The following is a 136,268-nucleotide window of genomic DNA, read 5'->3' on the forward strand; positions in this document are numbered from 1 at the left end:
ATAACTAAATTTGAAAATAGAAAAACATTTCAATTAACCGAATTTTAGTTGGGTGCTTGCTATATACATTTAGACTTGAAGAGTATTAAATATTTTGATATTAAAGAATATTTAAGTATTTTTTAAATAAATTATTAACTCTATTATTAAAAATAAAGATATAATTGTTTCACATATAAAATATTTTTTTTTTTTTAAACACTGTAGAACTTACCTTTTAGTTTTACTGATACAGTATTTTATTAAAGAAATTTGAAAAAAAAAAAAAGGAAAGAAATAATCTCTAAAAAAGTTCCTTTCTACTTAATTTAATTTGGGAAGATAAAAGCTTTAATAAGGAAAAATTTGTAAAAAAAAATATTAAAGTTTTTTAAATTGGTTAACTTAAAGCATGTTTGATTACTATTTAAAAAAAAATTGTTTTTAAAAATAAATTTTAGTATAAATTTGTATTAAAATTTATTTTTAAAAAAATTGTTTTCAAAATAATAATCAAATATACCCTTAATTTTTTTTTCCGAATGTTTGATTTAAATGATTTTATTATTTTTTAAGGGTATATTGAAATTTTAATTTATTTCTTCTTTTACTATCTTATAATTTTAAATAATGAATTTTTTTTATCCTTTATCATACACTATAATTTTATATTACTTGAACAGAATTAACTCTAATGAAAATAATTTGTTATTTAGACCAAAAAAAAATATTAAAAAGAGTATAAATATTTTTTAAATAGTTTAAATTTTCAATAATTTTAAAAATAACTAGAAAAGTCTCTACCACTGTTATTTTGTAGTATCATGACATACATTTAATTATATCACAAAAATTATTATTATAAAATAATAAATGTACCACATAATTAAATACATGTCATGTTAATATTTTGTGATAAGAAATTTTTTTAAAAAAATTATGAGAATTAAAAATAATAATTTTTTCTTAAGGATTAAAACTAAATTTAATACAAAGTCAAGATCAAATAAATGATAACCTTGTAATTATATAAAATTTTACACATGCGTGAAAATATTACAAAATTTAATAGTTACAATTTATAAAAAAATTATAAATTTTTTTTAGTAGTATCATTTTATACATGATGTTATGAGACTTTTGATACATTTATAAAATTAAAATGAATAGTATATTATTTTAATTTTCAATAATTTAAGCATCCATTAAATTAGTTTTTTAAGTTATAAAAAATAAATAATTCACGAAACTTATGTATATTATTCAGTACCTAAAATTATAGATATTATTCAATAATTTAATCGTTGAAAATATAGGTACTATTTAATTTTAAAAATATCTATTAACATATTTTAAATTATTATTTTTTAAATTATCTAACTATACAAACAAAGCGAATTACTCGTTTAGAGTGGTTTTTGTGAGTATAGAACATTAATGAGTGATACTACTAAATAAATAAATATATATATATATATATATATATATATAAAGTAGATTTAAAAAAAAAGGCTGCATGCTATGCATCATAAGATAAAAATAAGTAACATTATTGATCCTTTATTTTTTAATTTTTTTTTAGTCTCTTGTTTTTAATTTTATCTTTTCATCTTTTTTATTTAATTCATTGTCATATTTTTTTACTGATAAAAAATTAAATTTAAAATAAAAACATTAAATTGAAGACAAATATAAATAAATTGATTTTTAAAAACATATATAATTACATGAGAAGAAAATTAAGAATTAAGATTGTAATTGTAAAACTTATATATATAAACACATACCTCAATATAAAGTATTAGACTATTTAATAGTAGTATCACAACTCATAAATCCTAGAACATAAAAGTTAACATAGGGGGTGTTGGGGGATTAAGGTTCAAGAATCCTTCATTCTCTGCATTCGTATAAAAAATAAAATAACAATATAATACACAACTTTACATAATTTAATAGTATACTTTTATTTTAATTAGAGAAACTTACATATTTATATATTTTTAATAAATAAAAGTATATTTTTTTCATAATTTTCATGTAGACATTATAACAGCATATTACTTTTTTTCCCTACTATTTAAACAACTTTTATACCCAATTTTGCAACAATTAAAAATTGACTAAATAAATCTCATAAGTTATCTCACATTTTATATGTCATGAATATTTATTTATATTTTAAAAATGATATTAAGAGTCTCATATGACAACTTATATTTCTTTAATGATAAAAAAAAAAAACTTAAATCTTTAAAAAATAAAATTGAACAAAAACATAAAATTAAGAAGTTACAATAATTTTATCATTGACATATGCAAAATCATATAAGAAGAAAATTAAGAATGAAAAATTCAGTTTATCATATCAAAGTAAAAGATTTAAATTCTATTTAGTAATTAGACGTCCTGTCACGTTAATTTTATATTTTTGTTTAAGTTAAAAAAATTTACTTAAATAAAAATATAAAATTTTATTTACCTAGACTATTCAGTTCACTCTAAAATGAGAGAGAATCTTAGTCTCAAAGTAAATAAGAGAAGAACAAGATAATTCATCTTATGAAAGTAAATAAGAAAAAAAAAAGGATTTATCTTTACTATTCTAACGTATTAGTTGTCGTGACCTAGCAAAAAGCTAAAGTTTCTTTTAAAGGGCAGACTGAGAAGATGATTGATATCGTGATGATCTCAATCTCTGTAAATAAATAGCCATTGAATGCATAATGCACTGCTCTCCGTTAACCCATGTGACCCATCTTCATTATCATCAACAATTTGAGACCTTTCCTGAATTTGTGGAATGCTCATCTCTCAAGAGTGAAAGTTGTCAGATACCAACCATTTACTGATTTTTTCACTTATTCAACTGTGTAACGTTTTTTAGAGTTTAATTTTAAGTGTATTATTAGTATAAATTATTTTATATTCTTAGTTAATTAAAATACATTGTTAATGTGATTTTTATATTAATTATTATAAAAATAAAAGGTTTTTTTAATATGCTAATCTTTAAGTAATTTTTTTTAAATTAAATTTTATTTTTAAGATGCTTTTCAGTTTTTATTTAATATTCTTTATCAAATGTAAAGTAATTGTATAGAAAATTAGTGAACGTTAATTTAAATAATATAAACTTAATTTTCTTAATAAGATTTTAAATTTAAATCTTATGCATAAAAAATTTATCATCAGAAGAACTATTTCTATCATAATATAATAAATGTCTGATTTGAATTACTAGAGTAAATGAATAAAAAAAAACATTATAAAAGGTTATAACATTTTTCGATAATAAAGTTACGAACCTGCCTATATTTATTTTTATTTTTATTTTACTATATTTTATATAGTTAATTATAAATTTCATTATCAATTTAAAGACCTTAATTAGTAGGAGTGTTTAGTTCACATTAGAAAATGAAAACTATATACCATTATAGCGAAAAATAGAAAGAATAAAAAAATCGCTCTTTAAGTTATTATTTAAATTAAAAATGAACGTAAGTATAACACATAATCTCTTAACAAAGATAGTAAACATTGTTATAATAAAAATATTATAATCCAACATCACATATAATAAGAAAATAAATTGATCTTTATTTATATTTGGTCTAAATTATAATTTTTTCATGATATTCATTAGTATCATATTACTCGTTATCATTATCATCGATGTTAATTTAATATTAATTTTTTATATATAAATATCATTAGCAGTTGATAATTTGTTAACAATTACAATAAATTACTATTTGTCACATTATAAATCCAAGTCATCCTTTCTTAAGCACAGAAGTATTTCATAGTCTACTCTATTTTTTAACACGTGTCTTCGTCGTTATATAAGATTTATTTTTTATTATTTTAAAAATTATCAAATTATTATAATTTTTTTTATATCTGATTTTTTTCCTTCAAATATCAGATATAGTATATTTAAATTTTTTATTTTTACATCATTTCTTTATCTCAGACCTCAATTTCTTATAGTTATTTTTTTTTTTACTTTTAATTTGTTTTTTCTTTTCAAAAGTTAAGTTAACTACTGTTTGTTTTGTTATTTAAATTAATCATGCATATCTTTTATACAATTTAAATATTTTCTTTTACTTTATATTTTTATTTTATTTAAGTTAAAAAAATATGTATTTCACGAAACGAAGTACATACTAATATATAGTACAGCAATAGCTTGTAGTACGTGACACAGCAATTATATATTCATAAGAGGAAAAAAAAAATATAGTTGCAGTGTCTGTGTTACGTAAAGTTCATAGATCGGAAGAACAAATAATGAACTAATTAAGAAAATGATATCAAGAGGAACCCAAAGAAAATTAATATTTATTAACAATTTATTTTTATTGAAGTATCCTTCATTAATATTTTTTAAAAACTTATTATTTTTTTATTTTCATTAATAATGTAATATATTATACTAATAAATAATTTTATTTGTACATGATATTAATATATATTATTAATACATAAACATTAGTATGTTACATTAGTTATTAATAAAGACTATGCAAGTTTTTATTAATTTTTGTTAAATAACAATTATATTAACAAAAATCATCTCAACATTTACTTACACTAACAAAGATTATCTCAATATACTCGATAAATTTTTGTATGTTAACAAATGGGGAAAAAAATTAGCGCGTTATCTGCATCGATTCTTTCCCTTCGACTCCACTTTTAACAAAAGTGAAGATTATATAGTTTAATTGTACATAACAAAATAAATCTTTGGCTGTAAAATTGATTGAAATTTCTCAAATCGGTGTTTTTTTACTTAACGGGTGCCACTTTGAACAAAGAGAAAGTTCGAGTGCCCACTCGTCACTTGGACATGAACCTTTAACCACGTGTTATGTAGCCATTTTTTCTTGGTTTGGAAATACCAGCTCATCAATCCTAGTCTTGTTCGTGAAGTTGTAGATACAAAGATTTTATTAAAAAAAATATTTATAATAAAATAAGATAATTAATATAGTAAAAATATCATGTAATTTTTATTGCATGAATAAGTGATATCGATTTGCTCCAGCATGGACCACATTACAACTGATGGACAACCCATTCATATGCTTATGTTCCTCTTAATTAATCTAATCTTTGTTATGTTCTTCGCTTCAATGATATTATTTGTTTATACACCTTTCTCTCATTCTTTTTAAATAAAAGGGACTTTAAAAAAATATATATTAAGAAAACGACGTGAAAATTATTGAGTACCGTTGAATTATTAATTAAAAACAAAAACATGAACAAGATGTATAATGTGATTATTGTTTTGACTTTTCTTAGTTCTATTTATCCTTTTACATGATATAGCAGGTAAAAAAACTTGCTTTGTACTTGGAATAGGTTCAAGGGCCTCTCTTATCAATCCAACCATTTCATCATCTTTCTTGGTATGGTTTTTGCTTTCTATGTTTCTTTCTCTCTCTCTCTCTTACTCGATCGTCATCATCGATCTTGCCAGCTCAATTTAACTTCTCTCTTTTTCTTCTTCTTGTTCTTCCAATTGGTTCAAGTATATCTAGCTTCGCTTCTCAATTGACTATGTGAGCTATATATAGTTTATACTAGAAAACTCATCATATCACACAGAAGGAGAGTTTGGACTCCAAAAAAAAAAAAAAAAAAAAAGGAAAGCAACTTCATCTTCTTAATTTTGTCTCACCCAATAGAATATTCAAGGTCATGGACGATTCCTCCTCCTCAGCTGCTTATATCCATATGGTGTGTTTTTTATTTGCTTGATTTTTCCTCTATCTCGTTTGTGTCCAAGTATATAGTTTTTGACAAAAATATGTCTTGTACTTTAATTGATCGACTATATTAAGCCTGTGTTTGAAAAATATAAAAAAGATTATAACATTAAATTCAATGTAAAAGTTATAATTAACAACTTTAAAATATTATAAAATTGTAACAACTTAAACATGAATCTAAATAGATATACTGATTCTTTATTCTGTTTCCTTAACTGATATAATTAAAATGATAATGATTTAAATTTCATTTTATGAAGTCATAATATGTATATATATAAATGCTCAGGTGCATCATTTGATAGAGGAGTGTATCCTATTCAACATGAGTAAAGAGGAAAGCATGGAAGCTCTTTCCAAACATGCAAATATCAAACCGATTATTACCGCCACTGGTCAGTCGTCTACTCTGTAATCCCTCTCGTTATTTTTTGCATGAAAATTGATTAAAAACTCTCTATTTTATTCTATTCATGTATTATTATACATTCTGTTGAGATGTCTTATATCAACTAGAAATATAAGCAAAATACTGAGTAAATAATTTTTTTAACTAACCTTTAAAAGTGATTTTAGATTAATTTTTGAATATGATATTTCAATATACTTAGTTTGAATCTTAAACACCCGCATGTAAATTTTAAACACTAAATATTCTTTCTTAAGTGAAGGGGTATGTTAAGATGCTATATATCAAATTCTTAAAATACTTGAATTTTTTTAGTACCCCTATTATTCACTACAATCATTTTTATTTAAAATTATGAAAATCACAACTACATCCTTCCGGGTGTTGGTTATAATGAAATAAACTTAAAACATTTTAATAAAAGACACAACAATAATTAGCATTATCAACATTTTTTACTGTATTTTTTATTTATCAATTCTTTAATTAGTTAATTTCACATGCACTTGGTATATTAGGCTAAATTATATGTGTTCACGCTCAGTTTTTCTTGAAATCAAAGGGCTTACTTAATTGTTTATATGGAAATACCACGTGTGCATGCATGGGATGTGGACTGTGAGCAGTGTGGAAGGAGTTAGAGAAGGAAAACAAGGAGTTCTTTGAGGTCTACTCGAGAAGCATAGCAGAAAGCTCTTCAAAGACAGAAACAGCGGAAAAGATAAACAAGAATACTTCAGAATCAGATTCTTCCAACGAGCGAGTTTAGGTTGCAGACGCAAAAAAAAAAAACGTTAATTGTTGTTAAATAAAATGAAGTTGAAACACTCACGGGGTTGTTTCCGTGATAATAACATCCATAATCCAAAGGTCAAATAAGTCAACAGTTGAGCAAAAATCTTTGGAGGAAGAAACAAAACGACATCGGGCGAAGAGGATGGATGCCAATGTGTTCGTATTTCTAAAAAGAAATTTGTGCTTTTTGTTTTTAAAAGACGCCTTTGTGTTTGTGTTCTATTTATTGTTTTCAACCATTTACGTGTAAAAATGCCTTTGTTTTTATAAAGGAAATTTGTTGGTTTTTATATATTCATTATTTTCAAAATTAAGATAAAATTAATTATTTTTTATTCATTGTACTTTTAATTTCATATTTATCAAGAAAGATAAAGAAATAATAATGCAGAAAACGTGCTGGAGTAATAAATAAGAAATATAAAAAGACACCAAGGAAATATATTGATGAATGTTATTTAACTAATGAATTAATAGTTGGTTAAATAAAATAGTATTATAAAAATAACGTGTAATAAGTATTTTTGAAATTTTTTAAACATTATTATAATAAATTAATTTACGCTTTAGTATGACTTTTAAAATAAAAATATTAAAATGTACTAAAAACATAAAAAATTACTCTATCGTCTAATTAATGATTGTCGCATTATTAAGAATTGTTAAATTTTATACTAATTACTTTAATAATTATATATATATATATATATATATATATAATTTTAATAATATAAAAAATCATATTTTATCATTATATTTTAATTAAATTCTTTTATTTTCCTGTTTAAGTAAAACATAACTTTCGATAAAAGGGTTTAAAATTTAACAATACAACCATAATAAACTTTGAATATGTTACGGTAGCATTCAACTATTCTTTGTGTGAAGTTACCACTTATATGTATAGATATTAATTCGGGTTTTCTGATTCAAGTCAATCTGAGGCAGGTAACGAGTTTATATTTGTCATATTCAAAGAAATTGGAATTATTTATGTTTTTAAAACGATATTCTAAACTCACTTCTACGTAATAAAAGTACACTTTAATTTTTCTAATATTTTAATTTTAAAAAATCAACATATTTAACACGACACATTTAAAATAATTCAAATATATTCAAACTTAAAATATCATCGGTCTAGTTAATAAATTTGAAATAAATACTTTAAAATGTATATTATACAAGTCTGGGTGGTTTACCATAGCTACAACTTACTTGTGATATACTAATAGAGGTTTGTCATAGTCATAAATAGCTTAGTATTACTTAAGCAAAGTATTGGGTTTGAATACACAATGATAAATAGCTTAGTATCGCTTAAGCAAGATATTAATTTGAATCCTTGTGTATGTAAAAAAATTTCAATAATAGACTCGCTCACTACAACTAAATGTGCAATTTTGGTTAGATTCAAATTAAACTGAATGAGAAACAAAACAAAAAAATCCTACTTTTGATACATATAAAAATGGATTAAAAATAAAATTTATTTAAAACTTAAATTTAATGGCATATGCTTCAAAATTAATATCCTTAATTAATTATTGTCAGTTTACTGTGCAATATAAATTATATTAAACATTTATTTTTAAAATTAATAAATAAATTAGAAAAGTATATTATGATATGAATCAATAATTAATTTGATAATGTAACAAAATTTAAATTTATGAATTTCAAACCTGTAGATATGAAAAGTTTTTTTTATTAGTAATTGGATATTTTACGATCCATTAAACAGTCAAACTTAATTTTATATATATATAAAATGCATATTATCTGAGTTATGTATGTGACTTTTATTTTTTAGTAAGATAAAGTTTTAAAAGAAGAAAATTATATCTCATTTTAAGATAAGAAAAATAGAATATTCAAACAGTATTAATAAAAATTTTATATTTATCTCACTTTAAAAAAATTTATAAAAGACTCAAACATGCGAGATTATCTTTTATTTCAATGATCAGATTGTTTAAAGTAGTGTGGAATTGTTATTTTAAATAAAGTTTATCTATACAATACAGGTGATTATTTAGATAATAAATATTTTAATATATTTTAAAATTATAATATGGCATTAGATATACCATAAATTTGATTTTTAAAATTTTTCAGAGTAAAAAGTCGACATTAAATGAATTAAATAAACTTTGTATATTAAACATGTATAAAAAATAATGGTTAATATTTATTATTTATCCTTTAAAATAAAAAATAGTTATCTTGTTTAATGCATCTCATATGCACACGTGTGTGCATATTATTTATTTTACTAAAAGTTTAATTGTTTTATTTATTAAAATAGTTCAATCATTATTGTAAAAATTAAATAATAATATAAATAAATTTAAATATATTGTGAATAAAATATATAAAATTAAATTAAATAAACATTACTAAGATTAAACCGAGTGAAATATATTAATTGCAAAGTTTATATTAAAATGTGTAAAAAGTATGAACAATTAAATTTTTACATTTAACTGCAATTGAAGTGAAATAAACACTCATTTTATTCTTTAAGATAGTTAGTATTGCGAATAAAAAAAAAAGTTAGTATTAACAACTTAAATTCTTAATTTTACATAAATTGTTTTTAATATTTTATTTTATTGTTGTTTTCAAAAAAGAATTAAAATAAATTTTATTTTATTAAATTACAAATAATTTTATTTTTATAAAATTACGCATAGTAACAACTGAATTGGAATTTCTTTATAGGAAATAATGCACTAAGTGATCTGGTCTAGTACATTGGTCACTTCTTAGGGATAACTGATTAGTTTAAGTTAAGTAGAATGTTGATAAAATTAATTTAAAATTATTAAATATAATTAATCTAAACTGTATATTTTTTAGTTTAATTTTAAAAGTTAAATTTAAACGTACAAAAAGATTATTATAAAAAGATATTTATAAAAAATCTTAAAGTATAATAAATTCTTTTAAATAAAAGACATTATTATCAACAATTTAAAATGGAAAATAGCATATATTATTAAAATATAATTTTGCATATAAATTATGGGAATTAAAATTTTACTTATTAAATAAATAGTTAATTCAAGAGCTTTGTACATGTAACAAAGATTTGTAGTTTTACATTACTTGGGCATTCCGTTAGTGATACGTCAGTCAATAATTAGGGTTGTGGATGGACCATTTGTTTATATGATTCTGACAGTATGCTCACAGCGTAATACCAGTCTTCGTCCCATTAGTAGGTGCAGTTGTTGTCGTTGTCCTTTATGGAAAAAATGTGCATACATTTTCTTTTTAGTTTGATTGCAAAAGACCAAGAAAAATGTTATTTCTTCAATAAAAAATTTCTATTTTTCATAAATCAGAACGAGAAAAAAACAAATAATTAGATGAGTAATGTTCTTAAATTTTAAGAGAAAAATCATTTTAAAGGTGGATTTATTTTTTATTTGTATAAATTTTAAAAGTAATTTTCTTAAATAATTATTTTGATGATCTAACTTCAAACGTCAATTAAATACATTAGGAGTTGTGGACCCTCACTTCACTGCCAATTTTTGTTGAACCACTGGGAGTACCTCTCAGACGCTGAATCGTCACTAAATTCTAGAGTCCCTCCATGCTACAGTGAACTCCATCATGAGCCACCAAGTTGAATCATTATCCACAACCATAAGTCCTTGCAAGAACCATTGCAACTCGTATTTGTTTCACTACAATGGTCACATCCGTCGTCAAACTAGTACCATCATCCCTTAAAAGGACAAGAAAGAGGAAAAGATAATTTTTTTGCTAAAACTTAAAATGAATTAATATACACGCAGCTCTTCTTTCTGTCACACTCAATTTGTATAGTATTTGAATTAGGTTTATTGTTAGGTTGCACTCCCAACTATATGTCAAAAAAGTCTAAATTTTTAAGCTCATTTTCTATACTTAATTGAGGGGAGTGAGAAGTCAGTGGAGTGGGTGAGGGAAGTCCATTTTTTTCGCAGCCTAGTGTAAGTATTTTCGGATAGAGGCATCAAAAGAGAGAAGGGAAGTGAGGGAAGAAAACAAGCTTCAGACCAGTTACTCCATTTCTTTGATATCCGATTCGTTTACCGTTGGATCGGGCTGAAAATTTTACAGCAGGTTTATAACACGGTGCTCTTCGTTCTAACCGTTCGGATGGTCGATTGGAGGTCTGAAGTTGGAGATATTGTCTTCGCACAGAAGCCCTGTTTTTGGTAACTCTGCACAGACTAGCTGCTGAGAAATCGTTATTTCTCCTTAGTTAACCGTTGGATTGAGCTGAAACTTTTACAGTAATTCCCAGACGTATATTTCTTCATTCTGACCGGTGAGATCGTCGATTGGAAGTTTTAGCTGAGAGAAATTGTATCTGAACAGTAGTCCTATTTTGTGAGATATTCTCTCTTTGATCCTTCATTGTAGGCTTTATTGCTCTTTTGATTTTGGCTGGCTGTTTGCACGAATTTGTGCACTTGATTGAACACTCTTGTACTCATCATTTGATTATAGTGGAGCTTGATTAACTGGCTTGAGCCCGTGGGTTTTTACTTCTCACATTGAGAGGGTTTTCCCACGTAAATAATTTTCTGTGTCCTTGTGTTTGTTGCTGTCATTTGTTATTGTTGTTGCTCCTCACAGGTTCTTGCAAGTTTGGGAAATTGTTTCCGCTGCTTACTTTAGATAATTGTGTTCTTGTGTTTGGTTTTCCCCAACAGAGTGGTATCAGAGCTCTTTGGGCTCTGGTTTTAGGATTATTTGACTTGCTTGAATGATAGAGGCAAATACAAAAATGGTAGCTTTGAATGGTACTAATTATCATTTGTGGAAGGGCAAGATGAAAGACTTGTTGTTTGTGAAGAAATTGCATCTTCCAGTCTTTACTACTCAGAGGCCGGAAAATATGTCTGATGAAGAATGGACTTTTGAGCATTAGCAGGTATGTAGTTTTATTAGGCAATTTGTAGAAGACAATGTATATAATCACATTGCTAATGAGACACATGCTAGAACTTTGTGGGAGAAGATTGAGTCCTTGTATGCTTCTAAGTCAGGGAACAATAAATTGTATTTGTTGAATTGTCTGATGAATTTGAGGTACAGGGAGAGTTCTTCTATTTCAGATCACTTGAATGAATTTCAAGGGCTCCTAGATCAACTGTCTGGAATGGGTATCAACTTTGATGATGAGGTTTTGGGACTATGGCTATTGAATACTCTACCTGAGTCTTGGGAGACATTTCGGGTTTCAATTACAAACTCAGCTCCTAATGGTGTTGTTTCTTTGCAAATGGCAAATAGTGGTGCTCTTAATGAAGAGATGAGAAGGAAGGCACATGGTTTTTCATCTCAGTCTAAGGTATTTTTCACAGAAAATAAGGGGAGAAGTAAAAAAAAGGAACCGAATGGTGGTAGAGAAAAGAGCAGGAGTAAGTCCAAGTCAAGATACAAGAATGTGGAGTGCTATTACTGTCACAAAACAGGGCACATCCAAAAGAACTGTTTTCTTTGGAAAAAGGAGAACAAAGGCAAGAAGGGCAAGCAGAAAGAGAAGGATCATGATGATGATGATCGTGTCACTACTACTAGAGGTAATGATCTTGTTCTTCTTCGTGACTATGAGTCTGTTAATCTTGTATCTGATGAGAGCATGTGGATAGTTGATAGTGGTGCTACACTGCATGTTACACCTAGGAAGGAGTTCTTCACATCTTACACTTCTGGTGATTTTGGAGTGTTAAAGATGGGTAATGATGGTGTGTCTAAGGTGATTGGTGTTGGTGATGTTTGCTTGCAAACCAACATGGGAGTGCAGTTATTACTTAGAGGAGTCAAACATGCTCCTGATGTTCGCTTTAATCTGATATCTGTGCCTTTGCTTGATGATTGTGGTTATGACAGTCACTTTGGTTCTGGAAAGTGGAAACTCACCAAAGGTAATTTGATTGTGGCCAGAGGGGAGAAACATTCTAAACTGTATTGGACTAAAGCTTTGCTTGCTAAAGAGAGTGTGAATGCTATGTACATGGAGTCATCTTTGTGGCACCGAAGGCTTAGTCATATCAGTGAAAAGGGGCTTAATTGCTTAGCTAAAAGGGATGCTCTTTCGGGATTAAAGAATGCAGAGTTGGAGAAATGTTCTCATTGCATGGCTGGTAAACAAACCAGAGTATCCTTCAAGAAGCATCCTCCCTCCAGGAAGTCAGAGTTACTTGAATTGGTACATTCTGATGTTTGTGGCCCATTAAAGGTAAAGTCATTTAGTGGTGCACTTTACTTTGTTACTTTTATTGATGATTGTTCCAGGAAGCTATGGGTCTATGTATTGCAGAGAAAAGACCAAGTGCTTGAAAAATTCAAAGAATTTCATGCTTTGGTTGAGAGGCAGTCAGGCAAGAAGCTGAAATGCATTCGTACTGACAATGGTGGTGAGTACTGTGGACCCTTTGATGTTTATTGTAGGCAGCAGGGTATTAGACATGAAAAGACTCCTCCTAAAACTCCTCAGCTGAATGGTTTAGCTGAAAGGATGAACAGGACCTTGGTTGAAAGAGTTAGGTGTATGCTTTCTGAAGCAAAGTTGCCTAATCATTTCTGGGGTGAGGCTTTGCTTACGGCAGTGCATGTTATTAATCTTAGTCCTGCAGTTGCCTTGAAGACTGAGGTGCCAGACAAAATTTGGTTTGGCAAGAATGTGAGCTATGATCATTTGCGTGTCTTCGGTTGCAAGGCCTATGTTCATGTTCCAAAGGATGAAAGATCCAAGTTGGATGCGAAGACAAGGCAATGTATCTTCATTGGTTATGGTCAGTATGAATTTGGCTACAAGTTATATGATCCTATTGAAAAGAAGATTGTTAGAAGCCGTGATGTGCAGTTCATGGAAGATCAAACCATTGAAGATATTGATAAAGTGGAAAAGACTACACCTAAGAAAGATAGTAATCTGACTGATGGTAATCCAATATGGTTGCCTGTTCACAATCTGGATCATGCTGAGACTAATTCTCAGAATGAAGAGCAACATGGTGATGTTGATGACCAGCAGGTTGGAGATGGATTAGAGGTTCCGATTGATGGTGATCAAGGGGAACATGATGATGATCTTGATGATGCACCAGAACAACCACTAGTTCCACCCAGAAGGTCTAACAGGCCGAAACAACCATCTAAAAGGTATGATCTTAAAGATTATGTGTTGTTGACTGATGATGGAGAACCTGAGTGTTTTGAAGAGGCTATTGAGAGTGAAGAAAAGAAAAAGTGGCTGGATGCAATGCAGGATGAGATGAAATCCTTGCATGATAATCACACTTATGACTTGGTGAAGTTTCCTAAGGGCAAGAGGGCCTTAGAGAACAAGTGGATTTTCAAGGTGAAACAAGATAGTAATTCTACATCTCCAAGGTACAAAGCCAGATTAATAGTGAAAGGTTTCAGACAGAGAAAATGTGTTGATTTTAATGAGATTTTCTCACCTGTGGTGAAGATGTCATCCATCAGAACAGTGTTAAGTTTAACTGCTACTTTTGATTTGGAGGTTGAACAAATGGATATGAAGACAACTTTCCTTCATGGTAATTTGGAGGAAGAGATCTATATGAAGCAACCTGATGGTTTTCTTGTTAAAGGCAAGGAAGACTATGTGTGCAGGTTGAGAAAGAGTTTATATGGTTTAAAGCAGGCTTCAAGACAATGGTATAAGAAGTTTGAGTCCTTTATGCTTGATCAAGGCTACAAGAAGACTACTTCTGACCATTGTGTCTTTGTTATGAAGTTTCCTGATGATGACTTCATTATCCTGTTATTGTATGTTGATGACATGCTTATTATTGGAAAAAATATTTCCAGGATTGACAGGTTAAAGAAGTAACTAGGCGAGTCATTTGCCATGAAAGACATAGGAGCTGCTAAAAAGATTCTTGGTATAAGAATCACTCGTGATAGGAAAGAGAAGAAACTTTGGCTATCATAGGAGCACTACATTGAGAATGTGTTACAAAGATTCCAAATGAAAAATGCTAAAGCTGTGAGCACTCCTCTTGCGACTCATTTTAAGCTGAGTGTTAAACAGAATCCTTCAAATGAAGCTGAGAAGATAGACATGAGCAGAGTTCCTTATGCATCTGCAGTGGGTAGTTTGATGTATGCAATGGTATGTACAAGACCAGATATTGCACATGCTGTTAGTACAGTCAGTAGATTTCTGTCAAATCCAGGTAGAGAGCATTGGAATGCTGTGAAATGGATTTTGAGGTATCTTCGTGGTACTATTAATTTGAGGCTTTGTTTTGGAGGTGATAAACCTACTTTGGTAGGTTACTCAGACTCAGATATGGCTGGAGACATTGATTCCAGGAGGTCTACTTCAGGCTATATGATTAAATTTGCAGGGGGAGCTATAGCTTGGCAGTCAAGACTGCAAAAGTGTGTAGCATTGTCTACCACAGAGGCAGAGTTCATTGCACTTACTGAAGCGTGCAAGGAGTTGCTATGGGCGAAGAAATTCTTGCAAGAGCTTGGTTTTGTGCAGGACAAATACTTGTTGCTCTGTGACAATCAAAGTGCTATCCATCTTGGTAAGAATCCAACTTTCCATTCTAGATCCAAACATATTGATGTAAGGTATCATTGGATACGTGATGTTTTGGATGCTAAGCTGTTGGAGTTGGCTAAAGTTCATACTGATGATAATGGTGCTGATATGATGACTAAGGCACTACCAAGAGGGAAGTTTGAGTACTGTTGTGAGATCGCCGGATTGACGGTCACCTCCACATAGTTGTGAGGGGGGAGAATTGTTGGGTTGGACTCCCAACTATGTGTCAAAAAAGTCCAAATTTTCAAGCTCATTTTCTACACTTAATTGAGGGGAGTGAGAAGTCAGTGGAGTGGGTGAGGGAAGTCCATTTTTTCCGCAGCCTAGTGTAAGTATTTTCGGAGAGAGGCATCAAAAGAGAGAAGGGAAGTGAGGGAAGAAAAGAAGCTCCAGACCAGTTACTCCATTTCTTTGATATCTGATTCGTTCACCGTTAGATCGGGTTGAAAATTTTACAACAGGTTTATAACACGGTGATCTTCGTTCTAACCGTTCAGATGGTCGATTGGAGGTCTGAAGTTGGAGATATTGTCTTCGCACAGAAGCCCTGTTTTTGGTAACTCCGCACAGAAGCCCTGTTTTTGGTAACTCTGCACAGACTAGCTGCTGAGAAATCGTTATTTCTCCTTAGTTAACCGTTGGATTGAGCTGAAACTTTGACAGTAGTTCCCAGACGTATATTTCTTCATTCTGACCGCTGGGATCGTCGATTGAAAGTTTTGGCTGAGAGAAATTATATCTGAACAGTAGTCCTATTTTGTGAGATATTCTCTCTTTGATCCTTCATTGTAGGCTTTATTGCTTTGTTGATTTTGGCTAGCTGTTTGCACGAATTTGTGCACTTGATTGAACACTCTTGTACTCCTCATTTGATTATAGTAGAGCTTGATTAACTGGCTTGAGCCCGTGGGGTTTTTACTTCTCACATTGAGAGGGTTTTCCCACGTAAATAATTCTCTGTGTCCTTGTGTTTGTTGCTGTCATTTGTTATTGTTGTTGCTCCTCACAAGTTCTTGCAAGTTTGGGAAATTGTTTCCGCTGCTTACTTTAGATAATTGTGTTCTTGTGTTTGGTTTTCCCCAACATTTCTTTCTAACATGCACTCTGCTTATTAGAGTGCATGGATGCTCTGGTCAATTTTGATAGTAGATTTGAGAAATAAAATAACGAACGGCTAGAATTAATGGGTGGAATTTACTGAAATGGTAAAGATATATGGAATTTTTTACCTCTAATTGAAGATTAAAGATATGTATTACAGCAACATTGGTGATTTAATTTTTTAAATAATCCAATGTATCAGTTAAATGGTGATTAAGAATGAAAGCTTCAAACTAATGATAAAAATCAAATTTTAATAACTATAAATAATAGCCAAATTTCTGACCCTGTTGAGGGTGATTATTTCCATTGTTCTTTGGACGCTCTAACAGCACTTTGGTTTTGTTGGTTGATTAAGATTCTTAATCCATCGGAATGGAGAGTCGATGATGGGACTCCCTCTGTGTCTGGTTCAAACCAAAGCATACCACACTCCAAAAGATGAAGTTGTAGAGAGAGAAAGGGAAAGTAAGCTAGGAGTGAGAAAAAAAAATATCTTTTCATTTATGGATTAATTTAGTGTTGATAAAATATTTCTTTTGGTAAGTGTAACGATACAAATCAAAATTAGAAATTATCAATGAGGAGAGTGAATAGGAAAAAAAAAAAAACAACTAATAGCTCAACCTCTTTTACACTCCAAAACTTAACCGTCGTTTAAATAAATAAAAATAAATAAATTTGTTATATCTGTTATTTTGTTATTTTTGTAGAAAAAAAATTCAAATCCATAAGTGTTAACCATTTTTTAAACATTTTAATACCATTTCAACGGAGTGAGGATTTACTTCATTCAAGAGTAAGTGTTTTAACATTTTGCTAAATAAGTTAATGTGGAATAGTTTAGCAAATAAACCGTTTAATTATAGGAATGGTTATGCGCGTACTTTTTTGTTTATAATTTTAATATCAATATATATGTTATTTTACAGTTAAATTTTGCTTGTAGTTTAAATAATATAATATCTATTAAAAATAAAATTGATTGATTAAATATTAATTTTTTTAAAATTTTATAATTTTTCAAAAATTCATTAATGTATTCAATAATAAAATTTAATATTTTAAAATATACTAAATAAATTTAATTTATCAGCAAGTTATTAAATCATTGAATAATTATGCATTTAAAAATAAATTTTATCTATGCACTTAAAGAATATTTTTTTACTTAAATTACTTCACTTGAAATTTATTTTTAATCTATAAATATCCTACAACCAGAAGGTAATTTAAAATTTAGTTCGCGACTGCTTATAACAAATATATAAAAATTTAATCATTTAACATTAAAATAAAGGTATATATAGAAAAGCGAAAAGCGATACCAAACGACATCGTTGCATGCAAGACTATTTCCAGAATCCCAGGGTTTTTGTTAGAAACCCTTGCTTCTGCGTGAGCTCGTCTTCTTCCACCTTAGCCATGGAGTCGCTCTCTAAAATGCACCATTCTCACCTCTCACTCGCTCACCACAATTCTTCATTTCCAACAGTATTTTCTCCTCGCTTCTTCCGCTCTCTACCGCTACCTCCATTCTCTCCTCCATCATTCAAATCATTTTCTATCAGAGCCTCATCAACACCGTTACCAAAAGCCCACCTCCGACAAACCCTAAATCCTCATTTCTCACCTCTAGTCAAATCCACTTGCATCGCCATCGCCGCAACCGCATTCTTCTTCACCCGCCTACAGCTCAACACCGCCACGGCGGCGCCGGTTCTTCCTCCTTCGGATTCCTCCGTGTCGGAAACTCTCCCGAGCGCCGTCGAAGAGCAGCAACCGAGCAACAACCTCGACGAAGCCGACGCGCTTCGTTCCCTGACGGAGGAAAAGATCAGAGCTGGCGAAATCGACGAAGCGATTCGCGTTCTGGAGCGTTTGATCTCGCTGGAACCGGAGGAGTTGGAATGGCTACTGCTGAAGGCGCACTTGTACATCCACAACGGCGAACACAAACTTGCCTTGAACGTGTTCGAAAGTGTGCTTAAGAAGGAACCGTTTAACGTTGAAGCTTATCGTGGCTTTCTAATGGCTAATTCGGAATTGAACGAGCCAAGTGAGGAATTGTTGAAGAGGATCGAAGAAGCGGTTAGGGTTTGCGAGGAGGAAGAGATGGATTCAGAGGTTAGGGACTTTAAGCTTTTGATTGCGCAGATAAAGGTTATTGATGGGGAATTATCTGATGCGCTGAAGGTGTATGAAGAGCTTGTGAAGGAAGAACCCAAGGATTTTAGACCTTACTTGTGTCAGGGTATTGTTTATACTATGCTGAGGAAGCAAGATGAAGCTGAGAAACAGTTTGAGAAGTACCGAACACTTGTTCCTCAAGATCATCCTTATAAAGAGTATTTTGAGGATAATACTAAGATTTTCTCGCAGAGCCTAGAGAGTGGAGGAATAGGTGCAAAGAGCTGAGAATTATGATTTGTGAAATGTTTTTATGAGCAAGAATGTAGATTTTCTAAAATGATTTTTCCATCGAAAGTTTACATTCATTATTCATTGTACAATGTAAATTGTCGGTAGTCTTGTTGGAGAATGACATACAAGGAACATAAACCCCATGGAAATTGGTAAGTGACCAGGATTTAAGATGAAAATTAAATTCATTATTCAAGGACATAGCTAGCGAGTTTAGATTTGAATTTAAATACTTATGGGTTCCTGTTTATTTCAATGTTCTTAATTGTAGCTTTTGTATTAGATTTACATTTAAAGATTTTCTGAAGTGTTTCTAAACATACATGACATATGTCGTGCTGTTGGAGAAATTTTGTTATGGTTGTTTCCAATTATGCTTATTCAGGTTTAGTACTCTTAACAAAATAACGATGGCTTATCTGTCACAACTTCGAATGGACATGACCCTATCTATCTTGTGATTGTTACATATACCTCAATTGCCTGGGTAGCATATATGGAGTGTCCTATTTGGTCATGTCATATAAACATACACTCAGACTCGTTTTGATTTTTCTCTGTTGGAATGCATCCCCTGTTTCAGGGCTGTATGTTTTCTGTATATTTAGCATTTGATTTGTCTTGTTTCTTATTTTCCTAGTTTCTTAATATTAGATGTAAACCATCTACATATAACCAGTCATGCTGAGGAAGTATAATATATACGAAGTATTTAAGTTAACTCGAGCCTTTGGTCTGAAAGGGGGACTGAACATGTGCATCAACTGATACGAGCATCACTTTAAGTGCACCTATCTACTGTTTTGGTTTATCTTCTTCTATGTAAACTCCACAGAGTATAGTCTTAGGTAGAGGTCAATTAAAGTATGGACTAGGGTGGCAAGCAAGCAGGTAACATCATATTGATGATATCGATAGCATATATTGTCTCCAGTGTTATTGAATTTGGTTAAGTATTGAACTATGCTAAGCTTGTCTTTTAAAAGTGTGCTTTGAAAACACATTAAGAAACTTGTAAACGTGAATCCAGTCAACTAATAACACTGAAGGAAATGTGAAAGCATGAGCACTAAAATGTGACTCGAAACATGCCCTAAATCACAAGAGGCTGTGGCTGTCGCGACTAAGTTAATGAGCAATTCTAGAAGGTCATGAGCTGTTATGTATCTGTTTTCAAGCATTTACTTTTCTTTTCGTTTAGGTTTTGTAGCTTATTTAGTGTGTATTTATGCTGTTACTTGGAGTATTATTATTTCCAATTTTCTTCAGAATCACTTCTGATTTATAGTGAGTCCATTGTTGAGGAAAAAATTGACTGTAGCATGCCAATTTAAACAGGCAACAAGTAATTGCTGCATTCTCTGATTAATGGTCTTGTGTTTAGTCTCTTTAAATCAACAATCTGACGCTAAAACTGCAGCTAGATCAGTAATAACGTATTTAAGGTTATCCTTACCAATAATTGATTATAGGGTTTATCCTGCCGCCGAAAGCAAAATAAAAAAATGGAAATAATCGAATTGCATAATTATGCAGTCAGGGTTGTATTCAATTTATGTTAACTGGGGGTAACCATTTAGTTCTCAAATATCTTCTAAATCTACCAGGCAACAAAATAATGGCATTTAAAAAAAATATTTGTACAATCGATGTCCTCACCTACTAGCCTTTTACTTTTTCTTCTCTCCATCTAGTGGCATCCAGATTTTCTATTAGTATAGATCTACGGTACTGTATACAATTACTGTTTGGTTTGTATTAGAATAGCGTTTAATAAACATTTAGGTTAATGTAAAAATTTAATTTTCACTCACTTTTTCGTAACGGGTGAGATAAATTTTAAGCGGGGGATTAAACAACCATAAATCCTGTGGCCCTACAACTCCAATAGTCACATCTAAGTTTTGCTCTGAATTTACGAGCCATTAGATCACAATTGAATGTGCTTGCAATTGATTTCTAACCACAGAGGATTGTATCCCCATTGGGAAGTGAGAGCGAGCATTTTCATATATAAAAAAATGAGTAATTTTATTTTTATATTGATAATTTTTTTACAAGATATTTTTTTTATCTGGCTTCTTTACCTCGTTTTATTTTCTATTTTTCTCACTAAAAAAATTGTGTCCAGTAGTTACGTACTTCTTTGAAGCTTTCCCTCAAGTTTTTTGTATCTCTGATTTTGAATGACATCACTTTCTTTTTCCTTTATTTAAATTTTCATGACAGAAAAAAAAAAACACACATTGGGATTTTCGTCCTTTTGTTTCTTGGGGACTATCTTCCATGCTCTGATAGTTTGGTCGATTATTTCAATTTGTTTTTCTTTTTTAGGTGCGTAGTGGATAATTCCGACTTGTGTTGTGTTTATGGATTCATACCCTTTTTATTTTGTTGTTTTGATCCATTGGATTGTTGTTTAGACGTGCATATTCATCCCTAAGTCCGAGAGGCCCACTATATTATTTATTTCTCGGGTAATTAAATCATTCTTTATTTTGAGTTTTTTTTTTTAAATAATAAGTAAGTTCTTACCATTGTCTCCATAATTTAATATATGTCAAATAATGATTTTAAGGGCTTTAAGAATATTCGTTAAGAAAATAAATAATATTTAATGAAAGTAAGTTGATTTGTAATTGGAAAATTTTTAAATAAAGTTTGTATATAAATTTTATTTAAAGTAATATTATATTTATCATTAGAATTACACCTTTAGCATATGCTTTTCATAAGGTCAACTTTGTGGTGGCTGGCTATATTCGCAGCAAATCGATTTTAAGGTATACCATTCATTCCCTTGGGATTGGAACAAGGCTTATTGAGGTATATATCCTCACTTGTAATAGGTTTAAGTTAAAGTAGACTTGTTTATTAAATAAAATAAGTTTTTTTTTTTTAAGGAAACGTATTTAATTAAAAGTTTATGGTTTATACTATTTGAAAAGATTTTTAAACTTAACAACTTGGTTTTATTTAAATAAACAAAACACATAGGCTTATTATTATTATATAGTTTATATTATAATATTTTAAACTGTATTTTTGTTGCTCTATTTAAATGTTTAAACTGATTAATATAATTTATATTTTAATTGATTAATATTGTAAAGATCTTTACGTTGACAATGTACAAAATTAAAATTTTGTATTCTATATTCTTTTATATATGTTAAAAAATATTAACTATATCATAATTAATGCTAATAACAATAGTGTTAACAAGCATAACAAATTTTTTAAACTCAAACCTAAATTGTTGTGTATTTTCTTTAAAACATTCAAAAAGTAAAGACAGAGAAGTTATGATAAGAGATAAGATATGTGAATACGAAGGTAATAATATCAATACACACACATATTATATATATATATATATATATATATATATATATATATATATATATTCTTAATTTGTAAAAGCCTTCGAACCAAATTCCACGCATTACAGTAATTAAAGTTATGAATTTGAAAAAAAAAATATAAAAGTAATGCAATGTAATAGAAACATGCTTTACATTTAGCAAGAAATTTGTATTTTTTAGGCGATATTAAATTTAGAAAAAGTGAGAAATAATTATCAAGCTGTCCAACTTAAGGTACAAAGTATCAACATCATCTAATTTTAAGAGATATTAAAAAACATGTTTAATATTACAAATACTACTAAAATAAAAAATTATTAAAATAGTATTTTATTTCACTTCATTTCATCTTTTATTCAGTTCAAATATGACTTTAACTCTCTGTCTGACAAACTAATAATTCTTCTAAGGTGTTAATGTGCATTTACTTAATCTTTACATTTAAGATTTAAGTAGATGCAATCATTTAATAATAAAATTCCTTCCCCCTAAACTCCATTTGAAATCAATAAAAACTTTTAAACAAACGCATTCTATAGATTTTCAGTATCCCGTTGATTTGATGTAGATGGGGAAGAACCTTTCAACAGCCATTTCAATCTGTTTAGGAGCCAATATCAATAATTTTTATTTGTATTTTGTAATCACATTTAAACGCGCCCGTCTTGATGTCTGTTACCTTTGTTCTTAATCTATCTATCCATCCATCCAATGTCGAATCAAACACATTGATTTTCACCCAATGGAAAAAGGGACTGGAAAAGCTTTTAGAAAATCAATTTTGCCCCTTTGAGCCATCAAATAGTGCTTTTGTCCCCTCCGAAGATAGCACAACACAAGGTGTTAATGTGTTGATAAGTTAAAATTTTTTTCCCCATATTTGATTATTTAAAAAAGAATTAGTATAACAATTAAATAATATTTTATAATAAAAAACAATTTGACTGGATAAGTTTTCTTTCCCTCATATTTTGAAAACTCATTAATTACCTCTTGAATCAATTGAAGCACATAACCCCTTGATTCTTATATAAGAAGCACTAGCCAGAGTTATGGCCCATAGTTATGCTTAATCATATAGGTAAAGTTGTGAATGAAATCAACAAGCACTCAAACCCAACACACTACCCATAGAAGGAAAAATAAGGAAGTGAAGCTTATTGGAAGATCTTTCTAATTATTGAGTCGCAATTAAATTAATTGCATAGGTTGACTTAATTGTGTGTAGCATATAACATGATTTCTATGTGTTTTAGGCAACCCTATACTTATAGGCTGCTTGCGTAACGTGTTTTCTGGAAGTGATTAAGATGGTTCACTGAATCTTTCATGATTTTCTTCTTAATCCGGCCAATTCAAATATTCAATATGTCACATACATTCAGGTTACTCAAATTTTTAACTTTTGGGATTTTCTTATTTTTTTAGCATGGGATTAACTCCGTTCAAAGTTAAAATTAAGAATTTTAAAAAATTATAATAATTAATTTAAATTTTATTGTTATGACGTATTTTAAAATATTGATGATATAAATTTTTAAAGTTTTAACAGTATAATAAAATTAATCTCTAAAACTAATCACAAGTGTTAAAATATCTAATATAGGTGACATGGTGTCGTCAGGGGCAATAGCCAAGTGTAATTACCTTTCTTTCCGAATTAAGATTGATTAATACTCGTCAAAAGCTTATTACACCATTCAAAAGTCATAATTGTTTGGGCCTACATCACATCAATTAGGCAAATCGCTTTTCACTTTTAATTGCTTATTTTCTTTTCAACTTTTTAAACCATTTCTATGGAAAAAACATTCCACATGTCATGCATTTTAACCCCTTCGATCTAGTAGTCAATCACGCTGTAATTTTCTCTATTCTTTATCCCTGTCTCAATTTGCTTGTTGAACAATACAGTGTTGGTTGTATCCACAGTTTTGATTTGAGCCAACAGTTGATTGGGTTACTTATTCCAAAACGTGTCATGCAGACAAAAAAGCTGTGTCATATGGATAATATAAGTGATGATCTTATGGTTGGTGGGGGCACCAAGGCCTCGTTGCTTTCACACGCTTCTATAAGAAGAGCCATTTGATTAAAGAAGAGGAACACACAGAAGGTCAAGAATAATTGTGATGCCACAGAGTGCTTTTGGGCAACTTTAGTCTCAAGGTGTTGGCGACAAAATAATCTTTATTGTTATGGTGTCTTTTCCTTTGGATCCATCGAGAGACACTGAAACCAAAGATACCCCTACCATAAAAAAGGAAGCACAGCAGAGTTATCAAACATTACACATGCACAAATGATGTCTCACAAGTCAATCGCAAAACCCAAGTTTGGTCCCATAATTTGTTAACCACCACGTTTACCTTGTCCGTGCAATATTTGCATGATAAAAGTAAAATATAATTTTCATTCTTAATTAATTATAATCATTTTAGTTAGTCAAAAACTTGCATTAATTGGTGAAAAGATTGATACATATTTGATCTGGATTATGAAACTCAAATGAGAGAAATCAAATGAAGATAAAAGTAAAAGAAAGAAAAAAGTCTAAAGGCCTGCACCCGCTGCCGAACTCTTTCTTTACCTCTTTTTTGACTTTGATGTGTTCAATTTAAATCATCATCACTGTGTGGATGCTCCCTATATCTTATATAGCTTCTTGCTATATATATATATATAGGAGCCCTTAACATTATGATTTGAAAATTTTTGTTTGTGGCCCTACTACAATTACTTCGATTTGTCTCGATCTGAGCTTAATTATCATGAATAACTTCTTTTGCATGGAAGATCATACCATTGTGGCATTTCGCAATCCAACCTTTGATTAACCTTGCCCACAAATTTTACATATGGGAAGGAGCTAACGTGAAGAAAGGTTTTTTTGAATATTGCATTCAATTATATGGTTTGGCTTAGTGTCAATATTGCCGTGGGTGTTCTTTTGATCAAGAAAATAGTGTGCGCAATAATTTATCCTATCATGCTTTGCTTTGTATTGACGCCACCCTAAGGTATTAGAGTGGATTATTTGATTCAGGCTCTAATTTGCCCTATCATGGTGAATTTTTTACATAGCACTAAAATTGCTTTTAGAAAAAAAAAAACGATGTTCAATAACTTTGAAGCAAAACATGCTATCCGTTTTTCTATTTTTAGTGTTATATTAACTTCTCTTACTTTGTATAGTAATATAAAAAATTAGGTCAGAGTTGTGTAATGAATAGGAAGGAAACGTAGAGTTATGTTATCTAATCAATCTAATGTATAATAAAATTATCCAAAAGTTAGACAAGTGTCAAAGTTTCCCGGAAATTTCTTCTCCCTTTAGTCAGATTATATTTTATTATTACTTGCTAACAATATACAATTGAACTGTTTCCGATGTTGATCTCTGTGCAAAAACATGGGTTCTGTATTCTAGTTACATAAATTGAGAAAAAATAGTCTAAGATAATAAATTTAAAAAAATCATGAGCAATTAAATTAAACCTTTAAGATATATTAAAGTAATTTGTCCAATCTTCTGTCAGACTCCAACATAAAAAATAAAAAAAAAAATCCAATCGTGACAAATAGTACTCACATAGCTACAAATCAATACATTATCCATCCATATCACATGCACGTGTTTTCACTTTCAGGTCAAGCACGTAAGTAAAGTAAGTGTTTGTGAATATATTGTTGGGGTAGGGGAGTTTTTAGGCAGGGAAAAACTCCAATCCTACTTTAAAACTTTAAGGAAATATATATATATATATAAATTTTTTTAACTTGATTATATCTTATTTTACAAAAAATTAATTCACACTTATTTTAATATTTTTTTTTGTTTTCTTTTTCTAACTTGTTCATGTCTTCTTTTATGTGAAACTTAATTCACATTTGATTCTAATACTTCTTCTCTTAACTCTTAACTCTTGTCTATTTTATTTTACGAGAGACTCAATTTATACTTATTTTAATACTTTTTTTATTGGCTTTCTTTCTCTAATTTGTCCATATCCTATTCTATATAAGACTTAATTCACATTTGATTCTAATATTTTATCTTTCAGTTTTATCTGTCACAGTTTATCTACTCGTTTGAGCTAGTCACTTATATTGACCTATCATACCTTTCACACATGAATGTTACTAGTGTCACTGTTGACTTCTTTTATTGTAGTTTATCTACTCGTCTTATATGAATTGAGTTGATCACCTAAATTAACTTAGCTCTGATACTACTATTAAGGTTAAGAGAGTTTTTAAATAAAGAGTCTCACAACAAGTAAAACACTATAATACAATCTAAAATCTTGAGGTAGTAGATACATGAATTCATCTCCTTATAAACTTTTAACTTGCTTATATTTCATTTAATGTGAGACTCAATTCATTTTTTTCTCAAAATGTAAATCATGAATGAAAATTTCTTTGGTAACTCCTGAAATAAACATTGTTTAATGTTTTAAGAAAAATGTATACAGAGTTAAAAAATAAAAATAAAAATTAGTATACACAGCACAAATCCCTGTGACGAACAAACGAATCAGAGTGCCTCCGGAAAACAAAACAAAACAAATGAGGCCGTCAACTCACAAATCACAGCACAAGAAAACAAAGCATAAGATTTTGGCCCCTTATGGCTATGATTTGTTTAAGAAGCTAAGTTCCTTTCATAATTAAAAGATTCTTTTGGCTTCATGTGTCTTGTATTCTAGTCACCTTCCATATCTCGTTTATTTATTTATTAATAAAAAAGGGGGAGCATGCTGCATGCTTATAAACAATAGATTAATTCCTATTCTTCAACATTATAAAAATGCATTCTCTTTGTTCAGTAGATGTAACAATAATGGAAACACATTAAAAGGATCTTATTGCAATTTGAATTAGAACTAGAGAATGCCTTGTGATTCTTATAGTGATATTATATTGAATTAGTTAACAAGCTTATAGTATTAGTCAAAATTGATTCCTAGTCAAAATTAGAATGTTATGCACAAAAGATTCCCAATTAGCTTGTATCCTGTAATTTATCCTAAATTGATTAAAGATTAGTAATGTCTGTTTGATATTATTATAGCGATATAAAAAATCATATACTGCTAGTGATATAACTTTTATTTAATGAAACTTAATTTTCTTAGCATAAATATTACACGTTTAATCCACAGTATTTCTACAAAAAAGTTAGTTTTTAAGAGATAAATCTATACCAACGAAGTTACGCTTAACTCTTAACTGGTGTGTTTGTATATGATTTATTTTCTCTTTTAAACGCACTTGAAATCAATTAGGGCATGGCATATATGATCGGGAAATTCAGATAATTAATTTTTTGGCTCAAAGTTTTTTTTTTTTAAATTTTCATCATGTTTTGATAAATTAGAAAGATAAAAATCAATTCCTGTTTGTATTCTGTCTAGTGATATATTTTTTTTAAAAAATGTAAAAAATAAGGATAAATAAGAATTTAATCATAAAGCAACTAAGTATATTAATTAACATATTATAAAATAATACATTTTTAAACAAAAAAACTACATATACAATTTTTTTAAAAATTAAGAAAGACGTGGGCCCATCAGTTATATTTTATAAGTATGTGTACTATTTGTTGCATTACATAAAGAGGGCGAATTTTGTGTTTTGATAGAAAATTTCATGACAAATGTTAATAAGTGCCATCATTAAAAAAAAATAAAATAATAATATATTTATTTATTTATTTCTTTAATATATCTCAACATACTTTTTTTTAATTATTATTCTGATACTTTATAAAGTAAGCATTAAATAAAAATATACATATATTTATTATATTCAAAATATAAGATGCATTTAATAGTTTATTTATTTATTATTTAAATTTTTTTATTTAAAAGGTGGATCACTTAGAATTATTCAATTTTATTTTTTTATATATATTTTTAACATATATTTAAGGATACATATTATTATTATTATTATTATAGAATGTGACATAATATAATGTATTAATGAAATTAAATATTATAATATACTTTTAAAATAATAAACACACATATTTTTATTTCATTAAATTATCTTTATATCTCATCTTAAATTCTAACAAATAAATTATTATATATATATATATATATATATAATTTTTACTTCATTAAATAAGAAATATTATCAAAGAGATTCATAAGAAAAAAATCTTTTTGATATACCAAGAGAGTCTTAAATCAAAGATGAATCCATATAATAAATTTTTAACTAAAGGTTATGAAATTTGAAAATCATGTCAAGTACTAATTGCCGGCCACAGGCAGAATTTATTAACAAAATAATTTAAGGATATACGTGTTTTTCTGACCAATATTCTTAGAGTTCTAGATAAAAAAGAATTTTAAGAAAATGTTAATAACATATTAAACTTTATGATAAATATATTGATATTTTTAATGTGTGTTACATCACATATTAAATTAAATATACTAAATTACTATAAAAATATGAATTAATTTCTTTTATATTTTGAAATAATAAACATTTTCATTTTTAATATGATTTTTTTAATTTTTTTCACATGAGATTTTAGAAGAAAATAAAAATATATTAATAGAACATTGGTTAACATTTTTTAAAAAATACATACAAACACAAGATTTTACATCATGAAGAATAATAATTTTTACTACAGTAATTTAAAAAAGTATACATTAATAATATAGAAATGTTATTTTTAATATTTGAAATTAAAGATAAACAAATAAAATGATCAAATTTATTGAGAAAATTAATATTTATCACTTTGGGAATACAAATGTATAATAAACGTTATATTTGAAAAAAAACTTAAACACAGTCATAAAAATTAAATATAAACAAATTGTAATAATATATCATACAATTAAAATACTTAAATATATAATAGAATTATAACTTCTTTTGATACGAAGTATCCTACGTGGATATTGGTGAATTATTCGATTTTAACTTAGTAAATATTTAGTTAAATTTTTTTATTAAATTAAATAAATAAATTTAAGCTTAAAGTTTGACTTTGATTATTTAAATAAGTTAAGCTTAAATTTTATAAATTTGAGCATTAATAACTAATGAATAGTTAACGTGTATATATATATATATATATATATATAATAAATAATGATAATTTTATTTATTATATTTACTTTTAATCTATATTATTATTATTTGATATTATTTATTTAATTTTAATTTTAAAGATTATATTTTAATAAGTGGCCATAATTTTTTTAAAGAAATATGTTATTTTTATAAATTTTTTTTACGTTAAGTCATCTTCTAAATGAATTTATATTTTATTTTTATTTATTTAGTTTTTTAGTGTAAAAATATTCATTAAATACTTAATTAATAAAAAAGTATTTAAAATTTAGTTATAAATAATTTAATTTGTACAATATTAGATAAAAAATTTATATATAATAAATTTATATTGAAAATTATAAATTTAATGTAATTTCATACATTAACAGTATTAAATGTTACCATTTTTTATTAAAATTTATAATATAAAATTTATCATTCTTAGTAATATTGCACATGTTAAAAAAATTGAATTTTCAATAAGTTAACAAGTCAAATTCAAACATTTTAAGTTTTTAAATTTATCTTGTTTAAATAAATAAGTCAAATTTAAACATTTATTTCATAACTCAAGATATTAATAATTTAAATTCAAATTTTAAATTTATTTTGTTTAAATAAACGAGTTAACTTCAAACATTTATTTCAAAAGTCAAATTTAAAATGTAAATTCTCAATTTTGACTGGGCTCATTTATGCTCCTGAGCTCAACACAGGTTGCATTTACAGCTTTAAATTAATTTCATTTGCATTGAAGAGTCCTTTGCCAAAAAATAAATTAATGTCAATTTGGTCAAATCTTTAAATTAATTCTTCTTATTTTAACGCATGTTTTAAAATATGAATTTAAAATTAATTTACGCGTGTATTTTAAATATGTTGTAGGCTTTGGAGCAACTGCCCCCAAAATATTATTTTTTAATATTATTCATAAGCATCTTATAGAGAGGTATGAAATGGTGAGGAAGGAGAGAATCTAGAACTTTTAGACCAATGAGGAGTGGCATTTGAATCATAAGCGACACATAATACACTGAAAGGGGCAAAAAGTTGCAGTAGCAGTGGCAGCTCTTGTTATTTTCTACAAGTCATTTTCTAAGAATTTTGAAATTATAAGCATTTAGCTTTTATTATTTTAATTTCTTATTACATTATGCGTATTGGATGAATATGGAGCCCGGAAATTAAGCAGGAAGAGGAGTATGGAGAGGAACGTGGTATCCAATGAAGGTGACACGTGTGAGGAAGGTGGAGGCAATCCTCACACGCACGACGCCACCCCACTTGGCCGCGAAGAGAGTGAGTATTGGGTGTCAGCATTTTGGTATTTGAAAGTTCAAATAGAAACCCCACTCCCACTCTTCAAAACTCTGTCTCTCTCTCTCTAAACCCACTTCCCTCCCTCATCGCCAACAACGGGTCTCCATTAATGCTTTCTCTCTCTTTCTTTAATTTCCCCAAAACCATGAAACACACTTTCTATTCAATCTCTACATTAATCAGCCTTCCCTTCGTCCACTTCAGGATCTGCATTTTCTTTTCACTGTTCCAGTGAGCGCTTGTCACGCTCCTTTTTCTCCTTTTTTTTTTTAAAAAAAAAAATTTTGAATTAATAGTTGAGAATCCTAGGGTTTTGTCTCCTCGCTGTTTTCGTTCAGCCTTTGCGATATTCTCGATCTGCATTCCTTCCTCTTTCATGAATCGTTATGGAGAAATCTCGCAACACCAACTTCAATGTCGCCGCCTCCAACCAATCTCAACCACCTCTTCCTCAAGGTCTCTCTCTCTCGCTCTTTCCTTTTTTGTTGCCTCTCTCTAACTGAGTTTGATTAATCTGGTTTCTTCGCCTCGAGAATTTCCGATTCTCTAGTGGTCGTGGTACTTACACCGATTAGAAACCTGAACTTTCACTTCATTTCTTAGTTCTTACTTTAGTTCTCCTGGCATGGTACTTGGTATTTTTGGCCCCAAAAATAGTAGTTGTGTTTTTATTTATTTAGTTGACGATAAATTTCTACCTGCTTTTATTAATTTGAGTTTTAGTTTTTATAATATTTAATGTCTTTTTTTGGTGAGTTAATATATATTTTTTGGAGAGTATATTTAATGCATTTTATTCTTAAAATATTTATGCATTTAATTTTTAGCCTTTTCTAATAAATACTATAATTTTTTTAATACTATTTTATTAAATATTTAATTTAATTGTCTGAATTAAATGACCTTTATTTATTTTTCATTAAGGATCAGTCTTCTAGTACCTTAGTTGAACTTGTTAGTCCACTAGTGATAAATCTTTAACACTATGGAAGTAGAAGAACCTGTGCCGAAACAACAAAATGAATATAAGGACCAAAATTAATATTGTTTTCTTATTCAAAATTATTTTAGCTGCCTTGTAACTTCTCCTGCGGTGCTGTCGGTATGATTTCGTTCGGTTCCATGATTATTTTCTTCGATTATGATGTCTTGTGATTGCACATTACAGTGCGAAACCATCGATTGTTTCCGAAACGGTTTTTTTTTTGGTTACTTACAACATGGGTCATGGTTCGCCCGGAGCATGATGCAGTTCATGTTCCTATAACGATTTCCTGATTGCTTCCTTGCCTTGATTCTAGTAATTCTAAACATAATTTCGTAGCACTATTTAGTTATTTTTTCCTCGTATCGATTCGTGCTAATATTTGTCGTACGATTCATGTGCAGGGAACAAGCAGGTTCATAGACAGCGACAACATCCGAATCTGTCTCCTGGTTCTGGTTCTGGTTCATGCGGTGGTGGGGTTGCTGACAAAGATTCGGTAATTTGGTTTTTCCTTTTCCAAATGTTTTTTTTTCTACTATTGGTCATGATCTATATTGCAGCATTTAGAAATATGAACGTAACTTTCTTAATTCATTCTGGGGGTGGGGTTACATTTTATTCTCTTTCTGCCCGTGGTTATTTGTAGAAAAGGAAAAGAAATATTAATAATTATTAGCAAATGCGCTGACTTTTGCAGTTTTCATTCAAATTCGGGTGGAGATCTTCGAAACCGTTGTGTGGGACTCCAATTAAGAAGTTATTAGCTGACGAGATGTCACCAAAAACTGAATCCAAAAGAAGATCCCCTGGGGTTATTGCTAGATTGATGGGTCTTGATGGGCTGCCATTCCAGCAGCCTACTAATAAGCAGCAGAAGGGTTTCTCAGAAAACCATCTACAGAAGACAACACAATTAGACAAAACACTCAGCAGAGGAGCGCCATATGATGGCCGATCGTCTAGGAGAAGCCCCAAAGATCAGCAAGAATTTAAGGATGTATTTGAGGTGTCGGAGATTTCAAAGGTGGAGAGCAGTAGGTATGCATCACAGGCATGCGCCGACTTGAAGACCACTGAGGCAGAAATGTCATTCATTGAACAGAAGTTCATGGATGCGAAACGCCTTGCGACTTATCAGGATTTACAGTCTTCAAAGGATTTCCGTGACACACTTGAGGTTTTGGACTCTAACAAGGATCTTCTGCTAAAATACTTCAAGCGGCCAGATTCTTTGTTTAAAAAGCATCTAAATGATCTGCAAGCTTCTCCTCTCCAATCACATATTAGTCATGTAGAAGCTATGAATATTGAGAAGTGTGAACATGACTTCAATCAGAGGTCAGATAGGGAGAAAACCCAGATGAACTACAATAGATCTCACCATAGGCATCACAATGGTTATCCTTGTCGTTTTGAAAAAAGACATGTGATGCATAGTTTACCAAAATCGTCAAAGCTTCAGTTGAAGGGTAGATATGAACAAGATGCAGTCCCCACAAAGATCGTTGTACTAAAACCTAATCTTGGAAAAGTGCAGAATGGTACCAGTATCGTATCATCTCCTTGTTCTTCACATAATTTTTTGTCAGGGCATGTAAATGACCCTGAATTTTCAGATGTTAGATTTAGAGACACTGAACTGTATAAAGCAACAAATTTGCCTGAAAGTGCCAGGTGTTTGAGGCTGGATTCTTTTGAATCTAGAGAAATTGCTAAGGAAATCACTAGGCAAATGCGAAATAGTCTGAACAATGGTTGTGTGATGTTTTCCTCCTCTAGATTTAGAGGATATACTGGGTATGACAGTTCATGTACTGTTTCTGGGGATGAATCTCCTGAGGAATCAGAGAAAACAACTGCAACTTTGGGAAATTCGTTTGACTTAAATAACCAAGGCAGGCGACCATCCCATTCCAGTGAATCTTCTGTCAGTAAAGAGGCAAAGAAGAGATTATCAGAGAGGTGGAAAATGACGCACAAGTCTCAAGAGGTTGAAGGCATCAGTAGGAGCAACACACTGGCTGAAATGCTTGCCATCCCTGATAAGGAAATGAAGACTGAAAATATTGACAGTATGGCCAGTGGGCATGGGTTCCATGATAAATTTTCACCCAATGGGGAACCCGCTGGATTTGTTGAACCATTGGGTATCAGCAGCAGGGATGGTTGGAAGGACGGATGCATTGGAAGTTTGTCAAGGTCAAAGTCTCTTCCTACTTCATCTACTGCCTTTGGAAGTCCTCAAACATACTCGCACACTGAAGCACTTTCTGATTATCGATTTATGGTGCCTAAGGAAGCCCATAAACGTGAGAGGAAAAGAGCAACAAAGAATTTTGATCATAGGCATAGTGTGAATACTAGAAGTACAAGATCTTGTCACAAGAAGTCTAGGTCTTTGCATTCATCAAAGCTAGAAGATAATGAGTTCTCTTCGGGCTTGAATACAATTCAGAATAAAGTGAAGATCACTCTTGAAGATTCACCCAAGCTAGAGGATCTGGCTGGTGAACCTCATGCTGAGACCCTAAGAGATGCAAGTTCCGTTATTGATGACGTTGTAGATGGGGCACATGAAAATTTAGTTGGATCTTCTGAACCTTCTCATAAGGTGCTTTCTGACAATTTGATGCAGCAGGTTAAGTTTCTAACATTTTCATTTGGTATGCTGATAAGTTTATTCAAATCTCACAAATGCTGTGATCATCTTCATTATATTAAACAATCAACTTGCAGGTACATTAGACCAATGATTTGGCTCATAATGTTTATCTTATATCACGTTAGCCAATTAATTCACTTGTTATAAAGATTGTTGAATTGGACAAGTCTAAATTTACTGATTGTTTCTTGCATTTACTGACACATGAAATTTCCGGATTGAGTTTCTCTGTTGCCCAAAAACATGATGGGATCGCATGAAATGTCTATGATTTGGTGTGGAAGTCAGTATTTGATCGCATGAAATGTCTATGAAATTTCCTGACTGAGTTTCTCTGTTGCCCAGTAATTACTGAATTTCTGTTTCATTATGTTTTTCCTTACTTGATATGTTGTAACATTTCAGGACATAGCAGCAGTGTCTTCTGGTGGAGGTTCTGTCCTCTATGAACCTCCTGTACCTGGACATGAATCTTCGTGTAGTAAAGATGCTGATCAACCCAGTCCTGTCTCAGTCCTAGAACCTTCTTTTACAGATGATCTGTCGTCTTGTTCTGAATGTTTTGAAAGTCTCAGTGCTGATCTACAAGGTATCTGCACAAGGCATCTATTTTGATTATTCTGCAATGTCAATGTTGTGTTTAATGCACATCCAATGTCTGCAACCATATTTATTTCCTTTCTAGTTTGCTCTTATACTTCGACAATAACATCTTTTCATCCATTTGGAGATACACAATGTTGAAAGTGGAGACCAGTTGACATCTTCCATAGACATGGTGAATCACCAACACAAATGAATTTGGTGCTAATCCTTTAAACCATTTTTTTTTTTGTTCTAAAGCTTACACAAATTAACTTATTGAGCTTAACTGATTTTTTAAGGATTTATCAACTTTCACCTGAGCTAAGTTGTCTTCGAGGCTTGTGCCTTTAACCGGTTCCTTGTTTTAATGAACCTTTTTGTTGTTGATAGGGCTGCGAATGCAACTCCAATTGCTGAAGTTGGAATCTGAAGAATGTATAGATAGACCCGTGTTAATATCTTGTGACGAAGATGGTGGGGAAGCATCTGCTGGAATGCTAGAAGACGATCGATTGCTTAAAACTGAAGATAGCTGGGAGTCTTCATACATTATTGATGTCTTGTCTGAATCTGGCATTGATGGAGCTCAGCCGGATTCAAGTTGGCATTCTCTAGAATGCCCTGTGAGTCTTTCGGTGTTTCATGAACTTGAGAAGAGGTACTGTGATTGGACTATTTGTTCAAGGTCTGAAAGGAGATTGCTTTTTGATCGAATAAATTCAGGAATTGTCGAGATCCATGAGCAATCGACCTGTGCACAACCATGGGTGGGTCCAACAACCATAAACATTACTGGATTTAAATTGATTAAAAATGGGCTCCGAGATTGTCTTTACAGGATGCTAGGGAGCCAATGTAAAGTAAAGGATGACGCTTTGGGGAAGCTGCTGGTTATGGGACCTCAGTGGTTGGACTTGAAAGATGACATCGATGTAATTGGCAGTGAAGTTGAGAGATTGATATTAGATGATTTAGTGGCAGTGATAGTCGGTACCGAGAAATTTTGTACCCTAGAGCGTATGTGTTCTTTAATGTAAATCCAGTAGGATAATGATAATTTCATCGCAAGATGAATAAAGGGATCATAATCTTTTTCTCAAAGAAGCGTGACTATATTATGATGACGTTAATAAGCTGACGAGAATGGAATAAAGCTGCCTATGGTGGATTTGAATTTCGTTTTAATGCAGGTAGTATTTCAACCAAGTGATCATTAATATCATAAAAATAGGATTTTATGCGGTATACGCAGAGCATTAGAATCTAGTTGGGCCTTTAATATAGCTCATAACTAGGGAATGACGTGCCTTGCATATAGATTATAGTTTTATTGATCGATTTTTGTTGATCATATTGAAGAAATTTAGTTGTCGAAACTTTTATTTTTCAATCGACGTAATAATAATTGTTCAATTAATGATTATTTAGTTGTAATTTTATAATTTATTTAAACCTTAACTGGTTAGTTTACTTTACACAGACACGCATATATATATTAGGTTTTAGATTAGATAGAGACCAAGAATGCAGGCCAAATTTTGCCGATGGTAGGTTCGAGGAGTGGACAATTGACCCAGCAGAAGACATGTCCTGATACATTTTCTTAAAAGGAAAAGAATTCTCACTGTCATAACAATTTTTAAAAAATATTTATTAAAGAGTTATTAACATGTTTTTTTAGGATCATAACATGAACAAAGAAAAACTGACTGCGAGCCTTTCAGAGGGAATGAAACTCGTTCCTATGGTAACAAATTGACGTTGAGGCTTAAGGGGTGTATATGACTCATGTTACTTGAAATCCATTTTTGTCTTATAGAATATAAAGTTTATTTAAATTGGATTTATTAATTTAAATGACTAAATTTAAAGCTTCACTTAATTTTTTAATTAATATGAAATTTAAACTGGATTTTTTTGAGTTGTTTAATTATTTTTATGGAATGTATTTTTTAATAAGCCTTTGTTTACTTTTATGTTAAAAGGTGAAATACAATAATAATAATAATAATAATAATAATAATAATATATTTTGTTATTAAATTGACTTCAAACTGGAATAAAATCTTTAATACTAAATTATGATAACTCATTGAAATATGGCTCTTAAAAATTTAAATCAGGTAAATGGTAAATATTATATAACAATAAACAAATTATAATTTTTTTTTATGAAAACATACTAAATAACATTACGACCATACAGGTAATGCATATATACATGATATGAACTAGGCATTAGTATTGAATTTTGTAAATAATATAGATTGAGTAAGATTGTTGTTGTCCTAAGTATTGTGTTCAGTATTAATACCATAAATTTATTGCTGTTTGAACATAACATTGAAAGGAGAAACTTGACTGTAATTGTGTAAACTAAACCAAGTCAAAACCAAAATTCACTAGTAGATTCTAAATATAAGCAAGGCTAAAATATGTGACGTTTCACCATGCAAAAGTGAGGTGATATGATTCATCGGGACCTTCACCTTAAACAATCCAAGTTTCATTCGAATTCAAGTTCTCAAGGAATATTGAAGATTTAAATCATAATAATAGTTGTGATTCAATTTCTTGACACAAACTAACTCCTCCTAATTTGATAGAAATATATTTAATTAGAACAAGCACTAAGATTAGGAATCCATAAGTTATCATTATTAATTTCTGTTTTCCGAGCATCATCAACTATGTTGCCTAAACCTGATGTCAATTCTAAATTATTCTTTTTAAATGCAAGAAAGTGATCTAATATTATAAATAACTAATTCACGGAAACATTAAGTTTAGAGACAAACATCTAACAGAAAGACGAGATACAATAAAATTACACTTTACGTACGATTTACGTTGGGATTCTCATTCTCCCAATAACAAAAATTCAACACCTCATACTATAGGGGAAAAAAAGAGAACACATTGTTTTTATAGTGAGAATCTTGATGCTCCTAACTTTCAAGATGATAAACATGTCTAACTTTTCATGATATTTTCCACCAAAAAGGTTAGTTAAATAAATTAGAAATGCATATTAATAGATGACAACAGATTTTAAACATTATTACATTGAGTTTTGAGGTGACAGTGTAGGCTTTTTTCACATAATTAGAGTATTCTTTTATTTAGTATCATCTAACTAGTGTAGCTTTTAAAAAATTATGAAACTAGTATAAATCGTATTTCATGAGTATGATTTATCTCTCTCTCTCTCTCTCTCTCTTTTTATGCGTACATAAGTTTGTAGCAGTTTAAAAAATAATTACCATTATTCTTATTTTTTTATTTATAAACTTTTAGTATCATTTGTTCCCTTACTTCCGTTCTCGTTATCTCCTCCTTCCTTTTTACAACATCTTTAAATAGCCATAAAAATAAGTTGAAATGCACAACTTACTCAAGATCCACACAATCATGGACGGAGTAGGAATATAAGGACAAAATTAATGAAGATTTATCTAAACATATCAATATAAAATTTGTAAATCTTGAATTTAATTTATTTAAACAACTAAATTTAACTTTAAACTTTAATAATATACTTGAAGTATTCAATGAATTGAATTTAAAGAATTTTCGAACAGGTAAGTTTACTCCATGCCAAAGTGTTGAAAAAAGCTTTGGACAAACTTCAAAACTATAGAGAAAAAAACATAATAAAAAGTTTGAAAGTGAGAGTTGGATATTGCCTTGTATAGCACCTTTAGACTAGGGTTTAGCAATGCTGATGCTGAGTACGATTTGTTTCTGTTTTTCACAGATAAATATAACTATATGCTTATTCAATGAAAGAAACCGATTGCGACTCAACACAGGCACATAGGTTGTGGACAAAAGCTATGAACTTTGTTACCGTTAAGCCTCAGAGTGTAACCCTGCAACTGGTGGTCCAAACTCGTCAACCTCCACTCGTGAAGACGGCTAATCAACTTTTTACTTTTATTATTATCATATGATAGTGTATTTTTTTTTTAATATCAATATGACATCAAATTAAGCTCAAATATTGAAACAATTACTTTATACGAATTATAACAATGTAAAACTTATATGAAAAAGAAAGTGTGAAATCCTATACAACAGTTTTATTTATATGACCCATGATTCTATGATTGAAGAGTTGTTATGAACCTTGTCTTCTAACGAGAAGAACAACGTTATTCATTCACGAAACTTGATCCCATGTGCAACCTCTTCGTAAGTCACGATCGAGCAACTCTTACTACTACATTCTCAAGGCTTCACTTGTCACGACTCACGTGTCGCCATTTCATTCCATTGGATTTCAGAAATCACAGCCTCAGCACCGCTCCTTTTCGGTCCTTAATTTTGAGAACATTAAAAGAAATTTATTTTAATAAAATCAACTGAAACCTTGTTAAAATAAAGTTACTATAACTTGTATAAATCATGATGACCTATTTTTATAGGTTCAAATGAAAGCTTTTCTTAACACCCTTTAACTAAGAAGTTGTTATTAGATGAAGTGCATATGGTTCAGTTGTTTAAAGCTCCAGCAGATATATGCATGGTATTAATGTCCTGATTTCTATCAGCAATGTTACAAAATAAAAATTGTAAAGATGAAAGTGCTAAAGTTAATCATGGCACCAATGCCACTTTATGAATTGAAAATGACAATATTTGGCTCAGCGAACTACCTGAATAGATGTCAGCAAGATCAAAGATGGGCTATGTTTGACCAGTAAGCAGGATCATTACCTCGAGAAGAGAAAATAAAAAAGAGAAACACAGGCATGGCAGTGTATCTGCACCAAAACCTTGGGGAAATGCATATAAATGGAAAAAAAATTACGAAAATCGTCGTTATAGAAAATAATTAATTATATGAAATTTAAAAATTGCTGATGGCATTTTTTTAAAATTAACTAGTTTTATGTATGGCGATTTTTGAGTTTTTATTTTTTTATAATTCTTTTCAAAATGTTATATTTTAATAAATAATATTTTCAAATTATGCATATATATATATATATATATATATAGATACATATATATATATATATATATATATATATATAGATACATATATATATGGTATTATGTATAATTATTTATTATTTTTATACATACTATATTATAAATAATGAAACAGTTAAAATATTACTTACAGGTTATGCAAAAATCGTGTCACTTCTCCTTGAGGTTAAAACATAAAAAGAGAACATATCTGCAGGGCACGAGAATGGTTGAAAAGAAGTACTAAATAATTGACTATTGCTACAGTCACAATTATATTCATAAATAAACAGCATTATCGTGCTATTTTGTCATAGGTGACATTAGCGTCAAATACTGTCGCCATGAAAAACAAAAACTCTATTCACCATAATCCATAGCTTTGATATAATTTGTATAAATGGATTTTTCGTAATATTTTCAAACATAAAATGGCACCATATTAGTGGATGATGAAAATAAATAATTACTTTTAAATGGAAAATATATGCATTTCTTCTTTTAAAGATAATGCGTTTGTAGATTTCCTGTTCTTTATACGTAACTTCATTTAAACACTAAGAAGATGAGAGAAAAAACAAATACGTAGAAAATAAGGAAAATATTTTTTTTTTATTTTCATGAAAATAAAAACTTATATATATATATATATATATATATATATATATATATATTTTTTTTTTTTGTTTTATTTGGTTAAAAAAAGTTCACTGTATCAAATGATTTTTATATTCTTCTAATGTCATAGTGAGTATGGGAGTAAATGAGTAATATTTTTTCCTTTCTCGTTTCCTCTTCACTTAAGAGAGATTGTTTTTTTTTATGAACTGCGCATTTTTCTCCCAACCAAACGGTGAAAAATGTAAATATTCTCCGGTTCATTTTCTTTCATTTAGTTTTCACTATTAAAAAATTACACTAAAACTAGATTCTTTGAAGGATTTACAAAATTAAACATGAATTAAAGCAATTCCCAGCACAATTTATGAAGTGTTAAGTTTACACCTTAAAAAAATATGCAAATTTCGTGAAAATTTCTCTAAAACACTACCATCTTTGTACTGCTTTTGAAGGAACAGCTACTCTTGCCAACATTTACATTTACAATAATCAAATTACCATCCAATTCACACTCAAGCGTACATCAACACCAACATTCTACTTTCATCTTAATCAGATAAACTTTTTTTCTTTGTTTCAACTATACCAGATCCAACTGCTGAGGCAGATGCTGGCCATAATTGTGCATTTTTCACCTTTGATATGCTTGCCAAGACACTCAATGGAGTCACATCCCCAATTACTGTCACCTTCTTTGCCGCAAAATCTATGTTGAATGAACTAACTCCTGCCCACACAATCAATTTAAAGATTCCTTATTAAGGAAATGACTTTGAAAATTATATGTAAAAAGGTTTTGCTTTTTATATACACACTCATATATATATATATATGTATATATGAGAATTGGTTAGTTACCTTGCATTCTGGAGAGGTGTTTCCTCACCTTCCCTTCGCATCCTTTGCAATGCAAAGAAACCCTCAGTACTACAACCTGATAGAAAAAATTAACTGAAATCAATTATTGAAATATTGAAGTTAATAATTTACTGCATAGACTTGTCTTAGTTATTCCACAAACATCACCTTCCAAATTTGCTTATTACTATTCATCAGCCATACATAAATTAAAAGACTTGCTAACAGGAAACAAACGCAAATGATTCAGATTGGAAAAATCCTAAACAAGTGCCATGGATGTGCACCAGGTGAGACATGAGATAGAAAGTGAAAACTAACCTGGTCTGGGGAACCGGATTTTGGATTGGAAGAGCTACTAGAGTTTTTAGGAGCAGGGTTGGTTTCATCTCGATGAAAAACTTGAGAAGTTTTGTTATTAACTGTTGTGAGTGCCAAAACTGGATCATAATCTGATGAACCATCCAATAAGGCCTTGTCACTGAGCAAAGATCTAGTTGAACCAGAAGGAGTGATTGAATCAGTGGGTGGTTTGTGCCAACTCCTCCTCAAAGTGATATCAATTGGCTTAGAAGAGTAAGTGTTGGTGACATGTTCAGTGACTTTTTCTGCTGTACTTTTCTTCTTTTGATCATGGCCCTTTATTGCACTTTTCTTGTCCTGGTCATTTGGCTTCAAAGAAGAGTTTTTTTTTGCCTTATGGAGGTCATGATAAGGCTTGGGATTGATGGGTGGTTGAGAAGAAGAACATGGGGCAGTGAGAGACTTGGAAGTGCTTCTTCTTGAATCATTGATGATGGGGTTGTGGCGGTCAATGGTTCGGCCTCCAAGTTGAATGGTATTGGAAGAGGAGCAAGATGCTTGATCCATGCTAAGACATATAGCTGTTGAAGCTTGGGAAGCACAGAAGATATCAATGCGTTTCATCTTTTTTGATAATGGTAAACAGAGAATTAGTGGTTTAGAGAATCTGCAGCAAATAGGGAGCGAGAGATAAAGAGAGAATTGATACAAACAAAAAAGGTTGGCACTTCACGCTGATAGCTTTTAAGTTTTACAAAGTGGTGAGAATTGATATGGAGGGATTCAAACCTTATGTGTGATTTATCTCACTTCAATAAAATATTGATAACTATGAAAAAAAAATATTATGCATCTCTTGTGTTAGAAGTCTCCTTTAAAAACAAACAAAAGAAACCTTAAATTGGCTGTTTTTTAGATGACATTAGATTAAAATTGGAGAAACTATTTGAGTGGGAGATGGGATCCAGAAGGATAAAGGGTTAGCAATAAATTGGAAACTTGCATTAGTTTCTTTGTTTCAATATTGAAGTAGATATAAAGGTTTAAATTTTCTCAACGCTCTATCAGTTTGGGGAAATTTAAATGTAACACGAAAAAGTTATATCATTTTGATTCAATGCTCTAATATTCTAACACATAGGTGATGACACACTTGGTTTCCCGTGGGGACCTCAACCATAAAGAACATACCCAAATAAGATCTACATATTAAGGGGGTAATATAATTGTCAATGGTTTTAGCATGGCAATAGGAATGCTGCACGTGCATTAGAATCAAAAGCCATAAAAAAAAATAATCAATGCAAATTTTGACAAGTTTGTATGGAAATGAAGAATGTCTTCAATGGCTATATCCTTATTGATGTTTTGGAATTCTACAAAGAGGGTGGAGATGCAGAGTGGAGGAACTACTGTTTTTGTGTTAAGACACAACAAAACAGGGTGATCTTTATGAGATGCAACCAACATTTCTATTGCTTTAAAGAATGAAAATGATGTATTCTTAGTACACTGAATTAAACTGTCACACTCGCCCCAAAGCCTTTTAGGTGAATAATGAACCTTTTTTTTTCCAGCTAGAAGGGTGGTGGTTGTTATAAGGTGGAATTTAATTTCTTTAAAGTGAAAAAAAGACACTTTAGATAATAAAGCATAATCCTAATTGTTTATTAAAATATTAACAATTAAAATTTTAATAATTCCATAATTTATTAACCATCGACATGTATTTTATCATAGATCTTAACCATTAATTTTTTTTTTTATCAACAATTGCTATTACAGTTTATCCTATAAAATTTTATCCACAATTTTACTGGAGTTCAAATCGAATTTGATACTCCTCATCGTTTTTATAAGAATGTGGACACGTGATTGATAAATATTCAGAGAAATATAGCTGTTAACTTTGGAGTTTGGATTCCAATTTTCCTCTATTTTTATGAGTAAGATGATATTATCAATTGATTACATTGTCGAATACATGTACTAATGTCTTTCTTTGTAATATTTTTATTGTTTTTATGAGTGCCTAAATTGTAGTGATTTTACCCTCACATAACATATAGTAATTTCTTAATGTAAATCATTTTGTGCCCTGTGCCACGCATATGCATCTGGGTACAGAACCGTTTTGGATTGACGTGAAGTTTCAGCGATAATAATCTCCATGTAGAGAGAAAAATAAATTAAATTGTTGGCACGAATAACCATAGCACTGTGAATTGAGCAATGCTCAGTTGGGCATGGCCTACGAGTTTAAATACTTACCAAGCTACACTAGACAGCACCTTTCTATAACATAGTAAATTTGGTCAGATGAAAACAGAGCAACGGCTAGAAATTTTCAGCACTTTCATGTGCTAACTTCACAGAATTGACAATTTATAGTTTAAGAGGAAATTATTGACAAAAACAAGTGGAGTATATCTGTTGGAGTCATAGTACGAGGGCCCATAATGTACCATATCAAATAATTTTTAGTACAGTCCAAAATTAATTGATTCTTGTGAACAACTATATCAGAAAATATCATTAAGGAAAGTTGGTAAATTTTGCAATTCTGTCCAAATACGGTTTATGATTAACATCAAAACTCGCAATGGGGCTTTCTTCAAAATCAAAATGAAAATGTGTGGTTCTGATTTAAATATACGATATATTTCTTTCAAAAACTGTTTTAGAGAAACTTTGATTTTGTGGGGAGAACTAGAAAAGCATCAAATTTGGAGAACGGTGGTATATATCTTTTAGCAAAAACTAAAAGCATTGATAGAAATATATCGTATTCTTCATAAATTCATAGAATCATATGCTTCCATGGCTTTCTTCATCCTAACTTTCATTATCGCCTAACCCATCTTCCAATTAAAAGTCTCATTTTGAACGATTCATTGATTAATTACACCATTTATTACACCACTGATAACTCTTTTTCTCTCCCCTTTCTCCTTCTTTTTTTTACCAGTTTCTCTTCAGTTTCAGTCCCATAAGCTTTTAATCAAGCAACAGAGGCAGAGGGGTCCCCCTCTCTACTATGCTGAAGCCAGCTGTTCAATGTTCATTTCTCTTATCCTTCTTATGCATGTTGAAGAACATCATCAAGCACCAAACACTCCCAAAAGGCAAACCCTCTATTTTAGTAGGTAAATAATGAGTCTGAAACCTAGCATTCCTGTTGAGAGATTTCAGATCTGTCATCTTTTGCCCAAAAAATTATCTTGGGTAGAAAAATAGCATTTATAATCTCACTCCACCAATGTAGAAATTTGTTAGGCCCTGTAATTGCTACTAAGTTCCAGCTCGATATTAGCTTTACATTGAATTACGTAACAATAACATTATGGCTTTGATGACACACAAATAATCAGACAGATAATTGGCATAGCCACAATAGTAGTAGTGGTATATATCTTGTAGCAAAAACTAAAAGCATTGATAGAGCGATGTGGAGGATGTTCCTCAAGACCGATGGGATTGGTCTTCCTTTTTAAATATGGTCCCAGAGAACTGAAGTGCCCAAGCCTAAGGTCAGATCCCAATTAGCAATTAGTACGGAATGTGGAAAGCACCACATTTCTTTCCTCTTTTCAAATTGTATTAGCGTGGATAGCAGAGTGTTATGTAACCATTTCCTATTCCTTGAAATCCTGCCGTCTTACTTCTAGCTTCTTGCAACTAGTTAAGCAATCGTATAGTAAGGTCCATTTCTTTTAATAGAAGGAACTCAGATTTATAGTTTGAAGTATAGAGTAAAATTTGAAAGAGTAGTGACTTTTACCAGCTAAAGTGATTCCTATAACTATTTAATGACTTATTAAAAGAGATCTAAAATCCAGAAAAGGTGTGATTATAAACGCATTTAAATATTGGGTCGATGAAATAAAGCCATCATATTCATTTCTAATCTATCCAGTACGACCGGTGTACTAAAGAACTAACAATTAATGTACAGAATATTATATTATTGATTTTCCTACCGAATTCCAATTCTTTATTCAGTTTTTTTTAATATTATTTTGCTATTACAGTGAATTTTTGTAGCACATGTTCTGCAATTATTTATCACGACTGACAAAAAATAATAGGAAGTTCACACGGGCAATTGGGTAGAGATAAAGTAACCAAATGTGGACTGGAAATGATGCACTCACCAAATAAGTTCAGACCCAACCCATTTGATGGGAATAATGGGTTGCTAAACTGGTCAGCCAGTCATTGACAAAAAGAAATAGGTAGGTAGCAAGTGTCACCTTCCAAGTTCCCTTCCCCTAAAAGCAAAGCAGTTTTAATCGCATAAATATTTAGGAAATTTTTTTTTTTTTACATTTAAAGTGGGGACATCTTTTGGTATCTTTGGTTTTGTATTATATTTTTGAGAAGCATGTATACAAAAAAAAAAAAGATAAAAATAATTATATATAATGTCAATTTTTAAATATTGAAATAAAAAACTAAAATATTTAAGATTCACGACTTTCTACAGAAAGAAAAATTCCATTCTCATTATACCAGAATCCAAATATCAAATACTACCACTTTTATCAATACAATAGAAAAGAAAACTGCTGGAAAGATTTCTTTTTCAAAATTTAACAAATACATCAATTGTGTGCTAAAAGCAAGCATAAATGACTAAATGTAGAAGGCCAGCAGACACCTTACAAAAGTGACATATTATCAGAATTTTCTGAGGATGTTAACCGTAGATGAGGAAAAAATGAAGGGGAGATGCACTCATCTCCACATACGTACAGGGTTTGCTACTAAGCTTATTTCATCCCTTTTCCTTCATCTTCATTCAAAATCCGATTCCGGAAGTCACTAACCATAAGAGGCAATCCTTCTCTCAGTGAAACTTTTGGCTCCCAGTTCAGTAGTTCCTTTGCTTTGCTAATATCTGGCTTCCTCATATGTGGATCATCAGCAGTATTTGGTCTGTATTCTATTGTAGCACTTGAATCAATTGTTTCTTTGACAACCTGTGTGTTTAAGAAAAGATGACAGTGACAAGATGTCCATAAAACAGAAACTTTGAAATCAGTTGACTCACTAAAAGTGTGCCCTAACTGTAGAAGGCACAACTTTTATGCTACTACGTTAGGCTACTGTTTAAGGAATGAATAAATTATTATGCCACAGCATAATCTGACAGGAACCTTATGGGAAACGGCATTACTGTAAACCAAAACATGGAAGAAATGAAAGTAAGACTAGTAAAGATGACAAGATACCTGGGCAAGCTCTAACATGGTAAACTCCCCTGGGTTACCCAGATTGAAAGGTCCCACATGCTCACCCTCCATCAAAGCCACTAGCCCGTTAACCTATGCATTGAAAATGAGATTTAGTTCACCATTGCATTATTACAATGCTGACAGGTTCTTATCAAAATGTAGAGATAACAAATCAATCATTCTATATTTGATCTTATCCAAAAAAATTTTTTTCATCCCAAGTCCATAAAAGAAAACTACTTTCATACAATAGGTTAGTTGAATTCCAAATAATGATCAAGTATTTCATTCAACTTCCAAAGCAACTGTTTCTCGTTGCTTTATGTATTCCCTCAGTTACCGTCTTAAAGCCCATTTTCATTTGAATGTTATTAAGATTTCACTTGAAAAAAATTCTTATATGAATATCTAGTTGCACAAGCTGGTTGAGTGTTTAAGAAAACAATGGAGCTATTTTTTTTAAGCTACAGTTTTCAATTAGAAATTGGTTAGTATAAGAGAAAGGATTCAGTGAGATTTTTAGTTTCAAAATATCTATATTTATCTATCTATCTATGCTACATACCAAATCAGAGACATATTGGAAACTTCTAGTTTGCTTCCCATCGCCATATACAGTCAATGGCTGTTTACGGATAGCCTGCAAACATGGGGAAAAAGTGTAAGAATTCAAAAACCTCTCCCACAATAATTAAAAAAGAAACAAGGAAAAGGAGTCAAACCTGTGCAACAAAATTGCTGACAACACGCCCATCATCTAAACACATGCGGGGTCCATATGTGTTGAAAATTCGTGCAATACGAACCTATAAATCATCAGACCAGATCAGTCTCAAAAACATGTAATTTGCACAATTTACCGTAAGTAGTGTAACCCCATCTTTCATAACAGCTATTTTTGGGAAATAATCATATTGTTGTATTATAAAGCTAGAAAAAAAGTTATCATTTCCTCAAAATATGTTGAACCAAACGCACCTTATGTCGGACTATATTGACTTTTTTCCTGCATAATGCAGTTGTCATGCATTTAACCACGTATTGAACTTAAAATCCTTTCAAATCCAACAAGTACAATATCTTAAACCAATAGACTAAAAAAGAAAAGGATTTTTATGATACACACAACATGAGAAATAAGAAGGAATTTATCTGAGTCTACTGCTTAACCTTCACTTGTTAATATATCTATGCCTGGAAAGATATCTATAAAATTAAAAATGTCACATGCTTCAATGAAAGTTTGGATCAACTTATTTTAAAAAAATAATTTTTTTTCCTGCCAGGTTCCAAAAGAGGTTTTCAAAAAGAAAAGTAAATTTTCCCCAAAATTAATATATTCCAAAGCATGCTATAACAATAAATTCATATGTATGATGTTTTTATTATAAAACATAAAAAATGAAAGGTTGGCTAAATGCTAGTGATTTATGGTCTGAAATTTAAAATTCCAACTCTAGTTTAAAGGAATCTTTAGGATCCACCACTGCAACCTCAAAATAAATTGCACTTTTCAATAAGTTTAAAAATGAATAGGGAGGGGGAACAACAACAAATTAAAACCAAGAACTAATTTCACTCTCGACTCAGAACAAAAAGGTTTTTCTGTTGAATAATGGAGTAGTAAAAACCAAACTCTCATTTTCACTTAATTAGAAACTAAGATCAGCAAAGTGAATTATAAATAACCAACTCATTTCCCATAGGAAAAACTTATTTTCCTCTTTCATGGCTCAATTTTAGAAACCAAACCAGTATTTAAATGTCTGATCTTCCCAATTAAGTAGTCAAACAAAAACAATCAATTTACACATTTATTATAGGAAGGTTAATTAATTATTTATCAAAACAATTTGGTTGACTGTCCACAATCTTTTATTTTTCTTAATAGTTATCCACAAATTAGGTTAAGGATATGTTAGAGAAAAATAACTGAAAAGTTAATAGCAAGTTGAAAAGCGAATTATAGCTAAGAATTATTAGTTTATCAAAGGAGAAGTGTTTGAAAAATTAACTATTAAACTAGTTGACAAATGTAAAATAACATAAAAGGACATGCTTATATGGCTTTTTGTATAAAATTTGATTTTACTTTATAGGGAAAAAAATACTTTTTATCATTTATGCAAGTAGATTTAAGTTTTATATTTAAATTTGAACTCTAATTTTTTTTATTACAGATCAAATATGTTATTAAACATAAAATAAAATGTGTAATATTAAAGGAAAATTGAGGATTTTGTTAAAATATTGTGGATAAAAAATAAAAAGAAAATAATAAGTTATAAAATCAAACACTGCATTCAAGTAACATTTAAAAAATGCTATAAGCTAATGAAATGAGCTCATTTATCAAATAATTCCATTTGGTCAAACAAGCTTATTGGCTAGCCAATTAAGTTATAACTTGACTTAAAAGACTAGCCAAACACACTAAAAGACATCATAATGAATGAGTTTGGAAGAGGATTTTTTTGCATACAATCTCATAGTCCAATCTCCCCCATGCAATCTTCAGTACTCAGCCACTTACACATGTGCACATGATACACACTCGCTGACTACAATAAATACTTCAGAGTAAGCTTAAAATGCATAGTTAATCACAAGGGAAGTGTTGTGTACCTAAATGCTAAACTGGGACAATTAGTTATAACAGAAAGGTTTGTGGCACGATGGCTGAATAAGCATCAAATGAAGCAATCAAATAAGGAAAAAAGGCAAAAAATGTGCCGAGAGAAAGGTGTGAAGAATTATGTAGAAATCTATACCTCTAGCTCTGTCTCTCACTCTCTTTCCCTCTGAATTGTATCCCTTTTTCTGAAACTCTCCGCTGTTCACTGTTAATCTCGTTTATACTGATTTAACCTCTTATGATTGACTACTACGAGCATCATTTGCATTTTAGATCATTTGAACTGTTAAGTAGTTTATCAGCTGCCATTACAGGCAGACCAAGTTGGCAAGCTCAAAAACTAAATGCTTTAATGTCCTGGGAGAATGAATAGCACGAAAATGATAATGCTTCACAATAATGCATGTTGTCAAATTAAAACAACAGATACGACACAGAGCATGACACGCAACCATCCAAGTATCAAAACGGTACAGGGTAACATTACACTAACTTCTTCATCATACAACATAGAAGACATCAAAGCAAATAACCTAAACCAACTCTGATCAACTGAAAAAAATATGCAATCTAACGTACCTCAACGCCTGCACCTCGATGATAATCCATGGTGAGGGTTTCTGCAGTCCGCTTCCCTTCATCATAACAGCTCCTCTCACCTAAAATTCACAACCAGAATTTCAGTTCAACCAACCGAACAACAAAATGAAACAACTAGGGGTAACAAATTGGTTTATTCGCTCACCAATTGGATTAACATTCCCCCAGTAGGTCTCTTTCTGGGGATGCTCCAGCGGATCACCATAAACCTCACTAGTACTAGTAAGCAGAAACCTAGCCCCAATTCGCTTTGCAAGTCCCAACATATTAAGAGTACCCATCACATTCGTCTTGTAAATCAATCACCCACACAGTTAAGGATCCAAAAAAACAAAACGAAAAAATAAACAAATGAAATTGAAAACAACACTGTTAACGCGAATCAAGCATTGGAAACATAAAAAGGATATGATAGTCTTGACAGGGTTGTACTTGTAGTGCACCGGCGATGCAGGACAAGCAAGGTGATAGATCTGATCCACCTCCAACAGAATCGGCTCCACCACATCGTGGCGAATAAGCTCGAACCTAGGGTTCCCAAACAGGTGCACCAGGTTGTCCTTTCTCCCAGTGAAGAAATTATCGATCACGATAACATCGTTCCCTCGCGCGATCAACTTGTCGACCAGGTGGCTCCCTACGAACCCTGCCCCACCGGTGACGACGATCCTCAACCGCCTGCTCGCGATGCCGACGGGGACGCGGCCTACTCGGGCCGGGCCAGACCCAGCCTCGAAGCGGGTGAGCCCAGTGGATCTGGGGACGAAGGAATGGGCCTCGGGTGGGCCTATGCGGGAGAGAGTGGGCTGAATTATAAAGAAGGTAGAGCCGATGAGAATTCCGACGAGAATGAATAGAAGACGCTGCTCTCGCAAGAGGTAGCTGATGGATCTGGGGAGGGATCTGGTGTGCTTTATGGATTTGGGGGAATACGGTGGGGTCTCGCTACTCCCCATCTCTTCCTCCCTTCTGTGGTTCAGACTCGTTTGCTTGTGTAGCTGTTTCATCCTCTTGTTAAATTCAAACCCCCCAAACAAAACCGCGTTTTCACTCCCAAATCGCCTTTTTTAATCCTTTTCTGACGAATCCAATTGCCAATGCAGTGGTGATTTTCTTTTTTATTTTATTGCAAAAACACTCAACAGAAAACGTGAAATTGAAGGCCTTCCGTCCCCGCCATGGATGCAACTTTTTCGATTGGTTCCTCACGTGAATCAGCCTGTGATTCTAATTTCTTCTTACATACTTAAATATGCTAATCCTGTTTATTATTGTTTATAGTTCGTTAGGTTGGTCAGTTATTATCAAGTGTTTAAAATTTTATCAAAATAGTCATCACTTCAAAAATGTCTTCTACATGGTCCCCTCACATGTTTGATTAAGATTAGTAATTATATATTTTTAAATTATTATAACTCTACATATTTTAAATTCTTATTCCTTTATAAATATTTTTATAAAAAATAATCAATAAAGAACTAAAAAAGTGCAGAAAACACTTTGATTCTTAAAAAAAATTATTTATTTAATCCCTCAATATTATAAATTTGGGATGTTCTATTTAGTTTTTCATTAGTTCTTTCAAGATATAAAACAATTTGGTCAAATCACTATTTTTTTGGGTCAAAATCACTATCTAGTTATTAATTGGGTCAGTAATCGGCCTATAAACAAAACCCAATAATCCTCTCTTTGAGCCCATAAACCAAATAAGACAAACACTTCTGGCCCAACGGTGGCCCAATATGAAAAACAAAAATAAACCCAATTCACATATATAAGGGATCGTCGTTAACCTCGAGCTTCTGATTTTAGGGTTTAGGGAGTTGTTGCAGAGCTGCGCGTCGATCCAGAGAATGGGTAAGACAAAGACATTAATTGTATTAACGAGTAAAAAATGGATCCATTTTTTACGTATGATCTGAATTGAAATTTTAATGTCATTGAAGCGAGGATAAAGGTGCACGAGTTGAGGAACAGAACCAAGGCAGAGTTGCTGAACCAGCTTAAGGACCTGAAGGCGGAGCTCGCTCTGCTCCGAGTGGCCAAGGTCACCGGCGGTGCCCCCAACAAGCTCTCAAAAATGTGCTTGATCACTTCCACCTTGTTCCGAGCTTCCGTTTCTGTTTACAGTGGTTATCATGCAGTAATCTCATTTTGTGAACGGTGTTTTTCTTTTTTTACAGCAAGGTGGTGAGGCTTTCGATTGCGCAAGTGTTGACGGTGATTTCCCAGAAGCAAAAAGCGGCGCTTAGAGAGGCTTACAAGAATAAGAAGTATTTGCCCCTTGACCTTCGTCCCAAGAAGACCCGCGCCATTCGCAGACGCCTAACCAAACACCAGGTTTTCCTTTTTACTTGATTCTTTTGTTTGGTTTTGTTTGCCATTGTTTAGTGTTTGTTTGATAGTGAGCTTTGAGCAACAAAAAGTTATTAGTGTTGTTAAAACGTCCAATTCTAGTTCGTAATAGAATCAGCATGCTGCTTGTAAGACTTGTACAATCTTCATAAAATGAGCTAATTTTTCAGAATAAGTTATGCTTAGTTTTCTATTATGATCTCAGAGCCTATTTCATCCATAGATGTTCAATCCAATCAACTCTCTTTTAAGATTTGAATAATCCTCATCCTATGAATTAATTCTTGGGAGTGAGTTAGGCCGTAATTTTCTATTATGGTATAAGAGTCTATTCAGTTTGAATGTTAGACTAGTTACAAATAGCTAATGCTGTAAACTTCATGTCAATGAAGAGGGTGTGTGAGAAGATGTTTCACATTAATCATGAATATAGGCAAAATACTCCTTATAAGACTTAGACAATTCTTATTTTATAAGCTAGCTTTTTGAGAGAGTTAGACTTAATTTTTTAGTAAGTTTTCTTTATTAATCCTAATCAAACATGCGCTTAACGTTACTAATGTATTAACAATGTAATTTTCAATAAAAAAAATTATTTATTAATTTGTCGCTGGATTTGCTAGATCTCAGACTCTGGTTTGGTGTTTTCCTTTTGTTGTGTTGTGCATAGTCTTATCGTCCTCTTGGTTGGTACAGGCATCATTGAAGACAGAACGGGAAAAGAAGAAGGAGTTGTACTTCCCGCTGAGAAAGTATGCAATTAAAGTTTAGGCTAGAATTGGTTTTTTAAGTTTCATTTGTAGACCAGCAGCTTGTATTGAAATTTTAAGGTTTCGATGCATGTCAATGTGGCAGCATTCCAATTTTCGGTACCAGTTAATTTCCAGTTTGTATCATTGTTGTCTCTGTATACAGCTAGTCTGGATCCAGAGATTCCAAGTTTTATGTTAAAAGCAGAATTGTTTTGAGAATTTATGGTTTTCAATTGCATTTTTCTAGGAAAAATGGTAGCCTTATCGCAGAAATCCTGAATTCCTGATTGGTGGGGTGGGGGGATATGATATGATATATTGTTTTATCAAAAGTCATCCTCAACTCATGTCACTGCCATCCTTAACCTGTTTCTAATAACACCATTTGATGTCTCTAGATTTCCTGAGTTTCAACGTTGTGAATACTCAGTTTTAAATAATAAATAATAAAAATAAAATTAGATAAAATTTTAAATTTTAGATCTATAAGAGGTTAAGATTTTAAATTTTAAATATGTAGATATTTAGGTTAGTAAAGAAAAATAATTAGTGTATAGATTTTAAGGGAGGAGGATGAAATGTTCAAAGAAAGTGGGACAGGTGGCTATCGAACAAATAAGAAGGTGGAGTTTTTTTAAAATAAATAATAAATAGGACCTAAGTTAGGAGGTTAGACTATAAATACGAAGTTTAAGTCTTTAGATGACTCATTTTACACCTTTTTATTTTTTATGGGCATAGGGAGAAAATGAGAGAAAATTCAAAAGAGCTTGATAAATGAAGAGAAAGAGGAGAGAGTTAAAAAGAAATCAACTAAGAGCAAATTAAAATATGTACAAAGTAAATTAAAGAAAATAAACTAAAAGAGTTGAAAGATAAAGCTAACAAAAACTCTTATTTGCTAGATTAAGTAAGATTCCTTCTTCTACTATATTTTTTTTGTTTTGTTCTTCATCTATTATGTGTATTTTGCACTCGTTTCTTCTTATTCATTTTTTGTTCATATTAAAAGTCTCAATTTTTGTTTCTAAACAAACTATCTCTTTTTTCTATTATGTGCATTTTGCTCTTGTTTTTTCTTTTTTCTTATTTGTTCATATTAAATGTTTCAACTTTTTTTCTTTAAACAAAAATTATATCTTTTTACAAACCTAATTTTTTCTGACCTTAAAACTATACTTTTGTAAGTACAAATATTTTCACCTCAAAAAACCTTTCCTCTTTGCAAACTCGGGTTATAAAAAAAAAAGGATAATTAGAGTTTGTAAATAGAGAAGGATTTTTGAGGTGAAAATATTTGTACTTACAAAAACATAGTTTTAGAGTTAAGAAAAATAAATTTGTAAAAAGAGAGAATTTTTGTTTTGAGAAAAAAAATTGAGACATTTTATATGAATAAACAAAGAAAAAGAAAAAAAAGAATAACATACATATAATAGAAAAAAGAGATATTTTGTTTAGAAACAAAAGTTGAGGCTTTTAATATGAGCAAAAAATAAATAAGAAGAAACGAGAGTAAAACATACATAATAGATGAAGAACAAAACAATAAAAAATAGTAGAATAAGAAATCTTACTTAATTTGGCAAATAAGAGTTTTCGTCAATTTTTATCCTTTAACTTTTTTGGTTTGTTCTTTTTGATTAACCTTATATATGTTTTGATTTGCTCTTAGTTGATTTTTTTTAACTCTCTCCTCTTTCTCTTCATTTCTCGAGTTCTCTCTTAGATTCTCTCACTTTTTCTTTCTATACTCTCAAGGTGTTCTCGTAAAAAATAAAAGTGTAAAGTGAGTCCTCTAAAAACCTAAGATTTTTATTTATAGCCTAACTTCCTAACTTTATGTCCTAGTTAATATTTATTTTTTATTTTTTAAAAAAGAGTTCAACCTTCTTATTTTTTTATGGCCACCTCTCACACTTTCTTTAAACATCTTATCCCCTTTCCTTAAAATCTATTTACTAATTATTATTTTTCTTATTAACTTAAATATCTACATATTTAAAATTTAAAATCCTAACCTTTTATATATCTAAAATTAAAATTTTATGTAATTTTATTTTTATTATTTATGTATTTAGATATAACCGAATAAAATTAAATATTCACACACATCTTTATTTCGTCAAATTTGCGTGAATATAAGTAATACTCGATGTTGGAGCTAAACATCTCTTGGTTCATTTTACTATTTTATCATATTAAACTCGATTAGTTTGTATTTAAATGAAATTAATTTTAATATAATTGATTTTAAATTATTAAATGAAGTTAAAATGTGTATATTATTTACCACAGTTTAACTATCCCCAGTAGTCATTATTTCTCTAGAAGAATATTTGTAGTATAACTTAAAAAAATTAAAACGGTGTGTTTCTGTTAAAAAGGTATCAGAATTATTTTACAAGACGATGAGAACTACTTAGCCGAAAATAGTGTGATTGAGTTTATTTACTTCATGAAATTTTGATCTCGTGCAAGGTTTGAGAAAACAGGAAAGCTTAAATAAGCTTTTGATTTTAATAATATCATTTATTTGGCTTCTGGTCTTTATAATTTTTTATTTATTTATGTATCAATTTTATTTATTTAAGTTTTAGTTTCTTAAGAATGAATAACTTAATAAGCCTCTCACTAAAAAAAAAGAAAAACCTTAATAAGCCAACATTAACACCAACATTAACATTATAGCGACTAATCACTTATGGAAAACAAAATGTTAAGGTTTAATAACAGAATACTGTGAGGAATAAAGTACAAATGAACACACGTTTCCCCGAAGATAGAAACTAAAACTTAAATGAATAAAAATTATAAAAACCAAATTCCTATTTAAACTAATAAAAGAATATAAGAACTTTTGCTCAAATTTGTGGACATTAAAGATTCAAGCAGAAGAAAATCGTCGGCTGTTACTATCCACCAAAAGTTGAGGGCTCAATTTTTTCATAAGGCTAATAGGATGTTTGGATTATAGTTAGCAAACTATGACTTGATTTAATAGAAAATTAACATTTTTGAAAATGATTAGCAAGCACAACTTGAAAATGATTTTGCTAAACATATTATATAACTGAACTCTAAGCCAAAATTTAAAGTGCGTAAATTATAATTCAGAAGTGCTGTAAGTATGTGCATGTTTGATTTAGGAGACGTTTAGAAAAGTTTATCAAAAATTTATTTGACTTTACAAAAATAATTTATGATTCATATAATTTTATAAAGTTTATTTTAATAAAATTTGTAACGTAATTTATAAAAATAAACTTTTAACCTAATATATTTTATGATTTAAATATGAAAAAAAAATAATTTCAATAATTGTCCAAACACACTCAGAGAAGAGTAAGGGGCGTGATTCAAATACTACATTTGATAAAATATTGACAATACTAATAGATTATATAGTTTGTAAACGATTTTGAAAAATATTATAAGTGTTGTTAAAACTAATTTATGTTATAACATTCTCGATATAATATTTTCTTTATAATTTGATTACTGAATATTTAATATAAATGCTCTTTTCAATTCCAAAACTTTGGGTAAGTTCAAATTGTGTTTACCAAATTCCGGGTCACTGCCAAAGCATCGACTTTTCCAAGTTGAGACAGTAAATAGATCATTAGACAATTTAAGTTATCATTTATTCTTATTAAATTAAAATAAAATTTTAAAAAATATTTTATTATATTAACAAAGATTAAATTTAAGAAATATGATTTTTAAAATTAAAAATTAAAACTCTCTTATTGAAGATAGTTCTTATCTAATTTTCTTATTTAAAAATTAGAACTTACAAATTATATATAAAAGTAAATTATTTGATGTGAATATTGTATTGTAAAAACTAAAATAAAAAACATTTATTATATTAAAACTATAAAAATATCACATTTATTTTTCAAATAATAATAAAAACAAATAGTATATTGCATATTTCTTACCTATTACTATTTTAACAAAACCATAGTCAAACAAGTAGTACGAAGTTGGTCTCGGGTTATTATCCACCCGTACTTTTAGTGGTATGAATTTCTCTCCAACACCTTGGAATAAAAATATATATAAATTTAGAAAATTCAAATTCAATAAAAAAAAAAAACCATATATGGAATAAAAAAGACATATTGATTAGGATATATCCTTCATTGCAATATATATATTATTAACAAACAGAAAATTATTAAGTATTTATAAAATTTGAAAATATCGTTTTTGAATAACAAAAAATAAATTATAGATAGAAAATTTGAAGACATTTACTAAAAAATAATGTATTATACTAATATTTGTGTATTAATTATATATATATATATATATATATATATATATTGTGGATAAAATTTATACTAATAGAAACTAATTTAATATTAACATAATAACATAAATTACTGATGATCGATGACTTCATGCTTCTCTTTTCCAGATTAAGGTTTTCTTTTTCAATCGAAGCTTTTACTTTATTTTAACAATAATATGTTTCCCATCAATGATCAAGTTATTATCAGTTTCAAATAGTTATATTACATGAAAGGAAATCCAGTTTTGGGGCAAAGGGGGTTTGAAAATATGGAAATTGTGTCGGAGAAACAAATAAATTCGACACATTTGCAATTTAAAAATGAAAAATTGCAATACATTATTCAACAAGGTTGGCTCAACAAAAGATGCATGAACCCGAAGTACCTTGTTGATTTTATTAGTACTGCAAAGAACATACCTTTCGATCTTTTACTACTTTCATTGACAAGTTTTCATGTTCCTCAAGAGAACTCACGAAGTAGGAAAAACACCTATAAAATGATCGAGAAGAATTTCAAAACAGAACGTTTCACGTTTCAAGAGTTGGGCTACGATGATTGATCATCAAAGTCTACGTTATTAAGTGCATGCATGGACGGTGAAAGTCCCTATCATCATCATTGATAATACAAAGAGCGTAATACCTCCGTTGCTGACCTTCACTCCTATTGCTTTTGAAATTTGCAAAAACTATTGATCTCTATTAAACTAATCTCCTGGATCTTTTTCTGTTCTCTTCAAAACATACGTGTTTCCTAGCTTTTGATTCAAAACTTGAGATGAAGCGAAATTAAAACAAACGTTAATTACTTGATTGATAGATATTTTGAAGTTGTGATAGATACTTTTTCCTATATGGTTAATCATATTATATTTTCTACTTTTCCCTGAATTATATATCACCAAAACTAAAATCCTTCCGCATTGCAAGAACACCTCGTTGATAAAAATGGATTAAGGTTTCGTGCCAATACCTACCTCATTTATTAGTGCTGACATTACTGTATATATAATTGAGATGGTGATGAGCGATATTCAATATATGTATAGCTATGGTTACATGAATTCGATATCATTCATCACTTGACACTTGACACTTTGATTCTTCACGGACGATGTTAGAGCCTTAGAGGTCTCCAAAAGGACGACTCTTTTTTCTATTTTTTATGGATGACGATTTTCATAACTAAATAAGTTGTAACTATTAGAAATTTAATCAACATATGATGATAAATTTAAAATTGTGGTTTTCTAGCAAAGCCATGAAGATAAAAAAAATAACTAGCTGAAGATTAAAACCCTTGTCTTTTCATTTACTAAGAACAATTCTTTCAACATATTCGCTATTTTAATAGCTAGAATATATACGATTTTAAAAGAAACTATAAAACATATATGCAAACCGCATTGTTCAGTTGTCATTATTCAAACTAATCCAAGTGCCATTTCGTTTTCAATTGTTAACAGTTGTTTATGCTTTTATTTCCATTTATATCGCTTTATCTTGTTTATTTCATTTTCTAAAATTTATCATCACAAACTCAGAATTTCAACGAAGATAATTTTTCTTCCTACATTACTTTCTGAAAAATTATTTACAATGTTTTTATCACGCAAACTATTGCTTAATTATTATAAATTTAATTATTCACGTATAATTTTTAATTTTTTAAATCAATGTGTGTGTGAGAGAGATGTAAGATATCATTAATTAGCTAGTATAAATCAACAAAAATATACATATATGTATATAAGATAATTAAATAATAAATTTTTATTATATTTTATACATATTTTTATTGTTTTTATTTAAATATTTATAATTTTCTTTTTATATTAATATACACCTTTTTATTTTTTATTAATTACTAGACAATATTTTTTTTTACTTACATAGATGATATTTAATATAATATACTTGATTTAAAAAATTAAATAATTAAACATAAATAAATAAAATGAAGAATACTAAAATTATAAATAACTTAAAATATGGAGTACAAAAAATATAATTAAATAAAAAAACATAATCTCCTTTAAAAAATAAAAAAGAAATAATTTATTAAAGATAAACTAAACTTTACTGACACTAATTTTGACTTTCAGTTATATGTATATTATAAATTTATGCTTAGATAAGTGCTGATCTATATACAAATTCAACGGTCGCACCATAAAAAATGCGACTGAATAAATTATAAGCAAATTTCCTTTTCACCGTTTTGAAAATGCACCATCAAACAGCTTATTGACGTCATTTCATTTTCACATTATAATAAATCATCGGCTAAGCAATGACCAAATGAAGTAAAGAATAAACACAAGTAAATATCAATGATGAAAAAAACCTCTATCCCGCTAGATAATCAATAAATTAATTAAGTATTCGGTTCATTAATTCAATGTTAATTAAAAACTAAATCATTTATATTTGGTGCATGACAAGTTTAATCTGTCTAAAATTAGTATTATACCTTTCTATTAGTTATCTTATTTATTATGTAAAACTAAATATTTAATATTTTTAAGATATTAAATATATTTATTTTTTAAACCTTTAAATAAATAGTTTTATTATATAAAAGAAAGTTCATTATATCCATATAAAGTAATTTAACACATATTTTTAAGTAACTAGAAATATTTAATATTTTTTAATTAATGTCTCTAAGATAATGATTGGTAAAATATTTTTTTTTTATAAAATATTTGGAAGATTACTTAAAGGATGATGTTAGAGGGTATACTATTATTCAAGAAATAGTATCTATTGTATTGCAACGTATTTATATAAAAGTCAATTAAAAATCTCATATTATATATGTGTGTGTATATATATATATAAGTTTTCAAAAAGGGTCATCTATTTTGTGTTGAACACAAATATATAAAACATAAAATATAGAAAGAAATTATTTTGAAAAAAGTTATTAAAAATACGATCCATTGAATGTTAATTTTTTTAAAGTTATTTACAATATTTAATATTTTTATACCATGCATGTCTATAGATATATAATAGAAAACATCTCTACAAAAAAAATTAATATTTATTTCTTCCATTTGATATTATCTTTTTTAGTTTTTACATAAATATATTTTAGTCTTTAAAAGATTTTTTTATAAATTAATCCCCTATTGCAAGGTTTTTTGTGGCTCCATATAATAAAAGTTTTATTTCGCACATGATCTTTTTATTTCGTTTATTCCATTTCATTTCATCCATGACCTTGGTCAATCGTGTCGTCGTGATTGTGTTATTCAATTTGTCTGCAATATCCTTTTGTAATTTAAAAAAAAGAAAATTCTTTCCCAAAATTTAAGGTCAGAGAACCTCATCAGTTATTCAACACGTGTGTAAACTTCGCATCCACACACACAAGCGAGTTCACAAAGAGAGCTCACGGCACCCTCTTGTGAAACCTATGAGTCTTAAAAGTCAAGTCCTCACATTTCAAATTTCTCAAATCGAATAAGCAACCGCGTCTTTTACCGCACGCAACTGCACCTATATATAACCCTTCAGGTGCACTCGCAAGCGTCACCTTGAAAAACATTTTTCATTTTTGTCTTCCCCAACAAGAAACAAACAGCTAGACGCTGAAATGAGAATCTTTCGCTTCGAGCCGAAAACGCCGTCGTTTTCCTTTTCCCCCCACACTTCGTCACCCTCCGTTTCAAGTTCAACCGCAACACCTTCCACCAGCACGGACGAGAGCATCGACGCAGCGGAAGCGCTTATTCTAAAATGGAACCCCGAAACCTCCGCGTACGCCAGAGTCACCTCTCTCTTCTACTACGATAAAACAGAGGCCATGCACTACATCCACTGCGTTAACCACCTCCATAAAACCATGCACTCTTTGCTCGAACAAAACCCGTCCTCAAGAAAACTCATCCACGCACAAAACCTTATGCAAATGGCAATGAAGAGGCTTCAGAAAGAGTTCTACCAGATTTTATCCACTAACCGGGCCCACCTCGACCCCGAATCTATCTCCACCAGATCTTCTCGCACTTCTTTCTGTTCAAACAGTTACGATGACGCCACCCCGGAAGAAGATGTTCACGAAGCAGGGGATTCCCTCTCCGAAGTCGAACGCGTTTCTTCCGAGGCCATGGCGGATCTAAAATCCATCGCTGACTGCATGGTTGCCAACGGTTACGCCAAAGAATGCGTGCTCGTTTACACCACCATGAGAAAATCGATCATCGACGAAGGCATTTATCGTCTCAACGTGGAGGAGTTGAGCTCCTCCAAGGTGAACAAAATGGACTGGGAAGTTCTTGAGCTGAAAATCAAGAGTTGGTTAGAGGCGGTTAAGATTTCTGTTAGGACGCTCTTCGCTGGAGAGAGGATCCTCTGCGATCACGTCTTCGGTGCTTCACATTCCATCAGAGAAGCTTGCTTCTCCGAGATTTCCAGAAACGGAGCTACTATCCTTTTCGGATTCCCCGAACTCGTCGACAAAACGAAGAAATCACCGCCGGAGAAGATCTTCCGCTTGATTGATATGTACGCAGCAATCGCCGCGTTATGGCCGGAGATTGAATCAATCTTCTCGTTCGACTCAACCGCCGCTATGAAATCTCAAGCCTCCGCGTTGCTTCTCCGACTCGCTGAGTCTGTACGAACGATTATCTCGGAATTCGAGACTGTGATTCAGAAAGACTCTTCCAAATCGCCTGCGAGTTTCGGCGGTGTCCATTCTCTTACGACGCAAGTGATGAATCACCTATCGATTCTCGCGGATTACAGCAACGTGCTCTCTGAGATTTTCTTGGACGTGCCTCCGCCGCCGAACACGCCGCTGCCGGAACCTTACTTGTACAGTCCAGAATCCAACGACCCGACGGCGACGGCGTTCTCGGTGCGGATGGAGTGGCTGATTCTGGTCCTCCTTTGCAAGATTGATAGTAAATCGAGGCATTGCAGGGACGTATCGTTTTCTTATCTGTTTCTCGCAAACAATCTCCGGCACGTGGTGGCCAAGGTACGCAGGTCGAACTTGCATTACGTACTCGGCGACGATTGGGTGTTGAAGCACGAAGCTAAGGTGAAGCGGTTAATAGCGAACTACAAGAGAGTAGCGTGGGACAATGTTCTTTCGACCTTGCCGGAGAATCCAGCGGCGGTTACGTCGCCGGCGGAAGCGAGAGTGGTGTTCGGGAACTTCAGTTTTGAATTTGAAAGTGCTTATCGGAAACAAAACACATGCATCGTGCCGGAAGATGAGTTTCGAGAAGAAATAAAGGCGTCTATCGCGAGAAAAATAACCCCGATTTATCGCGAGGTGTATGAAACGCACCGCATTGTAGTGGGATCGGTGAGGGAAATGAGAGAATATGTCACATTTACCCCCAAAGATGTTGAGAATTACCTGTTAAATCTCTTTTTGGAAAGAGCAAACTCTGGTACTGGAGGAAACAATTCTTTTTTTGTAAGGAAAAAATAGGATAATAATGCTAAAGTAAAGATAATTCATAACAAGGATCCAAGAATTAGATTTTGATGCTCTTATCTTATATTTTTTACATAATATTATTACGTTTACATATGATACATATTGTGTGATTCTTTCCTGAAAAATAAAAACACAGACGAAAAGATTGTTTAACGAAACTAAGAAATAAATTAGGTAAAAGATGATACATTAACTTAAAATTTAAGGATGGAAACTATTAATCGATAACCTATAGCTAAAACTTGTTAAAATAACTAATAAATGTATTAAATGATGAATAATATATATATATATATATATATATTTTTTATTTTTTTTTTCTAATTCGATTTAATCCAAGATGTCTCTGACTGAAGCAGTGCCCTCGCGGCACTGTTATCACCCCCAAAATGAACCATTGCCTGAAGCTTTACAATTTATTGCTACTCTATGCATTGTCCTTTAGGTAACTGTCTCAATTATTTGTAATTTATCAGTTTCATCCTTTATTTGCTGCATGATACAAAAGAAAAGAAAAACAAACAGTCCCTCTTTTTTCTTTTATTAATAAGTACAACTTGAGAGAAAGATTGATCATATGGTTTAGTATAAACTATAAAGGAAATCTAAACTTTTACCTTAGAGTCACTTTGCAGGGGAAAAGCCATTTAAGTTGCATGCCAAAATGTTTATGCATCCAATGAGTATAGTAGTTAACAAATAAGCATGCAAGTGATATCAAGCATAAACAAGAAACTTAACAAATAGTGAGACTTGAAAACTATTTAAACATGTCTTCTAACAAAGATTTCAATAATCTCTCCTTTTAATTGTAAATATAATAATGTTACTTTTAGAGAAAAAGAAAATAAACATATAACTTTTATACTCAAATGAATCTTTATACAAAAATTAAATATAATAATGTTCCTTTCTTCTTTGGTTTGGATCCAAATTGATTCAACTTGTATTTAATCTCCCTGGCGTGTACCACAGGCGCTGGACCACGCTATATTCTCAGCACTTCACACTAGAAACTGTTGAGAGATTCCACTGCTGCCTCAGTAAGCAAGCCCCAAAGCCTGCAATACATAATTCATATTTGGTCATGCCCGCTCAGTTTTGAACCAAATTTGGTAGGCCTATTAAAAAAAAGTAGCTCATGCATGCATGATTAAGCTAAGCTTAAAAATTAAGTTTATAACTTAAAGTTTTTTACGTACACAATTACTCAAAATTAAAGTTTTATTTAAGTAATATTGAGTTACTTGTCACTCAAATCAATTTCTTTTACTTAACACATATATTTTACTATTAGATAAATGTTTTAAATTTATTAACTATATATTTTAAATAATTTTATTTTTTATATAACATTTTAAATCATTATATAGAATAACAAATTTTAAAAATTTTTCTCATTTATAAATATTTTTACTAAATTAAATAAGATAATATAAATAAATTTATGTTACTGTTTTAATGATTATAAAAATAAATGGATAAGCAAGAGATAATGAAAAAAAAGAAGAATTAAACTAATGCTTTCAAATCGGTAATAAAAAATGCTAATTAAAATAGTGTTTTGAAAAAGGTTATAAACTATTAAAAAGGGCTATTTTATCAAGCTGAATTATTTTACTTAAGTAAACATTCTGACTAATAAAATAATTTTTTAACTAATTAAAAAAGTTACTAAACACACTTTTAAAAACTGTACGGACAAAAAGTGTGTCTACCTCGTAATCATTCATGCTCCATGGTGAAAGATATAATAGTCCTTGCGTATTTTATCATATGAAGATAAAAAGGATCAAAATAACGCAATCAGATACTCTCTTTTCCTTGTTAGAATTGACAGTGTTTTAGAAAAAGACTTTTGAAAGCTCAGTAAAAATATCGTAAATTATTATTATGGTTGCCATTCTTCTATAAATTAAGGGAGAAATGTCCAGTTCGAAGGGGAGATCTGGAAGCAATGAGCAGTGGGAAAAGGAATGCTGTAAATTTCAAAGTTGAGAATTCCAATTTTGGAAACACAATGAGATTTGTGACTTCTTTTCCGCCCCAAAATGGGAATTCGAACGACAACTGCAAGTATAAAGAAGGTTCTTTGTTTTTTTTGAAGAACAAAGAAGATTCCTGAAATTAGTACTAACAATTTATGTTCAGAAAGAGAAAGCTAGATTATAGGAGCTTTAAATGCTATACAAAAATGGGTTTTTGCCTTTATTTAGACTCTACTTCATCTTAATGTCACTGTTTTTACTTTTAAGACTTATCTACTCATCTGAATCAGTCACTTAAATTAATTCTAACACGCCTATGTGAAGAATATTATTCCATGCACGCATATTTATAATCATATTTGCGATTCCCAAAGACTATCGATTTGAAGTTTGACATTCAAATTTCTTTAAAAGGAGTTGGGGGTAGTTCTTGAATGTGGTCCATGGTTAATTAGCGATAACATCAAATTAATACGATGACTAGGTGCATGCAGAATGCAGTGAAAGGGTAAAAATCTACTATATAATAATATTATGAACAAGTAATGGGAATCTGTCACCCCCCACAAGATCACAAATAAAAATATTTGTTGAAAATTAATATAAAGATGTATTGTTGATATTAATTAAATGTTTTATTTTTAACACTTTTTGCATTTTAATCAGTTCTCTCAAAATAATAATCACAATAAATTATTATTATTATGGTCATCCTCGTGGTCAACTTTCTGGTCGTGAGGGAAGTGGTCAACTTTCTGGTCGTGAGGGAAGAAATGACCACGCTCGTACGTGTCAGCATGTGAAATTTAAGGTCGGAATTAAAAGAGTTGACACTTCTCCCATCTAATACTAATCTTATATCTTTTCGTGTTATATAGAAGAAGATTCAAGTTTTTTGCCACGCTTATCATTTTGATAATTCAAAAAAATATATAATAAATAAGGTTTCAATATCTATACTTTTTAGTATTTAACCTTTAAAATAATTAAAATTTTAAATTTAAAATCATTTTTAATTATTATTGATTAGTTAGTTATATCTAATAACTTTGATTTAACACATAAAAGATTGCTTTCATGTAGTATTCATTTTTAATATACATGGATCAAATTATTATTATTATTATTATCATTTGTTATTCAAAGAGACTAAAAGTTTAAACAACAAAAAAGTGAACATCTCAATCATAGAGTCAAAATACTTATGGAATCTAAGAAAGAAAAGAGAATAAAGAGAAAGAGACAACATTAATAAAAATTTTTAACTAAAAAAAGAAGAATCCATATAATATAAAATTACTTTATATCCTATACTTCTGTTATTATTATTTTCAATTAATTTATCATTTTAATTATTTTCTATAGTTTAGCTTATTAATGAGTTCATCCTTTATCTTTTTTATATTTTTTATCAGTGATTTTTTTCTCTAATTTTTAGCAGTTTGTATCTACAGCTTGCATATTAATTCCAGTAGTTGATCTTGTTACTTTAACAATATATAGAGGAAGGTTTGTTTCCTGCAAATTTAGGGAAGGCAACCAATTTCAATAAGAATTTATGATACAATTACATATCATTTTCCACTAAATTGTCCTAAAACTTCATACTTCACCCAATTTAGCTAACTTCTCATGGCAAATATTTCTTTCTTCATAAAAGACATAATTCAAACATGTCAACTATAATATCACCAATTATTATTATTTTTTTAAATCTTTTTATACAATAATATATATACTTTTAATTCAGTTTATTGGTTTTTTTTTTACTCGTTATAGCGCCATTCAAGTTGAATTCAAATATAGTGAATTAAACTAAAAAAAAATTCAAATATTTGTGTTTGTTTGTATTATCTTTTTTTTTTTTTTTTTGTCTAATGTTTGTTTGTATTCTGAGTTAACTAAAGAATTAATGCTCAAAATTCATAATCAACCCTCTTTTATCGCTAGTTGTGCATCATTTTAATTGGGTTATATGATTGGTTCGACCCACTTAGACACAACCAACTGCACACCAAATTCAAAAGATTACAGTTAAAAAGAGTTATGCTACCCACCCAATTTGTTTAGAACCATTCAAATTAAGCTAGATTAAATTGCATCGTCCGTGACAATGTCTTGACTATGCATCACTTACATCTACACTCTATATAACCATTGACATCATTGTATAATGCATGCAATCTATTCTCTCACTGCTACTCTAAGAGGTACAAACGTCACCAAAAGCATTGGAGTGTTTTCGATCTTGAGTGCACCACTTGTCGTAGCTTAATCACTAAACTATATTGGACTCATGTCTCTTAGACTCATTGAAGCACTAGTACAAAAAAACACTTTTTACAATAAGATTTTACATTAATTTTTTGTGAAACAATGTAAAAAAAGATACAGTAACATTTTTGAAATTTTTACAAATTTTTCTACATCAAAACCGATGTGAAAAGTACTTTCTACATTGGTTGTAAAAATAACTGATGTAAAAACAAATGCAGTGAAATTTTTTAATTTTATGCAAACTTTTCTACATCAGTTATTTTTACAACCGATGTAAAATGTAAAACCGATGTAAAATGTACATTCTACATCAGTTGTTTCTGGGAACTAACGTAGAATCAATTCAAATTTTAAATTTTCAGATATGTGCTAGCAAAATAGCATAAATTAGAGACTCGAACATAGATTTTTCTTAAGTTTCTGAAATTTGTGTTCTATTAACTAGGTGGACAATGAACATGTAAAGGTTTTCAGACACATCAATTATTTTAATTTTTTTCATTTTTTGTTGTTGTTTCTTCTTCCTTATTAAATGATTTGATGAACATTGCATCTTCTTTATGTTTCAGATTTAAACAAAGATGAACAATAATGAAACACGATAAACACAATAAACACTACGAACACAACAAACATAATGAACACAATCAACACAACGAACATGAAAAGCTTGAAGAACATGATAAACTTGAAAAATACAATGAACATGAAGAACACGATGAACACCATAAACACTGACGTTTATGAATTTTAATTTAACTTAAGAAAATATATTGATAATATTGACGCTAACGTTAAAACTCTCAGACGAAGATGAACATTAAGAATATTTTTTTACATCGATTATTATAAACGAACGATATGTGACACTTTTTACATCATTTTTAACAACCACTACGCCAAAATGGAGATATGAGAGGGTTCCATTTTGAATTAGAGAGCGTTTAAAATTGCTCTCAAATCTTGCGCTATCTGATGTATTATATTTAAGAGAGCGGTTAAAGACTGCTATCAGATGTTAAGATTAGAGAGCTGTTCTAGGCAGAACCGCTCTCCAAAGTATAGGTGTAACATTTGAGAGTGGTTCTGCGTAGAACCGCTCTTCAAAGTATAAATTTAAACCGTAAAATTTGAAATTGATTTCTTTGTGAGTTTTCTATTGCAAAATAAAAATTTATTATTACGTTTAAATCAAAATTTAGAATTAATTTCTTTGTGAGTTTTCTTCATTTTTATCACAACTCAAAATTGAATCTTGAGTTTATATATTTGATGTTAACCAAGCAGTCCACATCTGCATGAACGAAACACAAGTAAGTAAAGAAAAAAGAGAACAAATTAATAGGATAATTTTTAATATTAATAGAGAGAAAAAAAGAAAGAAAGAGAAAATGAATGATTCACAGTTAACAAAGAGAAGAAGAAAGAAAGAGAGAATAGAGAAATACATACAGATGTAAAAAAAAAAACTAATTTGTTAGCGTAAAGAAGATGAAAAGAGCATACTAACACGGAATGAAAAGGTACTTACATATGGAACAAAAAACTAATTTGTTAGCAAGAGAAGACGAAGAAAGCAGATTAACAAAGAAGATGAAGAAAACATAAGAGAGTAGAGAAGAAACTTATATTGAAAGAGACTAACTTTATTAGCTATGAAGAAGAAATGCGTTGAGCGTGTTCATTTATAAAAGACTTTAATAACATTAGAGAAGTTCTTTATTAACCGCTATTTAATGTGTGACTTTAGGTTAATTACAAAGCAGTTTTTATTAACTGTTATCTAAGTTAGCGCTTCAAAAGCTCATTTCTGGCGTAGTGAACTGATGTAAAAAGTCATGAACTTTCTACATCGCCTATATCTATATCAGATACGAACTGATGTAAAAAGTCTCTTTTAACCGATGTAAAAAGTCTCTTTTCCACTAGTGAATTGATAGTAAATGAGTTTGAATAAATTTGTAGTTAATGGATGCAATTAATGAATAACAAAGTAAAATAAGATTATTTTAGTAAATTAAAATTGATAAAAATTAATATTATTAACGAATTCAAAGTATTATCATTGAAACAAATTAAAGCAAAAATGCATGTGGGCTTCTTAGGTTTCATCGATATATTATTACAAACGTTCATGCAAAGCTCGTGTCCATAATGGTGGATCGGAGCTTAAATTAACCAACTAAGGATAATCAAATTAAAGTTTCACAAGTCTATACATTAGTTATCATTTTTCAGTTAAAATATTATCTTTAAAGAAGCATTGAGTTCATCTTGCTTGACTCCGTTTTGAATTGTGGGTTAAGCAAGGTACATTAAATGAGTTAGCGGGTGTTAAATCCTAACCCATTTTCACCAAAACAATGGATTATGCGAGTTAATTCCGCTGATTATACTTGTGTTGTCAACTTGTCATCTCTATTGACAACAAGTTATCTTGATAAATCCGTATAACGTTAATGGTGAAAGGATTAATTGGGGTAGAGTAATTTCAAAATAAATTTACGGTGTACTGTAATATAATGAAACGTTTTTTTTTCTTAGTGCATACAGAGAAACTTGAGGAGGTGAATTGTAATATATTTTTATCTTATCATAATAATTTAACAAACATGTAGTACTTATTTAACAATCTATAATTAATTTATAGTTTATATACACGAAAGTAACTTCCTAGAATAAACTTAGGGGGGCAGGAAATCAATAATAACTTGAGTTAACCCTGTATATTTTATAAAACAGCTTAGGAATACAATTTCAGTTAACAATGGATTTACACAACTAAGCTTCTATTCTGTGCAAACTGTTTGATCTGCTGGCCTCACAACAGATTGCCATCCAGTGCAGTGATGAAGAACATGCTTTAGATCATCTGTAGGAGGTTCCACTGTCCACGTTGGATAGTATTCACTAGGGTGAAACATGTTGCACCCAACATTCTCAGTCATTAACCCTGGTTGAGCACCATTTATAAATAAGTCTCCTTCAGACCTTATGTGACCAGTTGCTCCCACTTCCTTATCTGCTGCCTGCGGTGATGTCAACAACAACAATTCAGTATTGTGATCAAAATAAAAAATCAGAAGAAATAATTTATTTTTATTACATTTTATTAGGCATGCTATTGCTAAGCAATCAATCTCATTAGTTTAGCATAAAAAGTTGCTGAGAGCATGTCCTCTGATTCAGGTGTCAATTTGGTACTGCTATCCTAAGCTTCATTAGGTGAAGCTACAACTGCTACTGAACAATGCCCCGTATAAATGTATTGGAGCAAGTTCAAGAAATTCCCAAATTTGGTACGGTTAAGAATTTAATATGAAAGGATTACTGAAGCAACTTCAGATTGGGATTTCATATATACTGAGAAGTGAAACTATCACCAATAAGAAAGCATATATTTCCTAAAAATGATTTTCAATCTAAACGAACCAGGGAAAACTGATCACTTTCCTAATAACAATCACTTTTCCGTAATAATTTCATGGGCACACTGAAAGCAGGTAATGAAGAGATTATGGATAGATAGTATACTAAATTATGTCAGAATACAGGAAAAGGGAAATGAAGCAGCCTATTGATAGACGAACAACCAAATAACTAATAACTAATAGAATTGTTGTGCTTGCAAGTCATAGGATGAACATTAGCACATCAAGCAAGCTAAAACACACTTTAAAATGATCGGATTCAAACCAGTTTTTCACACTTGTACACCATTTTTGCAAGATCCTTTGAAATATCGCCGATAATGTGTTTCCAATTCAAGCTAAAAAGCTAAAAAATTTCTTGGGGGCTAAACATAAGAAGTAGACAAACCTTCTCAGAAAGATACTTGAATGCCACCTTCTTCTGTCCTGCTTCATAGATATTATGTTGCGAGAAAATCTGGCATCAACGTATAATGCAAACGATAAATTCAAAAATTATTCTGAAATTCAGAGGAATTATAAATTTCCAATCAATAAACAAACGATCACCTGGGATTCCACACTTGCACAAACAGCATAAATGCCCCAGTTTCGGGTGTAATTATTGTAGAGATGCACCTTTGCAAACCTAACACGAGGGTGCCTCTGTCGAGTCCCATTGAAAAAACAATGGTGTATAGTGACCCTCACGCATCTATCACCAACATGCGAGGGATCAGCCCCAATGAGCATAGTTTTGTCATGCTGAGAAAAGTGACACCTTAAAATGAAAAAAAAAAAAAAAAAACATTTTCAACAAAGAACATAAAATAGCAAAATAATAAGAAATACAAGGAAATTGCAATTATTAAAATCACCTAGAAATAGTAATATCAGTGCTTTCTCTTGTGATATCTATAAGCCCATCATCAAAATCACTAAGAGTGCAACGGTCTATCCATATGTGTTTGGAATTGGGTTTGATCTGAATGGCATCAACATCAGCCCCTCTGCCTCCTTCTAACTCCAAATTGCAAATTATTACGTGTTCGCATTCCTTAAGCCTTAAACCTTTCCCCGTTAGTTTAATCCTTTGGCCACGACCATCAACAGTTTTGTAAGATGACACACTCAAGTACGATGAGAGATGAATAGTACCCGAAACCTCAAACACAATCCACAGCGGTTCTTTTCTGCGACACGCGTCACGTAGCGATCCCGGTCCATCATCTTCAGTAAAAATAAAAAATAACCTATGATTATAAATTAATTGTTGATTTAAGTGTCAATTATTTATGAGTAATGAAAAAACAGGGGAATTAACCTGCGAGAGAAGTGACACGGTAAAGGGGGCCGTGGAGGCCACCGATTGCAAAGCGGCCAAAGCCCTCGGCTTGGGCGGCGAGGGCTCGGAGAGTGGAGTCGACGCCGGCGTAAGGCAAAGAGAGCATGTTGGAATTTGGGGCTGGGAACGGTGGCGGAGCGCCGTATTTATAGGGTGGAGGAACCGTGTTGTAAGGGACGGAATTACGGTGTTGGCGATGAGTGCGAGCGTGCGCGTTACCCATTATTGGGGACGTAGGCGTTTTGAGGTGCTAGCTTCAGTTCCGATGGGTAACGGAAAGCCAACTGAAACTTGTTGCATTCTACAGTTTGGTAACGAATCTTTCCTTCTCCGTTACTGTAACCGACACTACCGATATTTGTTATGCACAGTAGAACACACATCCTTATTATTATTATTATTATTATTTTTAAGTAAATAGTTCTTATAAATTTTTCTTGTCGTTTTTAGTTTTAAATTTTTTATTTTTTTAAATAGTTTTCACTGTTAGCTGAAAAGTATTAAGTGATAATTAAATAAATAATTTTTTATATAATTCTTGACATGTGATAACGTTATACTTAAATAAGTAATTAGTCTGTTTTTATTGTTACGGAGAAAGAGTTCACACAATAAAATGAAATTTTGCTTTTTTTATGTTCCACGTCTAAGTATTGAAATTTGCCCTATCGTAAATTCAAAACATAAGTATTGAGGAATAGTTATGCAGAGTGGAGATGAGCTAAAAGTTGTGATTCAGATTATACGAGTTAGAAATTGGGAATGATTAATTTTAATTGTATTATAGTTCCGTGAATTTAGGTTTTAGAATTATTATTTTAAGTTCTAAAAGATTTTTTTTAATAATTTTTAGCTATTTCATCTTCAAATTTCTACACCTACATAAAAAATTATCATTTAACGATTTTTAAAATTTTATATATGTAAATTTAACGTATCATATTCCTGTATATTATTTTATCAAACTTCATATTTAAATTTTTTTTTCTAAACATCAACATTCATATTTAAAATAATTAACTTATTATTAAAATATATTATTGAAAAACTCTCAAATATATTTAATTCCTTAAAAGCTAAAGATTAGATTAGGAAGTATAATTAGAAACTTTAATTATGAAATAAAAATTTAAAAGTTGAAACTGTGATAAAATATATAAGCACTTACGTAATAAATTGTGCATTTATTTAAATTTTATTTATTCGTTTTTCAGAAGTTAAATCTGAATTGATTATCCTTCCACCTTGACTCCTCTGAAATCCAAACCCCTCAAAATGCAATAATAGAAATAACTCCAAATTTTGATACTAAGGATAAATCAAATTATCTACCATGCATCTCTTCTTTTCTTATCTTTCATTTATTGTATAATTTTTTAATATAATTTTGATGTACAAACACAATATCCTCTATGATAACAGAAGGCCTTGTTTCTCAGAGGTGAAACTTTTTTCTTTGTTAATTGCTTGTTATTTATATTTCTTTTGGTTCCTTTATTCATCATCAGCTTCAACCTTCAAGTTTTGAATCTTTCTAGTCTTCGTTCGTTCTTTGCACAGTTAATGAGCCTGAATTCAGACATTGATGAAGTAATTGCTGTAATTGAAAAATCATGACCCAAGTCTCCTTAACTTTGCTATATTTTTGCAAGAAAGTTAAAAGGGGGAATCAAAAGGATAAATGGAGGGCAACAAAAGAAAGCATGGAACTGGAAAATAGCTTGTATCAAATTGGAGGACTGTGAATTGTGAATAGTATTTGGGCCTTACTGCCAAACATCTCATACATAATTTCTCTTCAGCTGATAAAAAAAATACATTAATTTCTGTCCACCAAGTCAGCAACGAAATTGAAGACATTTTATCAACAAAATGTCCTATTATCATTGAATGTATAAAATTTACTTTAAAAGAGAGATTTTTTTTTTGTCTCAGCAACAAATTGAATTCATCTTTTATAACTTATATATTTATGTTTATCCTTTATTTTATTTAAATTTTATATTAATTTATATATTAATTGTGCAATTTAATATAAAGAGGGAACAAGTATTTTTTAGTTCAAATTGATGGAAGATTAGAGATTTACAACAGTCAGCAAGTTCATATCTTTTCAATAAACACGAGATATTTTGAACTCATGCATAGTCATGCCTATAGCCTTGCACAGCCGTATTCATCTATGAAAAGTCTAATTATGAAGATCTTTTAGGATTTTCAAACTTTATAAAATAGAGAACATTCAGTTAGATATCTTATCTTTTGCTCTTTGATGTACCTTTCATTTTATTTCTCTTGCACGAGGTTTTAGTGGACTTAGAGTTTCGAACGACTGTATTTAAAGATTGGAAACTTATCTAATCTCTAATTTGCTATCTTTTGTTTTATTATGACTTTGTTTATGATTGTTTTAATTCTTTTCCTTAACATGAGTAACTAAGTCCATAATTAGGACTATGAGAATATTTGTTTATGAATTTATGAGATTTTGATATTTGAATTTAAATTTAGTTTCTATTCATGATTAGTTTTTATTCTATTACACTTCTTTATTAATCATAATTAATTATATCATAAGGGGATAGAACCTCGATTAGTTAATAGATCTATAAGATAAAACAAGACAAAAGATTAGGTAGACCAAACTAATTTTTTTCTTTCAATTAGTAATTAAATTAACAAGTTTATATGTGCTTTATGTTTTTTTTTTTATTGAAGTCTTGCATGACCATTGGGAATGTTAATTTAAAGAAAATGATATTAATATTACATAACTATTGTGTATTAATAATAATTGTATGAATGATTAGTAATCACAAGGAAATTGAATTTAGAGTTAAATAAAAGAATAACATAAAGGATTGAACGAGTAAACTCATATGCTTTATGTTCCTCTTTGATAAGTTTAACAAAAAAGTGTTACATTCTGTGCTCTTAATCTAATTGATAGTTGATTTACTTTTAATTCTGATTTTTACTTAATTTTATATCTATTATGTTCAAATAATTAAGTTAAAAAATTCTTAGTAATTGGAAATCAATCTCTTTAAGACAATATTTTAAAAATTTATTTTAGAACTCTTTATTACTTCTTGAGATGTACACTTGCTCACCAAACATTATCATAAGTTTATGATTTTTTAGAAGTTTGTAAGTTTTTTTTTAATACTTTATAAGCAAATAAAATTGTTTGATAACAAAAAAAAAATTCAGATTACAAGTTTCAAAGCTGAATTATGAATAACTACTTTAAGTAGCATATAACTTATTAAAAATAAATATTAATATATTTTTATTTTTATCTTTAACCTTTTAAATATTTTACAGTCACACGTAATAACTTTAACTCTTTCTCCTCAATCATTTTACATATTTTAGTTAGTTATACAATTTTTTATTCAATAGCTTTAATTCAACTCAACAAGATAATTATAAATTATAAAAGCATACAGTAAATTTCTTACCATATGTAAAGGATTTCTTTTATTTAGTTAAACATTTTTTAAGGAGGAAAATTGATCTAAAAGTATGGTTGTAATTTTTAAACTTAACGTTGGAAATAAGGATAAGAGTGTTTTTAATATTTTGAGTAATGGATTTATAATATTCTATAGAAATTAAAAAATAGTTATATTATATTTGTTTAGGGTGTATGTTATAGACACTAAATTTGAGTATTAAAATAATATTATCCCCATATTTTATTATCTATATATGAATTTGTCCTAAACTTTTTTTTTATAGTATTAACTTTTTATTTTATAATAACATTAATATGTTATCAGATCATTAAAAAAAATAGTGAAGTGATCGATTGTATTTCATCAATAAGCGGGTATAATAAAGATATGTATGAAAATTTAAATAACTAATTGACAAGTATGAATTATCTACACATTTATAGAATAAGTATAAATTTTTAAAAAAATATACAAATATAAAAATAAGTAAATATCTTATTTAAATCTTACTTATTATATTTTTATTTGGAGAACATGAACCCTCCCCATTCTATATAGAAGTTTTACCCCATTGTTTTATACATTAATGGTTTTCAATGTTTTCTATTTGTTTTGCTATTTCTCTCTTATCATATACATTATGATCTGAACGTTGAAGTGTCCAACCTTAGAGACACTTTGGTGGACACATATATATTTCTATTTATTTAGTTTCAGAAATATATATTTTACTTTTTTTTAAATATTATTCATTTCACGTTTTTTTAACTTTTTTTAAGATATGTAACAATAATATTTTAGTGCTTTCATCATTTTTTTGTGTAAATTATTAAAAATTAAAAACAAAGTAAAAATATTACAATGTTCCCATAATAATTAATAAAAATTTAGTTGATAATTAAATTATACGATTTAATTGAATACACGTCCTTTTTGTGATGTGAAAACAGAATTGGGAAACATTTTATTTCTAGATATCAGAGAATAAAGTAATTTTTATTAATTTTAAGATATATTTTTTAATGTACCAATATTTATAAAAAAAGGTTTATATATATATATATATAGTGTAATGTACAGTAAAAAAAAATTATGTTGAAATAATAACATTTTAAAAAAAATCATATTTTGTTTTTAAAATTCAATATATAAATATATATCATTTATATATTAATTCTTATTAAATAGTTTTTAAAAAAATATTTTTCAAAACCTGTTCTATGAATGTAGAAGATTGAGACCTTCGTTCTTATCATCATCATTATTGGTGTTAGATATCATTCAAAACTTATTTTTGAAACAAAATTTATGAAATATAGATTTTTAAATACTTTTAATTTCTAAAAAAATTCTTTAAAATTATATGAAATAATTTTAAAAACATTAAGCAATTAAATCAAACTGATTCTTACTTTTAAAATTAACATATTTTTATTTAAAATAAAAAACATGAACTTTAATTTTTAGACTTGTGTTTAAATATTTAATAATAATATATTTCTATTTAAAAATAGTTATTATAATTTATATTTTACACGAGAGCATTACATAAAAGGCAACTAATGTTTTATAATTAACAAATTGATCATAAAAGTAATATTAACAATTGTACACATTGAGAGAATCTGTGGAAAAAATGTTTAAAATGATGAAAAGTTGAAAACTAAACATGCACTTTTTCCCGAAAACAAACACAATGCACACTTTACGTATGTGGAGAAGAAAAAAAAGTTGAAGTGGGACTGCAAAAAATGTGTTTTTTTCTTGCTGTGGAGCAAAGAGGATCATGTTATTACCGAAGACATGCAACCCCACGATACTGGGAGATAATATAACATGTAACCCATCGAAAATTTCACTCCAAAATGTCCAAAACAAAGAATATGATGTCGATTTCCTTCAATCTTCCCTACTGATACTGTACTCAACAATGCTAATTTTATCTTCTACCAAATCCACTCTTTCATTTTTTAAAAGAACAAACTTATGTTGCTCCATTTTTCTGGAGCTTGTGATGTATTAGCCTATTTTCTTAAAATTAATGTTTATATTTTTTAGTTTAAATTAAATAAAATATAATTAAATATGTATATAAATTCATTTTAACAATATATTTTTAATAAAAAAATTATTTTTTAAAGAAAAAAGGCCTTACCATGTACCAGTATATTTAGTACGTAACTTTTCTTTTTTTCTTCTCACTCATTTTAAGTACTAGTAATGTTTTTATTTACACACTATTTGCTATTGTATGAGTTTTATGCGAGTCTTAATAAGAAATTAATGAATGGGCTAATTTTTTTAACAAGTCTTACATGAAATTCATGTAACAGCAAATATAAATAAGGACTAGCTAGCATACTTGATGATAAAACATTAGCAGCTCAATGCATACACACACAATTAACCTCAATCACTCATGAATTTTATCATGAACGGGTATAATTAAAAGATAGAAATACATAATTTTACTCAATTTATAATCTCTCTGTTATTTTTGGAGGTGGAAAAGAACATTTGGGTGTTGGGAAATGTGAAATCAAGCATTTGTTGATTATGTGGAGTGGAGGGGTCATGGCTTCGATTAGTATTTATTTTTCTCTTATAATGGCTCTCTATAAAGAAGTCATTGACACTTCGAAGCTAAGCGCCGTACTGCATTAGCTTATTCACCATCGGCGTCCCCAAAAACACAAAAGCGATTGCAGCCGAATAGCCGATGTGATGTGTGCATCTGTGAGTGAAAGAGATATATTTGACTTCATATTTGCACAAAATAAACAATTTCTTCACTATATATATATTGCTTATGATACTGTGTGAAGAAAGAAAATTTTTTTAAGTTATAAAATTTCTTATCAAACTTTCGTGATAAAAAAATAGACTATGTTCTTTCAAAGAGAAATATACCTCGAAGTTCAGTGATATTAACATAGTCTTCAACTAAAAAATTAAAGAGAATCATAAGTTCCTTCACCATGATGAATCAAAATATTTTAAAAATCTAAATTCAAAACTTGTGGAAGGAACTACCTTTTCAATTCATTTTTATGAAGGCCGGTAAAAGAATCTTATTCTTTATTGAATGTCACATTTCAAGATGTTTTGGAGGGTTATGATGGCCTCATTCTTTGTCTAATAGAAAGCTACATTTTGAGAAGATTTGAAGAATTATAGAGCCTCATCAAGAAAGTCATATTTTGAGCAGTTTTGACAGGATATAAAAGGCTCTTTTTTGTCAAAAAAGGGTGGTCTTTCGAGGAATTTTGAAGGATTTGGTCCCTGAACTAAAAATAACCAAAACTGGTAAAAAAAATAAGGACTGACAGCAAAAATATTCGAAGTGCACAAGACTAAAAGAGATCTCAAATTTCTCTCAGAACTGGTTGAAGAAGGAGTTGAGGGTGAAATTATTCTTAGTCTACAAGATTAAAGAGTTCTCATATTTCTTCCAAAATTAGTCAAAAAGTAAAAATTAAGAATAAAATTATTCTAAGTCCACAAAATTAAAGAGCTGTCATATTTCTCTCAGAATTGGTCAAAAAGTAAAAATTGAAGAAGAAATTATTCTAAGTAAATGAGAGTTTTTGACAAGCTTCTCCCAATAGTCAAAACATAATAAGAAATTTACTCTAAGGTCAAGGTTCAAGGTGGAGTTCAAGAGGGCAATAAACATAACAAAAAATCACAAATTTCAAAGCGGTTACTAGGGGTTATTAGAAGTTATCACTAATTGAAGACCAAAGACATGAAGAAAATATTGTGGGCATGAAGAAACAAACGTGAAGAACAGAGAGATTATAATCATGAACGCGATCAGAAGCAGTCGTGGATAATGGATAGTAACAGTTAAAAACTAGCACAGACATTAAGCAATTATTAGAAAGTGTCTGCGAAAGTAGGATAATGGTTGAGGAGCCCCATCTATAAATGTTATGAACTTTCACATTTCATAAGAAAACTTTTTGCACCATACACTGCACCTAAAACTCTTTGCATGCTAAAATTATGTACCAAAGTAGACACCAACTATCAGAAAACATAGTTATTATTTTTCGTTGTTGCTAAGAGTCGTACGTTTATATTTCTAAATATTTATATTTTTGCATTTTAATTTCAGTTTACTTTGTTTATTTCTATTCCTACAATTTAGTTCTTGTTTGATAAGTTTTCGTAAAACTTATAGGTTTAATTTAATTCTGCGTAATAGTTACTTATTATTCTCACTTAATATTTTGCTTTACAACATTAAATTTGTGATAATATTTAATAATATACTTAAAAATCTTTAAAAAATATATAATTTAGTCTTCAAATTACTCTTAAATTTATTTATTTATAAATTTAATTTTTACTGTAAATAGATATACATAACTAAAAAAACAGTATAAAGATCATACATTATTAAAGTGTTCTAATGAAATTCCTAAAAAGAAAAACAAATGATAAGTTTGTCGTGTCCTTGTTTGCTTTTTGAAAATTATCTAGGACATGTGATATTTGGGAAGATATATTCATATGAAGGATACTGATCATTACTAATGAGCTCTCGACAAGTTGTATGATGTGTTTAAGTTGAAGTAGATCGGAGAAATTAAAGAAGACAAGTAATTCCGTTTAGGACAGATGATTGACATATGATATTACTATTTGATGTGTCTCTTGTGCTGTGACCATCTCTCTCGTTGGTTTTTTTTCTTTTTAACCCTATTTAGTATCCTGACACGAGAAGAAAAGGAAACTGATATTCATATACTCAAGGTAATTAATTTCCATATATATATATATATATAGCAATATTTTTTTATATTAATAAGTATAAAAATTCTACCACTTAATCTAAATTTTTTATTTAACTTAAATCTAATAAGTTATAATTTATTATTTTATTAACTATTATATATGTAATAAATTATATTTAATTATTAATTTTTTCGAATAATAATATATGTAGTACATTTCACTGGTGAATTGAAGGGTAGCTACAGGTAAGAGGTAGACGAGCACAAGATCTTGGATTTTACTTTGTTGAGGAAAAGTATCATAGAATACGAGATCTTTATATTTTCATTACTTTGGTTGGATATTCCACTGTCCATCTTTTTATATATAATTTAACTTGTTTTGTATTGTTGTTACATTCTTTCACAACGTCCTATCATGTCGGATTATATTGTCGTTCATCAAGAATATCTTGCTATCTTTCATTAGATCTTTTGTAATATCTACTTCAAAAATTATTTTAAAAATAGTTGTGAGATTAATTTTTTTATCGCATAAATTATATTTATAAATTATTAAATTAATTTAAAATAATAATAATAATATACTGTGTGTATAAAAAAATTTAATTATATTTTTACAGATGCTTAATTTTTAATAAATTTAAAATAAATAATTAAGATTACAAAGTTATAATTTAATAATTATTCACAAAAATTATATTCTATATAAAATGATTCACTTTATAATTCTGTTAATTTAAATTTTAAAATAAAATAAACATAGGTTTATATTTATATATTTTTTAGATTTTTTTAATGATTTTTTAAATATCCCGGTAACTAACTTTTTATTTTGATATTTGTTAGAGTTTTATTTTTTTTATTATTATTTGCTTGAACTGTTTTTAGAGGATTGGGTACTTTTTTACTTTAAAAAACTATATTATAAAAATATGTTAGAAAAATATTTATTAAAATTGACAGATGTGTATATGATTTATTAAGGAGATTATAGTGTCAAATAATTAACATGTATATTCTTAAAGAAAATATTTTTTTAGAAAATAATATTTATATTTACATTTATGTAAGTAAAAATTTTACATAAATATTTTTCATTTAATGAAAATATAATTATTTAATCCCTTATATATAAATATGTGAATGTTTAAATTACAAAAATAAATAAATTACATGCAAATATAAATTTTGCATGAAATTACATTAATTTTTCAATTAAACATGTAAATTTTGTTATAAATATTTTATCATTCAAATTATAAAATAAATATTTTATGATAATAAAAATGTATTTATATTTAAATCACATAAATATTTACATTACATGAAAAGTTTTACAATAACTAAATAAATCCACCACTAATCATGTGCCAAGCTTGTTTATACATATTTGAGTACGGTGTTTCTTATTCTATGCACGTGTGTTGATTCTAGAGCTACCAATTAGTAGTAAATGACCATTCTAGAGTGAATAAGCATTAATGGTTCTATGCATAATGATCAATTTTATTTTTTAATTAACGTAAGATTATTTAACTTGGGTTAAATTAGAATATTCTATTAAAATCTTAAAAAATATATTTTTTATTATATATATGTTTATGTAAATATAAAATTCTTAAATTTTTTCATAATTTTTTCTATAAAATGTTAATTCTGTTTTTTAAACAATTAAAATAAAAAAGCACATGTGCACCCATGCATTTCACACGTGAGTAAAAGAGAAATGCTTTTGTGAGTCCCACGTATATATATATATCTTTTTTAAAAGTTTAACTTAATGAAAAACATATTTAAAATTTTTAAGGTATTTTAAATAGACTAACAAATCTCTTCAACTTTTAAATTAAATAATGAACTCAAACTCTTGGTTAACCCAACAAAGTTAAACTTTCAAATAAAACAACAAGTTTATAAGAATTTAATATGGTAATAATATTATTTTATTATATTGATTATATTTACTAAAAGAATACAACTTAATAGACTTAAAAAATGTATTTTGAATGACTTAAATTTAGATGTTTTGAACTAGATCAATAGACTTTAACTTATTAAAACAATCTGACACTATTTTTGCCTAAACTTAGTAAGGATAGACTCCCAACATGCATGTTTATCATCTCTATTCTATACCGAGTGGTCTCATTCAATTAGGGGTCCCCTAGCTAGTTATGTTTACTCTTGCTGCATACATTCTATATCAATGTGTATTTGCACGTGCCCCACCCTGTGGAAACACTGAAGGAGAGAGTTTCAGAGGAGAGATTTTTTTTTTTAAATTTTTAATTTAAAAATATATTATTTATAATAATAAATACATTATTGAGTTTATATTTTTTATTTTTAAAAATTCTAATTTTAAATATTTTTATTTAAAATGAAAAATTTATCTGTGAGGATGTCCCGAATGTATTTGGCTGATCACATTTCTTGAATAAGAATTTACCCTTCATGGCATTTCTATATGTTAAGACTTCACTTCATGTCTGAAATAATCCAAACAAGGAATAGCTATAATGAGAGATTTAATTGTGGAATTTTGCTACCTCTAAACCTTGAAGCTGAGTTTAAATTGTAGTAAGTTTTAATAAAAATACATTTATTATATTAAAATTATAAAAGTATGATCATTTTCTTTTTCAATAAAAATTTACTAGTCTTATATTACATACTTAAACTCAGCCTTAAAAATAAAGTTTAACATTTTTCTTACTTATGTGATAGATTAATATAAGTTGTTCTTACGCCAACACTCTAAACTCTTGATAATAACTTTTAAAGTAAAAATTATAACTCGTGAGAATAAATCAAATTAATTAAATTTAATATCAATCTAAACGTTTCTTTAAACTCGGACTCAAGCTAAAAAGAAAGCAAATTAGAGATACAGAGAGCAGCAGTTATCTTTATGGTTTAATCAGGAGAATTAAGGCATTGGTGGTGGGGAAAAGAATTGCTTGTTCTTTGCGCTTGTTCTATGTGTTTGTCTCTAATTGGTGGGCTACAGCATTCACGTATACTTGGCACTTGAAATTCTTGAGCATGTGATTTACCCTCTGAGACTATGTACTCCTACTTTAATGTTCAGTCAAAATCAAGTGAAAGGAAGAACTGCACGCCTAGAGAGATTCAATTGTCTGCCTGGAAAGCTGTACATTACGTTTTGTTTTTATATTATTTATAGAATATACACATAGTTTTCATATATAAATACGATGATGAGTTTTAAGAATACATGCTCCACGCGGGCTAGCTAGGGTGGGGTCATTACATTACAGAATAACTGGGAATTATTACTATTATTTTGGTCGTTTAAAATTGAGAAATGGTTTATTTATCTTGTGATCATAACCATTTTAAGTTACTGTTGTATATGCTTCGGTAATTGCAAAAAGGATACATAATTGCATTAGTGTAGCTTTTAATCTGCAGTCAACCATGCTGCTTTGCTGGGAATTCACTATTACTCATCATGGCTGTTTCAATAAAGCATGTATTAGCCAAACAAAAGCTTTGAGGTACCAATTGTACCATGATTTCCACATTTTAAAAATGAGACTTTTTCTCTATCAGCTTACCTTGCTCGACAAAAGTGAATCACTGTTTTTGTTTTTAATCCTTTTTGGTTAGTGACAAGGTCGGTTTCTTTGACATCTCATTTTTTTTATTATATTGTGATGGAAGTTATTCCCAAAAACTTTTTACTTTTTTCTTCTTTACAGAAAAAACTTTAAAAAAATGAGAAAAAGGTGGGAGCATAAAATATGCTATTCATCACTTTTATATACAGTACTATAAGGCTATCTGTTATCTGTTGAACACTGAAAGAATTATGGCAGATAGAAGTCTTAAGCAGTCATTGAGGATCTACCTTGGGAAAAAGGGTCAGTTTGGGAACATGAGACTTAGCATAAAGACTTCCTTTTCTTTACAGTAAATTATAACAGAAAAAATACGGTCATAAAAGGGTATTGTTAGTGCAGTCAAACTCAAACTATCGGCATTTTGTAATACCTTGCATTTTTTAAGAGACTACATATTATTTGTTCAAATTACAAAGTACTTGTACTTTGCATTTTACTGCTAACAACATTCATTCTGAATTTAGATCCGTCAGTTAAGTTCACTTTGATGGGTATTGTGAGTAATAATTCTATATTTGTATGTTTAAGTTCCAAATTCTCAAAATTGATGATATAAGAGAGTGATTATACGGTCCTTTTTTTATTATTAAAAGTAATAAATTATAAAAGTATTACAGAGAACTAATATAAAAAGTAATATTGAAAAGCAAAATTTTTTTACTTCTTTTTTTCTATTAAAGGACCAATGTAAAAAGTATAAAAATTTTTTGAATATTTTTATTTTTAATGTCATAAATTTTGAAAAGACATAATTTTTAGTATAAAATTCAAATTTATATAAATTATATGTATTTTATATAATTTTTTTAGATTTGTTGAACTTAAACTCTTAAAAAGAGGTTTGAAAAAATTAGATTTCAAAATTCTAACGTTTTTTAGTGTTTGTGTGTAAAGAAGTATATTATTTTTTAATCCTTGATGGTACTCAATTGCATAGTTGCGGGTGAAAAGCAAGAGGACAAACAAATTAATGTCATATGAATGAGATGAAAATAAAAAAAGAAGAAAAAGAGTAAAAGAAAAAAGACTATGAAGGATCAATATAATCATTTACATAAAATTACCACTTTATTTTTTCATAAATGTAACTTGTATAACTGCTTCTTTGTCTTTCATTTTTAATCATCTGATCTTTATCAACAGTCCAAGATGTTTGGAAACTTTTCAAAAACATCTCTTCTAAACTAAAAAAGAGGACCTAGAATCTATACCAATCTAGTTAATCAAGGAGTATGGACCTATGTCAAAAAATGAGAATATTCTTCCTATCATAGCAATTATGTTACGGAGATTTGACTTGATCATATAACTCAAGTATAGATCAATTGAAAAATCAAAATTCACTTTTGCCCAAACGAATTACTCTCCTCTGAGCTAATGATATTAATGATATTGCTAAGGGATTCAGTTTTACAACTGGGTAAAGTATCAACATAGTTACAACAATACAAGACTAGGAGAGAGAGAGTAGAGAAGAATATTAAATTTCAACAAAAATTAATGCTGGAAACCCAGGCTGATAATTCAAACATCAAACTCCTTTTAGCATTTCAAATGACAAAGTCTCTTTCTTCTCTTACATTATAAGGTTTTCTCCACTCTCTCTCACTCACCCTGGTGCTGGCAAGTGTTACTATTTCTTGACCCCCACTGACTGCATTTTTGTTTCAAATTGAGAACAAATCCTGCTACCATCTGAAGCATTCTTTGAACCACACTGATGCTGAGACTGTTTGCAATGAGCAATGGCTCCCTCAATTGCACTTTCCAACTCATAATTAGCACTGATGCTTCTCTTGAACAGCTGCAGATCATAACACCCAGCTGAGCTGAATGAAAAAGATGAAGATGAAGAAGATGAGCCAGATGAAGATGTGGACAAATATGAAGCCTTTGTGGCACAATGTCGTTGCCCCACCCCAGAGAAAGACCTTCTGTAGTTACTGGAATCATCTTCAAGCATGTCTCTTTCAATGGTCTTCATGACAGCACAAGATAACTGATGCTTGTTATCATAAAAATTCTCAAATGGGTTTCTCCTTGAAACCTTGATGTACTTGTTCTGGCTATCATTGCATTTTGATTTCTTCTCTGCTCCCATGTTGTTTGCAGCACTGGCACAGCACTTGTCTGAACAACCAGATTTGTTGAACAAAGCTTTTAGATAAGCTCTTGAAGCCTTAAGTCTCTGACTCAACCAAAACTGTTTCATCTGTTTCAGTTTCTTTGGCCATGATTTCTTGGGAAGATCACCAACAAAACCATTCATGTCAGAAGACCACCCAAATCGGTATTCATTTGAGCTTAGATCACTGCTAACTCTGTGAGATTCTGAAGGTAAGATGCTGAAGGATTCAAGAGGGGTGGTTGCATTAGTAGAAGGCACTCTAAGGTCACTGGTAAAGGCAAAGTTTCTGTTTTCAAAAGCTGGCTCTGATTTCACATACTCAAAGTTGGCATTTGAGTTCTCAATGAGGTTTTGAACCATTTGCAAACGAGGGGGAAGATGAAGGGGAAGGAGTTTTCCCTTGTAGAAGAGATCATCAGCCGGAGAAGTTGATGAATCTTTCTCAGTTGAAATACAAGTCATTTGGAATTCAAACTCTCTGTTTGAATAAGAGAAGAAGTTTGGTGAAGAACATAGTTCCATGTCAATGTAGTCTTCATCCACATGAATCAAAGTGGCTTGTTTTGAGGCCATTTCATGTGACTCTGCTGTGATGATGGTTTTCTCTATTAGCGTTTGTCAGAGTATGGAGATGCCTATGGGAAATTGAGCTTCCGCGAACAAAGAGGACAGTGTATTCTTTAAAAAAGTGATGATGTTGCCAAACTTTGTGATGCAAGAGATATTTTATTCATTTATTTATAGAATGTTAATCTTATCACCTTTGTCTTCACTTTTTGAAATACTTCTAAGTTATTATAATCGAAATATATTTTTAAAATTATGTATGCATATTGCTTTCCCTTTCCCAGCATGAAATACAGGTATTATTTTATCGTTGAATTTCCCCTCCTACTAAGCAGTCACTGTCGTACTGATTTATTTATTTATTAATGAGTTTTGCTATATATTCCTATATATCATTTTAATATTTCTCTTGTCATTTTATAAAATCAATATTTTAAAAAAAGTATGTATATTTATTATCTTAATTAAAAACAAATTTTTTTAACAAGATTTATATATATAAAGTGTGAGATTTAGAATTATTTATTAATTCCCCATTTTTAGTTATCCAAGTGTTAACAAAATTATTGGCTCACATAACATGCATAAGTTTGAATAATACAGAATATTCAGGAAAGTTTAAATGGAATTCAAATTTGTGGTCCTTTGACATGCAAAGATAATGCTAGTCACTCAGTGTGAAGTCATAGGTGAAGTTTTTTTCTTTTTTCCTTTTTCCTATTACGTATATAATTCCAAGGCTCTACAAATGCACCGTAGAGATAGATGCAGTTATCCCAACCAGATACCTGTCAAAGGGGTAATAAAGAGAGCAATGATGATCCTTAAAGTACCTTGGTTGCTTTCACTATTCTTTTTCTTTTCCCTTTTTTCCTATTTCTCCTTTTCTTACATGTTCAAATTGTTCAATCCATGCTGTAATTCTTACCTTTCCCATGATATTATTTTTTTGTTTATTGGGTACTAACAAATAATTTTAGACTAGAAATGATTAGTGCTTTGATACAAGGCAAGTTCCACTTTAGCTTCGCATGAGACTCTATAATGTATCCTCCGTTATCAGTGGTTAACATAATTGATCAATGCCATGTGTTAGATGAATAGTTTCATTGTTCTATATGTCCTGTTCCATTTGAATTTGATACGTCAAAGTATATGAAACTGGGAGGAAGATGTTGCACTAACCTTGTTTTTATTGAGAGTTTCAATGTAACAGATTAAACCTTCCAATTCGTTCCATGACAAAGAAAGTATGAAATCGAATGATTTATATGCTAGATTGAACCTAATGAGGAAGTAGGTACATTATACATAAACTAAGGAGGTCTCAATGAAATGAATCTACATCCCGTGTAGTCTACATATCCTTATCTTCTTATACATGATTAAGGTATTGGCCTCGACAATACGTGCATGCATGAGAGGCTGTAACTCATAATTAAGACATTATGGTGAGATTCTCCTAAATATCGATTGAATTTTAAGGTAATTGAAGTTAAATATTAACTTGCAAGGTAAACGCAATGTGGGTTATTATTATTATTATTATTATTCATTCATTCATTCAACTACTATTAATACTAATAACACTCTTTTTAACATATTTTTAACACATTTTTAATTATTAGTTAAAATTTATTAAAAATTACATAAATATAAGAAAAGTGGAAAAAAGGAAATTAACATAATTTTTGTGAATAATTTAAAATGTGTTGAAAAAATATATATTCTTAACATTCTTATCTAACCATAGACTTCTTTCTCTACTACCATAACAGGCATCGTTTATTTTCTTGTGTTATGCAATTTGCACATTCGGAGTGGTTAGTGTGAGCATGAGAAATCCTAAAGGAGAATGAAATTTGTGAATGAAATTTTGTTTCTCTCCTTTTCCTTTTATGCCTAATCTATGACTGGCCAATTCTACATTATTCATCAATTTGGAAGGTCCCATCTATCTTTCTCAATTGGCCTATGAGCAATAATTCATGGTCGTGGCAAAATGTGTTTATTTGACTAGGTCAAAGTGTAACTTCCACTATTTTTTGGCATTCAACTCTGGCTCATTGCTTGTGCTATTACTGATTTGGGAATTCAAACTGAAGAGCAAGTACAAAAATGAATACATTAGGAAGTGACAAATAGGATCCTATAGCCTGTATACCATATGACTAACATAATGTTAAACCATAAATTCTTAATCATAAACCTCTTCAAAGCCAAAAGGGGTTAGCGTTGGTTTCGAGATTGAGAGGGGAAAAAAACTAACAAAGCTCGAGGGTAGTTGCTTTTGTCTCCCTTTGTCAAGTTCCCATTCTCTAGTAGATTCCCCAACCCATGTAGGGTTTAAGAAAAACACTCTCACGAAGAAAGACTCTTGCTTCCATTCTCTTTTAAGAGTGTATTTTCCTATTATAATTTCTGGGACCCTCATGTGATATGACAGGTTCAACAAAACATACACTAAATCGATATGTGAATGGTAAAAAAATAATAAGAATAACTTCGAATATATTATATAAATAATATATAGTGTTCAATGTAATTTTAAATTAGAAATACATCAAACAAATTTAACCGCAAGTCTTACAAAACAACATTATAAGCCATAACTGATTTTGAAGTCCCTATTTTGGAAGAATGAAAATAGAGAATAGAGTACAAGAATAGAATGAATGAATGACAAATGTAACAAGAGAATAATCAAATAAAATAAGTTTTATAGTGCTTCTTATATAACTTTTTAACTCTTTTTTTTTTCATGACAATTGGTAAAAGAAAAATAAAATAATAACAAACCATTCAATCGTATGAGTTATATCGGTGATATAAAATCACTTCAATTCATTCATGTATTACGAAATTTAAAATGTTTTAGAAGTTATCATGGGATATAAATGGTTGCTAGCTAGATGGCGTCAATCATAAATTGTAAGATTCAAATAACTATGCTTCTTCCACAACATACAAGATTATCAACTTAAAATCAGGGTTTAAACATGATATAAAATAAAAAAAGTTAACTTCCAAATCACAAAAAAAATAAAAAAATAGAAAGGTAAAATAGAAACTGCAATTTATAGCAAATTTAAGGGAAGGTAAAGAAAAGCCTGCTCATTACAGACCCTTTTCTTTAGTCATCTCCAAAGTACTAAAAAAAATGTCAGTGTCATGTCACGTGTTGCTCATCAAACAATGGTCACATGATCACTTTACCAGAACGACCTTTTGAAGCTCATTGGCTAGTTATGAGAGAAGTAATGGGTCACAAAAGAAGGAATGGCAATACCAGGATTGAGTGGAGAGTGTCATTGCAGAGATAAAGGCTCGCTCATATCCTCCACACTTCCAAGTGAGCCCAAATGGTATCAAAACCTTATCTTTTTTCCTTTTAACTTTTAGCTTCAAAAGGTTATATTACTTTCCATAATTGACTTTCCTGTTGACCAGAAATGCATGGAAGTTATTTGTTTTGGGATAGTAAACAATGGTACCACAACCACTAATGTCTTCTGTCAAAGATAGGAGGATAAAAAAGGAAAGAAATTCCACTACTAGTGTACAACATATGCTCCCTACACTTTAATCATCAATCATTCAAGTGAAAACCGAATTACAGACCAACCAATTTAACTGGAAAACCGGTGAATAGGTTTAAGTGTGACACCATTATAGTCAGTTAAATATTTAGAGTTGATTACATTAACCTTGAAAGATGAAAATAAAATCATTTTGGTCCAAATGATGAAAATGATGACCAATATTTAATTCTTGAGACCAAGGGTTTATTTGTGTAAAAAGGGAAATCAAGTTTTTACAGAATCCCTTTTTTCTTCTTTTGGTTTTTACAAGATTGAACCTTGAAATTGGTGAAACAACATTGGGAGGGGTCCATGCGTGAAAACAAAAGGCTCTAATTTGATGTTCAAAAAATTATTAAATCAATGTACTTTATCATTTTTGAGAGCTAAAAAAGAAAATTTTTATCTTGCAAGAACTAATGTAACTGACCTTAAATCTTTCAAAAATCAAAATGGTATTTTATATTAAGTTATTATTAGTATATTACAATAAATTTAAAATATATTTTACCGTCACTAATTTACTATTATTAGACTAATGATTTAATATCTACATTTCATCAACGATGAATATGGTACAAATACAAGTTTCAGTGGATCAAAGCTGTTCCATGTACATCCGTTGAGGAACTCCTAAGACAACTTAGTTCAACAGGATGTGATGTCCAGCATCAAAGTTAGAGTAAGCCTACATGAAAAAATCTCGGCCTTCCAAAGACATGGCACGGCGATGCCTTTTTCATTCTTGTTACAACATCAATGGTTTTGGTCTATATATTCTTGTTGGTCAACTCCTGACATGATGATCTTTGTCAAGAGCATCAAATTCCCATTCACTTATCTCTTCAGCTGAGTCTTCCTCACTTAATTTATCAAGTTCTATTTCTAGTTTTGATTTTCCTGCAATTGAAAGAGAGTTTATCACTCCATCTTGCTTGTGTTTATTAGCCATGGAGCTAGGTGAAAAAGTTCTTGAGGTGGTTTGACTTGATGGTGTTTCTGAACTTTCAGTTGGAGTCTCAAGCTCCAGTTTTGGCCTCTCAATAGATTCAAATTCACCTTTTATTTTCTCAATGGCATCAAATAGTTCTGTGACCTTGTCGCTATCTTTTCTGTATCAAAATTGTAGATGTATAAGGAAGCAACACTTGTGTGTATGTTAACATGAGAAAAACAGACAAGGATAGAGGGGCTGGTGAAGAGAGCAAGAAAAAACATACCTGAAAATGCCATTCTTTTGAATGTGAAACTGCTTGTTCATGGTGTCCACTATATTCAGAGTGGCTAAAAACTGACAAGTAGAAAAAGACATAAGCATTTGTTTAAGACCTCAAAATCTTTGACAGTGTGCAGAATTTCGCCATATTATCTCACTAGTAAAATTATCTTACTTCATGAAAGATTTTCACTTCACATTTTGATGTAAGTAAAAGATTAAAAAGAAAATTACCTTGGATTCGATATCCAAATATTCTCCTTCAAGCTTTTTCCTTTGATTCACTACTTTCGACCCTTCATTATCTACTGATGATGATATTTCTAACCTGATATAAATCAGCAGTTGGAGACATGGTTTTGACACAAAAGAAATTCAGAGGGGCAGAACACCATACCCTTGACTGGATTTTAAATTCTCCACAAGTATTCTTATTTGGGTAACAGACAAACCCAATTTTTCCTAACATATAAGTAAGCCGGTGATGAGAAGATAAGAAAAATGCAGCATACACGTCAATAAAACAATAAAGAGGTCAAGCTATGATGATTTTTTACCTGGTAAGATGACAGAAGCTGAACCACCAAATTCACAAAATGATCTCCAAATCTCTCCAGTTCGGCACTTTTATATGCAATAAGAAAAAAAAATAGATAATATGAAAATTAATAAATGAAGTCATGAATTTTAGAGGAACTATCGTGCCAGGTATTGCTTTGCATAACAACTTTGAAAATTGTAAAATTTCAACAGTTATTTGATCACATTCGATTGCCCGTTGGAATTAAACTACAGGACATACTTGACCTGTTCCTCCTTTTCCTTTGCAAGTGAAATTTGAAAAACCCATGTGCTCTCTAGAAATTTGATCCATGTATCAACAACATTGGCTTCCTCTGAATAAGAAGTAATGGCCCGCACCATCTCATCTTCCTAACATCAGAAAACTTCATAAAGATTATGACAAACAGTAAAGTGGTTCACATCATATTGATTTTAATAGCCCTCAAAACAAAATCTTTATTTATTTTTCTTAATGGAAATTTGACCTTAAGGCATGAAATAAATGTTGGGCTCAAATGCGGAATAACTTGGATGTGTAAATTAAAATTCTGACGTAAACTGGCGAGCAATAATTCAGACCTAATAAATAGATCTAACAGCGCAGTGGTGTAACTTGCAAAGTGTGCACTGGAATACTTCCCAGGAAAGAGAGGTGGATCACAACGGATCACTTCAATACCAAGTCTTTCCTTAGTCAGAACCTTTCCAGTTACAACACTAATACAAATACACACTTCTCCAGCAATCCAACAATCAGCCACGGAAGGATAACAGAAATAATTCTTTTCTGATGTGGAAGATCAAACTAAACTGCAACCACAGAACATACTAAGAATTATTCTAACTGAATAAAATAAGCAGATAAAGAACACCAATATTTAACGTGGAAAACCTCCAATGTGGAAGAAAAACCACGGGACAAACTCCGAAAAATATTCCACTATATCTCGGGATATTTACAATATCCTTTCAACACTCTATCACACAAGAGATGTAAAATATAGTGTACCCAGTGAGACCCACTTCCTATTCAAATATTACAAATTTTGTAATACCAAGAAGATGATACCCACCCAAGTGTATTTTTCTCACACTCTTAGGATTTACTCAACACTCTATTTTTCTCTCACTAGAATTCTATCAATGCTTGATAAACACTCTTGCGATGCATACTCTGATTTCATTCCTCACGGCTATTTATAGCCAAATGAAGTTACTATTCATTTATTAAAATATTATTTATTTGTTTAGGAAGTAAAAAAAAACGGCACCAAATCACCGAAATGTGCTGGACATCACAATTCTCCCCTTCCAGCACAAAGATGCACTCTTGGAATCTTCACATGCGATCCATGCCAATCAGCTTGGCACACTGTTGATGTTTTTCTCGTGCAACAACTTTCGTCATCATATCAGCAAGATTTTTATCCGTGTGAATCTTATCTAGCTTGAACTCTTGTTCTTCCACTGCCTGACGCAGCCAATGATATCTGACATCAATGTGTTTCGTGCGAGAGTGATACATCGCATTCTTACTTAAATCCAATGCGCTTTGGCTATCGCAATGGATAACGTACATTTTCTGCTCAATTCCCAGTTGTTGAAGAAACCTCTTCAACCAAAGCATTTCCTTTCCTGCTTCAGTCATGGCAACATACTCAGCTTCAGTAGTTGATAAGGCCACACATTTCTGCAATTTGGATTGCCAAGATATAGCTCCCCCTGCAAAGGTAAACACAAGTCCTGAAGTAGATTTTCTACTATCCAGGTCACCTGCCATATCTGCATCTGTGTATCCTTCAAGAACTGGGTTAGGTATTCCAAAGCTCAAGCACATATTATAACTACCTTTCAGATATCTCAAGATCCACTTCACTGCTTCCCAATGCTCTTTTCCAGGATTGGAAAGATACCTGCTAACAACTCCGACCGCATGAGCTATATCCGGCCTCGTACAAACCATGGCATACATCAAACTCCCGACTGCTGAAGAGTATGGAATACCCGCCATAGCTTCTTTTTCTTCTTGACTTGTAGGACAACTTCTTTTGCTGAGTTTGAAGTGATTGGCCAACGGTGTACTAACTGGTTTAGCCGTCTTCATGTTGAATCTGTCCAGAATCTGATTCACATACCGTTCCTGCGATAACCACAACCTCTTGGATTTTCGGTCTCGCATGATCTGCATGCCCAAAATCTGTTTTGCAGGGCTCAGATCTTTCATATCAAAAAACTTTGACAATTCCTTCTTCAAATCACCAATCAGCTTCGCATCCTGTCCCACTATTAACATATCATCTACATACAACAAAAGAATAATGAATTTATCACCTGGAAATGTCTTGATAAATACACAATGATCTGCATTAGTCTTGGCATATCGATGACTCGCCATGAACGAGTCAAATTTCTTATACCATTGTCTTGGAGCCTGTTTCAATCCATACAAGCTCTTCTTCAATCTGCAAACCATATGCTCCTTTCCAGTCTCCTCAAAACCTTCTGGTTGCTCCATGTAGATTTCTTCATCAAGGTCTCCATGAAGAAACGCAGTCTTTACATCTAGCTGTTCAAGCTCCAGATCCAAGCTAGCTACCAATCCGAGTATAACTCGAATAGAGCTCATCTTCACAACTGGAAAGAAGATTTCATCAAAATCTATTCCTCGCTTTTGTCCAAAACCTTTTACAACTAAGCGAGCCTTGTACTTCAACAACTTGTCACCATCTTTCTTAAGCTTGAACACCCATTTATTTTTCAAGGCTTTTCTGCCTTTAGGGAGCTTGACCAACTCATAAGTATCATTCTTCACCAGGGAATCCATTTCTTCTTGCATGGCTTTCATCCACTGGGATTTATCCTTGTGAGTCTGAACTTCTTCAAAGTTTTCTAACTCCCCTTCTTCAGTGATGGTAATATACGTCGAACTAGGGTACTTTGTAGATGGCTGGTGTGGTCTACTTGATTTCCGAGGTTGAGGTGGAGCTTTTGAGTTTTCTTGCTCAACACCTTCATCATCACCATCTTCTATTACTGGCTCATTATCAACCCTAAGTTCTCCATCACACTCTCCCTCTACTGTGACATTTTTAGGAGGAACAATTGGTGTGAGATCAACCTTACCACCTGGTTCTCTGATTTTTGGTGAAACAGAATCCGTCATAGTTTCTTGCTCATGGAACACTACATCTCTGCTTCTAATAAATTTCCTATTTTTTGGATCCCATAACCTGTAGCCAAATTCCTCATCTCCGTAGCCCAGAAATATGCAAGGATTGGCTTTATCATCAAGTTTTTGTCTTCGTTCCTTACTCACATGAGCAAAAGCTTTGCATCCAAACACTTTCAAATGAGAGTATTTAACATCATGTCCGGACCATACTCTCTCAGGGATATCAAAACCCAAAGGAACAGATGGAGATCGGTTAATCAGGTAGCTTGCCGTTAGAACAGCTTCACCCCAAAATAGCTTAGGCAGTTTTGTCATTCTTAACATGCATCTTACTTTCTCCATAATGGTTCTATTGATTCGTTCGGCCACACCATTATGTTGTGGGGTTCCAGGTACCGTCTTCTCATACCTGATGTCATGCTCAGCACAATAATTCTTGAATTCATGGGAAGTATATTCACCCCCATTATCCGTGCGAAGACACTTCAAAGGTTTACCAGCCTGTCTCTCCACCATCGCATGAAACCTTTTAAAGCATTGAAAAACCTGGTCCTTCGTTCTTAAGAAGTACACCTACAATTTTTGTGAAGCATCATCAATAAACGTCACGTAATATCTGCTACCACCAAGACTCTCCACTTCCATGGGTCCACATACATCAGAATGAACCATCTCCAAAATATTCTCTTTCAGCTTCGACGTTTTGCTGAAAGACACTCTATGATGCTTGCCAAACAAACAGTGATCACAAGGATTCAGCTTTGTATTTTTGGCAAACGGGATAAGAGACTTTCTTGCCAAAATCTGCAATCCTTTTTCACTTATATGAGCCAATCTTTTGTGCCACAAATTTAGCGAAGCATCATCCTCGACTGCATTCAATCCGCCCTTGATCAGCTTCACTTGAGTTTTATACAACGTTGAATTTACTGTGCCTCTAGCAACCAACAACGATCCTTTGGTAAGCCTCCACTTGCCGTTACCAAAATGGCTGTCGTAATCAGCTAGATCCAAAACACGCACAGAGATCAAATTCAGACGCAGATCTGGCACATGACGCACATCTTTTAGTGTTATTGTGCATCCTGTATTGGTTTGAATGCACACATCACCAATTCCCACAATATCTGCGATACTGCTATTGCCCATCTTTACTTTACCAAAGTCTCCTGCTTTGTACACAGTAAAGAAGTCCTTGTGAGAAGTTGCATGATAAGATGCTGCTGAGTCAATGACCCATTCATCACATGAGTCTGTAACTTGACACTCTTCTTCTTCTTCAACAGAGAGTACTACCACATCTCCAGTTGTCACAGGGGATGCAGTATTTTCATCGTTATTCGATCTAGAGTTTCGTCGGTCTTTCTTCTCTCTGTTCTTCCAGGCTTTACAGTTTCTTTTGATGTGCCCTTCTTCACCGCAGTGGTAACACTTAAATTTTCTTTTGGGCTGAGACTGTGACTTATCTCTAGATTTGTTACTTCATCCTCTGCTCTTACTTCTCCCCCTGTTCTCTGTGATAAGGGCATGGGAATTGCTTGCCCCAGAGTCTTTTCTCCTTGTTTCTTCATTAAACATGTTGTCTTTGACTTGAGACAAAGTCAATTTTCCTTCAGGAGCAGAGTTGCTTAATGACACCACCAGAGTCTCCCAACTATCTGGTAAAGAACTCAAAAGTAACAGCGCCTGCAATTCTTCATCAAGTTTTATCTCCATGGTAACTAGCTAGTGTACCATGTGTTGGAAATCATTCAAGTGTTCTGCAACTGATCTTCCATCCTGATATTTTAAATTCACCAGCTTCCGAATAACGAAAGCTTTATTCTGTGCAGTCTTCCTCTGATACATTTGTTCAATTTTGTTCCACAGAGTCTGGGCATTCGTCTCTGTGGCAACATGATGGAATATGCTGATATCCACCCACTGCCTAATTAAACTGACGGCCTTCCGGTGTGTCTTTTTCCAATCCTCATCCTTCACGTCTTCTGGCTTTTGATCTCCCTTTTCCACAGGATCATACAAGTCCTTGTAGAAAAGTATGTCCTCCATTTTTGGCTTCCAAATGGAGTAGTTTGTCGCTGTCAGCTTCACCATGGTACCTACGTTCTCCTCCATTTAATTTACACTCGGTGATACAGAGCCCAACTTAAGCTCTGATACCACTTGTTGGGCTCAAATGCGGAATAACTTGGATGTGTAAATTAAAATTCTGACGTAAACTGACGAGCAATAATTCAGACCTAATAAATAGATATAACAGCGCAGCGGTGTAACTTGTAAAGTGTGCACTGGAATACTTCCCAGGAAAGAGAGGTGGATCACAACGGATCACTTCAATACCAAGTCTTTCCTTAGCCAGAACCTTTCCAGTTACAACACTAATACAAATACACACTTCTCCAGCAATCCAACAATCAGCCACGGAAGGATAACAGAAATAATTCTTTTCTGATGTGGAAGATCAAACTAAACTGCAACCACAGAACATACTAAGAATTATTCTAACTGAATAAAATAAGCAGATAAAGAACACCAATATTTAACGTGGAAAACCTCCAATGTGGAAGAAAAACCACGGGATAAACTCCGAAAAATATTCCACTATATCTCGGGATATTTACAATATCCTTTCAACACTCTATCACACAAGAGATGTAAAATATAGTGTACCCAGTGAGACCCACTTCCTATTCAAATATTACAAATTTTGTAATACCAAGAAGATGATACCCACCCAAGTGTATTTTTCTCACACTCTTAGGATTTACTCAACACTCTATTTTTCTCTCACTAGAATTCTATCAATGCTTGATAAACACTCTTGCGATGCATACTCTGATTTCATTCCTCACGGCTATTTATAGCCAAATGAAGTTACTATTCATTTATTAAAATATTATTTATTTGTTTAGGAAGTAAAAAAAAACGGCACCAAATCACCGAAATGTGCTGGACATCACAATAAACTTTTTACCTTTGTTTTTAAGTGTATAATAATTTCATTGCTTGCTTCCTCAAAATGCTCTCTTTCTTCTTTTGCATTGTGGAGGCGTACACGAGCAGATGCCAACAAGGTGTTGACCTGAAATAATAACATTTAGGCTTATGTTATGCAGAATGAAGATAGGAGGGCACTGATTTCTGATTAAGAAAATGTACAACCGTGTATACACATACTCAGTAAACTTGATATAGTTATCAAGCAGATGCAACAAAATACAATAGATGTAATTCCTGAGTTCAGTTAAATATTTTTAAGCACCATAATTCAAGTATTCAAGAGGAGGTTAAAAGGAAACCTTGTTCAGTTGGTCTTCAAGCTCATTTTTCTGCTTCTCAAGTTCTCCAATCTCTGCTTCCAATTCCTGCAATTGTTTATCGATTTCAAAAACAAGCATGATTCAGCAGTAAATGGATTCCTTCAATTCTTTTTAAGACTTTTTGGAAAAATAATCATTCAACCATTGACAGCTAAAAATTGTCAGAACATGGAAAATTTATGAATTGATTAAACAAGTACTTGCATAGAATACCATACGTCTAGTTTTGACAAACTTCTCAATATGTACTAATAGAAGACAAAAATAAGGAAGTAAAAGGAACCAAATCCCTCTCATAAGCTAAAATCATCTTATTATTTTGAATTCTTTTCATTCAAATTTTCCAAAACTTGAAGTACATAAGTTAATTTAATTACGAGAAGTTTTATTCATTCTTTTTTTCCATAAATTTAACCCAAATTAAGTGATAGTTGCATGATTCTTCAGAACAAGATACATCTTGGTATGGCTTTCTTAATTTATCTTTCAGAAATAACAAATTTGAGCTGAGCAAATCTTATACGAACAACAATGCATATAATTGATTTGTTAGCAGATAACGAAGTTCTTACTAGATTCCAGTCAAGGAGCAAATTTTCGGTACTGCTCTAGTACTTACTTCTTTGACAGATTTTTTTCTTAATTTTATTTAAAAAATTAAAATAGGAGAAAAGTGACCATAGCTGTTAGGTTTCGTGATTTAAATGGAAGGAATACAAAATATAGAAATTTGATATGAAAATTATAGAATTAGACCCATATTTGATTTTCCATAAAGAGAAGGATTAGATAATATAGAAATATTTGAGCAGATTTTAAGACGTTGTATGTGAAGTTTATGAGAATAGACATCGATAGCTAGCCCAACAAAACAAAATAGACTTTAATACTATGTTAAAAAATTTAAATTTAAATTATTCTTAAAAGTTAGTTCAAAAGAAAAAGACTACGTCTTTATAAAGATTATTTTAATTTAACCAACGTGAAGCAACTTAATGAAGGACTATTTAAATTTTAAATTAATCATAAAATAAAACAAAATAGAAGATGAAATAAAGGGCAAAAATTTAAATATTTACTACTCAATAAATTACAGAATACTTAATAAGGTTTTAGTCTCTAAACAATTTTACTATTTTTCTTTAATCTGTTTTTTTTTCTCTATTTTTAATCTGTTTATATGTTATTTGGCTTGACTCAAACATCGAGTTGATGTATACGATAATATAGTACCTACACCTTCGTCTCCTTTATATTCTTAAATCTCAATTTTAAAATTATATTCTTTTAATGTTGTTATTGACACATTTTATCTATGTCATATCTGGGTCAAATTAAATGTTATATTAGCAAGTAATAATTTAGGGGACTCAATTGAGGCATATGACTTAACCAATTTCTTTTGTGAAAGTTTTCATATGGTCTTTAACTACATCTACAACAAGAGAAAACTATGGGCTGCTTTTGAGGAGAATGTACCTTCTCAACTTGGCCAACCTCATCGGACTTAGTTACGCGAAAATGAAGTGCTTCTTCCTTTTGAGATCTGATTGAGAACAAAAGTATGCCACAGAATTTCAGGACTTAAAAACTTGAAAAATTCAGTATCAACACGTTATACAGTTACAAAAATCATATGCATCAAGAAAAAGCTGAAAGTGTGCTCGGTATCTTTGCATGATAATCAATGAAGGTACAAGTGTATGTGTAAGCAAATAAAAGAAATAAGCTTTTTTTTATTATTATTTGTTATTTATAATGAACTCATAATAAATGTTTCTGGCACCTGTTTTCCGAAATGCGATTCTTAGCTTTCGCGGTAGAATTTGCAAGAGACTCTGATAAAATTTTCAATTTGTCTACCTGCAAGCGATTCAATCACACATCATCAACCACGAAAAAGGGTAACACCAAATGCAGGAAAGTAACAATCACTTCAATGGAAACAAAAAAAATTATGCTTGCTTACAAAAGCTGTTGAGTATTAATAATGAATAATACAACACAGAATGCATGAAACAGAATACATTCAGATTTTAGATCTTAAAGCTTATAGAAAGAAATGATAAAAATTATATTTTTACGCATTATGGGCCTAAAAACCCTTTTTACTGCAACCAACTACTATTGGGTCTAAAAGCCCCTTAATCAATAGCATGAACAATTTCATATGATAATTTCAATTTTTTAATGTTTTATACACTCTTTCTGGTGAAGCTTGGAAAAACAATAATTTGCAGAGGTAAGATGCTTCGGGAGTAAAAGAGATGGATTTAATAAGAAACTACAGAAAATCACTGCACAAGACCTTTTCAGCATGAAATTCTGGAGAATCACCATAGGTAAAGTATTTCTTTTTCAGTAAGAGCTCCTCCAACTTAGAACACATTTTAATTTTTGCCAGAGCTTCGTCAAGAGCCTGAAATTAAACCAAAAATGCTTAATTGCCACTAAAGTATAAATTTACATTTAAATACACCACCTTGATTCTGTTAAGAAGTGCTTAAAATATCCTCATAGGCCATATATCTTCGTGTATGGTTAAAAAAAAGATCTATGGCATTAATCCAAAGAAGCAGAGGCAGTTAGGCAGACAAATAAGGAATGAAGGTTTAACAGTTAAAGCATTACTAGAAAGAAACAGCAATCTTGCAACGATGAAAAATAAGCATTCATGTTAGCAGACAGAAACTGAAGATTATGTAGACTGAGCTTGTAAAAAAAGCAGTATTGATATCATTATGTAAAATACTTTAATTTCATCAGAAATTGTACTTTTTAACAAAAAAGCGTAGCGCATGTGTATTCAATATTTCAATCAATCCTCAACGGATGTAAAATAATATATCTTTTCTCACTTCTAATTTTCTTTGACAAGAAAAGTAAAGTCCACGAGAAATTGGTTAGGGATTCAGCGATGTTCTAAGTTCTAACAACCATTTTGTGTGGTTGCATGTGATAAAAATATATTAATGTTTTAAACTTGTTTTACTATGAGATACTTTTCAGTAAACAAAGGATTGCACTGAAACAATTCGGATAAAAGTGATAACTAAAATAAAAGGAGAACAAGACCATCCTGTTAGACTGCTAAATCACCTCAATTGATACAGCTGTTGTCTCTTCAGGTGATTTTTCAAAGTTTTCATCTTGGTCCATTTCCTTCGTCTTCTCAATTATTTCCTTCAGATTGCAGGCTTCAACTTCTACTCTGAGAGAGGAGAACGTATCACATACAAGAGGAGAAAAGAGTACTGACACATTTACTCGATTTGAGTCTTGACAATGGGGTGATGCATTATAGATCAAGAAAATTATGCAGTGTCAATGGAAGTGGGGAAAATCCTTTTTGACACAACAGCATTGGCTGGAAGTTTCATAATCCAATAATTTATTTTAGAATATAGACTTCTTTAAATGTTTAATTAAATATTAAATAACAATATATAGTGCAGCAGTACTAGTTAGTAGTTACTCTTATGGCTAAGTAAGCACATCAAGAAAAGGCAAACGAATACTAATTATGTAAATAAATGATAATGAATGAGGAGCCTTAAATTTTATTTATAACTAATTAAATGGTGTATCTCTAACACGTTGTAACAATATACATCACGGTAAACGCTATTATTCATGTATTAAAAATAATAAGTGCTCCAATTGATCAAACATGAACAGAACAAGCATTTCCATGATCATGCATGCGAAAGGTAACAATGGTTGTAAATACTGGTAGGTCATATTGAAGATATGTTTTGCTACAACCTCATGAGATCAGCATTTATTTTCAGCCCTGAAATTGCACTTTGGACATATTGAAGCAACTCTTCTCGCTTTACCTGTTAAAAATTAAGGCAGGAAGAGAAAGATATGTAGGAACCAAATAAGCATATGTATAACTCCTGTGGCATTCTTCTAAAATGTGTAAAAGGTCAATACTCTGTGGCTATAACACAAATTGCAAGCAATAAAACACGATAAGTCAGAAAACAACTTCAGGCAACAAAATTAACAAGGATGTTAAAATGAAAAACCAGAGAGAAATATTACATTTAATGTAACCTTTTTTAAAATCACACTTGTAATATTTTCAATTCAAAATAGAAAAAACACCATTCATTTTTCATGTTATGGGAAGGTTAAGATCAGCCGCAGAACTAGACAAAAAACAATGCAGAGTCAAAGATTTTACTTTCTTTTTTTTTTGGGCTAACCAAAAAGGGTGTAAGTGTTTACTTAACTCTTTAAATATGATATCCCAATTAAAACGATTCTCCAGACGTGGATGATTAGGACAACAAAAGCTGAAATGCATACATAAACAGGTCTTATAAGAGTGTATTTGCTTGTCAAAAGCTGAAGTAATGTTCCCAAAAGCTGTATATATACTGATTGAGTGGGTGGCGTCCAAGCTATGTCATTTAGGTGCTCTATTACTCCATACAGTAAAGAAGTAGCAGCACATAGAGTCAAGAGATTAAGGAATATGTGAGAGAGGATTAAAAATCTATATGCAGTAAATACTAAGTACAAGAAGCCTTACCTTAGCATATATCCAATAATACCAAGGGAAAAAACTTTGGTTATTAAGGGCGAAAATAAATTTGGGGAGAGAAGGGGACCGGCCCCCTCTTGGCCCTTGCATATTTTGCCCAAGGTAAGGTGTGTAACAATGTATACAAAAACAATGTTGATTTAGAGTAGGGTAATACCCTCTGCCTTTGTTCTTAAATGAGGAAGAGATGCCTTACCGTATGTTTATTAGCACATAAAAACACATCTCAGAAAGGAAAGAAAATGTAATATTATATTGAAAGTCCAGTATAAATCAAAGCATTACATTAATGCTGAGCTTTAAATCAATTAACAAATATCATGATTGTGACATACCCAAGTAAAGCTTTTCTACAGTCACATTTGTTCTGATATATGAATTATAACAAGTAATCATATACATCCCTCAAAAGTCACAACATTAAATGTATGAGTTTATATTGACCATAAACAAATAATTCTACAAGAAAATACTAATTCCAATACCAGTACTTCATCTTCATATCCAGAAAATACTTTTGCTAAATCCTGCACACTGGATAACAACGCAGTATGTTCTTGCTTTCCTCCTTGAACACAGAGCCTGTATAACCATACCAAACCAGAAGCAGGGATTTAAGCAGGCTATTCCTAATATGTACGCCAACAAGTAACTATTTTCAACCAATATTTGGCTGCAGACATATATATCAATTTATGAAAAGAAAATTTAAAACGGAAAGAAAAAATTACCCATATATCTCTAAAAGTAGTGAAAATTCTTCCTCATTTGGTGCATCAAGGATCTGAGTCACACAAAAGAGGTAACCTGCGGTTAAGTTCCATAAATCAGCAAATATAAAGCTCAGTCACTGTAAAGAGAATATCATTGAAGATAGACTTAAGAATTGTATTACAAGTCACCACACATGAAGTTTGTAATAAAAGGAGAAATAAAAACATTATCATGATTCAAACTAGCACCAGAACAAGAACTTTTATTCTGAAAAAAACAAAAAAAAAAACCTAGCAGTTTAATGATAACAATATATTAGGAACTTCTCCCTCCATATCATTCAATTAAATTTAGGTACTTTACATTCCATGTGGGAGGACAGGAGGTACTAGCTGGCTGTTAGTTTGCTTGCAAATTCATGCAACCAAACATTATCAAACCCAACCCATTTAACAAGGAAATCCTCTTTATAGAAAAATGCATGAGCCAACTAACAAACTAATACCAATCCAAAAACTTTGTAGTTAGTACTGTGGCAGTTATAGACAGCATAGCTTCAACTTACCATTGAAAGTGTGATGCCCTCAAGAGCTTGACTGAAGAGAAAGACATGACGAAAATTTTTTGGCTCATCCACCATGTCAGGGTCTACATAGTAAATCTGTTCATAGTTATATACTATGAGCATGAATAGTGAATCCACAATTTGAGAGGCAAAAATAAAATGAAATGAAATAAACAAAAATAATAATAATAAAGAAATATTGGTTTGACTAACCAAAGTGGGTTGTTGTGCAAGTGAATCCTTGGATTCATCAAAAAGAAACTGGTCATATGGATCTTTTGCATTGGTGTCAGTGAAGGTAGCACTAGCAGTGAGTCTCTCAACTTCTTTAAGCGCAACCAGCCACCTTCTTAACAACTGAACTCTCTCTATCCCTCTACATGAAACAGAAACCTCTTCTAACCGTTTCACAGTGTGCCTAAAACTTCTCATATTACGAGCCACCTTTTCAACAAAACCATTCACATTTCACAGACCACATTTAAACAAAAAAATAATATTTAACACACTTTTGTGCCTCGAATGTAATGAATATATTTCTTTTTAATAAAATATTAGAAGTTATAGATGCTTAAACTCGTCAACAAAATGGGAGGAAAAAAAAATCCAAGACATGACCCTTAAAGGTCCAACATAGAGATTTCTTATACTGCAAGGTACCGTCATGAAGGTAAAAGCTTTCGCGTGACCCAGAATTTAAAACGAAAGAGTAAAGTGAAAAAATGCAAGTTATAGAAAAAGGGCAGGTGGAGGGTGGTTACAATGCGGTCCTGGATGATTCTGGCGCCGCCGACGACGGCGTTGCTTGCATGGAGGACGACGGAGTCGGCATAGTTGCGAACGGCGCGGCGAAGATTGGTTTGGCCGCCTTCGACGGCTTTGTTGACGGCTGATCTGACCCATGACATTGTTGTTTGAAAGAAAAGTTTATGTTTATGTGTGTTTTTGTTTGAATGATGAATGAATGTTTACGTGTAAAATGGAAGGATATGAGAGAAATGGCGAAAGGAAGAAGAAGTCAATCGCACCCGCGACCTCCTCAGCTCAACGTTCATTGCTTTTGCTCCCATCACCTTCTATTCCTCAGCCTTCCGTTTCGCTCCATCTTTTGTAAATCTTCATCGTTGATATATATATATAACAATAATTTACCATTTTCTTCACTCCAATGATTATATTTCTTACTTGCATGTTATTTTAATGAGTGTGAATATAATTTATCGTTTTTCTTTCTATTTGTCTCTTCTTTTTTACTTCTTGCATCCAAAAAATAAAATGAATGATAGATAATATTCTTTTTCACTCTCCATCTATTTTGGCTACGAGTTCCATTATTTAAATTACTCAAAATTTATATCATATACAATATCATGTATAATATCATACATTATTAATTTTAACTTTGTGTTTTTGTGTATATGCTTTTTAAAAATTGTTTTCTTTAGTTATTTTTCTATTAAATGAGTTTGCTTGCTTGAATGCAGTACAGAAGCTACTATGAATAAAAAAAAATTATAATAAATATATTTATCTGGTATTTTTTCCTCTTTTACATTTTTTATCTTTTTTTTGTTACATCACTTTATTTATCATAGTTTATACTTTTTTATTTTATCATTCTCTTTTTGTCCTACCTCGTACATCTCAAAAGAGTATATGACTAGCATTATCAAAAAAAAGAAAAAGGTGTTTGTCGGCTATATTTTCTCCAAATAAAAAGGAATCAATTTATATTATTGGAGACAATTTTATAATTTATAAATTAATAAAATTATATAGTATCATTATTATTGTTGCTGAAATATTACCATCATATCTTTCTAACTCGTATCGTAATTTAGAAGCAGTAATATTGAAATAGAATGAAACAATTATTATATAGTTTAGTTTTGATACATTAGAAATATAAGTTTTTATAATATTAATTTAATTAAAAATTATTCTGTTTATAAATTTTAATTATATAATGATTATTGTTAAATGATAATATTAAAAATACACTATCAATACATTTTAATTAAATTTTGATTGTAATCCTTACCATATCTAACGACATAAAACAATTTGTACATTTTCGATTATTTTCACGAACATCTCTTCCTTGGACGACATCATCCTTGTTCTTTTTTTGTTTTCGGTCAACGTGTTAATTTTGGTTTTTGTCCAAAGCAAAAAAAGTAGAAACTGGAGCACAAGCAAATCCCAAGTCTAACCAAAATGCAGTGACTCCAGAAAGTGGCCTTTGCTGGGTTGTTGGACTTTTGTTTAGGTCCAGTAATTATTATTTTTTAAATACTATGTAGGATTTTGACCAAAAAAGAATACCAGTTAAGGATAATTTAAAAAATACCAGAAAAAAACAACAAAAAACAAATAGCAGACGGGATGTCTAATTGTTCAAAACTCTAAAAATTAAGTATTATAACACATGTAGTATAAAGTTTGATGTTTCACACTGAATGTTAATGGATTCTCACTAATAAAAAAGTATTTAAAAAATAAAAACGTAATAATACTTCGAGCACAAGCGTAAACTATGACTCAAAAGTACAAATAATGCTTAATAGTATGAAAGTTATGAAAACCATTTTCAACCTCTACATGATTTCTATCAAGTAAACGTTGTTTTCTAATTTTAATTATTTAATATTCAACCAATAAAACCTTCGAACAAGTGTAAATTTTCTATATTATTTTTAAGTGCAATTAATTTTATTTGCCTTTTCCACAATTCTTAATTTTTTTCACACATTATTCTATGCTAAATTACTGATTTTTTTTTTCATTTTCAATATAAATAGGAACTTCTACAAGCAGGCTTAATAACTTTAATGCATTCAGTTAATTCAATAATTGGCAATTGACAATGTTTGATAAGCCATGAAATCTCTTTAAATTATTTTATTTATTTAAATCCACAATGCATTAAAATTTTCATCATAATTTAAAGCTTTTTCCTTTCTTTCTTTAGATATAACAATATTTTAATTAAATTCCACCTTATAAATTTAAAAATTTATCGAATATCAAACTTGTTATTAATATTTAATAGTATATGAAATTTAACTTATCCTGAACAATAAAAATGAAGAGCAAATGTTAAAGAAAAATGCTAGAAACACATTTTTCGATTGGAGACCTTGCTTTCATGTATCATCATCGATTTTAGTTCCTCACTCCAATAAAATGCAATTTGTTATTCTCCTGATTTAACGCATGGACAAACTGAAGATAAACATGAATATCAGGTAGAGAAAAGAAGTTTCTCTGTTGGAATTTGTGACATTATTCCCTGATCAACGAAATAAAAAATATACAAGGTGTAGTACAATGTAACATATAAGCCTAATGTTACACAATTCTGTTGAAGGGTGGATTATAATGAATCAAGATTCAATGCAGATCAAAAAAAGGAAAGCAAGGGCATGGCCATCACGATGAATAATGATGTTCTTTGAGACACACATACGTGCATGCCCATCAATGAAATCCAGTATAAAAAGATACTCTCCAATTACGGCACATGAATGGGTCAAGTAGGATGAAAGTCCTGCGTTTTGGTTAACATCTTTGGATGGTTCCATATTCCATACCAACGGATCCTTGTCAAAAGGAACTAAATATCTTAAGCAATGAACTAATCAATATCTGGCAATGGCGTTTTCCAATAATTCCATGAGTTGAAGTCCTCCTGCAATGTTTAAGAAATTGAATTAAAAGTCAATTTTGTTGGTTGTGAAGATCATATTCCATTCTACTGATTAGGTTTAGGAGATTATTTGCTACCTGCTCAACTAGAGAAGTTGGTGGAAACATGTCATTGACGAGGGTATGTAATGATGTATATGACTTTGTGCCAATACGGTGACTAGTAGCCACTTCACCCTGTTATTTTTCATAGATATTTAGTTGGTCCCAAAGAAGAACTAAAATCATAATATAAAATAACTATTACAAATATTAATTCATGACACACCTTAGGGTTGATAATAAATATTTTGCCCTTAGGGATTCCAATTTTCCTGTAACTAAGTTCATCTGTGTCTCTATTGCCAAATCCAGCGTAGAATGGATTATAATCAGAAGGGAAAAGTCTTTTGATATCCTGCATGACATTATTTTTAGACGGCATATGTTATAATGTTGGTAAGAAGATGCTTTCCAATAACATTTTCAGAGTTATATATTATAATGACACGGTTTGCTGTTCTGGCAGTTACCTCTAAACAAGCAATCTTGAACTCGTGAGGCGCTCTTCTTATCACTTTCATCAATAAAGGGGCCAAACATACAAAATACTCGTCAGAGATGTATAGTAAATCCACCGCCAGGGGAAAAAAGGATAAGTGATAATAAATATACAAACAAAGGATGGTTATAGTATTTTTGTTATCTAAATAAAAAAGAACTAATTTTAATGGGTGCCAAGTGCCAACATACACCAGGTACACATATAATTGATCTCCTAGAGTAAACAAAAATGACTAGCAGGTTGTCAATAGTTTTCAAAAGTAAGCCAAAGAAATGTTGATATGATTATGAATTACAGTGTTCATCAATAGATAAGTGCAAGCTTGAGATATAAGCAGTTACTTCAGATTATCACAGTATTTGGGTCATTGGGTGAGGAAAGAACTACAAAATACATGATATTGATAGCAGCATGCATGTCTTCATGAAGACAGAGTTATCAAATTAAAAACACAAGTGCATCAGCAGAAAGTGAAATCATTATCATAACATAAATATTAACCGACTACATAAACAACATTGCAGTAGCCAATGCCACATTAATTAATCTCAGGTTAGAAGTGCCCCACCTTCTCGATAAAGTGAGGGAAACAATCCATCAGGTGAGATAACAACGGGTCCATTGGGTAAGGTTTTTCCATCCTGCAAACACACAATGTTTATTTAGCTAAAGAAGTAGCAATTACCGCATTGCCAAGATGCAAAGCTTTTTGAGGACAAAAAAATTTATACCAACAAAAAGAAGCACCAACTCTTTCCTCTAAACACACACACACACACACACATGGACAGGGGTAGTAAAATGACAATCTAATTGCAAAAAGAAGTGATAAAGTGTAGCTATTTTTCCATGATTAACCTAACCTCTAAAGAAAATTAATGTGAAATAGCCAAGTATTTCACTGCTTTCTTCATTTTCTAATGCTAATGCCTTCCTTCTGTCAAACAAGCTACCTCGTCGGGTTTCAAGGTTTTAAAACCCAATGGTACCTTAATGCCACCTTTACCATGAAATAATAACTTAATCAAGCAGCCAAAGATGCAGAAATGTCTTGCGGATATTAAATAAAATCAAAATTGATATTCCTTTACAAGACTAGCAAGGTAGGTGATGCCTCACAATCTTAACATTGAAAGAAATAGAAGGAACAGAAAAAGCAGAGTCAGGTTGATTCCAGGTACAACTACTTCAAAGTGCAGAATAATTCTAATATCGAAACAAATTCTCATTGATCACAGGAAAACAGGTTGTTTAAATACCTGTTTCAGGTTAAGCAAGAAATTCCTGGTTAAATATGCCTGGACAATTGCACGGGCACTCAGAAACAGTAACTGGTATCCATTTTCCTGACATAAAATCCAGATCTAGTATTTAGACATCAATCTTGGGCATCATGATAACATCATGCATGCTGGACAACAATTCACATTATACAGAGAGTAAAAACTCTGCTGATTAAATTATTTTCATTTTCATTCTAATGGAAAGAAATCTAGTCCGAAATTGAATAACAATAATAAAATAAGGCAAGAGATCCCCTAAGTCAAGAAGTAAATCTTAGACACTTATTCCATTTAATTACTTTTTATATAAAACAGATTTAAGAAATCTAACCATTAAATCATGTGATATAATATTGAAGATCATACAAACCAAATTTTAGAAAAAATAAAAAATCCACAAGTATGTAATCTTAAATTATTTATAACAATATTGATGAAATGCAAAGTGAAACAAGAAAAAAATATAAAAGTAAAAGAAAGCAGCAAATGATGTATGGTAAATTGGTAATGAAAGCAGACTATGGACACTGTCCCATCTCAGTTAAATGCCTGCAAAAGAGCCATGTTTCACTAGTCATAGCCTTCCTATCAACTATGTTAGTTGATTGAGCAAAAATGACTTGACCATGCTCCAGGCTCATTTGCTGAGCAATCTCGAGCCCAAGCTGATCATTTACAATAATGAGTGCATAAGATCTTTAAAAAAAAACCTCCCCAAAGAGTGTGTGCTTTAAATAACTGCATATGCAGCACACATTTCTAGTCCACAGTTCAATTTATGCTCAAAATAGAATACTCGAGGTAAATAAAAGTTACTTGGCAACTGAATTTTCTTTTCATTGTCTATACTAAAGGTCCCTTATCAGTAGTTATACAAACCATTATTGTCGAATGGCGGAAATGGCGGCGTCATGGCAGTTTTGAAACCCACCGTTAAACCGCTTCCGTTATATGGCCTTTTTACATGAGGGCACCATGGCGGCAGCCATGATGGAAAACCTTCAAAAATGGCGGATTCGGTGGTTTGGGCCCAAACCCGACCCGGTCCAAGGGTGACCACACAGAAAACTTAGGTAAGTCCTCTTTTTCGTCACTCAAAATCCTACTCCCTCATCTCAGATCTCTCTCTTTTCTCTAATCCCTCTCATCTCTATTCGTCTCCAATCCTTCTCATCTCTATTCGTCTCTCTGTCTTCTTCGACGAAGCACTCATCTCAGATCTCTCTTCTTTGACTTGATACTTGTTTTGTTTGCGGCCGCCAATATGTTCTCCATCTCCAACAACCTCAAACTCCATTTCTGACGACTGGTCTTCCATCTTCATTATGTTAACAGCGGTGCTATCACGCCGGTGCAATGCAGAGCAGCTGTCGGCCGCCACGTTGCAGGGCGTTTGTCACATTGTGGCGGTTCGGGTGGTTCGCGGCCACAACAGGGAGAAGTCGCAGGTGCTACAGTGCAATTTTGGGGAAAGGAAAAAATCTATTTTTTTAAAACGCACCGTTTTGATTATTTGTATGGGTAGAAAGGTTATTTACCCTTGATAAAACATATATTTCATCTTCCTCTACACTCTTCCTCTCTGCACGAAAAGCCAAAACCTTAACGTAGCAATTTCTACCATCCTCACCAACTCACCCACTCCATTTCGTCAAAAAAATCAGTTTTTTTGGCGTTTCCTCTGCTTTTCTGTTCACCGCAGAAATCAACTTTTCCGGCATCTATTCTGCTTATCTGTTTAAGCACTATTCTACTATTCACTGATCATTCTTGCTTTTCTGTTCCAGATCTGTTTTGCTATTCATCCTCTGGTTTGTTGTTCAAGCTCTGTTTAGCATTTTTTGTTAAATATAACATCCATGCTGTGTTTTTCTCTTGTACATTGTTAATGTTACTTGGAATGATGATGTAATCTTGAAAATTTCTTGAGCATTTATATTAAATTTTTGTGTACATAAATATTATATGCATATTATAATATTTTTTATATATTTTATTATATCCGCCATAACCCGCCATGGCGGCTGCCATAACTTTATGGCAGATTTTTTGGTTTCCGTCATGAGCCGTCATCCGCCATTGATAACATTGATACAAACTCAAACCACTAATTTGAGAATCATGCATAAATCTAAGTTAAGAGACAGCACATAGTAACAGAAACATAACAAACAACCTGCAACAAGAAATCAAAATTTTAATTACACACCTACTGTACACTTTACTTCTTAAAGAAATGTTCTTCCATTTACCACACCAAATTTGTTCCATAATTATCCCATTCCAACTGAACTGAAAACAAGTTAGATCTCTATAAAGAAAAATATGCATACCTTAATGGCAGAGAAAAGCCTTGCCACTCCAGATTGTGTCCAATCTTTGCCAACTAAAGGCATGAACTGCCCCAGAACATCAGACCTAAAAGGAAGGAAAAAAAATAAGGTGATGACCATGGTTCTCAAACCAAATTACAACTCTGCCTACTGCTGCCTCTAGCTCTTTTTTTCAGTACAACTTTCATTCAGACATGTTTGTACAATCATAACAGCAAATGCAATCATGTTTAACATCTTTTTCCCATGCACAAATAACAGACAAAATTGGTATGGCTAAATGCTTATAAAAAAAACCCAGAGTTAGGCCCAATTAGTAGGCACCCGCCTGTTAACAAGACTCTTTAAGAACGAGAATTAGTTAGGCAGTTATGTTTATATAAATAGAATGAAAGAAGGAGAAAGAGTCATTTTTGGAGGAAGTATAAGAAGTTAGAGGAGGGACCAGGCTTTCGAAGTCCCAGATATCTATAACTACCATTCAGATTCTATCTTCTGTTGGAAGTCATCATTCTGGAGAAGTCACCAACAAAGATAGTTCCATTCTTTCCTCATCTACATTTTCGTATCTGATACACTCCCTAACACAATCATCACAGATAGACAACCTAAAAAAGTTAAAAACAAAGACCATTCTGCACAAGATTTAGTCAAAGGGTTCCGCAGCAGAATTTTACATAGAATGCACACAAGCTAATGACAGACGCTTTGGTTCATCCAACATTCCCACTCAGACTAAGTCATTTAATGCACCATAAGCTTATACAAAGCCTGACTCCAAGATGAAAAAAACAACTAAAAATCTGAAAATTCATATATTCAAATCAGATTCTGCACCCCCTTCTCTGCGTCTTTCATTTTGTAAGTTTCAATAGCATCAACAAATAGCACAATTAGCATTAAGGACGCATACATGGATTTCATCTAAAATAAACTCCAATTAAATGGAGAAGAGAGATGATAAAGAAGAATAACAATGGTGAAGTAACATTGATGTCAAGACAAGTTTAAAATAACATTTAGTATCCCAAGAAGCATTAGCAGTATGGCCTTACTTGGTAATAGTTCCATCAACGTCTGATATTACAATTCTTGCATTCCACTTCCATAGATATATATGAGCATCAACCTGTTATGTAATTAAAGGTTCAATCTTAGACAAAATCCAACCACTGTATGTAAATTTATACAGGAACTTAGACAATCAATGAATGTCAAAACCTGTTGTGTTCCGAGAACCCTTGTAGAGAAACTGAAGGTTACCAAATTTTGACCATCTTTGAGATTTAAGGATGCTATCTGCTCATTAGTTGGAACATTTGTCCTTAGAAATTGCTTATGGGGAGATCCCTGGGTACTGGATGTTGGAGTTGGGTCTGCAAGAGATCCAGACTCAGAATCTAGAAATACCTCCTCATTTGGTGAGTTATTATTAGTATGCTCAGTTGTTTTGACCTTTCGAAAAGGAATAGGCCAAAGTCTCCATCTGCGTCCAGCCGAAGATGTTCCTGGATCATCATCCCTGGACTTCAATGCATCTTGTTCCACGGGAATTGTATCTTTGGGTTCAACAGGTAAATCTAAACCAAAAACAGCCATTCCAAGAACAAGATGAGCAGCCTTTTCCCACATCAAGTACCTCTCTTTAAACTTGATAACAAGATTTTGATTTTTAATTACTGATGGAGCAGAACTCATAAAGTCAACAGCCGATATCCTATGTGCTTCGAATACTTCAGCAGCAGCTACTGAACCCATGCCCGCCTTAAGTTCATGACCACAAAGTGAGATCTCAAATCCTGCAAATTATAAGATGAATAAAAGACATAAATATTGCACTAATATCAATTAAATAATTGCAGATTCAAAGCGCAACTAATTTACAGCACTGGTCTTACCCAAACTAGAATGGTTTTGATCTTCATTTGAAGTTTCTGTTTGAGGTTCCACTACCTCACTTGTAGTTCTAACATCTTCCAGTGCAGGGTTTTTTTGACTCCCATCTACCCCATAATTTGATACTGACTTGCCAAGATGTTCATCATTTTGTTCAATATCGGTAGTATTGGAACAAGAGGCAGGAGCACTTTCAACTTCTGATGCATTCTTCTCTTGAATTTCCAACTCTGATTTAGGAGATCTATGGCCATTAGAAGTAGAACCATTAGGGGGTAATAACTCATCAACGTTTCTAGATTGTACAATGCTCTCTTGTTCATTTTCATCAACTACGAGACAATTTGCATTAGATTCCTCTGCGGAATTTTGAATCACCAATGATGAACCTACATCTTCTAAATCAGCATTTCCATCCTGCTGACCAAATTCTTGTAGCTCCAAACAGCTTTTGAAAACATTCTCCCTCTTGATACCAGATTCAACCCTTTCTGAATCACTTTCCATATGAAGTTCTTGATCTTTAATCTCCAATGTTTCCTGGGGTTGACAAATATGTACCTCCTCTACTTGACAAACTTCAAGCGGGAGCTTAGAAGTAATATCATCACCATTAGTGTCACGGTGTATGGACTGAACACCGGATTGAACATCAACTGTTGGAGCATCTAGCTGACTAATATAATCAGCAGCCCAAGCATTTTCACCAGAACTAAACTCTCCATTGCCTTCACATAAGTCGGTCTCTTCACCTGGGCCCAGATGAAACTGAGGAGTTTTTAACTGCACATTCTCCTCCTCATTCTGCTCTGATTCCGAGATAGGAGCAGTCAATATATGACCATCAACACTCACCAAGACCATCTCTGGATGTGAACTCTGTGAATCCACAAAAATTTCTCCCTCTAGACTCTCATACGAATTAGACCCGTATTCTGACAACTCAACTGAGTCCTCAAAAGAAGATGGATCGTCTGGGAATTCATAAAATCTCCTATCAACATCAGATTCCGCCCTTTGAATTAGAGGCACAGCCGAGGAATCGCCTTCATCTTTCAACCGAAGCACCCCAGAATCCGAGATGCTATGATCAAGTCTATGACCATTACTCAAATAGCTATTATTTTGGCTAATAGAATCTTGAACAACCTCATCTGACTCAACTCCTTTATCATCATCCACCTCCTTCAAAAAATAAGCCTCCCCCGAATTGTCAAGATACATATGGAAGTTGGCTTCAACACCGTTAACATTTATCCTAACAATCTTTTCAGCACCTTTGAGAACACCCTGAAATTTACCAAACCGAACATACCAAGGTGTGCTTCGAAATGCCCCATCTTGCTGCTGAACAACAATCACATCAACAGCCCCACCAAAGGGGTGAAAAGGGGTAGCAACTGAGTACACACCTTGAGTAATCAAGCTTCCAACTTTGCCTACCACATTCATTTTTCCCCCTAAGAGAGACCAACAAAACAGAACTCAAAGTTTAAGCCTTGCTTCCCAACAAAACAACCCCAACGACACACATAAAGTATTCGCCAAGCTTTGTCCCTCTCCACTGACTATGGTTCCTGATTAACAACAGCACCGCATGGCAAAAATAAATATAATTTATTTAAAATAACAAGTTTAATAAAAAAAAAATAGAAAAACCAATTTAATGTAAAAAATATATAAACTTTTTCCCACCCAGTAAAAGAAAAATGGAAGATGAAAACAGATAATCAATACAGAAAGAGGGAAAGACTTACAGATTCAGAAAACAATATGGGGGCTCAAAAAAATTTATGGTGATTTCGGTTTTTCTTCCCTTTGGCGAGGTTCTTAAATTCTTGTACTTACCCTTTGATGCTCTCAATCCTCCACCTCCTTCTCCTTGGTGGTTGTCAATTTTTCCATGGAGGCTTCGAAGTTTGAACTTCTGGAGGATTTGGATACCAGAAAATTCCCGGTTTCAGAACCAACCCTTTTCACTCCACGTATTAAATAGTTACTCCCACGCCGATAATCATCTATTACTCCACATTTCCAACCATATTACGGGAATTACCTTTGAGGATAATGTATAAATAATGAATCTCATGCGGGGCTTTTTTGTCTTTTTACACTGTTATGGACGAACCGGACCCAAACACCGACCAGTAAGTTTAAATTTAATCATTACATGTTTTGGAATGTTAATTGGATTTTTTGCTTTAAATTCCAATTTAATCAGATAAAGATATAATAATATATTGAGTTTAATTTCTCAACATAATATATAAACTTTAATTAAGTTACAGAATCAAAAATTAAAATATATTTTACACTGCATTTATAAAAAATATATCAATATAAATAATTATGATATTATGTAAACTGATATCAACTCGATATATAACTAAAATTTATTTTAAAATTATATAGAATATTATAATCTCTAAATTTAAGTTATTTTTGATAACTTTAACTGAATACCTAATAAGACAAGAAAGGTATTAAACACCATTTCCTACCACCTCGTCTGCCTCGTGACTACTAATGAAAAAAAAACTGAAAATAATAATGAAAATTGTGGGAAAGACGAAAATGTCCTCCAAAACCGAATGCGCATTCTCATCCCTGTTTGTGACAAAGTTGGTACATTTTTGTTTGGAAGGTTTATTCTCTACTTGAGTTTGGGAATATTACCAAATTTATGACTTGTTGGGTGATTTTGCAAATTTAAAAATGTGCATGCGTTGACCACGTGATGCATTAGGTGGAAGAAAAAGTAGATGAGAAAAACAGCTCCGAATTAAATTACTTAGCGTGTGCCCATTTCCCATTTCTTCTCACTATGAATATATGCAGATATAATCATAATTGGGACCCTTTCACGTTTTCATTTTTCATGTTTTCCACTTCCTATTCATATGCTTCCCTCGTGGTCATGGGCCCAAACTATTAACACCCCTAATATACAAATATCATATAATATTTTATGTTGTTTCTTTTTTTAATTGGAAATATTTGTTTCTTATATGTTTTCAGTTTCATTTAATATAATGAAAAGGACATTATTTATCAAACATATATATATATATATAGAGAGAGAGAGAGAGAGTACTATTTCCTTAGTAAATAATATATGTTTCTTTCTATGTTTGGTTTTATCAACGAAAACATTAAAATAATTATATATATGTTGGTTCATTTTTATTTTAATGGGTAATAAAATATGTTAGTTCAAATTATGCAATTAAAATTTTTATCCTATTAAAAAGGGTTTTTTTTTATAATTATATTACATTAGAAGTCATGCAAGTTAGTCTCATGGAAAGAAAACGTGTTTTGATCTTAAGTTGGATAAATCTGGTAATGGAGGATTGTGATATTCTACACTTTATTTCAAGGGAATTTGAGACTCAAACAAAATAGGCTATAGATGTGTGATTTGAAGGTGCAATCACCTTAATACCTTTTTATAGGGAGAATATAATGTAACCCATAAATATATATTATGTTAAATCTAATATTTATTAGCAATGTGAGATTTGAGAAGTTTCATAAACTTTTCTTGTGAATATTGAAATATGGCATCATAGGACTCAATTAGTTAAATCGTCACTAATTTGCTACTGTCTACTGATTAAATTAACTCGATATCAACGATATTGACTATCATTTGACCTCATAAAATAATATTCATTTTATAATTTATAAACTTTAGTTAAATAAATTGTTTATTTGTATTTTTCATTCGTGATTAATTAATAATATTTAAGAAACTATTGATAAATAATTAAGTAAATAATATTTATTTTATAATTAATTAAATTAAAAATAAAGAATTTACCAAAAATATAATTAAAGGTAGTGCTAAAGAAATGAAGAAGATTAAAGAAATTGATAAATTTTCACATACATTAATTAAAAATTATTTAATATACTTTAATGTGTGATACTTTTAATTATTATACAAAAAGATACAAAATATTGATTTAAGGAAAATGCATGTTATGAAATAAAAATATTTAATATATTAAAACTCAAAGTTTAATTTTTTAGACTACTTAATATTAATATTTTTTTAATAATCTTTTCAGGTGTATTCAATGATACATAATAATAAAATAATAAAATAATGTCTTTTTATTAAAATATTACATTTAATATCATGCATACATTGAGTTTAACAGTGTTATATAATTTATAATAAAAATTTATTGTATGTAAATTATTATTACTCTTTGAACACAACTCATTGTTTTTTTATAGGGACTTTCATGGGAGGGAGGGGTGACAACTGACAAGACTGGAACTTAGTTGCACATTAAGGGCATAACTTGAAAATTGTGAGATGTTCCAGTTGGTGGTGACCACTACACTGAACTCTGAGCATTTATTAAAAGGGTATGGTCATCTTAGGTTTAAGCTGAATACATTGTGCACAACATATACCCAACCTGCTAGCATTTACACACTAGCTCCATGAGACAGGTTTGATATAAAAGGGTGAAAAAACAACTGATTCTTTTCAAAAAGAGTTATAATTGTCATACAAATATATTATTAAACATTACTTGATTTTGACAATAACAAAAAAAAAAGTATTACGAAAGATAAAAATAAGTTATACTAATTTTTGTATGATCTAAACTTGATTTTTGAAGCTTAAAATTGAATTTAATTTATTTATCTGATAAAGATTATTTAAGTTTTTATTTAACTTTTTAAAAATTTAATTTAACGTTTAAATCTATTATTTCTTTGAATTTTTAAATAAGTTAAAAATATATTGAAATAAACTAATAAACTTAAAGTTTTATATAAATATACGAATTTAAACCTTTAATAATAGTAGTAATGATAATATTGATATATTTATTTATTAATATATAAAAATATGGGTTTGTCTAATTTAAAACCAAGGATATAAAAAAAAAAAAAAAAGTCATATAAACATAATCCTTTGTCATTTTATATTTATAAAGTTTCGGCTAACAAAATTTAACTAAATCTGAATTAAAAAAATTAATTTTGAATGCATAATGAAATATCTTTAACTATCTGAGGTTTTGTTGAATCTGGTTTATCCGGTTGATCAATGCTGATTTGCTATTACGTTCATAATTTAACTCAATATACAGATAGTAAAAATGAACGATGGATAAGAGCAGTTCCAAATTCCTTCACTGCATTTTCTCATAACAAGTAAAAGTGTTAGAACATTATTTAAAGGACTTTACGGATCAATATTAATGAATATTCTCTATTTTAAAATAAAAATGATGACCTCAAACCTGATTTACAAAATACAAACTTATGTGTGCATGCCTATGAACACAACTTTTTTGGTGAGCCATTTAGTGAGGCAGTTAGGTGTGGTTGTATCTATTATTTCGTTTGTTTAAAATACTCGTTGTTTAAATATATTTTATTGTTTTAAAAATAAATAAAATGTTTATTTATTTGAAGTTTTTTTCCCTTCTAAAACACAAGTGTTTTTTTATTGGAGGTAATTCTATCCACACCGGTTGGACTAGATAACAAAATTCTCACTTAGTATTCAACATAGCTATAATTACTAAAATTTGAATTGGAGACCACAAATTAAACTAAACAACCTCCAACTTATGAATCATAAAAATGAATAGACTATTTTGGACGACACAGCGAACAGAAGTAAGAACTAAAAATTAAATTAAAGATACTAACTTAAGTAGGTGAAATTAAGGAGACTCCTTTTTTATCAACTCATAAACCAATAAACAACCATTTTTTTTATACTTTAATTTGTATACTCAAGTATCACTTTTTTATATCTCTTGTTTATTGCATCGTTCGTTATATCTATATTATCCACTTTCTTTGCAATGAAGCTCCTATTTTGTGAGAAAAATTAATTATGTCTAGATTTCAAAAGAAATTTAGAGCTAAACTAAAACTATTGGCTAAACTTGATAAAAATCTCACAAAATCTATTTAATTACTTCTGATCGATGACCACTAGCATAATTTTGTATTAAGTCTCACAAAAGTCAAAACGGACATGAAACTTTATATACAACACAACTTTAGATGTTGTTCTTGCTTTTCAAGCTTTGTCAAAACTATGTATTGTTTTTACCCATAAATTCTTCAGAAGCTTGCTTACATTGCTTTGTATGAGTTGTCTTGTTTACTTTGGTATTTTTCAGCAACGGATTGTCACTCATTTCCTCTACTCGTCGTCAAGTTCCACTTGTCAGAACTGAACTTGGATGAACTGGTTTTTAAGTCCTCTTTAAGCCTGCACATTTTTGTGTACTTCTTCTTGAGATTTTGTTACCTATTTCTCCTACCTGAATTTATATATGACTTGGATTTTCTTATTGCTCTTTAACCTGTTAGAGCTTTTAATATTTTTTACCCGTGAATTTTTCAAAACTTGTTTACACGAATTTAAAATAAGTGTTATACATACCTTAAATCAGATATATTGCTTTGATCAAGTCCACTATAGTAATTGCTTTGGCTGCATGTTTAATGCTTTAGATTCAGCTGCTTTTCTCAGTTCTTTATTGTTGGGGCTACATGAAGAAAATATGATAAAAAGAAGAAGAAGAAGTAAACAATAATGTATGATAATATCAGATACAATATTCCATCTGAACCAAAATTTGAACCATATACTTTTTCTGTTATATAAACAGGTCTTGGAGATAAAGCAATACATAATAAAATGTGTCCTTGGAATAACGTGCAGTAAATGTAGAACCTGTATATTTTATGGAAAATGTTAACCTTAACCTTTAAAGTCAAAGATAAATAATTAATAATACTAAAATATTATTAAAAAAAGTATTTATTGTATTTTGATAACTTTGATATAATAAATGTGTCATTTTTTATAAAAGCTTAAAAAATAAAAGTACATGCTTAAATAAAAGTTTAACAAACTCCTTTTTTATTGGCCAGTGAAATACGATAACATGCAGCTAAACCAAGAAAACAATATAAAGTCTAATAATTTTTACTCTCTTTCTTATGTAAATAACATGTACTTCGAACCATAAAAACAAAATTATCTTCTTAAAAAGTTTTTCGTACTCACAAATTTTTGCTATTGCTTTTCATTTATTTTTATTCTATTATTTCATGCTTTTATTTTTCGAATTTTGAGCTTTAAGCTTCAACACCCTCACAAGCGATACTACGATAATATGATTTTCGTTACGATATATATGTTAAAACATATTATGATAATATATTTTTTTAAGGTACATTTGCCTGTGGCTGCACTCAGTGACACATTGAGAAGATTTTCCCATTTAAATAAGAAAATGGTGATCGACTCAATCAATATGAGAGTAGTTTACCTGTTCCAATGCATAAACAATTTTAAGTAAATTAATATAATACTCAAAATTAAGAATCTATATCTATGAACATATATACATCTTTCCTTTGTGTATGGTCGAAGGTTACTATCCAATTCTAAGATAAAGAATTTAAGATGCTAAACACAAAAAATTCTTAATCAAGCAAAGACGACAGAGTTAAGAGCTCGACATTTTTCAACCTATATCATGTTTCGTATTTATATAATATTTTATAATATCTAATTATTTATATGATATATTCAATTTATTTATAAATTAATCTAAATTTGTAACTTCAAGCGGGTTACTTACTAGTTAATAATTAAAAGTACCTTAAAAAGGGTTGGACTTTCTTAATTTCTGGATATTGACGATACGATCAACACTACAGTTTTGTCTTAGACAACAAACCAGCGAGTAGCGACAATCACAAAACACAACACTCCTTTACTTAAATCTATCGTCAAGAAGGAACCTTCCCGTCATTCCAACAATGGAGAAAATCGCCTTCACCGTTTTCGTTACCGTCCTCGTACTATGTCTCATCCCACCCTCCACGGCGGAAATCAAAACCGTTACCTTAACCTCCGACACCCGACCCATGATCATCATCGACCAATTCGGGTTCACCAGAAGGGGCCACCTGGTGATCTCCGTCTCAGTGGCGTCACCGATACAACCCAACCCATCACAGGTAGGGTTCTTTCTAGTGAACCAATATGCACTACCCCAAGTCCTAATACAAGTCCAACGAAACCCTAACTTCTGCGTCCTTGATTCCTTCTACATATTCCGCCTCTTCACATTCCGTGCCCTATCACACTCTTCTCCATTTCCATTCTTCAACCGCTCTTACCCCGTTACCTCACCCAACCAATATACCCTCTTCTTCGCTAACTGTGTCCCTCAGAGCAACATCTCCATGAATGTACACATTGAGATTTTCAACCTTCACCCCGACGGCACCCGCGATTATCTCTCCGCTGGCCAGACTCTTCTCCCTTCACTCTTCTTCTTGTTCTCCCTCGTCTACTTCGCGTTCTTCTTCTTCTGGATTTTCGTTTGTTACCTCAACAAGCTCTCCCTTCGCTTCATCCACTTCTTGATGGCTTCTCTCCTCTTAATCAAGAGCCTTAACCTCATCTTTGCCGCCGGTGACATGTACTATGTGAAGGTCACCGGCATCCCCAACCATTGGGTCGAAGTTTCCTTGTTCATTTTCCAGTTCATTCGCGTCGTCTTGTCGTTCATCGTTATTGTCTTGCTTGGAACCGGTTGGTCTTTTCCAAAGCCTTTTTTGCGGGCGAGGGGGCAGGTGGTGCTCGTCATGGTGATTCTGCTTCAGTTTCTTGCTAGCTTTGTTTCCCTTGTAGTTCCCGAGACTCGACTCTTCGTCGAGGAATGGGTTAATTGGAACCACCTGGTATTGCTCGTGGACTTCATCAGTTGCAGTGTGATTATTTTCCTCGTTGTTTGGTCGGGTGAAACCTCGGAGGCTCTAACGAACTTAGAAAACTCGACCCTTTTCAAGCGGTTTTACATGGTTGTGATTGGGTACTTGTTTTTCGCGCGTTTTGTGCTCATTGGTTTTAAAATCACTGTTTCCTATAAGGACCAATGGGTGAGTAATCTCGCTGAGGAGACTATTGGTCTTGCGTTTTACGTTATCATGTTCTACATGTTTAGGCCTGTGGAGAGGAATGAGTACTTTGTGCTCGATGAGGAGGAGGAAGTGGTGGTTGCTGTCAAGAAATTAGAATTGGAGCCTTGAAAGTTGAAACTATCTCGTTGATCGTCTTTGTTGGTTCAAGTCTGCTGCTAGTGCTGCACGTGTTGTTACTCCTTTCATGATCTTCTTCTTTTTAAAACGCTAAAACCCCTTTTATTATTCCCGTTAACACTGTACTGTGGTTTTGGTTCGCAGTGCTAGCTGATCATGTGTGCAGAATTGAAAAAAGTTTTAAAATGTTTTATAAGATGCTCCTTAATTTCGGTCAACGAGTTTATTACTTGGTTATTTTGTTTATAATCCCACCCTTTTCACTTTTGTTTTCCGCTTACATTGAGTGCGCAAAATATGTCAGAGATTTGTCTTCTGTCTTTCTTTTCCATTCTTTTTTTGGTTCCCTCTGACAAGTTCTTCATGTCATAGTTCATATTGTTGGTTGATTCCCAGGTGCTTTTTTTAAAAAAAAAATATTTACAAGGTCTTGTGTTTGTGCAAGATGGTTTCATTTGTTGATGAGAAAATTAAATTCGGAGCATGACCGAATTTGACCAAGCCAACCAAAAACTCGCTTTAATCAATTTCTCGGGCTCATCGTCTCAATCTGACCAATGAATAATATATTTCGTTCTACCATCCGCAGTAACTTCCATTTTAAACCACTCGACGTTAATATTATATATTCTAAAAATGTATCTCATTTATAAAAGAAATATCTTTGCATTAGTGACTCAAAACATTTTCCATTATTAACTTAGTGTAGTCGTTGCACGGTTTATTATTATTATTATCAAATATTTTACATTTTATTCTTAGTGCCGAGGTGTTTAATCGGAGAAGTGTTTGCTTCTCGAGAGAAGTCCTGCTCTAATACTAGATTAATTTATCTAAAACTTCAATCACATATGGTAATAATTTGGATTTACTAGTCTAATCTTAAAGAAACGAGATTGCTTCATATTAAAATATGAGAAATTACACTAATATAAAAACAATTATACAATAAGAGATAAAAGAAAAGTGTGTGATGAAATAAGAATAAAAAGTATTGTAATATATGTATATATATATATATATAAACAATACTCTTGTTGAGTTTAGTGCTCCATGCATGGGTGGATCACTTCTCAATCAGGTCGTCCCATAGTTAGTTCCTACAATTTAATACACGGCAAATAACAATTTAAAATTCTCTTGCAATATTTTTTAATAAAATTTTAAATTAATAAATAAATGAAGCATTCCATAATTTTATTGAAGTTTTGAATACCTTAAATATATTAAATTTCATTCAACATTTATCACTGAAAGTAAAGCGAATTATTACAGAGAATATTATATAAAAAGCAACAAAACTTGAATTGAAGACTCAGTCCAGCCGTAGCAAGAAAAATACTTTTGAAGAAAATAAGGAAAAGCATGGAAGTTAAAGACAAGCATTGGGCCACAAGAGCACAACGCAAGTTTGGGCCGACGATCAACGAAAACTCCGCCCAAGCAGCGTGACGACGTCGTTTAGAAAAGCCAAAATCTCCACACGGCATTCATACATTAAGACTCCAACACTGTTACCTTTGTCTTCAACAATAAGCTAACAACAACAGAAAGAAAAGAACAATCGTTTACTCTGGTCAACCTCCGTTCCTTCACCGCCGTCTCCAATGGCCAAACCGCCATTCCTCACCGTCATCTCACTCTTCATCCTCCTCTTCCAATTCTCCACCGCGGAGATCAAAACCCTCACCATAACCTCTGACACCCGCCCAATGATCCTCTTCGAGAAATTCGGCTTTACCCACACCGGCCACGTCTCCATCGCCGTCTCCTCCGTCTCTGTAGTGGCACCTTCCCAACCCGATCCGTCGCGCTTAGGCTTCTTCCTCCTAAACGAAGAGTCACTCCTCCAAGTCCTAATAGAGATCCAGCAAAACCCTAGCTTCTGCGTCCTCGATTCCCGCTACATCACTCGCCTCTTCACCTTCCGCGGCCTCTCTCCCCCTCCCACCGCCTCCTTCACCCAAACCTACAACGTCACCTTCCCCAACGAATACAGCCTCTTCTTCGCCAACTGCGCCCCCGAAAGCTCCGTCTCCATGGCCGTTCGCACCGAGCTCTACAACCTTGACCCTGACCGTTCCCGGGACTACCTCTCCGCCGGTCAAACTCAACTTCCTTCCCTCTTCTTTCTCTTCTCCCTCGCTTACTTCGCCTTCCTCGCCTTCTGGCTCTACCTCTGTCACTCCAACAAACGCTCCCTTCACCGGATCCACCTCTTGATGGCCTCGCTCCTCCTCATGAAGGCTCTTAACCTCATCTGCGCCGCTGAGGACAAACACTTCGTTAAAGTCACCGGCACTCCCCATGGTTGGGACGTTCTCTTCTACATCTTCCAGTTCATTCGCGTAGTTTTGCTCTTCACCGTCATCGTTTTGGTCGGAACCGGCTGGTCATTTCTTAAACCCTTTTTGCAAGAGAGGGAGAAGAAGGTGCTTATGATTGTTATTCCCCTTCAGGTTCTCGCCAATGTCGCTTCCATTGTAATTGGCGAAACTGGACCCTTCATCAAGGATTGGGTTACTTGGAATCAGGTTTTCCTGCTCGTTGATATTATCTGTTGCTGTGCGATTATTTTCCCCATTGTTTGGTCCATAAGGTCGCTTAGGGAAACCTCTAAGACCGATGGGAAGGCTGCGAGGAACTTGGCCAAGTTGACACTGTTTAGGCAGTTTTACATTGTTGTGATTGGTTACTTGTATTTCACGCGGATTGTGGTTTTTGCTCTGAAAACCATTGCTGCGTACAAGTATCAGTGGGTGAGTAATCTTGCTGAGGAGACTGCGAGTCTTGCGTTTTATATTGTTATGTTCTATATGTTTAGGCCTGTGGAGAGGAATGAGTACTTTGTTCTCGATGAGGAGGAAGAAGAGGCTGCGGAGATTGCTCTCAGGGATGAAGAATTTGAGCTTTGAGACTATCAGGTTCTTCAATCACTTCACTGTTACTAGTTACTACCTTTGTTTGTGGTTCAAGTCTGCTGCTACTGCAATGCTGTTCCTCCTTTTTTTCCTCTTTTACCCTTAACACTACTGTTAGAAACGTGTTAATACTGGAATACTGCCTTTGTGTTTAGTTTTGTCTTTTTTGTTTTCAATGCTGATAATGTATTATGTCGAATAGAAAAAAAAAGTTTGATCATGTTCTCACTCAAATGCCACTTTAACTCAAGGAACTGTACTGTTGGCTCAATTATTACTGAGTTATTTTGTTACTGACCGTTCTTCTTTCAACTGAATTTCCATATTCGCTTTCTGCTTTATTGAATAGTTAGAGAACTTAGATTGGGCACTCCACGATTCTCAGTTCATTTTATTTTCTTTTACAATAGGATCCTTTTATACTCTTTTTTATTCTTGTTTTCCCTTGACATTTAGCTTGAGCGAGCAACTACATCTTGTTTTGGGCTAATAGAATGTCTTGCATTTTTTTTTTCACCGTGTTATCTGACAAAAGGCCTTCCTGTCATAATTCATGTTGTTTAATTGATTTTTAGTTTTAATTTACTGGCTCTTTGAATTTTTCATATCAGTGCAATATGGTTTCGTTTTTGGTTGACTTGGGAGAATCGATACATAGAGCAAGGGAAGTACGCAATTGAACAGAGTACTTTTGAATGGCTTGCCAAGTGCTTTGCATGGCTCCACTTTCCTTTTATTAAAAGGGTACCATGAAGCATAGCAAGGCTTGACTGCTAGGCAAGTGGACTGTGGAGGGTTTTGTGGTTAATTATATCATAAAACTATTTGCATGTTAAATGTATGTATTTTCGTTTTATTTGATCGTGGTTTATACTTATTCATTTTTATGAAAGATAAATGCTGGTGCTTTTACCACTTCAAATGCAAAGAGTCGTGTAAAATGGATGGTTTATGAATAGTTCACATTTGATACCTCAATTTAGAACTAGTCATTTTATGCTTGTTCCTATCTTGTGAACTTTACCTTGTGGCGGGAAAAGAGCTGGACTGGAATTTTTAGACGTAGGCCTGGTTGGCTTTTCTATATTCTGGTACGCAATGTTTCTTCAACAGCATGAATTGCATGGACAAATCCATTTCTGCTTGAGAGGATCTAATCTCAGGCAAATGCATATGCTCAGGCAGAAACAGAGAATAGTTCTAGAAGCTTGTAAATGAATTTTGAAGGCATCAGATACAGTTTAACTTTTATACACGATGGTACACATGTTTACATTGACCATCCATTGAACTTGAGCTCATGCATCCATATACTTTTGGTTTTCAAGTCAGCATATGCTATTGTCATCATTTGATTGCCATAATTTGGTTTTCAAGTCAGCATATACTATTGTCATCATTTGATTGCCATAATGTTGTTTTGTATATTCATTTTTTTTCAAATTTACATCTTCACAAATGTAGGCTTGATAATGGAACTTTTTAACTGCACTAGGGAGTATTTGACATAGAATCATTTTAATTTTAGTTTTCCATCATGTTACAGTTACCATTTTAAAGCTCAGTCATTCTGTTTAACAAGTTGTTGTCCAACCGCTGGTGGGTACGTGGTTTAAGCTGGTAAAAATTTTACCAAGAAAAAAGGGGGGTGGGGGGGGAATAATTCTCACACACTTGGTGTATAAGACGGAAAACATATCAGTCTTGCTTGCAAACAATTGTTTAAATGGGTTTTAATCGCATATAGGTGATGCTACAAGACTTCTCTTACCCTAATACTATATGCACTGGAGTTGGTTTACAGTCTAAAATACGGAAAATTATGAATTTGCAGATTTTGCAATGCATGGATCCGACTAGTGAGGATCTTCAGTATTCGATTGATTAGAGAAAATAGAAAAAGAATAATTATAAATCCTCTTGACATGTATTCCTGCAAATCTTTTAATTATGTTTTATATTTTTAAGATAATAAATGTGTATATTTTTGAATGCTTGCTTTGTAAAATAAAATATTAGAATGATAAGTAAGAAAATATAGCAGCTCTTTTGGGCAGTTTATATAATGCATGATCACTGGACTAATTAACAGATGTTATGTCATCTTCTCATTGTAGACCTCTGTCTTTCTCCGGTTGTCATTGTGATTTTCTGTTGAATCTTGCAACTGTAAGATTGCACAATTCATCTGGTAAAACGCCGTTAAAAAAAACATGTCTACAGCGGGTCAATGAGTTTTGAAAATTAGTTATTTTTTTAATTTTTTGTCAATACTTTGTGAAATTATTTGATTCGAGTTACACATCCTGTCCTGATATCTTGGGATTTATTTATTTATTTGGGGGGGGGGGGGGGGTGTGGTTTCCAAGTAATAGTCGACGAAAATTTTCTTACCTTAGAGAAAAATTACTCTGTAGAAAAACCAAGCGTGTAAGAAAATTTGTTAAATTTTTCATTTGGTCTGTTGTTTTCATTTTTTTCCAAAAATTCTTATAATTCTTTTACAAAATGGTCTCCTTTGTTTTTTTATGAATATTTAAATACAATGAGAGTGTAAAAAATAATTTTATACTGCTATTTAATCTCAAATCAGTAAAATTATTTATTTCTATAATAATGAATATAGAAATCATATCTATTATATATTTTAGTTGGTTTTCAATGTAAAAAATTTTTACCCTGAACAATGCATCAGAGTTAAAAAAAAAACAAATTCTCATTTGGTCTCTTTAAATATTAAAGCTTTTTTTATTTACTTCATCATTTTAAGGGGACTTAAAAGATATTTAAAATATTTATGAATATTAAATAGAAAATAATTATATTTAAAAAGGATCATACAAAACTAAAAATTATAAAGACATTATTTAGTAAAGAAAAATATATTATAAATGGTTAAAAATAAGATGATAAATGACAAAGTTTCAAATGTTTTAGAAACTAAAAATTTAGTTAAGCCTTTAATAAGTTATTATAACATGAGGATGTTTTACATAAACTTGATCATGGAATTTATTATAATTTTTTTATAAAAAAATTAATAAGTTATATTAACAAGTTTGTTTATAAGTTAAAATTAACATAGATAAATTATAAGTTATTTTCATAAATTTTTTATAAGCTCTTCTAAATGTATCTTTTATTATTAAAAAATGTCTTTATTTATTATATAACAAATAAAAAATAACGTGAATTTGGAAACTAAACTTTGTTCTCGCATGTTTTCATCAATGTATTTTAGGTTTACATTTAACTGAAAAAAAAAATTAGATTAGGAGAATAAAGATGACTTTAAATTTCATTATTTGATTAATAAAATTTTTTAAAATTATCAAATATGTTTCTTTTACAAATTTGATATTCAGTATCAGTTAATTTTATCTAATGTTTGTGCATGGTATATATGTGGTAGGTTATATATTATGGCACATATATGTACTTATATCTATAACATTATGCTGGTAATTACCTAGATCTTGACTTGTTTGATAAATGAAATCATACCTACTATTGATATTTTTGTAAGTATTAATTAAATTTAAACTCAATTATCATCCCTAATCATGATAGCATTACCTCTAAAAGCCATAACCCCTCCCATTCATTACAGATGCAGATAAATATGTGGACTTTATTATGATAAGATATGCGTTGAGGGTATTAGAGGGAAAAAGTCAAATAGAAGAAGAGCAGGTAAATTTTATATTTTAAATAAATATCATTTACTTTAATTTTTATAATGAAATGAATAAAATGATGGACTATTGCAAAGATAATTTGTCTTTTTTTTATAAACATTTTAGAACAGTCATAAACATTTTCATATTAATTATATTCCTCCTAAATTATTTTCACTTTTTAATTAAATATCAAAATTCCATTACACTTTTAAAAATATTCTTCTACCAAAAGAATCTCTTTTATAAAATCAAACAAACTTGACTATCTTATTCCTCTAGCATTCAACGAGAAAAGGCCCTTAATTAGATTTAGATTTTATTTTATTTTTTGTTATGCTGACGTGAAGAATTTGATTAAGAAAACAATATCAACCAAGCCAAAATGGGCTATAATTTCTAACCTAAACTTAGTAAGGATCGACAATTAACCCGTTCCCTTTTATGTGCAGCTCTTTTGCAAACGACAATAAAAAGGGAAGAAAAACATGTTGAGCATATAATTAAGGTATGACATTATTTCGCAGTTAACAAAACTAGTTGCTAAATGCTAAGCAACAAAATGGTCAACTAAGTGAATTTAATATTAAGCATGATGGGGCCAACGTGTATTTTTTTCCCTTATACTACATGTTGAAAATTACATAAGAAATTCAAATTAATAAGCATTTAAAATGGTTAAAGTGTCAGAATAAACATATAAAAAGTATGTAGGTTAGTAAGCGCTTGCGTGTGAATGTGAATTGAACTTAGTGGAAAATGATTGTGATGACTGATGAATGATGGTTTCACTTGGTCATGATATTGTTAAGCACTTTAGTGCTATACATTAGCCTCATAACTGAACATTGAGCTCAAGGAAGAGCACTGATTAGACCCCCACCAGAACCAGGATTAGAATGCAAGTTTCACTAAAGCCAATGGGGTTTGGTGGATGTTATGATTATATTTTATCTTGTTTATTCACGCCCATTCTCCATGCCCACCACTGTTCTCTATTGCCCAACACTTCAAAGCATTGAACTTGAAATGAAATCCAAGAGGATGAATCATTACACATTTTCTTTGTAATTCTTCATAATCTCTGCACAGTTAACCAATTGAAGAATAACGTTATGATTAATGGCGACAATTCCTCCATTTCAACTTGAAGATTTGGTTTTAGACCCTATCATTCTCATCCAATCTAGATCATTGCTCACTAAACTGAAACTTATCGAGTAATCGTTTCAAATATTTTTTAGATAAAGTATTGCCCTTTTACATTGACAAACTAATTAAGAGACAGTTAAGCCACATTGTGATTATTATTGGTCACATTGCATATTACTTTGAAGAAGGTAAATTGATCACTCCAAAATTATAGAAATTGATGAAACTAATATTGAAGTATAAGTTAAATGATACAGTTTATAAAATTGGTTTGAATTAAGTTATTTTTATATTTAAAATAAAAACTTAATTGAACGCATAGATAATATAAAAAAAATTACACAATCGCTCAATCATGTTAACATGAATTATAAATTTTTATAATAATTAATATAAAAAAAAATTTCACGAGTGACGGCGACCAAGGCCGTAACAACTGGCTTTCGACATCTACGGAATTTTCGGAGTCACACTCCTCAAATTATACTTACTCATTCCCTTTCCATCTCAGGACACAATAGAATCCTAAGCAAAGCTAAAAATAATAGATAATGGAATGAAAATAAAAATTTAATAAATATGATTACAGTTGGGTGTTTATAAATTAGATTTGTTCCAAAATGTAAGTCTAAGAGAAATTTGGATAGTATTTATTACGCGGATGAAAACAAAATGCAGCATGATATATGTGTTTTATTTTATATTTGGTGCTTTTAAAAAATTAAATTTCGGGATAAAATTATAAAAAAATAGTATAATTTAAATTAATTAAAAGGATAAAATAAATAAACAAAGTAGTGTTGCAAGACATATATAAGTGTACTAATAAAAATTCCACAAAGCATTGTGCTGTCTCTCTCTCCCTTTTATGATAAAATACTGATAAGTTGACCCTCACGTTTATTTATTTATTTGCCATTATTTGTAATTATATTTAAAATTGGATGAAATTTAATCCAAGTTTTTAAGTATTTTGATGCCATTTTTTCAATTAAACTATACTTTTACTTTATTAATTTGCATAATAAAGCTCAATATTTAAGATTAATGTAGATTATGAAAGAGAAAAGTACAAAAATATATAAAAACAACTGTACTTATATTTTATCATCAAAAGATTCAGCCTCCTTAAACAGATTGTGCAATGCCTCAAAACCTGCAAGAAACACTCGTTCGTTTTCCATAACTACGTCTGTTTAAGGTCTCAAACATTAGTCAAAAGCTTTGACAAGTTTCCAATTTCTCCACCAAGTCACCCTTTGTTACTATACTATATGTATACATATGCATGATCCACAATTAATTATTCAAAATAGTGACTTTTATTTAATTGATTATCCATTATACACCTTCAAAAAAAAGTATTCATTAGACAATTTCTTCATGAATTTCACTCATAATTTTCTATATTTCAACGGACAATAAAAGAAGAGTAACAAGATTATATGTGTACATTGATTTGGAAACTCATGCTAGCTACCCAAATGGAAGAGCATGCAGAAAATTAAGGACCCATGTTTCCTTTTTGAAAGTGGCAAAAAGCCAAAGCACTTCCTAGGCCTTATCTCCACAGTATCACATGGCAAAAACAAAAATGAATAAGAGAGAAGCCAAGGATCTGGAAGAGTCCTGAGTTGAGTTCATCAAAAACTTTAACTAGTCTTGGAATAGGTAAGACAAATTGAAAGACTAAAAGGAAGCAAAATTAACCAAATCTTTTACTGCATGCAAATGAAGAAAATAAAATAAAAATTAATATACAGATAGAGAGAGCCATAACCACAACATTCCCTACTCTGGAGATCCCTTACATTCACACATTCTTAAACCCAACTCAGAAAGCAAATAAAATAAAATATAAGAACCGAATATAATAAAAAAAAGGAATTTGGCAGTTCAAACCTTAAATTAATCAAAGAGACAAAAAGTCAACATTTTGCATGGACAACATCTACACTAGCTCCGCAAGACAAGAACCTGTGGAAAATCCTAAACAGAGCAGCACATGAAATTTCTCTCATTTTCCTCCAAACCAAACACTTCCTTCTCCTACTACCCTGAGACCTTCCCCTGTGTGCCATTTTCTCTTTCACTCTCCCAAAACATTTCTGGGTTTTCTCTGGCACCGTCTCTTTCCTCGAAAATTTGTAGCTTCTTAGATACATCTGTCTGAAAGAGATGCTATCCACCACCCTGGGGTGCCCATACACATGCGAACCCTTTCTTCGATTCGAACTCACCGATCTCACAAACTCCGCATCAGATTCCGGCCACTTGTAGAGGTTCACGTACGTTGCTCGAACCGGAACACGCGGGTCACGTGCGTCGTTGACACAATTGGATATGCAAACAGAGGTCATCTTCTGGTTTCTCTGGTTTTGCTCTGTTTTATTTTTCTCTGTTCTGGCTCTGCTTTCTCTGAGATATAAATTTCAAAGCCTTGAATCGAAAGAAAAGGGTGTGGGAAATAGGGATAATTGAAGCGAATTTATAGTGGATTGATTTTGTCACGTTATCATGAGTGATGATTTGCAATGACTATGTTTTGTGATTGTGAACCGTATTCATTAATTCAATGCGTGGGAGTTTGTGCTGTTAGGCAAGAGTTAGATGGCCTAAGGAAAATTCCAGCATATAATAAAATTTATAATGAGTTTTGTGCTATGTATAGAATGGGTCCTGTTCCTCATGGGGTGCCAAAAATGCAGGAGGCTGCGTGGAATAATCATGCTTTTTCTTTTCCATTTTTTATTCTTACTTTGTTGCTTCTCTGTCAGCATTATTTGATGATGTGACATTATTTTTCACTTGTGTTGTTGTTGTTTAATTCATTGACCATGGTTCTTTATTTTTATACAAGGAAAATGAAGGAGCTTTATTATGATCATCATCTATGAAATCATATTATATAGTAAATATGGACCTTCTACCCTGACTGTCTCACAATTTCCATTTTCAGAATAAATAAAATTTAGTAACTCATGGTTCTTGAGTGAAGAAAGCATTTATTTAGCTGTCCGAACTTGAAAATAGAAAATATCAAAAACCAAGAAAGTGTTAGCCCACACAGAACTCCACGTGTGACTAGTTTTCACTCACAAAATCACAGGTATCCCTGTAATCTGTAAGCGTTTCTGCAACTTTATGAAAGCGTTAATGGCTGCATTTATGTTGGATGATGACGCACAAATATGATATCACAAACAGAGCAGCGTAATTTAAATTCAAATAAAAATTAATTTTCTTAAAGAGTGTTTAAAATATTCTCTACTTAATGTTTTAAATATCATTAAAAAAATATAGATAAACAATTTTTATAAATTAAAGATAATGAAGTTTTTTATATTTTTAACTTATTAACATGTACTTGTAAATATATATTAAAAAATAAAAACCACATATATATAATGTGTTTTATTTCTCTAAAAAAGTATAATTTTAAATTCAAACTCAAAAAGTTGTAATTTAAAGATTTCAAGAAAAAAAAGAAGTAATTTACACTTTAAAAAAATGTGTTGCAACTTGCACGATAAGCCATTGGAAAAAAGATATACTCTTTTCGCGTTATCATTGGTTAATATGGTTTTATGATTAAATTTATTTAGTTTAATCTTCTCATTTAAAAATAACTTTTAATTAAGTGAGTTTTTCTAATACGTGTCTAAAAAAGCATATGTTAACAAATTTAATTATAAATAAAATATTTATTATCTTAAAATTATTAAAAAAATTTAATACATACTTTTTATAATAATTAAAGTATTTAATAGAATGTAATATTTTAAAAAAACCAGCGAGGGAAAATACTAACGGGCTCGGAAAGGGGAGCGAAAAACAATCCCCTAAGAATAATAGGGTTCGGAAAATTTGGGCCCGAAGTTTTCTTTTGAAGAAACGGGCTCAAGCCCTGGGCTCCATTCTTCAGGCAACGGCCCATCGTCCAGTTTCTAGAAAATACTAACGCCCTCTTGGAACTTGTTCGCTGAATATCCGCAAAACTACTGAGCCCAGTTTTACATGACCCCCCCAAAAAATAAAAAAACCTACCCTGTTTAACAAATAAAATAACTCTCAGATGTCACTGTGAGAAAATATAATTTTACTAAATTAATTTTACCATTATTTTTTTATAATATCACCTAATCATAAATTGGCATGACATTGACATGGGACTATGGACAAACATAATAAAACTAATATGATATTTTTCATTATCAATAAAAACATATCGAGAAAAGTAAAAAAATAATAATTTAAAATCAAGTTAAGTACTTTCAAGTTAATAATTTGATAACTTTTTTATTTTTTTAGTTCGACTTTTTTATATACATAAAAAAAGGTATTAAATAATATTATTAAGATGTTAATAAAAATTTAAAATAAAAAATCTTAATAAAAAGGTAAAATACACTAACTTTCATGATTTTAAATATATTTTAAGATAAATTCGTTTAAAATATTTATAACATCGATAAATAAAAATTTTATTTTTAATATAAACATATAATTTTTGTACAGTCTGAAGTAAAATGCTTATTTTTAATTTTGAGAGTATTAAAAAACATATAAAGATGACATGACAAAATATCAAACACAAGTTCAATTGATATTTAAATAATTAATTTGTTGTGACAATACTGAGTAAATAAATAAACAAACAAACTTATCATTCTAACATTTTTATTCTCTTTCCTGTTTTTTCTTCTTCCCGAAGAGAGAAAGGACATAATAAACTACTTAATGATAAAAATTTTCAAATAAATAACTAAAAATATTATGTTTTTTAACTTTCTTATAATAAAAAAACAAAAATGAAGTCTAGAGAAGAAGTAAATGGCGTCATAATCACAGAAAAAGTAGTCAACCTCCTGAAGCTTTTCCTTGTTGGGTGGGTCCAATTCTATTCCTTTTCAATTCTTATTTTATACTAAGCACTTTCAGAGTTTCACGGCTCCAAAAGTCATTATATTGATACGTCACCATTCTAAATTCTAATTTTAATTTTGCATTTGTTTATGTACGAACATTCCCTGAAGGGTTAAAGCCCACATCAAATCAAAGCTTCGCCCCACCATTTTCCATTTTTTCTCACTGTTGCAGAGTTAAGAGCTATGGAGGTACGCACTTGTAGATTTGCACGGAACCACTCTATTGTTACATCTTTTTCTTATT

At 31.0% G+C, this 136,268-nt stretch overlaps 14 protein-coding genes across 18 annotated transcripts; 7 read left to right on the plus strand and 7 right to left on the minus strand.

Annotated features, from left to right (window-relative positions):
- Nucleotides 1–5,697: 5,697 nt before the first annotated feature.
- Nucleotides 5,698–6,946, plus strand: LOC113870751. Its single transcript, XM_027507195.1, has 3 exons — nucleotides 5,698–5,736; nucleotides 6,058–6,163; nucleotides 6,804–6,946. The coding sequence occupies exons 1-3, from the start codon at nucleotides 5,698–5,700 to the stop codon at nucleotides 6,944–6,946; spliced, it is 288 nt and encodes a 95-aa protein (XP_027362996.1).
- Nucleotides 6,947–18,094: 11,148 nt separating this feature from the next.
- Nucleotides 18,095–19,087, plus strand: LOC113870756 (protein SLOW GREEN 1, chloroplastic-like). Its single transcript, XM_027507202.1, has one exon. The coding sequence runs from the start codon at nucleotides 18,095–18,097 to the stop codon at nucleotides 19,085–19,087; it is 993 nt and encodes a 330-aa protein (XP_027363003.1).
- A 12,093-nt stretch (nucleotides 19,088–31,180) lies between these two features.
- LOC113870761 lies at nucleotides 31,181–36,142 on the plus strand. The gene is made up of 5 exons (XM_027507210.1): nucleotides 31,181–31,326; nucleotides 32,260–32,354; nucleotides 32,556–34,469; nucleotides 34,926–35,109; nucleotides 35,496–36,142. Exons 1-5 carry the CDS (start codon nucleotides 31,257–31,259, stop codon nucleotides 36,140–36,142), a joined length of 2,910 nt encoding a protein of 969 aa, XP_027363011.1. The 5' UTR covers nucleotides 31,181–31,256.
- Nucleotides 36,143–41,251: 5,109 nt separating this feature from the next.
- LOC113870762 (protein SODIUM POTASSIUM ROOT DEFECTIVE 2-like) lies at nucleotides 41,252–42,488 on the minus strand. The gene is made up of 3 exons (XM_027507212.1): nucleotides 41,883–42,488; nucleotides 41,562–41,637; nucleotides 41,252–41,430 (listed from the first exon to the last, which is right to left on the minus strand). Exons 1-3 carry the CDS (start codon nucleotides 42,486–42,488, stop codon nucleotides 41,252–41,254), a joined length of 861 nt encoding a protein of 286 aa, XP_027363013.1.
- A 3,795-nt stretch (nucleotides 42,489–46,283) lies between these two features.
- On the minus strand, nucleotides 46,284–51,584 carry LOC113870812 (UDP-glucuronic acid decarboxylase 1-like). 2 transcript variants are annotated; one of them, XM_027507296.1, is made up of 7 exons: nucleotides 50,747–51,584; nucleotides 50,482–50,629; nucleotides 50,316–50,395; nucleotides 47,824–47,907; nucleotides 47,667–47,741; nucleotides 47,099–47,191; nucleotides 46,284–46,846 (listed from the first exon to the last, which is right to left on the minus strand). In XM_027507296.1, the coding sequence occupies exons 1-7, from the start codon at nucleotides 51,341–51,343 to the stop codon at nucleotides 46,637–46,639; spliced, it is 1,287 nt and encodes a 428-aa protein (XP_027363097.1). In that variant the 5' UTR covers nucleotides 51,344–51,584; the 3' UTR covers nucleotides 46,284–46,636. The 2 variants fall into 2 exon arrangements, with proteins under 2 accessions (XP_027363097.1, XP_027363096.1); XM_027507295.1 differs by having other exon boundaries at nucleotides 46,410–46,912; nucleotides 50,482–50,636; nucleotides 50,760–51,519.
- Nucleotides 51,585–52,130: 546 nt separating this feature from the next.
- Nucleotides 52,131–53,658, plus strand: LOC113870813 (60S ribosomal protein L35). Its single transcript, XM_027507297.1, has 4 exons — nucleotides 52,131–52,196; nucleotides 52,286–52,421; nucleotides 52,523–52,679; nucleotides 53,391–53,658. Exons 1-4 carry the CDS (start codon nucleotides 52,193–52,195, stop codon nucleotides 53,463–53,465), a joined length of 372 nt encoding a protein of 123 aa, XP_027363098.1. The 5' UTR covers nucleotides 52,131–52,192; the 3' UTR covers nucleotides 53,466–53,658.
- Nucleotides 53,659–61,356: 7,698 nt separating this feature from the next.
- LOC113870763 (exocyst complex component EXO70H1-like) lies at nucleotides 61,357–63,207 on the plus strand. The gene has a single exon (XM_027507213.1). The coding sequence runs from the start codon at nucleotides 61,357–61,359 to the stop codon at nucleotides 63,205–63,207; it is 1,851 nt and encodes a 616-aa protein (XP_027363014.1).
- Nucleotides 63,208–70,048: 6,841 nt separating this feature from the next.
- LOC113872824 (probable pectate lyase 4) lies at nucleotides 70,049–74,343 on the minus strand. Of its 2 annotated transcripts, XM_027510659.1 has the most exons (6): nucleotides 74,326–74,343; nucleotides 73,531–73,544; nucleotides 71,770–72,144; nucleotides 71,462–71,672; nucleotides 71,301–71,369; nucleotides 70,157–70,510 (listed from the first exon to the last, which is right to left on the minus strand). In XM_027510659.1, exons 1-6 carry the CDS (start codon nucleotides 74,341–74,343, stop codon nucleotides 70,271–70,273), a joined length of 927 nt encoding a protein of 308 aa, XP_027366460.1. In that variant the 3' UTR covers nucleotides 70,157–70,270. The 2 variants fall into 2 exon arrangements, with proteins under 2 accessions (XP_027366459.1, XP_027366460.1); XM_027510658.1 differs by lacking the exons at nucleotides 73,531–73,544; nucleotides 74,326–74,343 and adding an exon at nucleotides 72,216–72,608 and having other exon boundaries at nucleotides 70,049–70,510; nucleotides 71,770–72,121.
- Nucleotides 74,344–85,722: 11,379 nt separating this feature from the next.
- On the minus strand, nucleotides 85,723–86,790 carry LOC113873700 (probable membrane-associated kinase regulator 4). Its single transcript, XM_027511958.1, has one exon. The coding sequence runs from the start codon at nucleotides 86,788–86,790 to the stop codon at nucleotides 85,723–85,725; it is 1,068 nt and encodes a 355-aa protein (XP_027367759.1).
- Nucleotides 86,791–91,152: 4,362 nt separating this feature from the next.
- LOC113870764 (intracellular protein transport protein USO1-like) lies at nucleotides 91,153–105,379 on the minus strand. The gene is made up of 18 exons (XM_027507214.1): nucleotides 105,233–105,379; nucleotides 104,685–104,915; nucleotides 104,472–104,567; nucleotides 103,924–103,976; nucleotides 103,678–103,774; nucleotides 102,403–102,476; nucleotides 101,737–101,848; nucleotides 100,946–101,056; nucleotides 100,424–100,500; nucleotides 100,117–100,183; nucleotides 98,617–98,682; nucleotides 98,292–98,399; nucleotides 92,384–92,514; nucleotides 92,139–92,205; nucleotides 91,979–92,043; nucleotides 91,816–91,909; nucleotides 91,586–91,656; nucleotides 91,153–91,477 (listed from the first exon to the last, which is right to left on the minus strand). The coding sequence occupies exons 1-18, from the start codon at nucleotides 105,377–105,379 to the stop codon at nucleotides 91,153–91,155; spliced, it is 1,992 nt and encodes a 663-aa protein (XP_027363015.1).
- Nucleotides 105,380–107,625: 2,246 nt separating this feature from the next.
- On the minus strand, nucleotides 107,626–116,282 carry LOC113871027 (phosphatidate phosphatase PAH1). Of its 3 annotated transcripts, none has more exons than XM_027507702.1 (11): nucleotides 115,993–116,282; nucleotides 114,238–115,812; nucleotides 113,561–114,138; nucleotides 113,395–113,468; nucleotides 112,340–112,424; nucleotides 109,983–110,069; nucleotides 109,292–109,364; nucleotides 108,692–108,735; nucleotides 108,448–108,576; nucleotides 108,258–108,356; nucleotides 107,626–108,162 (listed from the first exon to the last, which is right to left on the minus strand). In XM_027507702.1, the coding sequence occupies exons 2-11, from the start codon at nucleotides 115,685–115,687 to the stop codon at nucleotides 108,109–108,111; spliced, it is 2,673 nt and encodes an 890-aa protein (XP_027363503.1). In that variant the 5' UTR covers nucleotides 115,688–115,812; nucleotides 115,993–116,282; the 3' UTR covers nucleotides 107,626–108,108. The 3 variants fall into 3 exon arrangements, with proteins under 3 accessions (XP_027363503.1, XP_027363504.1, XP_027363505.1); XM_027507703.1 differs by having other exon boundaries at nucleotides 107,627–108,162; nucleotides 116,084–116,281; XM_027507704.1 differs by lacking the exon at nucleotides 109,983–110,069 and having other exon boundaries at nucleotides 107,658–108,162; nucleotides 115,993–116,265.
- A 5,777-nt stretch (nucleotides 116,283–122,059) lies between these two features.
- Nucleotides 122,060–123,337, plus strand: LOC113870766 (protein GPR107-like). Its single transcript, XM_027507216.1, has one exon. The coding sequence runs from the start codon at nucleotides 122,060–122,062 to the stop codon at nucleotides 123,335–123,337; it is 1,278 nt and encodes a 425-aa protein (XP_027363017.1).
- Nucleotides 123,338–124,838: 1,501 nt separating this feature from the next.
- LOC113872251 (protein GPR107-like) lies at nucleotides 124,839–127,323 on the plus strand. The gene is made up of 2 exons (XM_027509662.1): nucleotides 124,839–126,270; nucleotides 126,879–127,323. The coding sequence occupies exon 1, from the start codon at nucleotides 124,954–124,956 to the stop codon at nucleotides 126,259–126,261; it is 1,308 nt and encodes a 435-aa protein (XP_027365463.1). The 5' UTR covers nucleotides 124,839–124,953; the 3' UTR covers nucleotides 126,262–126,270; nucleotides 126,879–127,323.
- A 5,701-nt stretch (nucleotides 127,324–133,024) lies between these two features.
- LOC113870767 lies at nucleotides 133,025–133,611 on the minus strand. Its single transcript, XM_027507217.1, has one exon. The coding sequence runs from the start codon at nucleotides 133,454–133,456 to the stop codon at nucleotides 133,025–133,027; it is 432 nt and encodes a 143-aa protein (XP_027363018.1). The 5' UTR covers nucleotides 133,457–133,611.
- Nucleotides 133,612–136,268: the final 2,657 nt, after the last annotated feature.

The sequence above is a fragment of the Abrus precatorius genome, unplaced genomic scaffold (assembly GCF_003935025.1).
Source record: "Abrus precatorius isolate BTA unplaced genomic scaffold, Abrus_2018 Scaffold7, whole genome shotgun sequence".
NCBI lineage: Eukaryota > Viridiplantae > Streptophyta > Magnoliopsida > Fabales > Fabaceae > Abrus > Abrus precatorius.

Excerpts from the sequence above, each read along its gene's own strand:
- LOC113870763 (XM_027507213.1), top strand. The coding sequence starts at position 61,357 with ATGAGAATCTTTCGCTTCGAGCCGAAAACGCCGTCGTTTTCCTTTTCC.
- LOC113870761 (XM_027507210.1), top strand. The coding sequence starts at position 31,257 with ATGGAGAAATCTCGCAACACCAACTTCAATGTCGCCGCCTCCAACCAA. Across the intron at positions 34,470-34,925 it reads CTTCTGAACCTTCTCATAAG|GACATAGCAGCAGTGTCTTC; the intron begins GTGCTTTCTGAC and ends GTAACATTTCAG. Across the intron at positions 35,110-35,495 it reads TCTCAGTGCTGATCTACAAG|GGCTGCGAATGCAACTCCAA; the intron begins GTATCTGCACAA and ends TGTTGTTGATAG.
- LOC113870812 (XM_027507295.1), bottom strand. The coding sequence starts at position 51,343 with ATGAAACAGCTACACAAGCAAACGAGTCTGAACCACAGAAGGGAGGAA. Across the intron at positions 47,908-50,315 it reads ATCGAGGTGCAGGCGTTGAG|GTTCGTATTGCACGAATTTT; the intron begins GTACGTTAGATT and ends GATGATTTATAG. Across the intron at positions 47,742-47,823 it reads TCAGCAATTTTGTTGCACAG|GCTATCCGTAAACAGCCATT; the intron begins GTTTGACTCCTT and ends CCATGTTTGCAG.
- LOC113872251 (XM_027509662.1), top strand. The coding sequence starts at position 124,954 with ATGGCCAAACCGCCATTCCTCACCGTCATCTCACTCTTCATCCTCCTC.
- LOC113870751 (XM_027507195.1), top strand. The coding sequence starts at position 5,698 with ATGGACGATTCCTCCTCCTCAGCTGCTTATATCCATATG. Across the intron at positions 5,737-6,057 it reads CAGCTGCTTATATCCATATG|GTGCATCATTTGATAGAGGA; the intron begins GTGTGTTTTTTA and ends ATAAATGCTCAG. Across the intron at positions 6,164-6,803 it reads ACCGATTATTACCGCCACTG|TGTGGAAGGAGTTAGAGAAG; the intron begins GTCAGTCGTCTA and ends GACTGTGAGCAG.
- LOC113870813 (XM_027507297.1), top strand. Across the intron at positions 52,422-52,522 it reads CCCAACAAGCTCTCAAAAAT|CAAGGTGGTGAGGCTTTCGA; the intron begins GTGCTTGATCAC and ends CTTTTTTTACAG. Across the intron at positions 52,680-53,390 it reads GACGCCTAACCAAACACCAG|GCATCATTGAAGACAGAACG; the intron begins GTTTTCCTTTTT and ends TGGTTGGTACAG.
- LOC113870766 (XM_027507216.1), top strand. The coding sequence starts at position 122,060 with ATGGAGAAAATCGCCTTCACCGTTTTCGTTACCGTCCTCGTACTATGT.
- LOC113870762 (XM_027507212.1), bottom strand. The coding sequence starts at position 42,488 with ATGAAACGCATTGATATCTTCTGTGCTTCCCAAGCTTCAACAGCTATA. Across the intron at positions 41,638-41,882 it reads AATCCGGTTCCCCAGACCAG|GTTGTAGTACTGAGGGTTTC; the intron begins GTTAGTTTTCAC and ends TTTTTCTATCAG. Across the intron at positions 41,431-41,561 it reads ACACCTCTCCAGAATGCAAG|GAGTTAGTTCATTCAACATA; the intron begins GTAACTAACCAA and ends TTGTGTGGGCAG.
- LOC113871027 (XM_027507702.1), bottom strand. The coding sequence starts at position 115,687 with ATGAATGTGGTAGGCAAAGTTGGAAGCTTGATTACTCAAGGTGTGTAC. Across the intron at positions 113,469-113,560 it reads GGGTTCTCGGAACACAACAG|GTTGATGCTCATATATATCT; the intron begins GTTTTGACATTC and ends ATTACATAACAG. Across the intron at positions 112,425-113,394 it reads GTTGATGGAACTATTACCAA|GTCTGATGTTCTGGGGCAGT; the intron begins GTAAGGCCATAC and ends CCTTCCTTTTAG.
- LOC113870764 (XM_027507214.1), bottom strand. The coding sequence starts at position 105,379 with ATGTCATGGGTCAGATCAGCCGTCAACAAAGCCGTCGAAGGCGGCCAA. Across the intron at positions 92,206-92,383 it reads GAAAAGGAGGAACAGGTCAA|TGCCGAACTGGAGAGATTTG; the intron begins GTATGTCCTGTA and ends TGCATATAAAAG. Across the intron at positions 92,044-92,138 it reads AGCTTCTGTCATCTTACCAG|GAAAAATTGGGTTTGTCTGT; the intron begins GTAAAAAATCAT and ends CTTATATGTTAG.
- LOC113872824 (XM_027510658.1), bottom strand. The coding sequence starts at position 72,459 with ATGGGTAACGCGCACGCTCGCACTCATCGCCAACACCGTAATTCCGTC. Across the intron at positions 72,122-72,215 it reads CCGTGTCACTTCTCTCGCAG|ATGATGGACCGGGATCGCTA; the intron begins GTTAATTCCCCT and ends TTTTTACTGAAG. Across the intron at positions 71,370-71,461 it reads GTGCAAGTGTGGAATCCCAG|ATTTTCTCGCAACATAATAT; the intron begins GTGATCGTTTGT and ends CGTTGATGCCAG.
- LOC113870767 (XM_027507217.1), bottom strand. The coding sequence starts at position 133,456 with ATGACCTCTGTTTGCATATCCAATTGTGTCAACGACGCACGTGACCCG.
- LOC113873700 (XM_027511958.1), bottom strand. The coding sequence starts at position 86,790 with ATGGCCTCAAAACAAGCCACTTTGATTCATGTGGATGAAGACTACATT.
- LOC113870756 (XM_027507202.1), top strand. The coding sequence starts at position 18,095 with ATGGAGTCGCTCTCTAAAATGCACCATTCTCACCTCTCACTCGCTCAC.